At 41.9% G+C, this 144,179-nt stretch overlaps 1 long non-coding RNA gene across 1 annotated transcript; it reads left to right on the top strand.

Moving 5' to 3' along the window:
• Positions 1-55,544: 55,544 nt before the first annotated feature.
• On the top strand, positions 55,545-125,933 carry LOC112547277 (uncharacterized). Its single transcript, XR_012902276.2, has 5 exons — positions 55,545-55,597; positions 95,751-95,913; positions 109,538-109,597; positions 110,009-110,073; positions 124,067-125,933. It is a non-coding gene; the product is annotated as an uncharacterized LOC112547277 (long non-coding RNA).
• Positions 125,934-144,179: the final 18,246 nt, after the last annotated feature.

Below are 144,179 nucleotides of genomic sequence, written 5' to 3'. Positions count from 1 at the left end.
AAAAAGGCTTCTATCAAACCCCGCATTAGTTAGAAACAAACCTCCTAATGAGGAGTAACGTTAGTTCGAACCAAGGGGTTTGATTCGCACTAATGTGTCCTGGAGCGCACTTCCTGGTTCGAATCAGCTGTTGAGCAGAATAACGCGCAGGCGAGTTTATGCTAATGAAGCGCAGGATATTTAAATCCCAGCTTCATTAGCAATTTCAGTTGGCTACATTTTCATCTCTAGTCTGAACTAGGGAGCAAGTGTAGACGTACCCTTTGATAATATTTCTTTTTGTTGCCAAAAGTAGAAAACAACAGGAGCATGAAAAGTGAGGTAAGACATTATTAACGGATATTTTTCCAAGTTTGATTTCAGTTTAGACTGAAGGGCCTTGCTTGTATGAACCAGTTTTCATCTATAGTATTTATCAAGTTGTTTCCGAAGGCCTTAGGAGTAAATTTTAAAAGACAAAATGGCAGTGAAATACCTAACTCCCTGTCTCAATGGAAGTTAGGTGTCTGATCATCATTTGTGCTTTTGAAAATCTCCTTATTTTTCATAGAGCATTTGTCATGATGGATCGGGTTAAGGTTTGTCCTTGATACAGATCCTGATTCAACAAGTCCCTTCAGTGGGAACATTCATTTCCTTACTATTAGACTTGTACATACTACTTGCAGAATCACGGCCATTCTGTCTCCAGAAAGGGCCAATTTCACAATTCAGAAAGTTTAAAATGTTAAAAGAGGGAGAAAAAGAAAATATTTCACATCTAATAATACTTAGTTCCACATCAGTAGGTCTCCAAAGTGCTTTACAAAGGAGATGAACTGCATTATAAATACATTAAAAGCAAGAGGAAGACCAAGGACAGGGTAGGCCCACTGCTTAGCGAGGAGGGAGAAGCAGTAACAGGGAACTTGGAAATGGCGGAGATGCTCAATGACTTCTTTGTTTCGGTCTTCACCGAGAAGTCTGGAGGTGTGCCTAACGTAGTGAATACAAGCAGAGAGAGGGTAAGTTTAGAAGATAGGATACACAAAGAACAAGTTAAAAATCACTTAGGAAAGTTAGATGTCAGCAAGTCACCAGGTCCTGATGAAATGCATCCCAGGATACTCAAGGAGCTGATAGAGGAGGTATCTGAGCCTTTAGCTATGATCTTTGAAAAATCATGGCAGACAGGGGAGATTCCAGAAGACTGGAAAAGGGCAAATATTGTGCCCATCTATAAAAAGGGGAATAAGAACAACCCAGGAAATTATAGACCGGTCAGTTTAACGTCTGTCCCAGGGAAGATAATGGAGCAGGTAATTAAGGAAATAGTATGCAAACACTTGGAAAGTAATAAAGTGATAGGGAATAGCCAGCATGGGTTTGTGAAGAACAAGTCATGCCAAACTAATCTGATAGCTTTCTTTGAAAAGATAACGAGCCTTGTGGATAAGGGAGAAGCGGTGGATGTCATATACCTAGACTTTAGTAAGGCATTTGATACGGTCTTGCATGATATTCTTATTGATAAACTAGGCAAATATAACTTAGATAGGGCCACGATAAGGTGGGTGCATAATTGGCTGGATAACCGTAGTCAGAGAGTTGTTGTTAACGGTTCTAAATCCTGCTGGAAAGGGATAACAAGTGGAGTTCCTCAAGGGTCTGTTTTGGGACCCGTACTATTCAATATCTTCATCAATGATGTAGATATTGGGATAGAGAGTACTCTTATTAAGTTTGCAGATGATACCAAACTGGGTGGGGTTGCGACTTCTTTGGAGGATAGAGACATAATTCAAAATGACCTTAGCAAGTTAGAGAAATGGTCAGAGGTAAACAGGATGAGGTTTAATAAAGAGAAATGCAAAGTGCTCCACTTAGGAAGGAACAATCAGTTCCATACATACAAGATGGGAAGCGACTGTCTAGGAAGGAGCATGGCGGAAAGGGATCTAGGGGTCATAGTGGACCACAAGTTGAATATGAGTCAACAGTGTGATGCTGTTTCAAAAAAAGCAAATATGATTCTAGGTTGTATCAACAGGTGTGTTGTAAGCAAAACTCGTGAAGTCATTCTGCCGCTCTACTCTGCACTAGTTAGGCCTCAGCTGGAGTACTGTGTCCAGTTCTGGGCGCCACATTTCAAGAAAGATGTGGAGAAATTGGAAAGGGTACAGAGAAGAGCGACAAGAATGATTAAAGGTTTAGAGAACATGACCTATGAAGCCAGGCTTCATGAACTGGGCTTGTTTAGTTTGGAAAAAAGAAGATTAAGGGGGGACATGATAGCGGTTTTCAAATATCTAAAAGGGTGTCACAAGGAGGAAGGAGAAAATTTGTTCCTCTTGGTTTCTGAGGACAGGACAAGGAGTAATGGGCTTAAAGTGCAGCAGGGGAAGTTTAGATTGGACATTAGGAAAAAATTCCTAACTGTCAGGGTGGTCAAATATTGGAATAAATTGCCAAGGGAGGTGGTGGAATCTCCCTGTCTGGAGATATTTAAGAACAGGTTAGATAGACATCTGTCAGGGATGGTGTAGACGGAGCTTGATCCTGCCTTGAGGGCGGGGGGCTGGACTCGATGACCTCTTGAGGTCCCTTCCAGTCCTATTATTCTATGATTCTATGATTCTATGATTATCCCCATTTTAGAGACAAAGAAACAGAGTCACAGAAAGGAAGTGACCTGTCAGAAGCCAACCAACAGACCCAGTTTAGCATTCTGTCTGGAAGTCCTACTGCATCCTTTATCAGTCAGTTTTCAATATTTCCACACACAAAAAAATCATTGTCATGTAAAAATGAAGTTAGTTTCAGAGCAGCCTGAACAATCCTGAGTCAGGAACTGTTCACATCCAGGCCCTTTCTTTGTACCAGAATTTTCCCACTGTATTCTAGAAGAAAGTCTGATACAAAACCATAATTTAATTTTTCTGCTGTTTCGTCTCTCTTTTCTGTTGCCTCTTTCCCGTGACTGGTGTGGAAGGAAGTTAAGCATGGTTTTGATAGATTTAGAGATATTATTTATCTGTATTTGCTGAGGATGCCTACGTTTATTATCTGTTGCTTATGCCTCTTTCCTATTTTAACCTTAGCTGTCATTGTTAGCATTCCAGTCTACTTCTGACATTCAGAACCTTGCTACACATACCTGATATCTCACAACCATTCAAACTAGTATAAAGTAAGTCTGTTTCAATACTTTATATTCAAAAACATGTTCAAAAACACCCTAGCCTAAGAATGGCTCAGTGGAGTAGTAGTTTTAAATATTTAATTCAGCATATCAGATTCCATTAGCTGCAGTTCCTAGTTGTTTAGACAAATGTCAACAATGAGCTCTATAGAAACAAATGCAATTCAGTAATGAGCTGGAACTCATTAACATACACATCTTTGTAGGAATAAGCAATAATTATAATAGAAGCATAATCCTGATGGGGCAGTTAAGTCTCTTTCAGGCAAGCTTTCCTAATGCCTCACTGGTTCTCATTTCCCGCTCAATAAATTATGATTTCCCAATGACCCTAGTGCATGATTAGGCAGAAGCAGTTTCCACACTTTTTAAAAACATTAATCTACTTTTTTTTATTGCAAATTTCTATTTGCCTTTTAAAGAGTTTATTTAAAAACAGTGCCATGGGGAATAAAAGTTGCCACTTTGTTTACTGTTGTACAATGCAGAAGTGATGAGGGGCAGGGAAATTGCTTTAATTATGCACCTACATAAAGATTTACTGATTGCCTCTTGCAGCTGCCCAAAGTTTGTTTAAAGATAGGATTGGCCAGAAAATAAGTATTCCATTAAAGAAAAATGTGGAGGTTTTGAAATTTGTTACAGTGCTGGTATGGAACGAAAGGGAGAACAAGCATACCCCAGAGCTGCCAATAGTCCAATGCATATCTGGGTGGAGGGGGGATCAGATTCCAGTTGATTTTCTGCAAGGGTATGTCTACACTACATGGCTCCATCGACGGAGCCACGTAGATGAGCTTTGTAGACATAACAAAATAAAGCAGCCATTTAAATAATTGCTGCTTCATTTACATCAAAATGGCTGCCGCGCTGCGCCGGTCAGCTGTTTGTCGGCACAGCACGGTAATCTGGACACTCGTCAGTTGACATCAAAAGCCTTTGTCGACTTCCTCGGTAAACCTCATCCCACGAGGCATAACGGGGCAGTCGACAAAGGTTTTTGATGTCGACCACCAAGCGTCTAGACTACTGCGCTGTGCGGACAAACATCTGACCGGCACAGTGCGGCAGCCATTTTGATGTAAATGAAGCGGCGATTATTTAAATCGCTGCTTTATTTTGCTATGTCTACAAAGCTCATCTACGTGGCTCCGTCGATGGAGCCATGTAGTGTAGGCATACCCCAAGAGTCCAAGCAGATAGGAGACCCAGATTCAACTATCTGCTAGCCAAATGGTCTGGCTACACCACTGTTTGCTATTTAGGAGGAAGCTTCTCTCTTCTTTGAGTAGAAATTCCCATATGAATCAGAGACATGTCCCTGACAAAATTTTTCTCATAGCCTACGCGAAATCTCTTACCACTGGGTTCCGTAATCAGTACTTAATTATTTATGAAAAGTGTAAAAAATCCAATGCATGTGGGGATGGGAAAGAGAAAGAGAGAAACAGACATAGTTAGGGCACTTACCTGGGATGTGGAAGATACAGGATTGACTCCCTGCTCTGAATAAGACAGTGTGTTCCCTAGGATTCTTCTCAAAATAATTTATGTATGGGTTCTCTGATTCAGGATTGGGATTTCTGGTCAAAATTAGAGAAAGATCTGCCTCAAAATAGCCTGGGGTACAGGAGAGGCCCTCATTCATATGCTGAGTTTGAATTAAGAGGAACAGAACTTTAATCTTTGTCTCCGTATTCCAGGTTTGTAATGTAAACAGTGGAACTATAGGTTTTTTTGGAGTGCTATGACTCTGCATCAGAAATTTCATCCTGGGCCTGAGAAGTTTTTTGACAAATTTTCATCAAAATCAATCTTTTCCTGCAAAAAAGCTTCAGTTTTGATGAATCAGATTTTCCGACAGGAAGAACTTCCATCAATAAGTTCCCAATCCAATCTATTTAACAATGTAACATACATTAGGGCTGCAAAGTCTGAAAGTAATTTCCAAAGGGGAGAAAGCTGTTTGCTACAATACGTGTAGCATTCAACGATCATTTTAAGTTTCTCTAGCCTTCTACAGAATTAGAATATAAAGCCTCACAACATTACTAAAAATTATATTCCTAACAGTTACAAATCTACTTGTTTAGTTAGTAATAATTACAGAAATAGCTCATTGCATTTAAAGAGGAAAGAAAATATTACAGTTTTAGAATGTTAGTGTATTTAATGATGTGACATTCACCTGTTTATTTACATTTTCAGCTGCCTCCAAAATGTGCCCATATGTCCCACTTGTCCATGCAATTGGTTTATAGCGAATTACTTACTTCCATTTTGTGTGTGTGTGAAAATTCAAGTCTTTGTAGGTGCAAGTGGGTTTTCATTCAGCAACATCTTAAAGTAAATCTTTAAGCTTGTGATAGTTACATTGATTTCCAAGGGTCTACTGATAAGCATAAGTCAGATTCATGCTTCACTGCTTTGCTGAATAAGGATTTTCAGATCCATTTTTTGGATCCAGGTCTGCGATCTTTACTGATATGCATAAGGGCTACTTGCATGAGGTCAGCGTTGCAGAAATGAGCTGTTGAACTCAGTATTTTCAAGCTGTGCCACCTCTCAAGCACCCATTTCCTCCTCATCTCCAGACAAGGTTATGCCTCTACCTTCTATGGCTGTCAATTCTGAGAAATTTCAAGACCTCACAGAGAAGGCAGCTGACAATTTTCAGATTTCACTAAAAAGGTAAAGGATTTACAATGCAAGATGCTGGATATTCTGCTGTCAGCACGCCCTCCAGGCATTCCCCATCAACAAGACATTATTTGATCCAGTGAAGACTGTGACAAATACCTGCTACTATTCCACCAACATGTAAAAGGATGGATGAAAAGTATTACATTACCCTGATTCCTTGTTCTCTCACCTAAGTCTTAGCATGTGGATAAGGTAAATGAGTGAGGCAGGAAACACTTTTCCACATGGCAATGACCAAAAAAACCTGGATCTGATTGGACAGAAGTCCTATGTGCCAGGAACACTGCTGTTCAGCATCACAACCTATCAGGTGGTCGTGGCCAAATACAATTTTACAAACTATAATGGTAGATGGTCTTTATTGAATTTCTGCCGTTGGAATATAAGGAGCAATTCCACTCCATTATTTTAGAGGGCCAGTTATTGGCCAGAACAACTCCCCAGCATACCTGGCTGCTGCTGACGCTGTTCCCAAGTCCATCTCCGCTGTTATAAGCATGCAGCAGGCATCATAGCTCTAGCTCTTCATCTCTTAATATGGCCTTTTTAATAGCCATCACATCATCCTGTACTGTTGGGGAGACTGGTGTCTTGATGGCAGATCGCACTTTACAGTATTCTTCAACTATAAGGTTTCTTTATGCTCACAGTTCTCTTGGAGTTCCACTGTAATCATTCTATTCACCTCTCAGAGTTTCTCCCAAAGCCGCATAATTCTCTACAGAAGTCCTTTTTTCATACTCTGGGTGATAGAAGGGCTCTAATCTTCTACTTGGATAGGGCCAAGCACTTTCGACGGTTACTCAAATTGCTCGTCATAAAAGAAAATAAAAGAATTATGCTTTAATCCATGCAATCAGATCTGATGCAGCCCTGAGTACTCAATTCTGATGCACCCTCATTCCTCTAAGGAAACTGCTTGGAAGTCTCCTGAAGTGGGGCACCCATGGAGACATTACTGGAAGAAGAGGTTACTCACCTCGGGTATATCTACACTTGCACCCTAGTTCAAATATCCCGCGCTTCATTAGCATGATCTCGCTGGCATATTACTCCATTCAACAGCTGTTTTGAAAGTGAAAGTGCGTGCTGGGACTCCTCATTTTTTGAGTTGGAACTAGGGTGCAAGTGTAGACGTAACCCTTGTGCAGTAATTGCAGTTCTTAGAGATGTGTGTCTCTAGGTGGAGGAAATGAAGGCTGTTCACCCATGCATCCCTGTGTAGCCTCAATGTCTAGCATAGAAGGCACAGGATACACGTGTGAGCCATACAGGAACAGGTGGTGAAAAATCCAGGGCAGAAGAAAAGCATTACCTGAAGTGGAGCAGCCACAGGACACACCTCTTGAAAATTGTAATTATGCCACAGGGTGAGTAAATTATTTCATCTTTAAAAGGGAACTAAAATCACATTTATTTTGAGTTGCTACAGGGACAAACTTGAAGATAAACCTGGGTAATTGACTGAACATGATACCAAGCATTGAAACAAAATGGCATACTGGTGTTCTCAGACATACTATTCCTAGAATCATATGCAATATTGCTGAAGGTGCAAAAATTCAGAGAAATTAAATTGGATTTTCATTAAATTATCCATGCAAGGAACTCTTAATATGAATGGAAAAGCACATTTTGAACTGTAGTTTTAATAAATGCTTTGATCCTTTACTTTTATATTCAGTGTCATTTTATATTCAGTCATTTTCAGTAGTTTCATGTTCAATATTTTAATCCTGCTCAGTTGTTTTGATACAAAAGTGTAGACAATGTATGGTGTCTAAACTACTGCAAATTTCTATAGCTATTTGCTCAGCTGGGGCCCAATGGTGAAGTAAATGCGACATTCTGGTTTCAGTGGGAGGAAGCGGAAAGTATTTATATTTCAAGTTTATCACAGAAATGACACACAACAAAAACTTCTTATGTTGTGACTTCAGAGTCCTGATCAGGGACTACTTCCTGCTAAAGCCACTGAGCTCTAGTCACCCAAAGTAGTATAAGGAACAGGATACATGACTATGCATTCACTCTCCAGTGGAACTCTACCTTCTAAAAGGGAAACACACATTGCAATTCTGGGGGAGTCATACAGTCACTATGCTCCCCAGCAGCTCTCAAGGCACAGTTTCAACATGAACTTGTGCCATATGGGCATTGTCTAGTCCAGCGGTCCCCAGCGTGGTGCCCGCCAGGGCATTTGTGTGCGCCCGCCGACAACCTGGGCCGGCCACCCCCGGCGTGCGGCGCACAGGAGGCGCCAGCCCCAGGCGCGCGACACGCACCGGCACCGGGTGCGCAACGCTCAGGCGGCTCCAGCCCCAGGGCACATGTGGCCACGTGGTGCTCAAGCAGCGCCGGTGCTGGCCCCAGGCACGCGGCTCGGGTGGCGGCGCCGGCCCCGGACCCACGGCATAAGGTGCTTGGGCGGCCCCGGGTGCAAGGCGCTCGGGCGGCTCCGGCCCTGGGGCACATGCCGGCGCCGGATGCAAGGGCATCCCCGTCCCCTGGCATGCCCCCGGACGTGTAGCCCCGCCCCCGGGCACCCAGCGCGTGTGTGCCCCCCCCCCCAGGGGACCCAGCGCATGAGCGGCCCCACCCCCTTGGGCGCCCGGGAGCCTCTAAAGGTTGGGGACCATTGGTCTAGTACTAAGCTTTCATACTTAAAACATAACTTCTACATCATTTTCTATTAACAAGATAAATAATAGTCATAATAATAAATGCAGCGTTATGTGCCTACATTGTGCATGTTGCTTTATACAACACAAAGGGGGACACAGTCCCAGCTCCAAGGAACTTAGGGTATGTCTACACTACCCTCCTAGTTTGAACTAGGAGGGTAATGTAGGCATACCACACTTGCAAATGAAGCCCGGGATTTGAATTTCCTGGGCTTCATTTGCATAAGCGGGGAGCCGCCATTTTAAAATCCCCGCTGGTTCGAACCCCGTGCAGCGCGGCTACACGGGGCTCGAACTAGGTAGTTCGGACTCGGTTCCTATTCCGAACTACCGTTACTCCTCGTGAAACGAGGTGTACCGGTAGTTCGGAATAGGCACCCTAGTCCGAACTACCTAGTTCGAGCCCCGTGTAGCCGCGCTGCACGGGGTTCGAACCAGCGGGGATTTAAAAATGGCGGTTCCCCGCTTATGCAAATGAAGCCCGGGAAATTCAAATCCCGGGCTTCATTTGCAAGTGCGGTATGCCTACATTACCCCGCTAGTTCGAACTAGCGGGGTAGTGTAGACATACCCCTACAGGGTAAACACTCAGATAGCAGAACGCATACTCTGGGGGAAAGGATAATGCTGAAATAGGCCCATCCATGTCATACTCTCAGCTGTTTTGAGCAACACAATTGCATACAGTTCTTTATTGTAGCACAGATTCAACTAAACGGTTTCCCTGAACCATGACAAGGCATTGTATATTGAATAAGCTTATATGGGGGGACAAGGAGAGAGAAAATAAAATACAAACAACATAAAATGATTGCCAAACTGGTTTGTATGTTTTTATAAAGAAAATGTGCTGACTGTAAGGGACATAAACAATTGGAAGGCCGCAGAGAATAAGAAACAAAGCTTACATTCCATGTAAGTAAATGTGAGAGAACTTTAGAAGGCAATACAAAATGAACATATGGATAATATATTCCTGTCATCTACAAAAGTTGCCTGGCTTTCATGACTAATTCCTTTAAATTACAATAATGCCAAGTTTTTGAAATTGGGCAAATTGTGTAATCTGGAAGCAGTTTAATAAGTTTTATTATTGCAGGAATGGATTCAAGACTAGTAGCAATGCTATCTGTACTAAGTGTGTACCTAGTACAGGGGTGGCCAACCCATTAAATGAAGAAAGCCGAAACAGCGGCGGATAAAATGTGACAAGCTGAACCAGAATATTTTTGTTGAGTATATGGATGAGCTCCCCACCAACCCTCCCCCCCCCCCCGAGTTGTTGAGCCAAAAAAAAAAAAGGACACTGCCCCTTTAAAAGACAAGGCTTTTTGGCCGCATCAGGCTCCCGTTGGTTGCCGCCATCTTGGCAACGCCATTTTGAATTGCTGCACTGGATGGCTCCCCTGCTGGGAACTGTTTCTAGGGGTGCAGAGGCAGCTTCGCGAGCTGTGGGGGAGGCTTCATGAGACGCACTTTAAGGAAGGAACAGCTACAAGCGGCTCGTGAACCGTGGGTTGGCCACCCCTGTCAGTATCATCCACAAGATTTTCCCAGGCATTGAGGGTAACATGGATCTCTTGAAGTTTATTGCAGTATAACATTGAGTGGAGGTTTCTTTTAGGGAAGGTTGTTTTTGTATTTCTATTATAAAGCCTCTCTTCCACCCCAGGAAAGTTTGAAGGGCTATTTTGTTACTTATTTTAAGCATTTCTCCAGTAATGTTGTCCTCTCTAGCTTCTTTCCCAAGTTTACTGATGCCTTCTCTAACCTCTTCCATTGTAATATGTTTTAAATCAATATCAATCTCTGTTGATAGAGCTTCATCACATAATTGTAGTAGTTCATGTGGCTTGGTCTACTTAATGCTGCCAGAGAATGTTCTGCCCACCCTTTCCTTTGTTATTCTGTACTAAGAGTCTTTCCATTTTCAATTTTAATAGGATCTCCAATGCCACTGTTAACTGTTTGATTATTTTATACAAGATTATAAGGTCACCTCTTTGGCAAATATCTTCAGCCTCTCAGCATTTTCTGTCAATACATGCCTTTGCATCTCTGCAAACACTCTTTATTGTATCTCTGTCTAGAGCATTGCATTCTTCTTGACACTTGTTTTTCCCTTCACATGTCAGCATTCAGGAGTTTTTGCTTTACACTTCTATTTTTCCATTGCTATACAAGTAGCATCACTAATTCATTCTTCTGTTTAGATTTTGTTATTAGCATTAACTTTCTAGTATCTATTTTTTTAGCGGAGAATATCTATGTTTTGGTTTACTTCAGGTGACTTCATTAGAACATTAACTTTATTCTTCAGTTCAAGCTGGAAAGCACTTTTTGTGACTGAGTTTCAATTACACATGGTTCAGACATTGTCTTATAACTTTCTTTAACTTCTTTGACTTGATATTCAGTTTAACAGTAAAAGAGTCTTTACCCCCTGTACACACACAAATCTGCCAACTGCAAATCTTTCAGGATGTGCAGATATGATCAGTCTGATTCATTGTAGTATAATTTTGGCGTTGTATGTCCCTTTATGGATTTCTTTAAGAGGGAATATTGTTCCACCTATCATTATATGTTCACATTACAGCTTCCTGCAAATCATTCACCATTTTGAATCATGTCCAGACCTCGCCTGCACTTGCTCATAACTTTATCCAAGCCATCAGTGTCACTTCCAACCTATGTATTAAAATCACCCAGTAGCCTCTATGATATGACATTTTGGATCTCCATGAACACATTCTGAAATAAATAAAAAAATGTATTTTATTGCTCAGCTGACTTTTTGCTGATTGGTGAATAGGCGTATCAGTTAATTTGAAGAATGTCATTTGAAAGCAAGCTGTAATAACTTTCCATTGACAGACTCTCACTCAGGGTATGTCTACACTACAGCGCTAATTCGAACTAACTTAGTTCGAATTAGTTAATTCGAACTAAGTTAATTTGAACTAACGCATCCAGACTAAAAAACTAGTTCGAATTAGCATTTTGCTAATTCGAACTAGCATGTCCACATTAAGTGGACCCTGAACCGGGGTTAAGGATGGCCGGAAGCAGTGCCGGCAGGGCATCAGATGAGGACTTGGAGCGTGGAGCTACTGTCTCAGGCTAGCCGAGGGCTGTGCTTAAAGGGACTCGACCCACACCCCGGACAGACAGTTCTCAGGGGTGCCCCGCTTGCAAAGCAGTCCTGGCTTGGAGTGCCCGGAGTAACCACAGTGGGCACATCACAGCACTTGGCCATCAGACCGGCTGCACTTGCCACAGGCGGCCATCTGGGGAGAGAGGGCAATTGGGGGGCTGCAGGAGAGGTTCCACTCCCAGAAGCCCGCAGAGCCAGCCCAGACCTCCCCATTGGGGGCTCGTACCCCATTCCTCCCTGACCTCCTTCCACTTACTCCTCCCTAGTCCCCCTTCCTGATGTACAAAATAAAGAACAATTGTGTTCAAAAATAGAATCTCTGTTTATTGAACAAAACTCGGGGAGACTGGGAAAAGGAGGTGGGAGAGGGGAAGAGAGAGAGTGGGAGAGGGGAGGGCAACTACAATGATGAGGGGTTTGGAACAGGTCCCATATGAAGAGAGGCTAAAGAGAATGGGACTTTTCAGCTTAGAAAAGAGGAGACTGAGGGGGGATAGGATAGAGGTCTATAAAAGCATGAGTGGGGTGGAGAGGGTGCATCAAGAAAAGTTCTTCATTAGTTCCCGTAATAGAAGGACTAGAGGACACCAAAGGAAAGGAATGGGTAGCAGGCTTCAAACTAGTAAAAGAAAGTTCTTCTTCACAAAGCAAAGAGTCAGCCTGTGGAACTCCTTGCTGCAGGAGGCTGTGAAGGCTAGAACTAGAACAGAGTTTAAAGAGAAGTGAGATAAAGTGATGGAGGTTGGGTCCATAGAGTGGTATTAGCCAGGGGGTAGGAGTGGTGTCCCTGCCCAACGTTTGTGGAAGGCTGGAGAGGGACGGCACGAGACAAATGGCTTGGTCACTATCTTCAGTCCATCCCCTCCATGGTCTCTAGGGTTGGCCGCTGTCTGCAGACAGGCTACTGGGCTAGATGGACCTTTGGTCTGACCCAGTACGGCCATTGTAAGCTCAGGGCTCAGGGTCAGGGGTCTCAGAGGACCACCTTGATTTTCATGCACACCTGTTCCTGGGTGGCCAGGCTGGCAGCTCTCCTGCCCTAGACGGCCACTTTCCTGTGCCTAGTGTGGAGGTCGTGGATGAGGTCCACGATGTCCAGGCGGGTGCCTGCCTCTTGCGGTCCCGGGCAAGCTCCCGGGAGCCGCCAGCCTAGTCCCGGGAAGAGGGGGAGGGCTGAGGGGCATCGGGTGGCTGGCTTGAGCCGTGCCAGGTGCAGGGTCTGCTAGCTGGATGCTGGCAGGCTTGCACCTGGCACGGGCATCGTAGCCAGCCTGTGCCCCTTTAAGGGGTCTGGGGCCGGGAAGGGAGCAATAGAGTTTCCCTCAGTCTGTCTCTGCTTGGCTTCATTCAACATTAACATTGCTACATCCATTTCATGTCTTTAATCCACATTCCTTGAGTAGATTATGGTCTTCTTTGTTTCACTAACAGCCATACCATCACTGGTTCATTCTCCTGCACATCTACTAACGTAATATATGCCATCATGTGCCAACAATGCCCCTCTGCTATATACATCGGCCAAGCTGGACAGTCCCTACATAAAAGAATAAATGGACACAAATCAGATATTAGGAATGGCAATATACAAAAACCTGTAGGGGAACACTTCAATCTCCCTGGACACACAATTGCAGATCTAAAGGTAACCATCCTAGAGCAAAAAAACGTCAAGACCAGACTTTAGAGAGAAACTCCTGAGCTACAGTTCATCTTCAAGTTTGACACAATCAACTCCAGATTAAACAAAGACTGTGAATGGCTAGCTAACTACAAAAGTAGCTTCTCCTCTCTTAATATTCACACCTCCAGATCAGCTACTAGAAATGGGCCTCATCCTCCCTGACTGAATCCACCTCGTCATCTCTAGCCTGCTTCTGGCCTGCATATTTATACCTGCCTGTGGAAATTTCCACTACATGCATCTGACAAAGTGGGTCTTTGCCCACGAAAGCTTATGCTCCAACACTTCGGTTAGTCTATAAGGTGCCACAGGACTCCTCGCCGCTTTTGTTTCACTAACCTGTAGTTTGTTTGAACCCATTGAGCTATACTCACTGATTTGAAGGCCATTGAGATGGTATCAGTACATTTCTTGAATGATCTGAGCAGTTTTCGTTGTTTTGTACATTGTTTTCACATTCCGAAGTCTTTCATTATTGATCTGGTCTTAAGCAAGTGACTTCTCTGAACATGGGCTTTCCAATGACTGTTGTATTCATCACGTGAAGCTGATCTCTTGTTTAAGACATCTGAACACTGCTATGGATCCTGATGTTTGTTTCTGTCCTAAATTTGTTTATATGTTGAGGTTAACAGCCCAATGTACACACTTAGAGCCTCAGTTTCTTATTTAGCGCTCTCCATCCATGGATGTTTCCCCATCTGCCACCCAGAGGATAAACTTGGTAACTTCGGGTACCCCCAAAGGGGTATCTAATTATTTAGCCATTATTTAGCTAGTTTGAAAGTGTTATTAGACTGGGCCTCTGCTTACTCATTTGTCCTCTCTTAGATTTAGAAAGGGGAAAGGAACATTCCCAATTATCCCTTTTGTTTGTTTATGTACCTCTGTTATCTCAAACTATAAATCAATATTCTGTGGGCATGGCTAAACACCGTTGTATTGCTACAGTGAAAATCAAGTTAAAGGTGATGAAGCGGGTTAACAGACCATGCAATTATCTTTTATACTTAACCTTGATGGACTCTCTGCTTCTTCTTTTTTAATCAAGAAGCCCAAACCAGAATGTTCCAGAAAGAGGATGCAGTACCTGCAGTCAGGAATCGCATTTATGGAGAAGGAGAATATCTTCAGAGTAGCCATGCTCTGGTGGTGAGTAATAACCCCGTATGGCACTTTTACCTACAAAAAGAGGATCCTACCAAACAGCTACAACTGTTGCTATAATCTGCATGAATCCATGTGTGTTCACATTTCAAAACTTGGATAGGTCTTCTGCTGGATTTAAAATTATTTTAAAACTTAATTTCCTAGGAAAAGCATTTTCTATGAATTTATTCCACCGACATTAGCATATGAGCAAATAATTATATAAATGATGCATATTGGATATTCTGAGTCATAATAAGCCATCAATTCGTAAGAAAAATTTTACTCAGTGTGGGAATGAATACTCTGAGATTTGATCATTAACATGCTATGCAAGTTGGAAGAAAATACCATAGAAAGTACACACAAGCTCTCCAGATTAATTTTAAAACTCAGATCTCAGCAACAGAACTAACTGCTATAAAAGACCGATCTTGCATTATTTTATTTTTTACCCAAAGTTCCCAGTGAACCCACTGGGAATGGATCAAGGAATATGGGATGAGGCCTAAATCATTGTTGTGAAATAAATTGAAATTCATTTTACACTACTCTTATGTATTCCAACTTAATATACGCTAGGGCTACATCTAGGCTGGCATGATTTTCCACAAATGCTTTTAACGGAAAAGCTTTTCCATTAAAAGCATTTGCGGAAAAGAGCATCTGCTTTTCCGCAAAAGCGCTTTTGTGCAAAAGCATCCGTGGCCAACCTAGACGCGCTTTTGTGCAAAAAAGCCCCGATCGCTATTTTCTCGATTGGGGCTTTTTTGTGCAAAGCAAATCTGAACTGTCTACACTGGCCCTTTTGCACAAAAGGACTTTTGCTTGAACGGGAGCAGCATAGTATTTCCACAAGAAGTACTGATTTCTTACATGAGATCATCAGTGTTTTTGCGGAAATTCAAGCGGCCAGTGTAGACAGTTGGCAAGTTTTTCCGCAAAAGCAGCCGCTTTTGCGGGAAAACTTGCCAATCTATGCACAGCTTAGAATTTTAATTAACAGCTCAATAAAGGAACATACAGCTCAGTCAAGGAGGATAAATTGAATACAGCTGTAGAGAAACACAGTTCAGCTAGTTGAGGTGCATTATAGCTGTTAATTAATACAGGCAGTCCCCGGGTTACGTACAAGATAGGGACTATAGGTTTGTTCTTAAGTTGAATTTGTATGTAAGTTGGAACTGACTCCAGATTCAGCCGCTGCTGAAACTGATCAGCGGCTGACTACAGGAAGCCCTAGGCAGAGTTGCTCTGCCCCCGGCTTCCTGGAATCAGCCGCTGATCAGTTTCAACAGCGGCTGAATCTGGACTCCTGGGACAGAACAGCTGGGGCGCTGCCTGGTAGGTCCCCGCAGGACCAACCCGGCAGCACCCCAGCTGCTCTACCCCAGGCGTCCCGCAACAAAAGCCTGGTCTGCTGGGGGGGCGCACTAGCTGCGCCCCCTCCTCCCACAGCAGACCAGGGAGACCTCTGCGGCTTTGCTCCTGTCTCCCTGCTGTGATGGGGTAGTCCCCGCCGCCTGTGCGGCTTTGCTCGGGTCTCCCTGCTGTGCTGGGGAGTCCCCGCCAGCACACCAGGGAGACCCGGAGCAGCTTTTCTTGCACCGGAGGACGCGGTGGCGGGACTGCTGCGCTCTGGGCGGTCCCGCCGCCCGCGAGCTCCGGGGTGAGAAAAGTCGGATCCGCGTAAGTCGGGGACTGCCTGTACTCCACAGGTACAGATAACTCATAAGTCAAAGCTGAATGAGTTATGTGATATGATGTGATGATTTATGCATCAATCAAGTCTCAAATGGCAGTGGGATTTACTAACCCTCTTTACCGTTTTCAAGAAGGCCAACGAGAATAAAAGAATGAGAGGAAATAACTGCAGTAATAACACAAAAAAGAGTCACAGTAACAAACTGTTTGTTTCCCATCCATAATAAAAGGTGATACAGTGCAGTTCCATCTATTTATATAGAGTGTCCTTTGTGAAGAGTACAATGCAGGAAGAGGTACATTAGGGAGTTGATGCATCACGGAGCTCTGAACAACAAGTCTTACATCAGCAGAAAAGTCAAACCAGTACATGGAAATGGCAAAAAGTCAAAGGACAGAAGTGTGAAATGTAAAAGCTGCAAAGATGCAAATAATTGAAACTTGTAGAAACTGGCTAATGGGAGGAGAATTCAAGTATGTAGTAACAAGAGAGAGAAAGGGAGTGAACTCTGATTTAATAATGAAAGGATCTGATCCAACTTAGGGAACGAAGACCCATTTTTAGGCACCACAGTGATCAGCAAAATTCTTGCTCAGCTTCTACCTAAGCCTATAAATGCCAACATTCACTTGGAACATAAATTTTCTGCAGTAAAGGTCCACTTGGGGCCTATGTTGCTGCCTGACTCTAGGTACCTGGATGCCTAGCTCCTGTCCCAGAACCATTCCCAAAAGGTGCTTGTCTGCCTAACTTGACATTTGGGATCTGACTGCATCCCAAAATATCAGGGATGGGGGGTAGTGCAAGGAGGACAAGGATATTCTACTTATATCCAAGCTTGGCAGGATTCAAATGAAATCAATAATTGTCATTAAATATTGATTTCAGCTGACACACTGAAATCAATGACAAGAAATATTAGTTTAACATCAGCCTCTGCTCTTTGCCTAACCAGGGAGTGGGTGTGAGTATCCCTGTAGCTTCGTAGGGAGCCCTCTATACTATCATAGCTCCGCTCCCTCACTCCCATGACAGCAGTGAGCAGACGGTTCCCTGCACGGCCACAGGGCCAGTGACACCAGTCCCTGCCAGCAAAAGGCACAGGAAAGGCTACAGTCCTCGTCCAGTGATTCAGGGACCCTCAGCCAGAGCTGCAAGGAGGAGTATGAGCCCATAACCACTATACTGCTGAATGGCCCCATCACTGGGCAGGAGCCATTCAGCAGATTAGCCTCTCTCCCCCATCCCCAAGCTATAAGCTCACCTTGCTCCATGCAGTCATGGTCAGGAGAGCCTCTGCTCCCCAGATCACAGCCTCCCCTACACCTTTCTCCCTGGTATCTTGAGCTCCTCTGTCATGCCTGGACCTCTCTGGAGCACTGTCCCATACCTAACCTTACCTCCTCTCTAGTTTCCTGCAACTGTAACATTAATACATCTTCAAAATAAAATTGATATTAATCACTGGAATAGCAAGAAATAGTAATTGAATTATGTCAATGCTATAACCTTGAGCCCTCTAGTTAGGGTATTCACCTGGGATATGAGAAACCCCCAATTAATGTTCCTTGTGGATTTTTTCCATCCATGTGCAGAATAATTTTGATGTGTGAATGTGTACCACCGTTGGAAACATAAAACCTAGCTGTGGGCTCTCTGCTAATCAACTAGGCAGCATTTGAATTTATCCTGAGCAGCCACACAAGCACACTGCTTACAGGGAACTCTGGTTCCAGTTCACATCCCCCCTCCACTTGATGAGAAGGGATTTCAGTAGAGATCCACCATGTCTCAGGTGAGTGCTCTAACCACTGGGCTAAGGGATATTCTGGTGTGCTTCTCCCACCATCTCTCATATTGAACTGTTCCTATTTAATTGAATAATTATATATTAATTGGACCAGCGAGTGGGACTCACTCTATAATCAGTGATTAGAGCACTCACCTAAGAAGTGGCAGATTCCCTGTACAAATCCTTTTTTATCAGGTAGCAGATGGAATTTAATTAGTGGTCTCACATATCCCAGGTTAGTACCTTAAGGATATAGGTTATAAGGAAGGTCTTTCTCCTACCAGCTTCCCTTGGCCACGTTGGATTTAAGCAACTTTTAAGCCTATAGTCAAGCCTTGGACAAGACCTAGGTGGAGGTACACATGTCTCTCTCCCATTTCTGGATCATTAGCGGAAATAGTCCCCTCTTTATAGCTTAATCTTGTACATCCATCTTACGAGGGAGCAAGACTTAGTACACAACTCCTCAATTTGCATCTCCTATTAACAAGCTTAGATGGCTCCCTGCGTAGCATGCTAGCTGCATGGGTCACATTCTCAGGCATCTATCTCTTCCTCCCCCCTCCCCCCATTCATTGTATCCAGCTCTCATTGCCTAGCTCATGTGGATAATTGTGTTATTCCTGTAAGTTTTCTAGGCATCTAAAAGTTACATATTCTGTTGCTAAATGTGATAATGCCTAAATCCCTTTGTGGACTTAGGCCTAAGACTAAAATGAAAAGGGCAATTTTAAGACAATGCAATGGCTCAGTGGGATAATCTTCCAGCTAAATAGAGTAGCACAATTAAAAGAACTTTGGAACAGACTGACAGGAGGACGAGATTGGACTCACAGAATAAAGCAGGAAGGAAGGTCAGAGAATCCACAGGGAACTCTGAAATTCAGGAGGAAAACTTGATTTGGAAATGGCTGAAATAATACCCAGGAAGTGAAAGGAAAGGGGATAATAAACTCTATGTCCTTGTCTTAGTGAATGCCCCTGTATGTGCTTAATAGCCCACACTCTTTCCTCTTCCGTGTAGAAACGGATAATGTTTCTTCAGATGTCTAGGGATCATTGCTAAATGCAAAGTTAATCTTTTTACAGGTGCTGCTTGATTTACTAGGGAGCCTTGATAACGTCTGAACTGAAGTGAGAGAGGGAACCTGGCAATAATTTGGCTATCTAGCAAGCTTTGCAGAAGACTGGCCTAGAAAATAGCATTTTTTTTTTTTTTTTTTTTTTTTTGCTGAAGCTGAAGTCATGCCATGGGGTAAAATAGGCCCCAGCTGGTTTAAGGAGCAGAAGTCTTTAATAAATTAGGGACTACATAAATATCCACAAGCAATTTAAGTTTTATGAAACTGGCAGCAGATTTTAAAAAAATATTTAAGTGTAAAATGTTCTTAAAGGTAAAAAAATGTAGAAAACATTTCTAAACATTCTGGCTGTGTTCAGAAGTTAAATTAGAATGGTTAATACAAGTTGATGTTCGCAAGACAAACAATTCAAGGAGTTAGATTGATAACATATAGTATGTTTTAAATATATGAGTTACAGAATGAGAGGAATATCAGCCAGGACAATTGTGGGATGTGCACATTGAAAAGACAACACTGGAATCACAGGATGAGAAAAACATTAGAAACTGGAGAATCTGTGAGAGCCGGAGGTACAATAAAGTTCTAAATGAAATAACTGTGTGCAGTAGATTCCAGATACTGGTTGGTATTGATTGTGATTCAATGGAAGTTGTAGCACAATTTAATGGACTGATAAAAGCAAAGTACAGTGTATTATTTGTTCAGGACCATTTCTGCTAAAGTACAATGAGCTAAGAGGAGAGTGACAAGTTATCTAGTCACAAAAGATGTTAAAACAAAAGGCTGATAAATTAGTCTGAGACAGGGAAGAGTCTGTTGTACATATTGACATAAATGTTACCTAGTAACTAATAAAAGAGTAAGACACTTCAATTAGTGTAAATATATTTGCTTTTTGACTGGCACTTCCTTTATTAATGTTTAGCAAAACATTCTCAAGAGGTGTCATGGCCAGCTCCACCTACAATAAGCAGTTTAGCAGTGTTCTGGAGAACTGGTTAATACAAAACTCTAAGAGTATCAGGGTTAAAGATTAGAAATTAGAAAATCAGAATGACCCTATTTCTTTTAATTAACTGCTGATGTTTAGATAGAAATGGTGAAGGGTTGTGCAACAGAGCTATGGCTTATTCTTACGGACTAATCCGTATTTTCATGTATCCCAATACATGCAAGATCCAGAGCACAGAATTTAAGTAAATAAATGCAGTGTGGTCAGTGTATTTTCAAGCTAAAATATCGGTTTTTGCCTTAGACATCAACAGAAATTTTAAGCTTGAAAAAAATCCACACTACTCATATGTTATATAATAACATATTTTAGTTTCTGAAAATATTAGCAACAACATCAAGGCTTCCTTTCGTGCAAAGTTTATGTACTTTATAAGGGCTGCATGAACCAATGGAAACCCAAACACTAACAAGACATGAAAAACTTTGATTTGCATTAGTATTTAGTGTTCTGGCATGACACAAAAGGAGGAATTCTGTGGGAGGAACACCTTGGTCTAATCTTGACTGAGACGTGGAATTCATGGCTTTCACCAAACCACCTACTGATCTTTTGTGGAGGGAATTATCTTTTTTCTAAAGATGCTCCATTAGTTTGGCAGGTGAAAGAGGAGCTAAATGGCCTTATGGAGATTTTCTTCCAAATTGTGAGATCTTTCTCTGGTAGTACAAGATAGCAACATTGGTGCTATGAAGAAGATGTATCTGCAACAAACAGATATTGTCATATACTTAATAAAGAGATTGATGAATCTTTGTTGAATAGAAGAATAGGTAATGTTAATCATCAGATATTAAAATACTGCTGGTATCCCTAGATGAAGTGCCATATGCAGTATAATTAAATGTCAAATGTAATCATTTCTTCCTAGAAAACCTCTGGGGATTTTTTATTATTATTATATTTTATAATCTCACTCTCTGATGTGTGCTTAAGAATTTTACAAAAGCTCTCCATTCTTGTGCTCTTGCAGTGAAGGAGAAGCAAAATCACTTTATTAAATCTGCTCTATCCTATTATTTTAATTTCCCATTACCTTTTTTTAGTCAACTAGTTTTCCATACTGAAACACTGCCTTGCAAGATTTTACCCTATATGATACAGTGCTTGTTTATGACGCTGGACTTATTGAATTAGGCCCAGAATAATTTGTGATCAGGTGCAGTAGATAGTGTAAGTTACCAGGGTGTGAGTGACTAAGTGGTTGTTGAGGTGGTACTTTGGAGCCCTGGTGACTTGAAGACATCTAAATTGTCAAAATAATTTTAATTTGTTCTTTTCCTGTTTTAGCTTCTGAATCTACCAGATCTAATCAAATCTAATTTTCACCTGTATTCCCTATGTTAGGCATGCAGCCACCACCAGCCTTCACAATGAAAATTGAAACAAAGAAGTCATTAAGCACCTCTGCCATTTCCACATTTTCTGTAATTGTTATTAAGTAATAGACCTACCTTGTCCTTAGTCTTCCCGTTTCTTCTAATGTATTTGTAGACCATTTTCTTGTTACCCTTTATTGTGTGTAGTTAATTTGAGCTTTTTTTTTATGCCTTGACCTTTCTAATTTTGCCTCTCCATTGTTTTTTTTTATATTCATCCCTTGTAACGTGACATAGTTTCCACTTTTTGTAGGGCTCCTTCTTGATTTTTAGACCATTCAATATCTCCTTGTTAAGCCAGGATGATCTCTTGCCAAACTTCCTATCTTTCCTCCATGGTGGAATAGTTTGCTCTTGCAATCTTAGTAATGTCTCTTTGAAAAATTGACAACTGTCCTCAATTGTTTTCCCTCTTATACTTACTTTGCATGGGATATTACCAGCCAACTCCCAAAGTTAGCTAAGTCTGATTTCTTGAAGTCTTTATTTTGCTGTTAGAATCATAGAACTGGAAGAGACCTAAGAAGGTCATCAAGTCCAGCCCCCTGCTCTAGGCAGGACCAATTCCAAATAAATCAACCCGGCCAGGGCTTTGTCAAGCCGAGACTTAAACACCTCTAGGGATGGAGACTCCACTACTTCTCTAGGTAACCCATTCCAGTGCTTCACCACCCTCCTAGTGAAATAGTTTTTCCTAATATCCAACTTGGACCTCTCCCACCACAACTTGAGACCATTGCTCCTTGTTCTGCCATCTGTCACTACTGAGAACAGCCTCTCTCCATCCTCTCTCATCCTCCTGTTCTCCCTTCAAGCATTCCTTAGAATCATTAACTTTATCATTTCATGATCACTTCCACCCAAACTTCCTTCCACTTTCAAATTTTCAACCAGTTCCTCCCTGTTTGTTAAAAATCAAATCTAGAACAGCCTCCCCTCAGTAGCTTTTTCTACCTTCTGAAATAAAACTTTGTCTCCAATACATTCCAGTAACTTGTTAGATAATCTGTGCCCTGCTGTGTTGTTTTCCCAACAGATGTCTGGATAGTTGAAGTTCTCCATTGCCACTGAGGCTATGTCTACACTGCAGAGCTTTTCCGGGATACTGGAGGTATCCCGGAAAAGCTATGCCACGTCCAAGGAACGCATCTGCTTTTTCAGAACAGTTTCTAAAAAAGCGGACACTTTCTTTTGGCATCCCTGTATTTCTCATTGTATGAGGAATAAGGGATGTTCCAAAAGAGGAGGTTTTTCCGAAATTTGGTCCCGTGTAGATGCTGAAATTTGCCCCCTTTGTTTTTTTACCGTTTTTATCCTTATCAAGAGAATTTCAATAAGTCTGTGTTCTATCTCCACCTCAACTTCAGTCCATTTGTATATATTTTTAATATATGTCAACACCTCCTCCACTTTTCCCTGCCTATACTTCCTGAGAGAGCTGTACTTTCTAAACCAATATTCTAGTCATGGATATTATCCCACCAAATCTCCGTGATGCCAACTGCATCATAGTTGTGTTTATTTACTAGTATTTTGAATTCAAGCTTATACCCCATATTTCTGTAGCCGGACAGGAACACCCCACCCTGTAACATCCATCTTGCTTGCCTCTCTGAGATGCCTGGAGCACACAGGGCACACACAGAGCAGTAAAATCAGCATAGTCTTTGAAGCCGTGACAGGAGGCCTGGATATGCTAGTTCACAGTGACCTGGACAACTGTAAACAGAGATATGACGGTGATCGAGCTAATCACTGACCAAGAGGCTGCCGAGGAGTGCCCTTGACTGAAACCCATATTGATACGATCACACACTCGTCCACGGGGGGAGGAATCTCCCGCCCAGTAAAGAATGTCCAGTACTCACAATTTAGTTATCTCTCTTGCAAGTGTAAATTAAGTTGAAACTCCCTTGTAAGAACTGGCGTCACAAAGACGGACCAACAGAATTTGGCATCTTACATAAGAAAGAGATTATGGGCCCCTATGGGTATAAAAGATGGGCCCGGCAGCACACTTACTCTGAGTGTCAATATACCATCTATCTGCTGATCAGGTTAGGTGATTGGCCTCCTGAGGTACCTCGTATTCGTCTTTCCTAGGAATTGAGGGACCGGCTCTGGCCTGATACACTGGAGTCGAGAGGCACAGAAGGGGGTAAAAATTGTACCTGGATGTGTCCTTTGTCTTAAGTGTACACCCAGACTTAGAGCTCTTTAAAGATTAAGCTGTCACTTGGTACCATTATTTCTATTTTCTATATTTTCTTTGTAACCATTTTTAAGATCTATATTTGCTAGCAGTTAAGAAATAGAGCAATAGCCATTGTAACCATATGATTTATAAGCTTCTTTAATAAACCTGTAACTGTTTAAGCTTTAATTTGACTCCTTCAGTTGCTGTAACAGAACCAAGCACAATTTAAAAGAACTCCAGCCGGTCATAGGGCAGACACTGAGGGAGAGCTGGGCGTTTGGGTCCTGTCGCCTCCACGGGATAGACCCTTTGGGGCATCCGTCAGCCTTCCATAGCCTGCCTGCTGCGGAGGGACCCCGGTCCTTGCTGCTAAAGACACAAACGTAAAACTTTTGGGGCACCTGTTGGCCTTCCCTAGGCTGCCCGCTGCAAAGAAACCTTGTGTTCTAGCAGTTGAAGACTTGGGTGTATAACACACATACACCACGCAGTGCCCTGACCATCGGCTGACAATTTATCACATTAGTATACAGACAACTAAGATACTGATTTTATTTCTCCCTCTCCTCTCTTGCTCCCCGCCCTCCTGCTCTGTCTTATGTCTCATTTATCTCTGCTTCTTCCAATTTCTGACCTGTCTCCCAGGTCTCCATGTTTTTTATTTACTTGTGGATGTTGGTCACCTGCTTCCTGTCTAACATAGTTTAAAGCTCTCCTCACTAGGTTAAGCAGTCGGTATCCAAAAATACTATTCCCCTTCTCAATAGGTGGACCACATCTCTGCTTAGCAGTCCTTTTTGGAACAGCATCCTGTGGTCAAGGAAACCAAAGCCCTCCAGGCAACACCCTGTTTGCAGATAGGCATTCATCTCCAGGCTGCATTTGTCTCTGCCTGGGCCCCTACCTGTAACCAGAAGGATTGAAGAGAAGACCACCTGCATTCCAGTCTCCTTTACCCATTTTCCCAGAGCTTCTGATCTGATCAGGCCCATACCTCTCAGTATCATTAGTGCCCAAATAAATGAGTAGCATGGAGTAGTACAGGTTGAGCCTCTGTAGTCCAGCATCCTTGGGACCAAAACAGTGCTGAGTGGGTTGGGATTAAGGGATGGAATACTGCCTGCTACCAGAAGTAACCAACTGTCAGTGTCCTTTCTGTGACAGAGCCATGTCCTCCCCCAGTGGTGTGACAGCAGTCCTCTGAAGCTGGGTAGCTGTTTCAGTCTTGGATGTCTGCAGATGAATACTCTCAAGGAATTCCTCATGGGCACAGATGCTCCTCAGCATAGCCACCTCCTCCTGTAACTCTCCCACCTATTTTCTGAGAAATTCCACCAGCAAGCATCTTTCACACTGGATGGTCCCATCACCTGGTTTTCTGTAAGCAGGAAATGCAGGTCACAGTATCTGCAAAACCACACTATGATATGGGCAGAGGCATCTGTCAGGTTATCTGGTTAGAGGCACAGGTGGAGGAGACAGGAGCATACTGGTTATATTAGGACTCCTCCTTACAAACACTCTCTCAAACTCCCCTGGTTGCTTAGCCTCTAGCTTTTTAGGTTTTCTCTCCTAGGTCAGTCTTATTCATTATTAACCACAGTCTGTGTGTGTATATGTATGCCTATATTGCTTCTCCTGCAACTACAAAGGCATAAGAACAGAATGGCTACGTCTAGACTAGCATGATTTTCCAGAAATGCTTTTAATGGAAAAGTTTTCCGTTAAAAGCATTTTCGGAAAAGAGCGTCTAGATTGGCACAGACGCTTTTCCGCAAAAACACTTTTTGCAGAAAAGCGTCTGTGGCCAATCTCGACACGCTTTTGCGCAAAAAAGCCCCGATCGCCATTTTCGTGATTGGGGCTTTTTTGCGGAAAACAAATCTCAGCTGTCTACACTGGCCCTTTTGCACAAAAGTTTTGCGCAAAAGGGACTTTTGCCCAAACGGGAGCAACATAGTATTTCTGCAAAAAGCACTGATTTCTTACAGTAGGAAGTCAGTGCTTTTGCGGAAATTCAAGCGACCAGTGTAGACAGCTGGCAAGTTTTTCCGGAATAGTGGCTGATTTTCCAGAAAAACTGGCCAGTCTAGACACAGCCAATCAGTTTTGGGGAACAATTTTGGTAGGACTGAACACTTCAAAGGCTATAATTCATTAGGCAAGGAAAATTTCACAGAAAGAAGCCTCACATAACCCTTTCAGTGCTTATTGCAAGTGCTCGCCGCTAAAGGGCTGGTAAGGATCTTTCATATCCCTGTCCCTATCCCACAGTATCTTTCATATCCCCTTCTCTCCAGCAGGAGCCTCTACCTCTTCATTTTTGCTTGCACTCTCTTTGGAATAAGAAAACCCCTCTCTTTTAAACCCTGCTGTCTGTGATGTTTGTACTGACTCCCACCCCTACTTTCCATGGCTCATGTTTTCTCTATTCTCTCAAATCCTTTGTCTGCCTACCCCATCCTGTTCTTTTCAGATGTTACTCTCTTTGCCCTGGTTCCTTCCTGGCCTGCTGGATGTGATGCCTCCTCATTCCTAGCATGAGGGAGAGAACAGGAATCAGTAGTGTGCTAGGAGAGAGGACAGATATGATAGTCTACCAAGAATTTTGATCTATCTCCCAACAGCCAGAAATCCTCCTGGTATATGCTCAATACCCACAAAAATGGTCCCTAGATGATCAATATGTGACAATCAGTCACTTTCCAGTGAGTTAATTAATTAGTGGGAGTTCTTTAGAGATGTTACATGGTATATCCAATAGGATATGTCAAATGTAAGATGTACTGTTAAGTCAACTGACAGATAATATACACAGGCATCCTACAGATTCGGAGAGACTGGAATCTTTTACACGTTGGGGAATAATACGTTTCAATTTTCACTGCATGCTACTGAAAGTATCTGCATGGGGTGTTGGGAAATATCCTTTTATCCATTTTAAACATATTATTGTTCATATTTATTAATAGTGATTTTGCTGTTGTACAATGAGTGGACTTCTGCAGGGGAGGGGGAATGGCAGTGTGCAGAGCCCCTTCCTTCAAGGACATATCTACATTGCAAGGAAGATCGACACTGTGGTGGTCAATCTTCCAGAGGTCAATTTAGTGGGTCTAGTGGGGATATGCTAAATCAAACACTGAGCATGTCCCCGTCTACGCTGGTACTCCTCGCTGTTGTGAGGAGTAAGGAAAGTTGACAGGAGCATTTCACCCATTGACCTCCCACAGTGAGGAGGGTGCCCTCGCTTGGTTTATGGTACATTGACTCCCGCTATGTTATTTATGTAGCTGGAATTGTGTACCTTATGCTGACCTTCCCCCGTAGTGTAAACCTGTTCTGTATGTTTTATATAGTTGTATCATGTCCTTTCTTATTTGTTTACTTTATAAACCAAACAGTCCCCTTTTTTGTAGTATCTTCTGCCATAAGTCTTGCCATGCCTCTGATGTTTTGATTGCACATTCGAGGAAGAATGAAATACATTTACGGGGAGGAAAAAATATACTGTTCTTTTGCCATAAGGATCTTATTCCTTCCAGAAAATTACCATCTGCTGAAATAGCAAAAGCAAAATTGGGTTTTCCCTAATACTCCTTTTAGAAGCCATTTCAAGTTCAGACCCATATATTTAAGTCTATTCATTTCAGTGTCATTTGGTAGCAACCTTATTCTATTACTTTCATTCACTGTAAGTGCTTACCTTTGCATAATAAAACAATAAATCATGCAGATGAAATTTCTTAGCAATAAGGGGAATCTGTAATAGGTTTTATGATGTAATTTAGTCTCTTCAGTAATTAATAAAAGACTTAGCAGCAACTACTTTGATAGACTGTTATATTTTAAGAGTGGAAAAATATGTAAAACATAAGACCAGCCATACTAAGTCAGACCAATGGCCTATCTAGTCCAGTATCTTGCCTTCTGACAGTGACCATACTTTAGAGTGAACAAAACTGGGCAATTTCCGGTGATCTAGCCCCTGTTACTCAGTCCTAGTGTCTGGAAGTCAGAAGTTCAGAATTTATGTAGAAACCATTCTCTTGCTTTACCCAGCTGAAGTACACTTGAACCTCTTCCATCTGGCAACCCAGGGAAACAGGGCCTGCCAGATTAAAGAATTTTCCAGGCCAGGGAGGGTGCTGTGGGAACTGGTCATAAGGGGTGTCGGGGTGGAGCACTTACCTGACACCCTTCTCCCGCAGGTAAACGTAGCTCCATGCCCCATGCTGGTCCCAGGCACCACGCCTGCAGCTATGGGAGCAGCGTTACACTGCCCTGTGCTACTGTTCTCCCAGCTGCAGGGGAGGGGGAATGGCAGTGTGCAGAGCCACTTCCTCCTCCCCCTGCCAGGGTCTGTACCATGGGTGTTCTGGTGTACAGGCTCAGGTGTAATTTGTCACAACTAGGGAGCTCTAAATATAGCATATTGTCAGCCAGACTTTCAAATGGTCATTGTATGTGATGTTTGAAGAATACTGTTTTCAATCATTTTTTGAAAAAAATGTAATTTTTTATAATTTGGGGGACCACCTAGAGGGGCCTCATTCTGCATCAGTTACACCAGTGTTAATCTGAGGTTACACCATTGAAACCAATAGGGTAACTCTAGATTTACACCAGTGCAGCTGAGCCAAATTGAACGGAACAAGGAACAGTGCATTCCTCATTCTTGTCCTCAAAAGAAAAATCCATGTGGGTAGTGCACTGTAAGCCTGTATTCCCTGAGAAGAAGCTGTAAGTATGGATTCATGGAAATATCCTACATCTCTGGACTGTTTGGTCTCTTCCAGGGAAATGTACCAGATGCAAATCAGAGATCACCAAAGACAATCTGGGTACCCGGAAAAAACTTTTGGGAAACTGGCAATTTATTACATCACTGCCACCTTATGGAATTACAAACCACGACTCCCCTTTGCATATATTTCACCTGCTTGAACCTCTCAATGACTCTCATTTCTTTTCTGAGAGTGCATCTACACAGCTTCCTAAACTCGAAATAAGATACACAATTTGAGGTATGCAAATCGTGGATCTTATCTCAAATCTATATCAAAATAGCTTTTTTTGAAATTTGGCACATCTACACAATGCCAAATTTCAAAATAACGCACTATTTTCGAGCCATCCCTTATCACTCATGCAACGAGATTTACCAGGATGGCGAAATAGCATGCCTGTTAATTCGAAAAATATTTCAAAGTAACAGGCAGCTTGTGTAGATGTGGGGTAGCTGTTTTAAGATTCCTACAGAATCCTGAAATAGCCATGCAGTGTAGACGTACCCTAATTAGATAATAAACCTTTAGTTAGTTTACCACAGAGCTAGCTGCCGGTGTTGTCTTTGGTGTAAAATCTATTCTAGTGTATTGTGTTGGGGAAGTGACTTATCTCTTGGGTCTGAATATCTCATATCTTATCTCATATCAACCTGATATGATGTGATTTTGGTTTTATGTCATCTTTCATTGCAAAGTTCAATATGTCTGGTTGCAAGATAGACTGGAGAGTCTAATGGGGTTGTCTGTGACTCCATAAGACTGGTATCGCGATCCAGGAGTTCATATTTGTCCCTGAATTGGAAAAATCTAATTGTGGTATCTTCCCTGTTGTCTGACAGTCTGCCCAGAGGTAGGCACTCACAATTGTGAGCCACTCCAAATAGTGTGGCAATCTAGGACAGATCCTAGTACTTTTTTTTAATGTTATGCATTTATGTTAAGTCAAAATAAACATTGCTCACATCAACCAGTGATCTAATCTAACTAGCACAAATGGCATGTGCCATAATTTAAAATCCTCAGTAATTTACTTAGAATGATCTTGTCTCACATAATTATTCACATGTCCCTTTAAGGCTTTAGTAAAAGTGCTTTTGTAGAGTGCAGTTCTTCTCTTTTGTCTTCTGACAATATGTTTGCATTCCAGATGTCAGAAGAACTATATATAATCCAGAGATGCCTGGATAGATGTGTGTGCTGTCATCTTTTTTCCCCCCTATACTAATTTATTTTGGCTGTACATCACTTGAACTATGTGAAGGACCAGCTTTGGAAAAGCAATTTTGTAATAAATTAATAGGTTCACTTAATAGCATGTCTGCGTGAAAAGAATTTATTAATATTGTCCAATGAACATTTTAATTTTATCCTACTGAATATATTATTCACTTTGTTTTAAATTATATTCCACTGACAAGTGAAATGATCCTTTCCCAGCAGTTGTTATACTCTAATCAGACAGTGCTAATCTCGTTACTACTGTGTCAGCCCTTCTCCTGAGGGAAATAATGGCCAAGTCAAGCTGGCAAGCCAGAAGAGGCAAAAGGGTGTCAGAAAGAAACAGCAGGTCCCAGTGAAATTTAAACTGAAATGAGTGACTGGTAAAGCTACATGTAGGCGGGAAGAGTGCTGTGTGTAATTTCCAGATGTGTTCCCAGTCACTTTAGATAGAGCATAGTTGTCTTTCATACTTTGCCTCTAGGGCTGACATTCTGGTATGCAGTTGAGCTGCTGCTGAATTTTAGATAAACATGAAATGTTGAAAGTACTCAGTGTGCACTGATGTTCAAATTAGAGCTGAAAAGGCTAATCTACAGATGACTGTGTAACAATAAATAGTTTTCATTCCAGGGGTACTTTGGGAAATATTTTGACCCTTTAAAACTCTGTTGTGTCTGAAAGCATTATCTCTAAAAGCTGGTTTTGATTGATCAGAGACTGTCCTGTGAGGAGGGAAGTACAAACCCCCAGCTTGTGTAAGGGTATGTCTACACTACCCCGCTAGTTCGAACTAGCGGGGTAATGTATGCATACCGCACTTGCTAATGAAGCCCGGGATTTGAATTTCCCGGGCTTCATTAGCATAAGCGGGGAGCCGCCATTTTTAAATCCCCGCTGCTTCGAACCCCGTGTAGCGTGGCTACACGGGGCTCGAACTAGGTAGTTCGGACTAGGGTCCTATTCCGAACTACCGTTACTCCTCGTGAAACCCTAGTCCGAACCCTAGTCCTAGGCACCCTAGTCCGAACTACCTAGTTCGAGCCCCGTGTAGCCGCGCTACACGGGGTTCGAAGCAGCGGGGATTTAAAAATGGCGGCTCCCCGCTTATGCTAATGAAGCCCGGGAAATTCAAATCCCGGGCTTCATTAGCAAGTGCGGTATGCATACATTACCCCGCTAGTTCGAACTAGCGGGGTAGTGTAGACATACCCTAAATGAGCTTCAGTGAAGTAATAAAGCTGCTACCGATTTACCCCAGTCGATCTGGTCCGTAACGCTCATAAGTTAACATCCTTGCTGGGCAAGTTTTGGAGAGTAAGTTGGAATATTTCACCTCTGTAGTCTCCTCATGCACTTGAATTAAGATCACTATTAAAACATTTCCCTTTTTCTAATTCACCTCAAAACTTTTATATTTTATATATTTTCCTAATCGGACCTTGAAACTATTATCAAGCCTTTAATTCCTTCTGTGAAGGCTGCAGACCTCCTAGATTACCATATCAAGAAACCAGACTGTAGGTAGAAGCGTGTTTGTACATGCCCATTGGTACATGCTAGTCAGAGCAACAGAGACCGAGTCTTGCCAGTGAGCCAGGGAAAAATGACACCACACAATTAAATGTAGCTAACTCAAAAATGGACCACAGCTAGCATGACATGGCACCCTAAGTCCCGTATTCTGAAATGATCTTTGTCCATGTTCTGGCTTCTCATTCTGTCTCCTTAGCCCTAAGTGATGAGAACATTGACGTCTTCTTTCCTTGACCAGACAAGCCTCCAAAATCTTAAATACAGAGAACAGTCCCAACATAGGCAGCAAGCACATCAGGGAGCTCTTCATTTAGCTCTTCATACTTTTAAATGGCTCTTTTTCTTCTGAGCTCCAGGTAACAATAAAGTTTATTCATGCACTGAGGGGGAGATCAATATTTCCTTTGTAAAAGGTGAATATTTGGCATATGTCAATGTCCTGTTAATGAATTAACATCTTTCCTCTCTCCAAATCTGTCATAGCAAGATGTGCTGTTAATACCTGAAGGAGCATGAAATCTTGCTAGAAAAATTATCTATGATTGATTCCTTGTCCCAGTAATAACATGCAGGTGTGGGTTAATAATTTACAGATTAAAAATTGAAAATTGTATTAGGCTACTGGAAAGTCTAGAAAAGCGATGAAGGGTTTGTTTGTGATTCAGAGTGGAACAAAAGGAATCTTTTGTGTGAAGCAAAAGGAAGTCAGAAGTTTGTACAACATGCCAAATATCTCTTTCAAATTCTGAACGAAGCCAAAATCCTTATATCCATCCTTTAGTGGATCATCCAAATTCACAGAATGGTCATCAGAGCACCTGTGCTTTTTCAGATCGGCTCTATTTGCGCAATAAACCCCTGTGAAGCGTCCACAAATGCCTTTTCGCGCACCAGCTATAGCGCAAAAAAGAGTTATGCCTCGCAGAAGGAGGTTTACCTACACTGCAAAAAAACCTCTGTTCTGCCATTTTACTGTCGATTTACTTGACAAAAGCGCACTTCAGCTGTGGACACTCCGTGAGTTTTTGCACAAAAACAGCTGTTTTTGCACAAAAACCCTGTGGTATAGATGAAGCCTCAGTGTGCTAGGTACATTAAAGACAAAGACTCAGTCTAAAGAGCTTCCAGTCTAACTGGAGACATAACATAAGTGACATCAAAGATAAGGAAGAAAGAAGTAGATGATTTATAATTACAAAAGCATGATGTTAGCGTTGTGGGTTCTTTTTGATTAAAAAACTAGAATGATATAAAATTAACATGGCATACATTAAATTGATTAAAAACTTGCTGATAGGTCTTAAAATGTAACTGTAAATTGGCAATCATCATCAAGAGGGTGTGTTTCCAGAGGGGTCCCACAGGCCTCAATTCTTGGCCCTCCTTATTTAACATTTAAGAAAACATGAAATCATCCCTGCTAATGTTCACAAATAACACAAAACTTAGTAAATAACAAAACGAACAGGTCACTGATCCAGAGCAAACTTGGTAAACTGGGTCCAAAAGGTATGAGTTTTGTGTAGAAACAAAGAATGTAGACCATACTTATAGAAAAGCAAGACTATACCTTGGGAAGCAGTAACTCTGAAAAGGATTTAGGGTGGGAGAAGGATAATTGGCTGAACATGAGCTACCAGTCTGACTCTGTGGCCAAAAGAGCAAATGTGATCCTGGGATGCACAAACGGGGCCTCTCCAGTAAGAGTAGAGAAGGTATTTTGCCTCTATATTTGGTAGTGGTATGACCATTACTGGAGTGCTGAAGGCAAGAATTGATCTGGACAATTACAGACTATTTTCATACTCAGGAGTATGAAAATTTTTAGAATACATTTTTTATTAAAAGAATAATCAAAGAAGTGGAAGTGTGGAGAAAATAGGATTAAAATGCAACATGGATTTACCACAACTAGATCATGCCAGATTAACCTATACCAATGGTTGATAAGAGAGATTTTTTTTTTTAATAAACGTGGTATATTTAACTTCTCTGGAGTTGAGAAAAGCATTTAATACAATACCACATGGGAATTTATGAATTAAATAAGAGAAGATAGGGATTTATACAAGAATTCCAAGGTGTGTAGGAAATGGCTAATGGCAAGACTGGAAAGACTTGAACTGAGAGAGAATGGGATGAGCAGTTGGACTGGAGTGCTAAAAATCAGATGCAGTTTAAGATTACAAAGTTCAAGATCATTCACTCAGACACTAATAACAAGAACTTCTGCTATAAACTGGGGATTCAGCAGTTGAAAATGAGAGGAAGAGCAAGTGTTATGCTTAAACGAAGCACATGAGATCTTTTATGGGGGAAAAGGCAGTACGCAACATTTATTGAGAATACAACAGTTGCATATGCTTTTCAATCACACAAACACACACACACATACACACAACATCATGCATACACAATTCTGCCAGATGATATAGTTACCAGTCCGCAGTCTGTGTCAATCTAGTGGACAGCTAGATCGAGCACGGGGGAGCAGGGCCTTGTCAGTAAATCGATCCGATACTCCTCTCCAGACAGTGGCAGACGAACCCAAGTTCCATAGCAAAACACCCTGCTTTTTATAATCCATTTCTCTTGTTGAAATCCATGGATTCCGCTTTGTCAGCTTGTGACTGGAACATTATCTTTTTGATGTGAGTGTTCCCAAAACATCTCTTGAAGGCTCATTCTGTAATCAATCGTCCTTTTGGGGTGCTTGCTCTGCTTTAAGGTTGTCAATCTACCAATTATCCAATCTTCTTGTGAATAGGGGATATACACCAATGGTTATAGATGGCTCCTCTGCAGCCAGGTTGCCCATGCTCACTCACCCCCCCTCTTTGGCCATCTGGTTCTAAAGCCATATAACTTTGCATCTTATCTCAACACATTCACCCTCCTTACATACACAAGAACTGTCTGAGGTTACAGTCCGAGGTTTGAATGGAAAAGCAAAAGCATTGTAAATTAAGCAATTAAGGCTTGGCCTGCAGTATTAGCAGAATTCCTCTAATCTTACCTGGAAAATCATGGAAGACGGGAGATTCCAGAAGACTGGAAAAGGGCAAATATTGTGCCCATCTATAAAAAGGGGAATAAGAACAAACCAGGAAACTACAGACCGGTCAGTTTAACGTCTGTCCCAGGGAAGATAATGGAGCAGGTAATTAAGGAAATCATATGCAAACATTTGGAAGGTAATAAAGTGATAGGGAATAGCCAGCATGGGTTTGTGAAGAACAAGTCATGCCAAACTAATCTGATAGGTTTCTTTGATAGGATAATGAGCCTTGTGGATAAGCGAGAAGCGGTGGATGTCATATACCTAGACTTTAGTAAGGCATTTGATACAGTCTCGCATGATATTCTTATTGATAAACTAGGCAAATATAACTTAGATAGGGCCATGATAAGGTGGGTGCATAAATGGCTGGATAACCGTAGTCAGAGAGTTGTTGTTAACGGTGCTAAATCCTGCTGGAAAGGGATAACAAGCGGAGTTCAGCAAGGGTCTGTTTTGGGACCCATACTGTTCAATATCTTCATCAATGACGTAGATATTGGGATAGAGAGTACGCTTATTAAGTTTGCAGATGATACCAAACTGGGTGCGGTTGCAACTTCTTTGGAGGATAGGGATATAATTCAAAATGACCTTAGCAAGTTAGAGAAATGGTCAGAGGTAAACAGGATGAAGTTTAATAAAGAGAAATACAAAGTGCTCCACTTAGGAAGGAACAATCAGTTCCATACATACAAGATGGGAAGCGACTGTCTAGGAAGGAGCATGGCGGAAAGGGATCTAGGGGTCATAGTGGACCACAAGTTGAATATGAGTCAACAGTGTGATGCTGTTGCAAAAAAAGCAAATATGATTCTAGGTTGTATCAACAGGTATGTTGTAAGCAAAACTCGTGAAGTCATTCTGCCGCTCTACTCTGCACTAGTTAGGCCTCAGCTGGAGTACTGTGTCCAGTTCTGGGCGCCACATTTCAAGAAAGATGTGGAGAAATTGGAAAGGGTACAGAGAAGAGCGACAAGAATGATTAAAGGTCTAGAGAACATGACCTATGAAGCCAGGCTTCATGAACTGGGCTTGTTTAGTTTGGAAAAAAGAAGATTAAGGGGGGACATGATAGCGGTTTTCAAATATCTAAAAGGGTGTCACAAGGAGGAAGGAGAAAATTTGTTCCTCTTGGTTTCTGAGGACAGGACAAGGAGTAATGGGCTTAAAGTGCAGCAAGGGAGGTTTAGATTGGACATTAGGAAAAAATTCCTAACTGTCAGGGTGGTCAAATATTGGAATAAATTTCCAAGGGAGGTGGTGGAATCTCCCTCTCTGGAGATATTTAAGAACAGGTTGGATAGACATCTGTCAGGGATGGTGTAGACGGAGCTTGGTCCTGCCTTGAGGGCGGGGGGCTGGACTCGATGACCTCTCGAGGTCCCTTCCAGTCCTATGATTCTATGATTATTAACACAGCCACAATATCCAAGACTGTCTTTCTACTTTAGAACATTTAGAACATTTACTATACTTTGGAACAAAGAAAATAGACCTTCAACTGAAAGAACTTTATTTGTAAAATATTAAATGTATGTTAATATAAATATATATATGCCTTACATTGCTATATTATTGCTACATCACTACTATATTACTATGCCTAAGATAAGAAATATATAAAAAAAAACTTTCAATCCTAACACAAGACCTCTGTGTTCTAGTCGATCTTAAAATGACTGAGCCACCGGTATCATGCATTTATGTGGGGAGGGGGGAGTAAATGCAACGTTAAGATGCATCAGGTGAGATATTTCCACTAGAGAGAGGGAAATATTAATTCATTGTACAAGGCACCGGTAAGACCTCCTCTGGAATATTTTGTACAGTTCTCAGCACCCATGTTCCAGAAAGATGGCTTAAAATTGGAGCAGTTGTAGAGAAAAGTTGCTAGAATGTTAATAGGAATGGAGAGTCTGTTTTATGGGAGAAGATTGAGAGAGACTGGACTATTTAGTCTAGCAAATTGAAGGCTGTGAGGGGACATAATTGCTCTCTATGAATACATGAGAGAAGTAAGTACCAGGGAGGAAGATGCTATTCAAGCTAAAGGACAATATTGGCACAAGAATCAATGAGTACAGCTGGTTATGAACAAATGCAGGACAAGAATTAAAAGAAAGTTATAACCATCAGAGGAGTGAAGTTCTGGAACATCATTACAATAGTAGTGGGGGCAAAAAAACCTAGTTAATGCTGCCGTGGATCAAGATGTAATGGAGTTCTAGAATACGATTGGTTGTGATAACTGGGGACTGGACTAGAGGACTTAGAGACAAATATTTTTAATAGCAAATACTCTCCTAACAACATTTTTCTATTGAGTGGGACCTGGGGGAATTAAAAGCCCATTGAGCCTACAATGATTCTTATATCTGCCTATTCTAGCTGGCACTGTAAATGTATGCTCCTGAGTACTAAAAGAATCAGCCGTAACAAGTAGGGGTGGGGGAAATTACACAAGGAAAAAGGACAACACAGAGAGTTCAGCAATGAGGTTTGTGTCCCTCATCAGACACTGGAAGTGTCACTCCTATCACTTCTATTCACTCATTGATCCTGACTCCTTTGGCTGTGCCATGTTAGCTCTAAGGCATCTTGAGTATTGATGACATCCCCTTTCCCTTCATCTCTGTAATTCTTTTAATCAGTGAAGAAATGTTGCGTGATCTCTTAAGGAATTATTCTGTTTTATAATAAGTAGCATGTATGAATTTTGAAGTTTGAATGTGTTTAAAGATGAAGCTTTTTTAAAAATGCAAATGGTTAGATAGTCTCTTCTAAACCCTTTACTGCCCAGTGGAGCAGTGGACGAAGGGACAGCTATAACAGATGTGCTCTCCACCAAACGCAAGAATAACAGGATACTTCCAGCCTGTAGAGTGTTTAAGTTTAGAAAAACCAATAGCTATTTTTAAAAGGCTGCAAATGTTTTTAGTTTAAGTTTCTGATCCATTTTCAGTCAGCTGATTGATACTATTAGGATATTCTGCTAATTTCTGCCAGCTCATTCTTAGGGGGAAATGAACTTTTATGTACAGCTGAGGAATGCAGAATCAAGACATTCTATAATACCCTTTTTCAAGGTCAGAATCTGACACTACTGTTCTATACTCATACAAGATGGGAAGCGACTGACTAGGAAGGAGCATGGCGGAAAGGGATCTAGGGGTCATAGTGGACCACAAGTTGAATATGAGTCAACAGTGTGATGCTGTTGCAAAAAAAGCAAATATGATTCTAGGTTGTATCAACAGGTATGTTGTAAGCAAAACTCGTGAAGTCATTCTGCCGCTCTACTCTGCACTAGTTAGGCCTCAGCTGGAGTACTGTGTCCAGTTCTGGGCGCCACATTTCAAGAAAGATGTGGAGAAATTGGAAAGGGTACAGAGAAGAGCGACAAGAATGATTAAAGGTCTAGAGAACCTGACCTATGAAGCCAGGCTTCATGAACTGGGCTTGTTTAGTTTGGAAAAAAGAAGATTAAGGGGGGACATGATAGCGGTTTTCAAATATCTAAAAGGGTGTCACAAGGAGGAAGGAGAAAATTTGTTCCTCTTGGTTTCTGAGGACAGGACAAGGAGTAATGGGCTTAAAGTGCAGCAAGGGAGGTTTAGATTGGACATTAGGAAAAAATTCCTAACTGTTAGGGTGGTCAAATATTGGAATAAATTGCCAAGGGAGGTGGTGGAATCTCCCTCTCTGGAGTTATTTAAGAACAGGTTGGATAGACATCTGTCAGGGATGGTGTAGACGGAGCTTGGTCCTGCCTTGAGGGCGGGAGGCTGGACTCGATGACCTCTTGAGGTCCCTTCCAGTCCTATGATTCTATGATATGATTCTATGATATGTGAGTTCAGGTTGGAGGGAGTAGGTCTGACTGAGAGCGAAGGAGGCTCCCAACAAGAGATACACGTCGTCCCTTTTTTATATATATATAAGCCTGCTGAGCCAATCAGTCCTAGCATAGGTGTACATATCTCACACTTACATCCAAAGAAATTGTGCCTTTTTACATCTGGGCTCAATTTTACTAAATACCTGTGTCAAGGATATTCCCTACTCTAGCATGACAAATGCAAAAGTGGGGACCTACAAAAGCACCCCAAAACCTGATCTTTACAGGCTTTGACACAAAAACTTCCCCCAAAATTCTAATACCCGGACTTTGGAGAATAAAAAAACCGCTGCCACCACCCAAATATTCCAAGAAAATCAGGGAAGAGATCACTTGGGAAACCTCCTCCCTAAAAACCTCAGGAGTACCTCAAGCTCTTTTCCCCAAAGAGCTTGAAAAAGAAAAGAGAATATACAAGCTGCCGTCTGTAGTAACTGCCCTTTAGTCAGAGGCATGGAGATACCCACAGACAGATTTTCCAGGACACAGAAATGAACCAATATCGGTTAATTAGAAAAAGGAAAACAAACTTATTATCAAAACACTACCATCGTTGCAAGCGTAATCAAGGTGGCTAGATGGTAAGGGCTACCAATTTATAGACAGGCAATCCCCGACTTACAAACAAGTTACGTTCCGAACACGTGATCGTAATGCAATTTGGTCGTAAGTTGGAAATACCCTTAAACACGCTGCTCGCGCTGTTCAAAAAACTTGACGTACATTGTTCTCAACTTGAAAACATTATAATGGGTTTAATGGGAGGTTGGTTGTAAGTACGGATGGTCATAAGTCGGTGTGTTCATAAATCAGGGAGTGGCTGTACTCATAGAGGATCCGCTCCCCCCCTCCACCCCCACCAGGCTCAAATCTTAGTTCCAAAAGAGAGGAAAACCCCACTTTTAACAGCACAGACATCATTTCCACATTCCCAAACCAGGAAACAAATAACACCTGATGGGTTAACTAACTTTGCCCTACTTACACATAAAAGAAGTCCATTCCTTGGTGAGAGACAGGCCTTCCTATCTCCCTGTTACATGGAAGGAATCGCTCTGACTCAGACAAAGGAGGGAAAAGTTAAAAATTCCTTTGTCCCGGTTTGAAATCCCTACCTGCATTGTTATTGACTGATCAGATACCTGGCTAGGTACAGGGGATATAGTTAACTCCTTAGTCCCCAACTGCTGGCCAGCCCTCATGGTTATGACAACCTGTGTAAGGCTGATCAGCTTTTCCCAGTTTGTCTACTTAACACATTGTATTAAGTCCAAAAGAGCTGGTTTCCACTTTGGCTTTCAGAAACTGTTAAGGAAATACTCCTTTTCACTCTAATTTGTCATTGTTAAAGAAGATTCCTTTTAATTTGTGCTGGCCTCAGACTGTTTCATTTGGCTTGGAGGGTGAAATTCAAGTGACTACAAGATCACTTATGCTAATGTAACCACCACTGGGCAGGTGTGAACCTGGGATCTTATTGTAGGAGCCTCTACAGCTTGAGCCAGCTAGCTCTCCGCTTAGGCTGTAGTTATCTCTTGCTATAAGTGGGCTAAGTGCCGCTACATGGGACAGTGTAACCACACCCACTAGGTGTGTGGGTTACATTAGAACTAGTAAACTACATTGCGTTCCAGTCAGAGTGATTCCTAGCTACCTAGCCCAGAAGACAAAGTGATGAGTGGAGTGGCCATGCAGATGTCAGTAGCTGCTTCTTCAGCTCGTATGTTGGAACAGGAGTTATGGCCTTCTGCGCTTCTTGGTTTTTTATAACCACTGCCTCTGCACATTGACCAGTCCCCACTCTTGGCCACCCCCAAGGCATGTCTTTATTACCAGCCAGATCGACAGGGTAGTGATTGATTCAGTAGAGGTTGATACTGTGTCTAATGTCAATTGCTCTCCTGTTGACTCCAGTACTCCACCAGAATGAAAAGAGTAAGGGGAGTCAATGGGAGGGTTTCTTTTGTCAACCCAGTACAGTGTGGACCCTGCAGTAAGTGGATCTAAGCTTCATCAATTTGATTTATGCTAACAACACATATTATATAGCTAACGTAACTCAAATTGCATAGCTTAGATCAACCTGTTCCTGTGGTGTAGACCTGTCCGGCCTCCATTTTGTGCTAGTCTGGGCAGAACTGATATAGAACCAACTGTGTTAAGCACAGGTAGTGTGAAGTCATCCTCTCTTTTGTGTGTGTGTGTGTGTGTGTGTGTGTGTGTGTGTGTGCGCGCGCGCGCGCGCGTGCGTGCGCACTAGGCAGTTATCCATCCACTCTGTAGCCAACCTGGGGAGACCTCTCTGTATTCAGAGGCCTCTTCACTACAAGATGAGTTTGCCCTCTGAAATAATAAGAGGTAAAGACATTTTTATAAAAATGTAAGTGCTAGGATTTGAGTTCCCTGTCTGTGCAAAACAAAACAGATGCTTTGCTTTCCAGGTCTTACTATCGGAATATAGAAATATTAAGTCATCAGTCCCCAAAGGCATCATTGCTCTTTGAATGGAAAAAAATAATAAAAATGATGAGAAAATCATCTAAGTCTAGAGTTCAAATCAATTCCCAATCATAGTACACACCAAGAACACCTCACAGCAAATTGATTGCAAAACAGACATAATTGTGTCTTCTAAACTGTTGATAAAGCAAAAAGAATGTTTCTACATTTGGCTGCCAACTTCTTCATAAGTTGTGTGTGTGTGTGTGTGTGTGTGTGTATATATATATATTGAAATGCTTTTGTAAATTCAGTATTAGTTAAACATGTATAAATATACCAAGCTTCAAAGTTACATATTATAGGTCACTATAAAGGCTTTCCCGAGAGTTCAGTCCTCTGTTGATAGAAAGAGTTGATCTACTATTATGACTCAGATTGTGACATTTCTGTTGTTTAATTTTCTTTTTCAGCTGTGCAAGTTTCTCTCCAGGCTTGGCAAAGGGTCTCAGTTGAATACATTGTCTTCCTTCGATCCCTGCTTTGACTGCTGTGTTTCCACCTGTGCTACCTCTGTTCCATGTCTTATTAGCATTTCTCTCCTGCTTCTAAAAACTAACGGTTCTTAAATTTGATATTTTTGGCATGTGAAAGGAAAACAATAGGCCAGAGATCAAGATTCAGATCTCTTCAGAAGCAGTCAGAGGTAATCAAGACCCCAGCCTGGTCTGGGTGCATAAAATAAATGTCAAATCTACTCCAAATGTGGTATGTTGAGTGTTCATATGTCAGTTCACACCAGTCACTAGTGTTTTCTGGCACTAAGAACCAAATTGTGCAAGCAGCTGCATGCCTCCTGAAGGGTCATGAGGTCACCCGGTGTCAGCTGAAAGTGAGTGGGAGTTGTAGGTGCTCAGTAACCCTCTCAAAATCCAAAGACCTCACTTCCCCACCAAAACAGAGCTCAACCTCTAAGCAGAGGGACATGGCAAACTCTTTTTCTCTGATTTTGTTTTCCACCAATAACTTCATCGAAAGCACAGCTAATCACCTAGGGCTGCAGCTTTCTTTGAACATAGAAGTAAATATCTACTGTTTTCCTGGTGTCCAAATAGAGGGGATTTTTCATGTCTTGTTTTGGCTGCAGGTTAAAATGCACAAAATAACTATAAGAACTCCTTTTTAGAAAGCAGGTCAGATCCAGGGAAGAAAAGTCTGAGAGTTCTTTTCTCCTGCCAAACACATCCTAGAAACCAATGAGAGCTATTCATATTTTGTGGCAGAAAAGTAGGGCCTGTGGGGAAAAAAATTGTAATAAAGATTGTAATAAAGCTCAGTTACATTTGCATCCCTAGCTCGAACTAGGGGAGGATGTTTCTGAAATGTACGGAGCTGCTTTACCTTCTCATGAGTGCATCTGCATCTGTCTTTCAAACACCAAAAAATATTCCCTAGCATTTCTCTCTGGCTGTGTCTAGACTGGCAAGTTTTTCCGTAAAATCATCTGCTTTTGCGGAAAAACTTGCCAACTGTCTACACTGGCCGCTTGAATTTCTGCAAAAGCACTGACAATCTCATGTAAGATTGGCAGTGCTTTTGCGGAACTACTATGCTGCTCCCGTTCGGGCAAAAGTCTTTTTCCGAAAAACTTTTGCTCAAAAGGGCCAGTGTAGACAGCAGAGATTTGTTTTCTGCAAAAAAGCCCCGATCGCAAAAATGGCGATTGGGGCTTTTTTGCGGAAAAGCGCGTCGAGATTGGCCACGGACGCTTTTCCGCAAAAAGTGCTTTTGCGGAAAAGCGTCCTGCCAATCTAGACGCGCTTTTCCAAAAATGCTTTTAACGGAAAACTTTTCCGTTAAAAGCATTTCCGGAAAATCATGCCAGTGTAGACGTAGCCACTATGTTTTCCTAACTTTCTAAGTTATCCCCTGTTCATGTAGAGTTGGCTGTGAGCAATGTTTGGAATGTCAATTTCGAGTTTTACCGTTCAAGGTATTTCTTCTGGTATTTTGAAACTTTCTTTTAGTTCTAGAATTGATAAGAATTCTCCACAGTTTAACTACACAGATTTTCATTCTTGATGTACACTCTTAAAATTTCAGTCCTGCAAAATCTACAGAATGGCAGAGAATCTTTAATTTAGGGCTAGACCTCATGGCTGACATGCACAACTGCTTTTATCCCATTATTGTGGGTTGTAGTCCTGTGCTCTACTTCCTTTCATTTTTCATTCTGAAATTCCTTACAGTCTTCTCTAATCTCGATTAATTTAATTATGTGGTGATATCTGCAATTTTCTCACCTCACTGGAGATACCCCTTCTCTCCAGATCCCTAATGAATAGATTTAGAAAATAAGAACTGCCATGCCGGGTCAGACCAAAGGGCCATATAGCCCAGTAGTCTGTCTTCCGACAGTGAGCAATTTCAGGTGTCTCAGAGGGAATGAACAGAACAGGCAATCATCTAGTGATCCATCCCCCTATAGCTCATTCCCAGCTTCTGGCAAACAGAGATTAGGGACACTGTCCTTACCCGTCCGCTAATAGTCACTGATTGACCTATCCTGTGTGAACTTACCTAGTTCTTTTTAGAATCCTCTTAGTCTTGGCCTTCACAAAATACCTTACAAGTTGTTCCACAGGTTGACTATGTGGTATGTGAAGAAGTGATTCCTTTTGTTTGTTTTAAATCTGCTGCCTCTTAATTTCATTTGATGACCCCTAGTTCTTGGGTTATGGGAACAAGTAAAAAACTTTATCATATTTACTGTCACCATACCAGTCATGATTTTATAGACCTGTATCATATACCCCCTTAGTTGTCTCTTTTCCAAATTGAAGAGTTCCAGTCTCCTCATATGGCACCCATTCCAATCCCTAATAATTTTTTGCTGATCTTTTCTGGAACTTTTTCAGTTCCAATATCTCTTTTTTGAGATTTTTTATTAACCCTGTTGGATACAATCAAAAGTAAAGCCCAGAGAACTGGTGGGGGAGGGGAGGACCTTGTTTGTGGTAATAGGGATCATGCACACACCCCATACATTCACTGGTAGCAGTGGGAAGTGGAGTCACCCTGACCCAGCCTGCTCCACTACCCTGGCTCCCAGGTTCATTGCTTCACTTCCCGTTGCCAGTGAGTGCAGGAGGCAGTTCCATCCCTTCCTCCAAATCCTCTCCCCAGCAGTGTAGCAGGGGGATTTGTACGGGACTTGGTGCTGGAGACAGAGGTTAGTTCCATCTCGCTACTTGCCAGCAGAGCAACTTAGTCCCAGCCCACTCCACTCCACTCCCCCAGCTGTTTGCAGTGTTGTTTTAGCCAAGTTGACTGAAGCACTCTTATTTGTTTCCTATGATGGGGTAGGAAGGCCCTGAGACCACCAATTGAAGGCCTCATAGCCCTGCCGCATTTTGCCCCAGAAAAGAGCAATAGATAAGTCCTCCAGGCTGCCCAGACTGGCTGTGGGGGGCAATCAGAGGCTCCAGGTGGGAGCCAGTCAGGGCCCAACAGGCTAGTATAAGAAGAACTGCAGGGCCAGAGTGAAATCAAATTCCTTGCTAGACCTGGAGAAGAATGGATGGTGGATGTGGCTGGCTGAAGGAACTACGGGACCTTGGACAGAATGATGCTGGTAGAAGAGGTGGCACGAGGATGATCACTCTGTTTGGTGGCAACTTCCGAAGTTTCAAAAACATTTTTTGTTATGTACTGGAAGAAAATCAAAATCTTTTGAGCATTTTTATGAAAACCAAATTGTGTCCATGTCCCTGTTTTAAATTAAAAAAAAAACTGATTTTTTTTAAATTCAACAAGACTGTGAGAGTAGCTAGGACACTGGCCTGGTACATGGGAGACCTCGTTTCAAATCCGTGCTCTGCCTCATTCAAAGCAGTGTTCATCCCAGATCATGCTGATTAAGACAAAGCAGGGATGTGAATTGCCCTCCTTCACTGAAAAGATCTCCCGCATCTAGAAAGACTTCTTAGGATCTCATTCCCTGAGGGTAGCCTACTTAGCCATTTAATGCATTTGCCATTAAAGGTAACATTTTTAAAATAGGCACACAATTGTCTACCTAGAGGAAAGGATATAGGGAAATCATCATACGTGGCAGACTCTAGTCACATTATTTAGTACACATTATGTGACCCAGAATAGAGTAGAATAGATTCTGGATTAGTAATGTTATACAAAGCCTGTATATATAAATCATTAGATTGAATATGTATCAGATACTGAACAAAACTTCTTGTCACCTGAAGTCTCTTTTACATTTTTCTGGATGATTTAAAAATGAATGGGCAGGAATATTTCTGGAATTTGGGAATCCTCCTTATCTGTACTCTGTAGCAGGTGCAGCAAGTACAGAAACTGGGAGCTTTTCTGAGGAGGTGAAAGTGGAAGCTGGTAGCTGAGATAGGGAGAATAGATGAAAAGTAATGAGAGTAGTGCAGGGACTGGAAGAAAAACAGTTTCAAGAAAAAGGGAAGTGAAAAGACAAAGCAGAAATCTCTATAGGAAGGAGGAAGCAAGGAAATGAGAAGGAAGGAATAAGTTAGGGTACATCTACACTTGCTCCCTAGTTCGAGCTAGGGATGCAAATGTAGCCAACCGAAATTGCTAATGAAGCGGGGATTGCTTCATTAGCAATTTCAGTCGGCTATATTTGCATCCTTAGCTCGAACTTGGGAGCAAGTGTAGATGTACCCTTAGAAATGTAGCACAACTATTGCAGTCTTTTAATGGCTAACAGATATTGCCAATGCTAAGCACATTGCTCAAATCAAAGAAAAAAAATTATCCTTATTTTTTGGAAGTTGCCCCACAATTGAGATCACCTAATACATCTGACATTTAGGCAAATGACAGGTGCAGGGCGGTTAAGAAGAACATAATTGTTGGCTCTCTGTTTACTGTTTTCCACTAGAATGACATGTGTTTAGATCCGAAACACTTTAGAGCAGACTTTTTGTTGTTTGTCTGGCATGTTTGCTCAGTGTAAAATCCTGTGTACATCTACCACTCTATAGAAATAATGAAGCTGGGCCCAAATCAAACTGGAGATAATATTACATTAAATGAAGGTAGCCTGGACTGTGTCATTGTGTGCCCATCATCACACTGGCAGCATTTCAGATAAACAAAGATGTTTTCAAATTCATGTTGACTTACTTCCAGCCAAATAATATATTAACTTGCAAAACTACATCTGCTTTCTCATCTAGACTCATATCTAAAGAAGTCAGCCAGTTTGGGAAAAGTTAACTTTTTATCTATTGATAAACATTTGTGAGATTGGAGAAAAAGAGAACTTGTTACAAAAATAAAATAAAATAAAATAAAAACACAATGGAAAGAGATATTTCCCACCTTTTTGGAAAGAAAGGGAAGTAGCAATATTTTCACCAGTACACACTCAGTTCTTGGTTCCCGTAAGATAAACAATGTATTTTTCTAAGTGTAGCATTGAATGTATTATAAAAATAGAAACATGATTACATAGCACCAATGGGCATGTTTCTAGCTAGTTTCTTCGATCCAAAATAAATTATTTGGTACAAAAAAGTAATTCAAAACAGATGTAATACCTTTAGGGTATATCAGGTATCATGGATAGGCTTTACAAACTTTCAGGTTAATAGTTACCATCCTATTACATTTCTTCTTCTATCAGTTTTCTTTTAAATTGTTTTTCTTGTAGCATTAAGGGACTGTCTGGTAATCAGTAGGAAAAGACATATTATATTAACAGCTAGATAGCCAAAAAGATATTCTTGTTAATTATGTATTTATAATACAGTAGTCTGTAGTCTCTGCTGTCCTGCACCTTGTACATGCAGGTGATAAAACACTACCATAGTGAGTGGGTAGCATTTTGTGGCCTCTTTGAACTGCTGTAAAATGGTTGCATAGAGTGCAAGAAAAGAGAAAATTAGGTTCCGTGTGCATTAAATTAGATAATTGTGATTAGATTAAAGCAGAATGCAATAGCTCTACTTCTGCCCCAGACTTTGTTCTGTGTTACCCCTTATGTGACTTGATCTCTGTGAACTAATCCACAAGATTTCTTCAGTCTCCTCTTTCAAAACTTTCTTCAGTAACCATTTGGTATCTCAAAGACATCAGCCAAAGAAAGTTGGTTAGATAGCGAATTTCAGTGTACATACCACTTCTTTTCTTCAGTAATATAACACAGCAAAAGACTATATTGATTCAGAGAACCAGGAAATATATCTTCATTACATTGACAAGTCATGTGATTATACCCATGTCACCTTACAGAATGGCATTGTCCAATGAGACTCAAATATTTCTTAAACAAGATCCCCTTTTCATGCCATTTTTAAAATAAACCCAGTAAGAATAATTTTTCTCTTTCATAGTATCGTCTATGCCAGATTAAAGAACATCTATAACTTATATAGGCAGTGAACAATTAACATTCTCAACTTGTTATATGCTAATATTCCCTTTAATGTTTCACTAAACTAGAGTTGGGTGAATAATTCAAATCCTTTTGTGTATTTCATTTTAAAATGTAATTGTTTCTGCCATTTTCACAATCTAGTTTGCAAGCTGTATAACTCTGAAGTTGGGGTCTGCTAGCAGAAATGCTCTCACAAACCAAATGTTAAGATCATGTTAGAAACCTTAAGGAAAAATAAACAAAAATTCTCTTTCTGCTCATTTGTTGTCGGGGATTGGGGATGGCTAGGTGGTTTTCAGACAGAACCGGCCCATCCATAGGATGGTTCGAGGCAGTTGCTCCAGGCCCTGTGCGTTGGGGTGCCCCACAACCACTTCCTCAACCATCCAATGGACGGGTCTTGTGTGGCCCTGGATGGCCTGGGGGATTACCTGGGGAGCCTGACGTGGGGAGGGAGCAGGAGTTGAGTTCCCCCACACTCACTGGTGCAGCAGGAAGTGGAAACCCGGGCCTCAGCCTGTTCCACTCTCCTGCAATGAACCAGAGTTCAGGAGGCTGGCAGATGGGGTGGAGTAGAGAAGGCTGCTGGGTTGCTCCAGTTCTTGCTGTAACGGTAAGTGCTGGGGAATTCAACTCCTGCCGCAGCCCTGTGCCAGGTTCCCACCCACTAGGTAGTCCCCCAGCTCATGTAACTTGGGGGGACAGGGATATGGGGAAGAGTGCATTTGAGGGCAGGAGGAGGCAGAACAGGGGTGGAAAGAGGCAGGGAGGGGGTTGAGTGGGGGCAGGGTGGGGGTGAAATGGGGATGGGAAGAGGCAACTGGAGTGCCATGTGCTCTGTACCTGGGGCAGTGGGATGGTATTGTGCCACCCTAGGGACAGCCCTGTTTTTAGAATTAGGGCATTGGGCTCCAATTCTTTACCCACTGACGTCAGTGGAAGCTTTGTTGACATCTTCAGGGAGATCAGCATCAGTCTTCTTGGCTGTGTCTAGACTGGCCAGTTTTTCCGGAAAATCAGCAGCTTTTCCAGAAAAACTTGCCAGCTGTCTACACTGGCCGCTTGAATTTCCGCAAAAGCACTGACTTCCTACTGAAAGAAATCAGTGCTTTTTGCGGAAATACTATGCTGCTCCCGTTCGGGCAAAAGTCTTTTTCCGAAAGACTTTTGCGCAAAAGGGCCAGTGTAGACAGATTTCTTTTCCGCAAAAAAGCCCCAATCGCGAAAATGGCGATCAGGGCTTTTTTGCGGAAAAGCGCGTCTAGATTGGCCATGGATGCTTTTCTGCAAAAAGTGCTTTTGCGGAAAAGCGTCCTGCCAATCTAGACGCTCTTTTCTGAAAATGCTTTTAACGGAAAACTTTTCCGTTAAAAGCATTTCTGGAAAATCATGCCAGTCTAGACGTAGCCCTTAAGTTTGCTTAATAAAATAACTATTTAAACTTTAAACTCTGTATATTATTGTGTTTCCTTATGGTTGTCAATAACTTGTCCTACTCCTACCCTTTGTTACCATATGTCACATTGTAATTTGTCACTGTTTTTGTTTCCTGATACATTAAGGTCAGAATTGGAGCCCTATTGCATTAGAATCCTTTTGTTTGTCCTTTTGGCCTTGATTCTTCAATCTTATACATGCTGGCAGATTCTTAGTTTTGCAGGAGCCTCACTGAAGTCAGCAGGTCTATGGAGCACACAGGTCATCCTCAATCGGTCCAACACAATCATATACCATGCCCTTTGGGTCAACTCAACCTCTGAGGACCTAGCTATGTACCATTTTCCACTGCTCATAAAACTGGTTATACAAAATTGTTGCTTTAAACTAACATTGCCAAGGAAAAGTTTTCCTTCTCTTTGTAAATTCAGTATCCTATTTCTCTCCATCTCAATACAAAGTGGAGTAACGATGCTGAATGTTCTTTTAACCCTTATTAAGATGTAAGTGAGGAAAGGACATAAACATATGTTTATCTTTAAGCATGTGCTTAAATCCAGCTGACTTCAGGGATTCCCTGCGTGAGATGATTTCCTTAATGCAGGTCAAATATGTGCTATGGTTATCTGATTAAGCTTTTCCTTCACACTGGCAAGTGAAGCATTGGATTCCAAAGGGTCTGTGTGCCGTATCCCAAAGTAGTAAAAGTTTAAATATTATCACCTTTAACTTCTGTATTTCGGAGAGAAGTTTTTTTCACACACTGTTCGGAGAGCTTAGTGCTTTAAAAGAAAGTATTTTGAAAAGCAATTACTTTGAGTTAATCTGTTGTGTTTGTTAATAAATAAATCAGATCACAGTGCCTATTTCCTTTTATAAATGCCATATCAAAAAGCTGGCTTAATCTAGGACTGACTTCTCTCTTAATATTTTCCCACTTACTTAAATATTTCTAAGCTCTCATTTTTAAAGCCACAGTTTTATACCAGCCTTAATATATTGTTCATTGCCCTAGTAGCTACATAGCTGCATTTTCAGTATTGAAATAATTAGTAGTGATTTTTAAATATTTGAATATGCTTGTTTAAAGAAGTCTCAAGGCTACTGCAGTTGTTGAACTATACTCTCAGATCATAGTTAGAGTGATAATTTTAACATGTAAATTTTTTCTCCAACATCTTTCAATTAATTTTCATGGCTAGTCTATAGTTGTCTTCATTCTAAGTGTGTCTTTTCTTGAAATTCAGAAAGAGAATGTGGGAATGTGGTTAGGCTGGATCTAATAAAACTACAATGAACAGTTATATATTCAGTCACGTGATTGTACCATTTAAATTCATGAGAAGCACTGAAGTTTTTAAAAACAAATTATTTCCTTATGTTGAAATTCAGAGATATATAGTTACTACATATTTTAAATGTAAAAAGAATAATTGACAGGACAAAATATTTTAGATTATTATTAATATGGAGTGAAAAACACATAGTACTTGAGAGAGGATAAGTTATGAGTAACAATAGGCCTAAATTGTTTCTAAAATATGAATAGTACTTTTTCTCTCCATTTGGCCCATCATTCCTAAAATAGTTCCAATGCTAATGCCATACAGGCACTCAGGGGATCCATATTTTTTTTATTCTGGCAAACCAAATTTCTGTAGACAGTATTTGCAACCACAGAGAGATATAATGTATGAAGATAAAAATAAAGGAAACCCTCAGTCTCTAAAATTCTGAACCAATGTCTCTCTTTATCTCTCGCCTATATTCAGTTTCAAGAAACTTCATGTCCCTGCCCCCTATTCTGTGTGAAGGACCCGTCTTTCTCTGCTCATGTAACCTTTGACCCTTTGTGTCTGTCTAGTGGTGGATGCAAAAAATGGGTTTTGTCTTTGCTCACATCTTTCAAATGTCAATGACCTTGCTTCAAGAGGAAGGATGACCTCATGCTATACTTTCCTTCTTGTTGATTTCTTTCATTCTACTGCTTCCCATATAAATGGGGATACCATTACAAGCACTCCCTGAGTTATAAACGTCTGACTTATGAACAACCACACACACATACACAAAAAGCTCACCTGCAGCCTTAGAGCAGCAGTAAGAAGCACAGGTGGTGGCAAGCAGTGCAAATGCTGGCTGGAGGCAAATGGGGGCTGGATGCAGCCCACAGGTTTGCAGGAGCAGAGCCCATAGAAGTGTGGCCGGGGGATGTCCAGAAGTCCCCTTTGGAATCTCCATCTTCTTCCTCATCTGCTTCTAATTAAAATGGCCTTTCCTCAAGCACCAGCATTCAAGGTTAAATAAAAAAATATATTTCTGCTATTTTTCGTTGCAGCGGCTATACAGTATTTCAGCTACAATGTGGTTTTAATAGGTTTTGTGGTCTAGCTTGGGAACCTAACTATCATTTCTAGCATTGTTTTTATGGGAAAATGCATTTCAAGTTCCAAACAACTGACTTACAAATGAACTTTTGGAACACAACCCATCTGTAAGTTGGGGACTCCCTGTATTTTTCATCACAGCTTGCTTAATTTACAGGTAGAGAACTATCTTCTCTCACATCTGAGAGGGAGCTTGTTTAGCCACGGATTTTAAATCATGGAACAATAGGGTTGAAAGAGACCTCAAGAGGTCATTGAGTCCAAACCCCACCCCACCCGCACCCCTGCTAAAAGCAAGACCAATTCAAATTAAATCATCCCAGCCAGAGTTTTGTCAAGCTAGGACTTAAAAACGTCTAGGGATGGAGATTCTACCTCCTCCCCAGATAACCCATTCCAGTGCTTCACCACCCTCCTAGTGAAATAATATTTTCTAATATCCAACCTACACCGCCCCCCACTGCAACTTGAGACTGTTGCTCCTCATTCTGCCATCTGTCACCATGATAATAGCCTCTCTCCATCCTCTTTGGAACCCTCCTTCAGGTAGTTGAAGGCTGCTATCAAATGTCTTTGTTTTCATATTTCCTCATATAGTGCTAACACACAGGCTACGTCTACACTGGCCCCTCTTCCGGAAGGGGCATGTAAATTTCAGCAGTCGTCGTAGGGAAATCCGCGGGGGATTTAAATATCCCCCGCGGCATTTAAATAAAAATGTCCGCCGCTTTTTTCCGGCTTTTAAAAAAGCCGGAAAAGAGCGTCTAGACTGGCCCCGATCCTCCGGAAAAAGTGCCCTTTTCCGGAGGCTCTTATTCTTACTTTGAAGAATACTTTGAAGTAAGAATAAGAGCCTCCGGAAAAGGGCACTTTTTCCGGAGGATCGGGGCCAGTCTAGACGCTCTTTTCCGGCTTTTTTAAAAGCCGGAAAAAAGCGGCGGACATTTTTATTTAAATGCCGCGGGGGATATTTAAATCCCCCGCGGATTTCCCTACGACGACTGCTGAAATTTACATGCCCCTTCCGGAAGAGGGGCCAGTGTAGACGTAGCCACACTGTATACATATGTAGTTACAATAATTGCCAGTGTGTCATTGGCTTTCAGAAAAGCCCTCACTCTACACACTATTATATTCCATACAATGAGTTGATTTAGTTCCTTATTACTTAATGGTCAGCCCCCTATCTTTATAGACCAGTAAACCACGGAAATAGAATCTTCTGAGGGTTATCCCTCAGAGTAGAGTTTATTCAAATTGTGTTGAAGATGACATGGAATATGATGCTGAAGAAAGCTCCATAACCTTTCCCAGACTTCCCCCCTGCTGGAGGTTGCTGAAATGCAGCTTGTTCTGTTTTCTAACATTTCTCCATGTTCCACCCTTGATAAATTTTATGGCCCCATTTTTGCCCATATGTAAATTAAGGCTGCCTTAGAAAACTACTTTGTTTTCTAAGGCAGACTGTTCATGCATTGTTTTCCAAACACATTTTAAGATTATAATTCTAGCACATACTCTTAACTTTTGGTACACCCTGTGCATAAATCATACAAGAATATTGATGAATATTGAATTCTTAGTTTTCCAATAATATAACCTAGCAGGGCACAGATTGTCCCACAAGTTCTTAAAATGTATTGGACACCATTTTTTTTGGAGCCTCTAGGGGGGCTCAATTCCACAATTGATTTTGACAAATAGGAAGGAACTGGTTGAGAATATGAAAGTGGAAGGCCTCTTGGGTAGAAGTGACCATGAAATAAGAGTTCATGATTATAAGGAATAGTAGAAGGAAGAACAGTGAAATAGAGACAATGGATTTCAAGGCAGTAGGGAGCAATCTCGGGGAGTAGGTAGGTAAGATCCCATGGGAAACAAGTCTAAGAAGAAAAACAATTGAAGACAGTTGTCAGTTTTTCAGACATGAGCACAAGAGCACCATGTTTCATTGCATAGAAAAGATAAGAAGTGTGGCCAGCAACTACTCTGTTTAATTATGAGATCTTGAATCATCGAAAAATCAAGAGTTCTACAAAAATGAAAATAGGACAAATTACAAAGCATGAATATAAACAAATAAGATCAGTATGTATATGCAAAGTTAGAAAGGTCAATACACAAAATGAGATCAAACTAGCCAGAGACATTCTACAAATTCATTAGAAGCAAGAGGAAGACCAAGGACGGAGCAGACTCATTACTTGTCTGGGACGGTCTAGATGGTGGCTGGTCCTGCCATGACTGCAAGGGAATATACTGGATGGCTTCTTGAGGTTCCTTCTAGTTCTATCATCTCTCGGGCCATATTTTTTACGAAGATTATTACAACATTGTGAATACAGGAATGCTTGGGATAATACCACAGTAATAGAAATGTGAGACATGTTGAAAAACTCCTATTATCAATGCTGTGATATTACACCAGAAACCTTTCACTTTGGGACTATCCCATAAGAAATGAAGATGATTCCTTGTACAGTAAAATCTGCGCAATCTGGAATTTAAGCATCTGGAAAACTGTAGAAACTGGCAAATTTTTGATGCTGGAAAAAGCAAAAAGAAACTGGCCCTTTAAGTGCTCCTCAGATGAGCGTGCAGCACATACCTGGGGAAGGACTGAACTGCAGCCAGAAGCCAGCATCCCCCCACGGCTCCTGGTACCCCGGCAGGCCAGCCCCCCCGCAACTCCCACTCCTTCCCATGGCAGGCCTCCAACCCTCTTCACCAGGCTGCATCCCACTCCCCCAGAAGGCCACATCCCGGTCCCCGCACAGCTCCCATGCCCTTCTCTCCCCCTCCTCAGAGAACTAGAATTTTTAGGTTACCAGCACGCCCTAATTCCCAGGCATGCTGGATAACACAGGTTTTACTGTACCAAGTTATCCCCTCTAGGGCTGTGTCTAGACTGGCAAGTTTTTCTGCAAAATCATCTGCTTTTGCGGAAAAACTTGCCAGCTGTCTACACTGGCCGCTTGAATTTCCGCAAGAACACTGACGATCTCATGTAAGATCGTCGGTGTTCTTGCGGAAATACTATGCTGCTCCCGTTCGGGCAAAAGCCCTCTTGCGCAAATCATTTGCACAAGAGGGCCAGTGTAGACAGCACAGTACTGTTCTGAGCAAAAAAGCCCCGATGGCTAAAAGTGCTTTTGCGGAAAAGTGTCTGTGCCGATCTAGACGCTCTTTTCCAAAAATGCTTTTAACGGAAAACTTTTCCGTTAAAAGCATTTCCGGAAAATCATGCCAGTGTAGACATAGCCTAGTATTTTGTGTGTCTCTCTTTTTTTCCCTAATATTAGTGTGTCACACTATCTAATCTTAATTTTCCACTAGTATTCTTTTCATAAGGGAGAAACTTCTAGTACACAAACTAGCTTGTACCATATGCTTAAATTCTGTAGAAGGATTTTGTGGTCCAATTTGCTGTTCCTAACTTAATCTCAAATCATCAATTTTGCACTGTAGAAAAGATCACATACTTACTTAGTTCAGTGATAGAAATGTAGCCGTGTTAGTCTGGGGTAGTTGAAGCAAAATGCAGGACAATGTAGCACTTTCTCACCCATTGCCAGGACAGTTTCCCCAATTATCACCTGTAATGCCATTGACTCACAAACATCCCACTCTCCCTGCCTTTAATATCAGCAATTCACAGACACTTACCTTCCTTCCTCCCCCTTCCCACCCCCCCCCCCCCCCGATCCCCCTTCTGTTCTGCAATGTGATTTGTCCTTTTCATATTTGTTCATTTTTTTAATTGTATCCTTTGGTATATATGGTTGTGACTACCTTCTTCCACTATTTGATCTGAGGAAGTGGGTCTGGCCCACGAAAGCTCATCATCTAATAAACCATCTTGTTAGTCTTTAAAGTGCTACATTGTCCTGCATTTTACTTAGTTCAAGCAGCAATCTGATTTGCTTTTCATTTACTTACATAGTTTCCTAGTGTGAATCAATCGGGTTCCATTCATCCTCACTTTTTATGATATTGAAAATAGCATCTGCAAGAATATATGCATTTCTTTTACTCATATTGTTCTTGCAGTTGTGTAAGGATTGAAGATCACTCGTGTAACAGAAATTAAATTATACACAATCTATTTTTGTGCCCATTTTTCTCTAGCATCTTTTGTAAAAGTAGATTTAACACCAGGACTTCTAGCAATGATAAATTTTGAAAATAATCAGATGTTTTGTGATTATGACCCTTGCAAATAACAAACTATCCAATATGCTTACACATTAATGAAAAAAGTGTTGAAATAGCTTCAAAAGCAGTGAATAACAAGACTCTTCTCATCAGGATAGCAGAAAAATTCTTGCAATGTGGAAATTTTGGAATAATATGCAGTATTTACTGATCTGGCATCCTTATCTCCCACTGCTGTTTTATGCTTGCTTTAGAAGCTATGGGGTGGCTTTGTAGCTAAGGAATGGAGTCAGGCACTATCAGCAACACCCTTATTTCAGACACCGCTGAAGCCTTAAGAAGGCTGTAGATCCAGCTGGAGGCAGTAAACCTTTCTGTTGGGGGATTATGAGCACCTGCTGGTACTCATTGTGCTAATGATATAATTGGGATGATATAATAGGCACAGAAAACTAGGGAGAGCCTAGAATAGGAGCCTAGGTTCCAGAGTGAAGACTGTGGGGATGCTGCTCCTTGTTGTAAGCTTACATTATAGTATTACTTTTTAAGCAAATGCTAAATACATATCTTGGTGAAAGATAATAACCTGGTGTGTGTTTGTGACTTTGAGACCACAATAACTAGCCAGGCAGTTGAGTACATTGATGGCCTGTGATAATTCCCTCTATATTTTCCTAGCTACTCATGCTGGGCACTGGATTGGGCCTGAGCATATAACTATACTAGTGACTTAAAAAAAACAAAACAAAGCACCTTTCTCTATGTATAGTGTCTGCACATTAATCACTGGTTTTACTATTTATGAAATATTTTAAAAAATGCATCTAGAAAGCCAGGAACTTCCATTATAATGTAATATAAAAATTCCAAATAAATGTTTCCACTTTGTTGGTTATTTAAAATTGGAAAAGCAATAAATGTTGGCTTGACATCCATTTTGTCCTTTTCATGCCTCTAGCCCAAAATAAAAGTTAGTGTGGCTATTGGTTACTATGCTACCAGATTTAATTGGTATTACAGTAGCACCTATGGGTCATAGTTGTGGAGAAGGACCCTCTTGTGTGTGGCGCTATACAAACACAGAACAAAATTATGCTCCTTGCCCCAGGAAACTTTGCAGTTTGACAATAATATAATAGACAAGAGTTGGGTACAGACAGGGGAATATAAGTAAACCTTAGTAATAGCTGTAGAGATAAAGTAAAACTTTCCCTAGATAACATAGGAGTCTAAACCTCATTCTCAAAGTGACATAGGTACTCAGGGGAAGGTTTTTTTTTTTCAAAGTTATTTATGTATATAGTGGTATTTTCATATGTACCTTAAATCAGTGGGGGGTCAGGCACCTAAACCAGTTAGATGCTCCTGAAAAATATGCATAGGCACTCATCTGCATCTTCTGGCACCTAAATATCTTTGTAAATCTTGCCCTGAATGCCTATGTCATGTTTGACAATGGGACTTAGGATCTCAAATCACCTGAACACTGTTTAAAAAAATGTTATCCAAATAGCAAATTAACCAAAGAGTTTGCTTGTATGACACAAGCTTTAATGTAAATGTTTACAAAGTTCCATGTTTTAGGAAATACAGGGTCTAATGAACAACTCATTTACTTGTTTTGAAATAACTCCTCTGCTATGCTTATGTTATGCTCGGGGCTTGCACTAGCCTTTGCTCTTGGAAATGTGGGAGTTTTTTGGGTGTTTTTTTTTTTTAAATTAGGAAACTAACTGCTTCTTACCTTGTGAGGTATCAGATCTAATAAATATGATTTGTAAATGAGTGGAGAGGACTTGGTATCAGACAGGTTCTCACTTGATCTTGTTGAAATATCATTGCTGAGCAGCATTTATTGACCAGACTGGCATTCACAAAATGAAACTACCATAAGAGGTAATAGTTTCCAAGACACGAACTGGGAATAAGCGAGGGACAAAAATTAGCCAGTAATATAAGAAGTTGTTTTGATATTGTTCTTAAACATTGTTGAACATAAACAGAAATGCAACTGGAGAATAGATTGCACTGGGATGAAATGTCAGTCTAGTGCTTAAATGAACCAAACGAGAAAAAAATCTGTCCACTGTTTGCACTTTGTGAACTATCCATCTTCTGTGACTCTTAATTGCTATATCACCACTTTGTTGTCTGCCACTTAAATGTTAAAGCAGACAGTAACTAATTATCAGAAATCTTTAAGCAGTAGCAAAACTTGATGTGGGCAGGCCATGCACTTTGTTTCTGCTCATACTTGAATGAAAATACTCCTGAGGGCTGACCTAAAACCTAGTGATGTCAGTGGGAAGACTCTATTGACACAAATAAATAGGTTTTGGATCAGATTCTCAGTTGTAGACCGCAACTCTATATGTGAGCATAAAGGGACCGTCGCTATCAAGCCTGAATGAGCTGTACTAAAAATATCTCAGCTGGAAGTCAGTCTCACATATTGCTTATTAATAATAAATGTATTAGGCATCTGTTTTCAAAAAGGTTGATCTTCTATCATGAGTAGTAATTGGCACTAGTTTTGATAGCTTTTAGGAGCTCATTATGTGGCAGTTGGTCATAGATGGTGTCAGGCCTATCCCTAGGGGGCTTAGGGCCTGGGACAAACCTCCTCCACACCAGGCCCTGACCTGCTTCCTCTCCACCCCTTCCCCAAGCCCTACCCTGGAGGGAGTTTCTGGGCTGAAAGTTGAAGTAATTGCTCTACAATTTAAATTCGTAAGCCCCATGTTTACGGCCCTAATTTGGGTAACATTTGAACAAACTTTCCTTCATACAGTGTTGTCAAGCCCAGCCAAAGAGTTTGTGGAGCCCAAGGTGGCTTGTTATGGTTGGCTACATCATGTGGCTGTGTTGGGTGGGTGCCGGGCAGCGTGGGGCCCTGAAGGCACAGGACCCAAGGCAACTGCATTGCTCGCCTTGCCCTAAGGCCGGGCCTGAGTGTTGTGGCTATGCTGGCCTCTAGAACCCAAACAAAATGGTTAGATAATTAGCATTTAATCATAAGAGGAGCAAAAAAAAAAAAAATAGAATTTTGGCAACAGTAGTTGTTGTTTAATTATAACTATTAATTAAGAAACACCCAGTCTTTTGGTGGGGGGAACTCTTCTGAGCTAAGGACCATTTCAGGTTCAGATTTTTATTTCCACAAATCCTGCACATTCTTTTGTTAAATCACCACTGATAGATATCTTAAAAAGAAATGTCAAAAGGACCATAGTAATCTTACAGTAGAAAAATCACCACATATTATATATTAAAAAAAAAATCAATGCTATACTGAGATAGCGGGTGAAGAAGCTAAAGCTATCTCAATCCATGTTCTTTCTTAAATATATACCTTGGTGTAAAATTTTTCCTTCTAGTTGGTCAGCCAGACTCGAAAGGACCACTCATGTGGTGACTGCTTATTGTGGCTCTTTACTTGTTAACCCAATCTCAAAAGCACATTTAGAAATAAGCAATAACAAATAGGTAATTTTCCCAATTTTTATTGGATTTTTGCCACACAGGTAGTGGGCCAAAAAATCCAAGTTTTTATGGTCAGCCTTGGATTTATTTTTCCCTGATATGTCTCTTTTAAAAGGTAGCAATGCATTTTATACTCTTATACATTTATAAAACCAAAGCTCTAATAGATTTAGCTTCTTGAAAATATTTAGTGTTTCCTCACTATTCCCATGTGGATTGCTGGCCGATAGCCCACTGATTCTGCTACCAGGCATGAGGTGTTTAGAACTAAATGATTAATTACTTCTCTGTTCCTGTTGGCCCAGCCATTGTGTAACTGATGCTGCAGCAGCCTGACAAGGAGCAGTGGTAAACAAGACCTTGAATCTCACAATTTTCTTTTTAACTCTTAGTTTACAGTGTATTGTAATGGTCAAGACTTATAACCATTTCAGTTCACATCCCAGTGGGTATGTGTCTGGAATACATGCATCTAATTCAAATTGCTTTTCCTCCTCCTATCTTTGGCTGTGTCTAGACTACACCTCTCTGTCGACAGAGAGATATAGATTAGGCACATCAAAATTGCTAATGAAGCAGGGATTTAAATATCCCATGCTTCATTAGCATAAGCATGGCTGCCGCTTTTTTTCTAAACGGAGTTTTTTTTAAAAAAAAAACCCAGAAGTCTAGATATGGATCTGTCAAAAATAAACCCTTTTTTGACAGATCCTGTAAACCTCATTTTTTGAGGAATACAGGATCTGTCGAGAGAGGTTTTTTTGACAGATCCGTGTCTAGACTGCTATTTTTCTAAAAAGCTCCGTTTTGGAAAAAAAGCAGTGGCTATGTTTATGCTAATGAAGCACGGGATTTTTGCTTCATTAGCAATTTCGACGTGCTTGATTTGCATCCCTCTGTCGACAGAGGGATGCAGTCTAGATGTAGCCTCAGATACACACTTCTGTGTTATGCGATGTCATGCTTTATCCCAGTTTTTGTATGTTATATTTGTTTGCATTAAATCACTACAAACTAATTTGATATTTGAGGGTACTATGCATTCTCTGTGAGAACTGGCCTGAAGCAAGTATTTTATATAGTTATTGGATGGTAACTTTATAAATGTGTTGGATCAACTGTCGCCTACCCCAGCACTCTATAGGCACCAAAGCAGTGAGGTGTGTTGTAGTTTGGCTAGCCTCAAATCCAACAGTTGGATGGTAATCCTTCAAGGACAATCCAAGTGCTACAGGAAGTGATGTTTGATTTAGTGGATGGAATATCTGCCTCTGACTCACTGATGAATCAAAGCCCTAATGATTTATTAGGGGGCTGTTATGAGATGTTTGTCTGGTGTCCTGTATTTGGCAGGGATATGTTTAAAACCTTCTTACTGATCTGAGAACAAATGGCTTTTCCTCATCGTCAGAAGAATACAGGAGCTAAGCCACAGGTAATGGCAGGGTGGAGCTTTGGATAATGGTCTCACCAGGGAGAAAACATGAGACTTGTGGAGGATGGCTTGGTTTGGTTTTTAAGGGGTGCTTGTGAGTCTCTCATGGGTTTTTTAGAAGGGGTGAGAATTTTGCAAGGATGTTTCTAGGTAGACAGATCCATGGAATAAAGGGAATAGTAGCCGTCAGAAATCATTGATTCTCATTTGAATTTGGCAGATAAGATTGGGGTAGGGGTGAAAAGAAAACCCCTTCCCATATTTTTTGGTCCATTTTTCTATTGTCATCTGTGTAAGTAACATTTCCTGAGCCTAGTCTCTCTGTGCTTGTAGTATAGGAAGTATTACCTTCCACTCAAGATGTGGAAGAGTTCCTCCTCGTGTGGGTTTTAAAAACTTTAGATTTCCTTTCACTCTCCATTGTCCTACTTTAAAGTATCCGTACATATTTAGAGCTTCAGTTTGCCCCATGATTTGTCTCTTATTTCCCCTGTCCTGAATTATAATGAAATGTTTGTGTACATTTTGTAAAATGCTAGCATTGTACGGGTAGAATTTCATTTTGGTACAAGTTAGGTGTGACATCTTCTAGGGTACAATGTAGACTGTTCCGCCACTGCATCCCTTTAATTCTATTGCCCGGGATGTCTTTTCCAGTGCTTTGCTAATAAGCAGCAAACCTCTCCGGGCTCTGTTCATTCACAGTCACCAGCATGCAAAGTCACACCCAAATGAGTTACCTGAATAATCTCCCAACCACTCATGAACTACACACAGAGCAATACTTGCAAATCCTCACCCCCAAAATGTGCATCTTGCATTGTTCAGGGAGGTCCTGAGCAGGTCCATTCATTTAAAGTTTGCCTTTCTATTAAAGGGTCATGAACAGCCTTTGTTAACCTTAGTAGTCATCCCCAAAATATTTTGGCCAATACACACTGCTTTAGCTAAAACATTAAACAATTGTATTTATTAGATAAAAAGGTTAATGATACAGGCTAGTCCTGGGAGAATCCTACAATTTTACTATGGCTCTAAATACAACAATTGCAGAATTCCACTAGGATGGATAGGCATAAAATCAGAATTGGTTGTGAAAGAATATAAAATAATCTAAATGACAGACTATACTGAGACTAATAAGTTCTAAAAGCAAAATTGGTTGTCTCCCCAGAAGCTGCAATACATTTAACAAGCTGTGTCTATCCAGCCTGTTGTGGGATCTACTTTCCCATAGTTCAGTGCTGTTTCTCTCTATCTTCCAAACAATCTTGCTTCTACATACCAAGGTAGAGGAGGAGAGGTGACCAGAGGCCTTCCTCCCACCCCTTGTACCCGCAAACTCCTTGTGCTGGAAAAATGCTGGCCATGGGATCAGGCAGTCCTATTGTCTACATCTGGGTCTGCAACCTATGGCTCATAAGCTAAATATGGCTCACTAGGGAGCCAGATAAGGCTCTTCTGCAGCTTGAGCTCAGCCCCCCTCCCGCCCCCGCTCCTCCCACAGCAGGAAGCCTGTGCTGACACACCAGTCTTGCAGTCCCTTGCAAGACTGGAGTGCTACCAGTGGCTTCCTATTGGAGGGAAAAGGCTGAAAGCCTAGAGCCTCCCCTCTGGATCTAGCTTGTGAGGGAAAAAAGCTGGAGCCAGAAGCAGCTGCACACTGCTGCTCCCCTCTTCCTCCATCAGCTGGGGAAATAGGAGTGTGTGGACATGCTTCCTGGAGGCTTTCCCTGCTGCTCCCATTGGAGCAGCAGGGAAAGCCTCTGGTGCATGGGAGGAGAATGTAGCACAAAACCAAGTATGTGCCCCCCTAGTCCCTCATGCCCACACCCTGCACCTCTAGCCCCCCCTCACACACCACCTTCTCTGCCAAGACCCCCAGACCCGTAGCCTGCTCCTGCACCCTCCCCCCTGGCCAGACACCTACCCCCACTCTGCCCCTGCCCCATCCATCCCCCCCCAGACAGACAAGCTGCCGGTAGCCTGCTTCTACACCCTCCCCTTTGGCCACACATCCTACTCCCTGCCTACTCCACCACTCTCCCTTGTTTCTGACCCTTTTCCCCAGCCAGACTTCACACCTTCACCCCCTCCTGCACCCCACATCCCACCCAAATCCTGCATCCTTATCCCACTCGCTAGCAGCTCTATCCCACACACTTAACCTCTCATTTTTGGCCCACCCCAGAGCCTAGGGAGGCTCACAAACTCCACTAAACCTGGAACCGCAGAAGAGTAAATCTGGGATGAGGCACAAAGACCAGTTCCCAACCTCAGGCCTCCCTGACCCTTCCCCCACCATGAGGCTGGAACATCAGGGGTATGAGGTGTTTCAGTTGGGGGGTACATCAGTGAAGGTTTTGGGGTTTTTTGCTTGTGTGGCCCTTGACTGATTTTTCTGTGGGAGAGTGGCCCCCAACCCAAAAATGGTTCCCCACCCCCAACATAAATAAAGACAATGTTGAAATTTTTTGTGTTGGACATAATACTTTACTTTATTTAAAAATGAAGCCTGGCCAACAGCTCCCAATAGGGGCCCAGCTCCCATCTGGCCACAGTATCATAACACTACTGCACACACCTCCACGCACACTGACCCTGAGCCCACCATACATCTGAACCCCCTGCACTGAGCCTCCATACCTCCACATTCCCAAATTCCTGTACCCCCACATCTCCAGTCCCCTGCCATAACATACTTGCACCCCCACAACCACCCCAACCCTGTGCCCTGAGCTCATTATACACCACAACCCAGGCTCTTGCACCCCCACATATCCAGCTCCCTGCCATAACATTGACAGAAGACAGCCTGGATGTGTGCATTAAGCTGGATATGACCAGTTGTTATGTAAATTTCAAAGAAATGTGTGAAAAGATGCACCAGAAGTACCATTAAATAACATTGTACTCAGACTTTTTGTTTATGCTATTATTAATTATGTCAATTATCAATAATATTAAGTTGTATATATTCAGTCATACAAATGGGCATTCTTGTACGGCTCTTCATTGACCAAGGGAATTATAGACCAGGAAAGATAATGGATCAAATAATTAAGGAATCAATTTGCAAAGATAATAAGGTGGTAAATAATAGTCAGCATAAATTTGTCAAGAACAAATAATATCAAGCCAACCTTTCTTTGATTGAATAACAAGCCTCGTAAATAAGGGGAAAGCAGTAGATATGGTATTAACTAGACTTTAGTAAAGTTTTGATTTGTTACAGTCTCACTTGACTGACAAAGATAAACTAGGGAAATAAAACTTAAATGGAGCTACAGTAAGGTGGGTGCATAACTGATTGGATAACTATCCCGAAAGGGTAGTTACCAATGGTTTACTGTCATTTTGGAAGGATATAACAATTGGGGTTCCACAGGTATCAGTTTTGGGACTGGTTCTGTTCAATATCTTCATCAACAATTCAGATAATGAATTGAAAGTATTCTTACAAAATTTGCTGATACCAAGCAGGGAGGGGAGAAATGGTCTGAGGTAATTAGAATTAAATTCAATAAAGACCAATGCAAAGTACTTCATTTTAGGAAGGAACAATCAGTTTCACACATACAAAATGGGAAATGACTACCTAGGAAGGAATACTGCAAAAACGGATGTAGGGGGTCATAGTGGACCACAAGCTAAATAAGTCAACTGTGTGACATGGTTATAGGAAAAACCCAAACATCATTCTGGAATTTATTAACAGGAACATTGTAAGCAAGACACAAGAAGTAATTATTCCTCTCTACTCTTCACTGCTGAGGTCTCAACTGGAGTACTGTGTCTAGTTCTGGACAATATATTCTCGGAAAGATGTGACCATATATTTCAGGAGAAGATCCAGAGAAGAGCAACAAAAATTACTAAAGGTCTAGAAAATATGCCCTATGATGGATGATTGAAAAAACTGGGTTTGTTTAGTCAGGAAAGAGAAGTCTGAGAGAGGACATAACAGCTTTCAAGTACCTAAAGGTTTGTTACAAGGAGAGGGGAGGAAAAATCATTCTCCTTCACCTCTGATGACATGACAAGAAGACATGGGCTTAAATTGGAGCAAGGGAAATTGAGGTTGGACATTAGAAAAAGCTTCCTAACTGTCAGGGTGGTTAAGCATTGGAAAAAAAATTGCTCAGGGAGGAGGTTATGGAATCTCCATTAGAGAGTTTTAAGAGCAGGTTAGACAATCACCTGTCAGAGATGATCTAGATCATGCTTGGTTTTCCCATGTGTGCAGAGTACTGGACGTGATGACCACTTGATGTTCCCTACAGGTCCAGTAGTCTCTTATTCTGTACTAAATAGATTTAAATTGAAGGATTATAGATGTATAATAGTGATAAGTATGCATTAGGTATTTAAGTAGAGTTGATATGCAAGGCCAACAGCCTAAGGCCTATAAGATTTTTAGTTTAGCCATAGTAGGACATAGGTTTAAGAAATGCTTGACCTCAGTAACTAAAGAATAACCCAATCCTACAAGATTACAGGAATAGATGAGCCACTGTGTAGTACTGTGAAAAATTAATTACAAGAGTAATTTTGACTACCAGATATCTAGTAGTCCTAGTTCTAACACAAGTATATGTCGTGCATAAATACTAATGGTGATAAAAAAACTGCTGTAAACCAATGAAAAACAAGGTACCCTAATATTCTTGGGGGAGCACAATACAAATAAAGAGAACACGGATACCTTCACTCACATATAAAGTGCTAGGTGAAGTCAGAATCACAAGATAAGAGGGCCCCCACATTGAGTAAAGTGAGTTCCCTGCAGGAAAGCTCCAGCAGAACAATCCCTCTACTGATGATCATTTGGCAAAGCATCCATTACACTCCAGGAATATTGTTTGAGATGTGAGTATAACTATCCTTTTAATTTATACATAGGTCTTCACAGGATTTTATGTGCATGGGTAATCATAGCTTTAGTTGTAACTTTAATAATACTGAGACCGAATATACCTTGTATTTGTAAATGCATGTGTGGTCACTATCATTGGTCTTTTTTTGTTTCTAGAGATTCTAAATCTGAAGCAAGTAGCAGAGGTTACTTTCATTCTGAGGTTGAAAATGTAGCCACAGAAGCCAAACACATATTGGTATGATACAGTGTTTCTGAAAGTGGGCCGTGTGCCCATTTTGAAGAAACCACTGGTGAGCCTGCACTACTTTGTTTGCTAAAGGCTCTGCAGCCACAGAGTCTCATGGCTCCCGTTCACCTTTTCCACCCAAGGTGAGCCGCAACAAGTGGTGGCCTGGGCCATGCTGCTTCCTAAAGCTCCCCTTGACTGGAAATGGCAAAACGGAGCCAATGGGAGCCATGAGGCTCCATGGCTATGGAGTCTTTAGTAAACAAAGTGGTACAGGCCTGCTAGCAGCTTTCCAAAAGTGGGCCCACAGCTGAGTTTAGCATCTAGTCCAATTAGTAAACATCAGTTTCAGACAGGACCATGAAAATTTGGCTGGTTTATGCTAATCACACAACTCCTTCACAGGCACAAAGACCAGTTCCCAACCTTATCTCCCCACTCTCTCTCACGGTATGGGCAGTTTGCACAACTATTTGATAGCATCATCATCAGCCAGGTGAAGAGTCGGTAGCCTGCTGTCAAAGTAGTCAGTGGGCACTCATCAAGATCTCTGACATGGTCTGAAGTTGACTGCATCTACATTAGATAAACCCTATTTGAAAAGACTGGCCGCACAATTACCCTGTCCTGTTCGAAACTGATTTTGAAACAACCATGTGTGCCTTAGCAGGTCAAAACCGGTGGTTGGGTCGGTGACAAACAAGTAATTAATGATTGTTGTCACTGGCCACTCATTGCACCAAGCAGAGTCTACTATCGTGTCCTTTGGTGGCATAAATGACCATAAATGGTGTCTGTTACAAAGTATTGACAGCCATGGCAATGGAGTTGAAGTAAAGTTCCAGTAACAATGCACATAGCTGTGTTTTAAGTTCTGTATCGATCAGCCTCGTGTGAGACAAGCAACATCAGACAGGAGCACAGCATGTTGCTGTTGAATAGCAAAGATCAAGGGCTGATGTTCTTAGCTTTTGTGATGCTTGCACCCCAGGTTGAGCCAGCAGGTTTTTTGAGCAAGTTGTTTCAAGTGCTAACTTTTGTGGTTGTTGTCTTCAAGTGATTACTGTACATTAGTGGCTTATCTGATGCCTCACGGAGGTGAACAGGACCTGGGTTGTGCTGCAGGTAGTGGCCATTAGTGGAAATAACTAACTTGTAGCTTCAGTTTGTGTTATATAGATGAAATATGCCAGTAACAGTCTTGAGAAAGCTTCGCTGTAGATGCTATTGACTACAATAGTCTGCAATGAGTGTCCTATCTCCCCATTCGTTGCTGTTGACTGCAGGGATTTTCAATCTTTATTGCCCCTGTCTAACTTAAACCTCTCCCCCAAAGGAGAAAGCTGGTGGAGCAGCCACTCAGACTGCCAAAAGACTCTAGGGATGGGTTGAGGGATGTCAGGAAACCACATCCCTTCTTCCACGTATGCTTTAGACAATGTAAACTTAGGCCTGGAAATTGGAGTAGAATTATTATTCAAGGAAATAGGTAATGAGTTTCCTTTCAGATTTGCTCACTCAGAGTACACGAGGGAGTGGGAAAGAGAAACAATATCTGGTGAGTGGTTCATTTAACACACACAATCCAGGTCCTCAGGGTTTGTTCAGTTCCAAATTAAAATTGTTTGTTTTCCCCACAATAATGTATGGCTTGAGCTTTTGCATTATTCTGTTTACAGTGCAGTGCACATCCCATTCAAAGAGGGAAGAAAAATAACAGGCCATCATTCTGTCTATATTTTTAACAGCAATTTCCCCAGAGAATTCAAGTGACAGGCCACTTACTTAGATCAGCAGCAAGTATTCTTGCTTCGTAATGAGCTTTTTGCATCCCAGCTCTCCTGATGTTGGCTCTGGGGTGGAGAAGGAGTGAAATCGCCTCAAGTGTGTAGTTCACTGCACTCTCATTCATTAAACTGCCTTTTGCACTTGTTATGAATACTGTTACAAAGCCTCTTCATAGCTTAAAGTCAAGAGATGACAAAATTTTCCAGAGATCCTCTTTTGGTGGAAATGTGACTTTACCAAAGCTAAGAGACAACTGGGAACAAGCAGTTAAAGTAGGTTGCATAGTAAAACATTATTCTGAAGAAGTTGGGGTGGGTGGGTGTATGTAATAAGGTTCAGGCAGAAGTATTCCAGGCTCTGATTACAATAAGATGCCATACAGTGTCATACATTACACGCTACAACTGCCATAACATGGGCTGGTACATATCATTAGTGATGTTACATAGATATAGTGGGTCACATAGTATTCTGATTGCAACTGGTGAAGTCTCTTAATTAGCACCAGGTAGAGAGTCTAGAATGGCTTGTGTGTTGACCTTGTTTAAGCTTCTGTATGCTAATGTGTTACACTGTGTGCTGCCATGAGGGGCACTAATGGTGAATTATCTTATTTTCAATCACTTTCCAAGTGGGTTGCTGATACTTACTGTTCTGCGCTAAGGAGATGTCTGCCAGCAGCTTGGCTATCTGAGAGTCAGGGTTATAATTTGGAGTTGCTGCAAACAGCATGAATTTGCAGATCATTCAGTCTTTGCACATACCTCTGTTATTCTCTGCCTGTGTGGTGTTATGAATAGTGTGCTCACCCTTAACATTTTCTGAGCTCTTTCTGCAGAAGTAGTTCTTTAGGATTAACCACAGATAAAGTCATGGGGGTGGTGGAAGAAACGAAATGAATACACATTAGTCCTTTGGATGCTAATTTAATACAAATTATCCGTGTGTTCACAGTAAAAGACAGCATGTTGTGGCATTCAGTAGCTTTTAAACACAGTAAGCATACACTTACATATTAAGAATCACTGAATCCTGTTACATTTTTGTTTAGCATCAAAATGTAAGTCTGTAATTTGAATTTGCCATATTTTAAATATTGAACTTAAGTATTTTTCCTTTCTGTTACTTGCATGAAGATTTGTACAAATTATGTTTTAATATAAATGCTATAAGTTCCATCAACATGGCTTCTTGATTAAAGTGTTTATACAACTGCAGACATATGAGATGGTGTATTTCAAATCATTTGGCAGGGTAGGAAAAAGCTGAAATTGTGTATAATTTTCCAGGATGAATGAACTGATGGCAGGCAAAGATCGATGTTTCTGGTTTTTTGCCTGCTTTGTGGAGTACACTAGTATTTTCACAAATGTAGTCTTCATTCTGGGGATGTAGTTCATATTTAATCCTAACCAAAGTTTCACCCATTGCAATATTTAATTTGCTCTATTTTTTTCTCTCTTTAGAAACTGAAATTAAAAGAATCTCCATTATCTTTAGGAGGAGTCCTTGCTACTGTTCTTTACTGTTAAAAGAAAATGTTAGTCCATGTATGCAGAAGGGAGAGCCAGGAAAGAACAAATACAAAAGTAAGGGCCCATTTGAGGCTCTTCAGCTGTAGTGATACTGTGTGGCTTTTTTCCCTATTATTACTCAGTTTTTCAGTGAAACAAATTAGCAACCAATTGCAGATAGGAGTAATTGGGGCAGGGAAAGCATGCTCAAGATCACTCACCCTTAGGAGCTTTTCTGGTTTTTCATCTTGGGAATGGAAATCAATGTCACATTCTTGAGATCAGCTATTGATTTCATAAACAGGTGTTGGACACATTTCTAGGCAGCTTAACAAGGTTTGTGTGCATGTTTGTGCAGAAGCATTTCTGCAGGCACACCATTGGAAAGCTGATAAGATAGATAAAGGGAATGATAGATGTAGCTTGGATGTCTGCAGACTTGATTGTAATACTTTGCAATGTGCCAATTAGTAGCAATTGTGCAGCCTTACAAAACATGACTTTGTCATCTGGGAGGGGGTAGTGAAGTGGGTAACAAGCCCCTACCTGGGGATTGCTGTGAAACCTGCAAGATTGGGACATGAGCAGATTACAAATTACTCCCCTCCCCTTTCCCCTAGATCTTAGATAGGGGGCAGAGAGGCTTCCCCATGCCAGCACTGTGCAGGGCTTTGGCACACTCACAGCTTAATTCCTCTTGTCCAGTGCCGCAGGCCGGAAGATCTTGGGCTTTCCCAGGGAGCCAACCCAGGCAGAGACAGTGGGGAGAGGAAGTAGCCTTCTGGCCACGTTATTGGTGAGCCAAGCAATCCAACTGGGGGCTGGTTCACTGCACAGCACTGGGAGCAGGAAACGTGCTGCCATGGAGATGGGGGGATAGGGACAAGCAGTGGGGCTGGGCTGGGTAGGTTAAGAGGCAAAAAGAATATGCTTACTAGCCCTCCCTTACCCCCCATTTGCAGTGGCAAGGCAGTGCCAGTTGGCACTCCCAGGAGTGAGGCTCTGCTGGCTGAGAGCTGGCATGCAGTGGCAACTGCACTGATGGACCAGAGGGGGAATAGCCATTGTAGGGACTATTGTAGGGACCTCCACTCCAGAGTGGGCGTGGGGAAATGCCTGAAGCCATGTGGAATTCAGTAGCGGCGTTTGCCCAGTAGTTTTGGCTTGGACCCTGACGAGTATGGTCACAACCTCCCTTCTCCTTTGTATTTTTCTTTGTCACTGCATTGTTTACATTGGTGTCCAAGATGCAAATCCCACTGAAGCAGTGTCAAAGTTGAATCTGGAAGAGCTGGGACATAAGCACTGCAGTAATGGCTTCCTAAATCTGCAGGTAGAATGTGCCAGTCCTATGCTGAGCCCAGGAGCAATAAAGTTAAAACTGACCAGTATGAAGAGAACAATGGAGGAAACCAGGAGAGGAACAGAGTAGCAAGGACCTCACCAACCTCACAGCATCCAGCATATGTGCTTAAGACATGGCCTAATTAGAGCTTAATAGCAAAGATTTTTATGTCCTGTGTTCTGGTAGTAATTCCTGAGAGAGGCCCTACCTACATGAGTTCAGTGTCCTTATTTGATAGGCATTGTACATAGTAAGAGACACTCCCTGCTCTGAAGAGTTTACAGCTTATATAGACAGGATAAAGGGTTGGGTAAAAAGAATTTTTCCTATTTTAGTGACAGGGAACTGAGGCAATGAAATCAGATACTTGCTTCCTGAGGTAGAGACCAGCCCAGAACATCTGCAGGTCACCCAATAGACTGCCTCATAGATTTCCTTATTCTCCCACAGGCATTAACCCCTGATTTTTTTTCTCTTATCTTTTGCTTTAATCCCATGACCATCATTCTGCTTCACCACCTTTTGCATTTTCCAGCAGCTGAAAGGCAAATAAATATTTGGCTTCAAGAATGGGTGTTACTCTTGCAGGGTAGGACTCCACTCTTGTATCGCTGTTTAAATGTTTAGTTTAGGCTACTGGCTGCAGGGTGTAGAAAATACAGCAATGCATGAAGCAGATGCATGGAACTGTGAGGTGAGAGTGTGATGGGGGGGGGGGGAACTGGAAAGAGGGAGGAAAGTAGGGAGAAGGGAATGTTGGAAGAAAGGAAATGGACACTGATGGTTGTTACTACTTGTAAAAAGAGAGGTTGAATCCCATTTGGCAGCTCTCTTTATGTTGGCCACTTTGGAGTGAGGTTCTTTTCCAAAGAGAGAACAGTCATCCTGAGTTGTCTTCCCCTCAGAACTTATGCTGACCCCTATACTCACTAGCAATGCTTGGTGTTGATCTGTAGCTCCAAAAAGCAAGGAATGGCTGTTACAGGATTTTTGTGACTAACTTTATAGGGGTCTCAAATTTTCCATTTGTTGGAAATGTGCGCAGATAGTAATATGTTTAAAATCATGTGTCTTAAATTCTGCTGTGCTAACATCTGGTCTGTTGTCTCTCATTAGTTATCCTGGACTAATGAAATGAGCAAAAGTGCACTTCGGTTTCGGCTTTCAAGTACATTATTTCTGTGTATCCAGAAAAATAATCTATTGCAACCAGGTAGTGATGGCTGGTGAATTTGTATAAATCTGCAGCTAGTGTGTGGTATTAGCGTATGTGTATTCGTTCAGTGTGCTGCACAACTCTGTCAAGATAGCTCATCAGCAGACCTCAATATTATATTACTACTTAGTGTTAAGTGATGAAGGCTTGATTATCATTGTCTCAGTTATGCTGTTGAGGCTGCTCCGTGCTTCTGGCCTTGAAGCTTCCATGTTGTCAGTAGACACTGTAGTAAAATGAGGGCCTGAAAGAAAAGCCCAAGCCTGCTTTGAGATCTGAGGCCTAGCTAACAATGCACAAAGCTTGGTTAATATAAAACAAAGCTAAGCTGTGAGCAAGAGGCAGGCCCCTGCTCATGGAACTTGGCACAAACAGGGCTGAGAGTGCAAAACACTGTTCTATACCTGGGCCTATTACCAATTAGTAACTGGTACTAGGTACCGACTGTAAAACAGTAATTGGTACTGGTCATAAATTGAAAGCACAGTCCAAAAGGATGGTACCACCATCTCATAAAAAAGACTTTGGTACCCACACTCCCCACAGACACTGAGCCAGGTTCAGGAAAGCATCTAAAATGACAGCATGATGGATAGAGATGTTCTAATCAAACCACGAGGTGCAGGGTGATGGGTGGTACCTAAGTAGCATCAGAGGGTAATAACCTGACCATGTCAGAGGGTGGTAACCTGACACGTCAGAAGTGATATGTAACTTGTTTGTACCTGGATATAAAGTGGTGTCTTGGGGGTAGGGGGCAGTCTTTGTCCAGCCGAGGGGACAGTGGAATCTCCCATTGATTGTGCTGAGTCCTTTGTTATGGCTTCAGTAGAGTCTACTGACAACTAGTACTGTACTTCGCTTGCCGACAAAACATTAAAAGACCAGGTGCCTTTCATTCTTATCTGATTTGTGGTCTTTGGGGGCTCTCTTGAAGTCTGCTGTGTTGACTAATTGCACCAGTCAACATGGCACACATCATTGAGCACACACGCATGCTGCATTCTGGTTATCATCATTGATGGAGCAGGAGAGCTGTCAGGACACCATGACAGTAAATCCTAACCTACTACATGGGTAACCCTGCTACAGACAGGTCAGCAGACCTTAATCTTACTTACAAAGGAAGATCACAGGCACAATTCAAGCAAAAGCTCTAGGCTATGTTTATTGTCAATGAAGCATAGTACTAGCTCCCTGGATTAATGTCTACAGATACACTAACACATGTGTGCTTGTTACAAGGAACTCAACTCAGTCAGTGGCAGGACTTTTCAGTGCCCCTTAGGCTGGATGAAGGGTTAAGGTAAAATACCCTGACTTCTATAGGCTGAGTCAAAGAAATGGAATACACAACTTACAGATCATCCTACATATTTCATTACTTCTATTTGTTACCTCCCTTTGTTCATGTTACCTTGGACAAAACACCCCAATTCACTAGAGTGTCAAATCATCTTATCTTCTACTAAATTGGGACAGATTTTTACTAGCTAGAATATAACGGCAAATATCTAGTGCCTAGCTCACTAGCAACAACTTGGACAAGTTCATTTACAGGGCAGGAAACTTGTAGGCATCTGTTTTAATACGTGACCTGACTTTGGTTCTCAGCCTCTGGTTCAGACTTCCTATCTTGAGCCAGATCCAGTTCTCCAGGCTCTCTCTGCTACAGTGTGTTCCAAGATCTGTATGGTTGTCAGCCGACGGTCAGGGCAGTGTGTGTGTGTATGCTTCCGAGAAAAGGTTTAACGTCCGTGTCTTTACTGCTAGGACCGGGGTCCCGTCGCAGAGGGTGGCCAGAAGGCCAACAGACGCCCCATTATATAGGAAGAGCTTATTACACCTTAGATTTTAACTGCTAGAACACAAAGTTCCTTCGCAGCGGGCAGCCTGGGAAAGGCTGGAAAGGTGCCCCAATGGATCTTGTCACCTGGGAGTGACACAGATCCAAACGCCCAAGCTCTCCCTATGTCTGTCCTTTTATGACCGGCTGAAGTTCTTTTAAATTGTGCTTGGTTCTGTTACAGCAACTGAAGGAGTCAGGTTAAAGCTTAAACAGTTACAGGTTTATTAAAAGACTTATAAAAGCATATGGTTACAATGGCTATTGCTCTATTTCTTAAATGCTAACAAATACAGATTTTAAAAATGGTTAAAAAGAAAATAAAGATAGAAAATAGAAATAATGGTACCAAGTGACAGCTTAATCTTTAAAGAGCTCTAAGTCTATGTGTATATATATATACTTAAACAAAGGACCACATCCAGGTACAATTTTTACCCCTTTCTGTGCCTCTCGACTCCAGCGTGTCAGGCCAGGGCCGGTCTCTCAATTCCTAGGAAAGACGAATACGAGGTGGGCGTCCCCTCTGGAACCTCGGGAGATCAAACACCTAACCCGACCAGCAGATAGATGGTAGATTGACACTCAGAGAAAATGCGCTGCTGGACCTATCTTTATACCCCTGGGGGCCCGTATTCTCTTTCTTATCTAAGATGCCGAATTGTACTGGTCCGTTTTGTGGCGCCAGTTCTTACAAGCAAGTTTCAAGTTAATTTACACTTGCAAGAGAGAACTAAATTGTGAGCACTAGACATTTTTTACTGGGCGAGAGATTCCTCCCCCCGCGGATGGATGTGTGTTCGTATCAATATGGGTTTGAGTCCAGGGCACTCCTTGGCAGCCTCTTGGTCAGCAATTGGCGTATCTCTGTTTACAGCCATTCACGGTCACACAGCCTGGGCCTTCTGCTCTGTGTGCCCTGTATGCTCCAGGCAAGCAAAAATGGATGTTACAAGGGGGGGAGGGGTTTCTGTCTGGCTACAATGGTAGAAGTATTTGTACAGACCGTGGTTCAGAATATTCTCTGAAGGCTACTTGTACCAGATCTTTCAAAAGTACACCCTCACCAGATTCTTTGAGTCTTCCACCTTTCTAGCTAGTTGCATCATAGCTACTACAGCTGAGAAACACATGCATGCACCTAGAACATTACATTTTTGTCTTTGTAAGTTTCTGTGGTGAAGTTGCCCATGTGATTCAGAATAACCTTTGGATTAGTCAAGACTGTGTCATGTGACTTCAGCTCTGGGAATGGTTGGAAGGGATTGTAAACACCGTCTGCAATAATGCTCTCATCTATTCCTGAGTCAAACTGAAAGTGAATAATCTTTCCATGAATATTGAGTTTCCCTCACCAAGCAGGCTCTAGGTCATCACATCTGCTAGATACCAGAAATAATGGCTCATGATTATCCGCATTCATAGTTAGCATGTTCAGCGCATTAGTGTGTCAAAACGATTACAATATATACATAATATGGACATTTTGTGTCTTTTACCTTTAGTTGAACCTATGTCTGGAGGAATGGAACTTTCCACAGCTTGTGCATTTTTAAAAAAAAAAACCTTTGTACTTTGCAGGCCATTTTCTCACAGTTTCAGAACTTTTATGGTAATGACTTCGAGCACTGAGGCAGTATCTTTTTACAAATTCTTCTAAGGTAGCTTCAGGTAACTTTTTTTTTCCAGGTTGTTCCTGCTTTTTGTTTTGATCTCTGACTAGTTCAGACTGCTTTGCTATCAGTACAGGGAGGGGGAGGATCTAAGTCTGTCATGAGAGGTTCTCATCTGTTTCTGATATTTTCTGTTTTTCCACAATTAAAAAAATCACAATTTTCAGCCAATCTCGGCAAAAGATTGAACATTTTCCCCTGGTTCTTGTATACTTGGGTGAAAATACATTTTTTTCATACACCACATTTCTCTAGGATATAAAAATATGTACGAAACATATCCAGAACCTTTTAATAATAATCATTGTGACTGTCTTAAGTCAAAGCTTAAAGATCTGCTCTGCCTGCTCCTCCATAGCATAAATTTTAAGACTTGCTTGTAAAATTTTGTAGCAATGTGAAATATTGCAAAATGCTGATTCCAGTCTGTCTAGTCTGAAGTTCTCTGGCACAATGAAGAGTGGTATGCTTGAGATTGAGTTTACAAACTTTCCTGCAACTTTCTTCTGTTTCTGCTCTCTTCAGGCACCAGTTAGGATACCTTTTTATTTCTGACACTGTTAGCAACTACTTCTACAAGGTAGGGTGCAGAGGTGCTACTAGAAGATATGGACTGGCTATGTATCCTCCTTTCTAGAGAAAGACACTAGAGATGCAATCCCAAGAATGGTTGTTGTGAGTTTCTGCCATAGCATGGTGCCGCATAGTAGCTAAATAGTATAGGATGGAGGCTGGCTCAACTGATTAAGAGAGCTTTAAACTAGGAATTTGGGGCAGACGGTTGGGAGATGTCCAGGTAATCTCTATGCTGGATTTTAACACTGAGAGGGAGGAAAACGAAGTAAGAAAGGATATAGCTGGGGGTCGGAGAATGTACATGAGGAAGGGCAGGGTGGATACTAGTCAAATAGGTCATATTGAAGGTACAATGTTGGTGCCAAATTGGGTAAAGAATGTGAATGAGGCAAAACAGCAAAAATTAAAATGTTTGTACACCAATGCGAGGAGCCTAGGTAACAAAAAGGAGGAACTAGAGCTATTGGTCCAGGGAGTGAAACCAGATATTATAGGAATAACAGAAACATGGTGGAATACTAGGCATGACTGGAGTACAGGTATTGAAGGGTATGTGCTGTTTAGGAAAGACAGAAATAAGGGTAAAGGTGGTGGAGTCGTATTGTATATCAAAGATGAGGTAGATTGTAAAGAAATAAAAAGTGATGGAATGGAGAAGACAGTGTCTGTTTGGGCAAAAATCACATTGGGAAAGAAAACTATCAGATCCTCCCCTGGGATAGTGCTTGGGGTGTGTTATAGACCGCCAGGATCCAATTTGGATATGCATAGAGACCTCTTTAACATTTTTAATGAAGTAAATACTCATGGAAACTGCGTGATCATGGGAGATTTCAACTTTCCAGATATAGACTAGAGAACAAGTGCTAGTAATAATAATAGGGCTCAGATTTTCCTAGATGTGATAGCTGATGAATTCCTTCATCAAGTAGTTGCTTGATCAACAAGGGGGGATGCTATTTTAGATTTGGTTTTGGTGAGTAGCGAGGACCTCATAGATGAAATGGTTGTAGGGGACAACCTTGGCTCGAGTGATCATGAGCTAATTCAGTTCAAATTAAATGGAAGCATAAACAAAAATAAATCTGAGACTAGGGTTTTTGATTTCAAAAGGGCTAACTTTAATAAATTAAGGAAATTAGTTAGGGAAGTTGATTGGACTAAAGAAATTATGGATCTTGAGGTGGAGGAGGTTTGGAATTACTTTAACTTAAAGTTGCAGAAGCTGTCAGAAGCCTGTATCCCAAGAAAAGGGGGGAAAAATTATAGGCAGGTGTGTTAGACCAAGCTGGATGAGCAAGCATCTCAGGGTATGTCTACACTACAAAGTTAATTCGAACTAATGGATGTTAGTTTGAATTAACTTTGATAGGCGCTACACTAGCGCTCCGCTAGTTTGAACTTAGTTCGAACTAGGTAGACCTCATTCTACGAGGACTAAGCCTAGTTTGAACTTACTAGTTCGAATTAAGGAGTGTGTAGCCCCTTAATTTGAACTAGTGGGAGACTATCCCTCCCCAGCTTTCCGTGGTGGCCACTCTGGGCACCACCAGGGAAACTCGTATGCCCCCTCCCGGCCCCCTTAAAGGGGCATGGGCTGGCTACAGTGCCCGTGCCAGGTGCAAGCCTGCCAGCACCCAGCCAGCAGACCCTGCACTGGCACGGCTTGAGCCAGCCACCCGATGCCCCCCAGCCCTCTCCCTCTTCCCGGGACCAGGCTGGCGGCTCCTGGGAGCTTGCCCGGGACCGCAAGAGGCAGGCACCCGCCTGGTCTAGTGCGGACATCGTGGACCTCGTCCCAGACCTCCGCACTAGGCACAGGAAAGTGGCCGTCTAGGGCAGGAGAGCTGCCAGCCTGGCCACCCAGGAGCAGGTGTGCATGAAAATCAAGGTGGTTCACTGAGATCCCCGACCCTGAGCCCTGAGCTTACAATGGCCATACTGGGTCAGACCAAAGGGCCATCTAGCCCAGTAGCCTGTCTGCCAACAGCGGCCAACCCTAGGGACCCTGGAGGGAATGGACCGAAGACAGTGACCAAGCCATTTGTCTCGTGCCATCCCTCTCCATCCTTCCACAAACTTCGGGCAGGGACACCACTCCTACCCCCTGGCTAATAGCACTCCATGGACCCAACCTCCATGACTTGATCTCACTTCCCTTTAAACTCTGTTCTAGTTCTAGCCTTCACAGCCTCCTGCAGCAAGGAGTTCCACAGTTTGACTCTTTGCTTTGTGAAGAACAGCTTTCTGTTACTAGTTTGAAGCCTGCTACCCATTCCTTTCCTTTGGTGTCCTCTAGTCCTTCTATTATGGGAACTAATGAAGAACTTTTCTTGATGCACCCTCTCCACCCCACTCATGCTTTTATAGACCTCTATCCTATCCCCCCTCAGTCTCCTCTTTTCTAAGCTGAAAAGTCCCAGTCTCTTTAGCCTCTCTTCATATGGGACCTGTTCCAAACCTCTGATCATTTTAGTTGTCCTCCCCTCTCCCACCCTCTCTCTTCCCCTCTCCCACCTCCTTTTCTCAGTCTCCCCGAGTTTTGTTCAATAAAGAGAGATTCTATTTTTGACCACACGTTTTCTTTATTTTGTACATCAGGAAGGGGGGCTAGGGAAGGGTAAGTGGAAGGAGGTGAGGGAGGAATGGGGTACGAGCCCCCGATGGGGAGGACTCAGCTGGCTCTGCAGGCTTCTAGGGGTGAAAGCTCCCCTGCAGCCCCTCAATTGCCCCCTCTCCTCAGATGGCAGACTGCGGCAAGTGCAGCTGGTCTGATGGCCGAGTGCTGTGATGTGTCCAGTGTGGGCACTCAGGGCACTCCAAGCCAGGACTGCTTTGAAAGTGGGGCACCCCTGAGAACTGTCTGTCCGGGGTCGGGTCCCTTTAAGCACAGCCCTCGGCTAGCCTGAGGCAGCAGCTCCATGCTCTAAGTCCTCATCTGATGCCCTGCCGGCACTGCTTCTGGCCATCCTTAACCCCGGTTCAGGGTCCACTTAATGTGGACATGCTAGTTCGAATTAGCAAAACGCTAATTCGAACTAGTTTTTTAGTCTGGATCCGTTAGTTTGAATAGTTAATTCGAACTAAGTTAGTTCAAATTAGCGCTGTAGTGTAGACATACCCCCAGAGAGGTGATTAAGAAAAAGCAGAAAGTATATAAGGAGTAGAAAATGGGAGGGATCAGTAAAGAAAGCTATCTTATTGAGGTTAGAGCATGTAGGGACAATAGTAAAAGGTTTTATAGTCATATAAATAGGAAAAAAACAAAAAAAGAAGTAGGACCGCTAATTACTAAGGATGAAGTGGAGGTTAAGGATAATCTAGGAACAGCCCAATATCTAAACAAATACTTTGCTTCAGTCTTTAATGAGACTAATGAAGAGCTTAGGGATAATGGTAACATAACAAATGGGACTAAGGATGTGGAGGTAGATATTACCGTATCCGAGGTAAAAGCCAAACTTGAACAGCTTAATGGGAGTAAATCGGGGGGCCCAGATACTCTTCATCCATGAATATGAAAGGAACTGGCACATGAACTTGCAAGTCCATTAGCAAAAATTTTTAATAAATCTCTAAACTCAGGGGTTGTACCGTTTGACTGGAGAATTGCTAATATAGTTCCTATTTTTAAGAAAGGAGGAAAAAAAGCGACCCGGATGACTATAGGCCTATTAGTTTAACATCTGTAGTATGCAAGATCTTGGAAAAAATTTTGAAGGAGAAAGTAGTTACAGACATTGAGGCTAATGGCAATTGGGACAAACTACAAAATGGTTTTACAAAAGGTAGATCGTGCCAAACTAACCTGATCTCTTTTTTTGAGATTTTTTAGATAAAGGAAATGCAGTGGATCTAATCTACCTCGACTTTAGGAAGGCATTTGATACAGTACCACATGGGGAATTATTGGTTAAATTGGAAAAGATAGGGATTAATATGAAAGTTGAGAGGTGGATAAGCAACTGGTTAAAGGGAAACTACAGCGGGTCATATTGAAAGGTGAACTGTCAGGTTGGAGGAAGGTTACTAGTGGAGTTTCTCGGGGATCAGTTTTGGGGCCAATTTTATTTAATCTTTTTATCGCTGACCTTGGCACCAAAAGTGGAAGTGTCCTGATAAAATTTGCGGATAACACAAAGTTGGGAGCTATTGCCAATTCAGAAAAGGATCGGGATATCATGAAGGAAGATCTGGATGATCTTGTAAATTGGAGTGATGGCAATAGAATGAAATTTAATAGTGAGAAGTGTAAAGTTATGCATTTAGGGATTAATAATAAGAATTTTAGTTATAAGCTGGGGACACATCAGTTGGAAGTAACGGAGGAGGAGAAGGACCGGAGTCCTGGTTGATTATAGAATGACTGAGCCACCATTGTGACATGGCCGTGAAAAAGGCTAATACGATCTTGGGATGTATTAGGCGAGGTATTTCCAGTAGGGATAAGGAGGTGTTAGTGCCATTATACAAGGCATTGGTGAGACCCCATTTGGAATACTGTGTGCAGTTCTGGTCTCCCATGTTTAAGAAGGATGAATTCAAACTGGAACAGGTACAAAGAAGGGCCACTAAGATGATCCGAGGAATGGAAAACCTGTCTTATGAAAGGAGACTCACGGAGCTTGGCTTGTTTACCTTAACCAAAAGGAGGCTGAGGGGGGACATGATTGCACTCTTTAAATATATTAGAGGGATAAATACCAGGGAGGGAGAGGAATTATTTAAGCTTAATACCAATGTGGACACAAGAACAAATGGATATAAGCTGGCTAGTAGGAAGTTTAGACTTGAGATTAGACGAAGGTTTCTAACCATTAGAGGAGTGAAGTTCTGGAACAGCCTTCTAAGGGAAGTAGTGGGGGCAAAAGATCTATCTGGTTTCAAGATTAAACTAGATGGGTTTATGAAGGGGATGGTTTGATGAGATAACATGATCTTGGTAACTAATTGACCATTCATTATCAGTGGGAAATAGGTTAATGGAGGGATGATAGGAGTTACTATAGAGAACTTTCTGGGTGTCTGGCTGGTGAGTCTTGCCCACATGCTCAGGGTTTAGCTGATTGCCATATTTGGGGTTGGGAAGGAATTTTCCTCCAGGGTAGATTGGCAGAGGCCCTGGAGGTTTTTCGCCTTCCTCTGTAGCATGGGGTACAGATCACAGCTAGAGGATTCTCTGCATCTTGGGGTCTTCAAAGTATTTGAAGGCTTCAATATCTGAGATATAGGATTATGCTAGGAGGGGTGGGTGAGATTCTGTGGCCTGCACTGTGCAGGGGGTCAGACTAGATGATCATAATTGTCCCTTCTGACCTTAAAGTCTATGAGTCTGAGTATAAAATTTAGCATTCCACTACAAATAATAACAACAGAATAATCCACCAAAGCTTATTAAATGAAAGAGTGAAGATGAATTGAAGCCTGAGAGGAGACAGTGCAGTGGCATAACTAAATCAAGAAATGTAATCATTAACCTTGTTCAGCTTTCTAATAATAACCTTCCTCTTACGTATATTACATTTTAATACCTTCACAACCTTTTTTTAATTCAGGAGATGTGATGTTGAGAGGTTTAGTATTGGGTGTGGTAGCCAGCACTTCCAGCTATTTTCAAATCTCTCTAAAAGATGCGACTTAGGTAAATCTTTCCAGCCCTTGCTGTACTTCTCCACCATGGACTGATATTATAATAAATTTTGAAAAAAATTGAACTGGTTAAGTTGAAATGTTGTTGTAATAGTCTGTATAGGAACTAGTTTGCACCCAGTGGAGGCTGATTATTATAAGGTGCCTAAATATAAAGGAGATCCTGGCTCAACAATATGACTAGTGATGACATTGACGACAACACATGATCAGTGTGAGAAGCAGCATGTTGGAGAACTAGAAGGGTCAAATATCCAGTTTAAGCTCACAGCTGCTGAAAAAAATGCAGCTAAACTTAAACAATGTCTCTTATTCCATTTGTTGTGGCCTACAGCATTGAATATTTCAATATATTTCACTGGGATTAAGTTCATCTGGATCCTATGAAAGTATTCAAGTTGTTTGGAGATATTGAAATCCAAAAAAATCCATAACAAGCACACCTATAATGCAAAGAAGCAGGGGCCATGTGAATATATCATTCATATTCAATAGGTTTGAAAAAACTAAGCTCTTGCGAATTTGGACAAGTTATGGTTCATTGGCATACAAAATAAGAAAAAATGAGACACCCTGTCTCGGGTCAGAAAAGCAGAGTGTTGTAGCATATAGCCACTATTTGCAGAGCATTTGAGGGTTGTGAATATTATATTAAAATGCCAAACCTTTTAATTATGACTTTATGAATAAAATTTATGAAAGAATATCAGTAACGTCCCCACAGCATGAAGACTATAAAAATTAAGACACACAGAAGTTTGTCCAAGATCCCTCTTGTTCAATAGTGAAAACTAATCAGAACAACAATCTGAAATCAAGACATGATTAAAACCCCAAGTTACTATCAGATTTAATTTTGAAATACATTTTTATTCAGCATTAGATTTAGAAAAAATACCAGCTATAGCCAATAAAATAAGTGAAAGAAAGAGATCAGAAAAACACTATCTGGCAGTTCTTTTAATGAAAAGACTAAGTGGGAAAGTACATAGAAAGACAATTACTTCTAAAAAGGGGAGTCTCTCATGGATGAGTAGAAAAAGTGCAAATGAAACAACATTCTAATAGCCATCAGAAAGTAAAACTGCAACGTATTGAGATTCTGAAATAAGCTGGATAACTCCTAAAACTTTCACTTTTGCTGCCCCATTAAATTTCCTGGTTATCTTCATGAAGAAGGGCAATGGCTGCAGTATCACAAAAGAAAGAGATACTTCTGGCTGAGACAGAAGAAGGAAATTGTAGAAACCTGAAAGTTCTTTGTTCCTCTCTTACCTCTCCTCCCAAAATCCTAGCCTACCTTTTCAGGTCAAGAGCTGGCTAGATAATCAGTGGTAGCACTGGATGATTCTGTTACCAAACCACTGATGTTCAGTATTTGATATAAAAGACATTTAGAGGATATTCATAATGTCATTAATTATGACCCTATTGTGGATACTAGGACACGTGGGTCTAGGCCTACCCAAAATTAAAGGCCTACCCCTCAAAAAGGAGGAGGAATTATTGAGCCTCCTCATAGAAAAGAGGAGAGTATGGGGGATATGATAAAGATCTATAAAATCATGACTGGTGTGGAAAAAGTGAACAAGGAAAAGTAATTTACTTGTTCTCATAACATAAGAACTAGAGGCCACCAAATGAAATTAATAGATAGGCTTGTTTTAAACCTGCTAAGGAAGTTTTTCTTCACACAGCTCACAGTCAATCTGTGGAACTCCTTGCCAGAGGCTGTTGTGAACAACAGGGCTGTGTCTACATTGGCATCCCTTTCCGGAAAAGGGATGCTAATGAGACACTTCGGAATTGCAAATCTGCGCGGGATTTAAATATCCCCCGCGGCATTTGCATTTACATGGCTGCCGCTTTTTTCCGGCTTGGGGTTTTTGCTGGAGAAAAGCGCCAGTGTAGACGCAATTTTCCGGAAAATAAGCCCTTTCAAGTAGGAATAAGGGATCTCCTGTAAGAGGGCTTATTTTCCGGAAAATCGCGTCTACACTGGCGCTTTTCTCCGGCAAAAACCCCGAGCAGGAAAAAAGTGGTAGCCATGTAAATGCAAATGCCGCGGGGGATATTTAAATCCTCTGCGGATTTGCAATTCCGAAGTGTCTCATTAGAATCCCTTTTCCAGAAAGGGATGCCAATGTAGACACAGCCCAGGACTTTAACAGGGTTCAAAAAAGAACTAGATACATTCATGGAGGTTAGGTTAGCCAAGATAGGTAGGAATGATGCCCCTAGCCTCTGTTTGTCAGAAGCCGAAAATGGATGACAGGAGAGGGTTCACTTGATGATTACCTGTTCTTTTTACTCCCTCTGGAGCATCTGGCATTGGCCACAGTTGGAAGACAGGATACTAGGCTAGATGGACCTTGGATCTGACTCAATATGGCCATTTTTATGTTCTTATGTTGACTCTTCCCCAACAAATTATGTTCATCAATGTGTCTGACAATTCCTTTCTTTACTATAGTTTCAACTAATTTACCAGGTGCTGATGTTAGACTTACCGGTTTGTAATTGCCAGGATCAACTCTAGGGCCCTTTTTAAATATTGATGTCACATTGGCTATCTTCCAGTCATTAGGTAGAGAAGCTGATTAAACCACAGTTCATAGTTCCACAATTTCACATTTGAGTTCTTTCAGAACTCTTAGGTGAATGCCTTCTGATCCTGGTGTCTTGTTACTGTTAAGTTTATCAATTTGTTCCAAAACCTCCTCTAATGACACCTCAGTCGGGGACAATTCCTCAGATTTGTCACCTAAGAAGAGTGGCTCAGGGTGCTGAGTGTTGTGGGGGGGGGGGGGGGGGTGGGTGTCTCTCTCTCTCTCTCTTCAGGTTCAGTGAATGAAATAGGCAGGAGCTTTGGGGGTGTTTGTCCTTCTTTCGTATAGTTTCAATTTCCCTCTTAAATAACATATATAGTTGAGATTATATGGAAGAGTATTCCTTGTCTCTTTTTTTTTTTTTTTACCTGTTTAAACATCCTTTGTCTTACTCCTTGATGCCTCTTTTTACTGCTGCAGTACAAATAAAGCAGAATACACATTCCTTTGTTTGGGACAGATGTTTGCCACCTACTATTTGTTTGGATACAGCTGTGAAGTTGGAAAATGTGTTTATAATACCACACATGAAAATCTTAACTTATAATGTTGGCATATATTTTACCAGGGCAATACTGACAAGCAAATTATGGGCTTGCATGAAGATTGAAAGGTATCATTTTAAAAAGAGTTTACAATATTGTGTAGGGTGTGAAAATAGGGTGTAGTCTGTCGGTGTCCTAAAATAATAAGATTATATGGTCATTGCATTGTTTCTAGATAATTGAAACATCCCTTTAATTGGATTTTACCTCATAGATTTTGTTTAGGAATTTTACATGGGCTTTTTTGCATACCCTGACCATCTGAAAAATGATATTTTTTTCAGCTTCATCATGTACTTTGCTAATTTGCGGTAAACTGACCAAATAAGGAATTCATGATCAGGTTTTTTTCAGAGCCTAACAATAATAGTTTATGATTTGTCACTGTATTCTATCTTCCATCATTCTTCAATACAATTTAATAATGTGTGTAAATCATTCTGGTCAAACATCATATGCTTTAAATATTAAAGAATAATGTTCTTAATCTATTGACATTAGTTTCAGTCTTAAAGTAATTCATGTGGCAGATATGACAGCTAATTGTTACATAAGCTGCTGCCAATCATAGAATCATAGAATACTAGGACTGGAAGGGACCTTGAGAGGTCGTCCAGTCCCCTGCCCTCATGGCAAGACCCAGTACTGTCTAGACCATTCTTGATACACATTTATCTAACCTACTCTTAAAAATGTCCAGAGATGGAGATTCCTCAAACTCCCTGGGCAATTTATTCCAGTGTCTAACCACCCTGACAGTTAGGAAGTTTTTCCTAATGTCCAACCTAAACCACCCTTGCTGCAGTTTAAGCCCATTGCTTCTTGTTCTATCCTTAGAGGCCAGGAAGAACAAGTTTTCTCCCTCCTTGTGATACCCTTTTAGATCCCTGAACACTGCTATCATGTCCCCTCTCAATCTTCTCTTTTCTAAACTAAACATGCCCAATTCTTTCAGTCTTCCTTCACAGGTCATGTTCTCTAGACCTTTCTGCCATCCTCCTTCCTAGACAGTCTCTTCCCATTCTGTATGTGTGAAACAGATTCTTCCTTCCTAAGTGGAGCACTTTGCTTTTGTCCTTATTAAACTTCATCCTGTTTACCTGAGATCATTTCTCCAATTTGTCCAGATGATTTTGAATGATGTCCCTATCCTCCAAAGCAGTTGCAACCCCTCCAAGCTTGGTATCATCTGCAAACTTAATAAGCGTACTTTCTATGCTGCTATCTAAATCATTGATGAAGATATTGAACAAAACCGGTCCCAAAACAGACCCCTGCAAAACTCCACTTGTTATACCTTTCCAGCAGGATTGTGAACTATTAATAACTACTGTCTGAGAATGGTTATCCAGCCAGTTATGCACCCATCTTATAGTAGTCCCATCTAAATTGTATTTGCCTAGTTTATTGATAAGAATATCATGCGAGACCATATCAAATGCCTTGCTAAAGTCTAGGTATACCACGTCCACTGCTTCTCCCTTATCCACAAGACTCATTATCCTATCAAAGAAAGCTATCAGATTGGTTTGACATGATTTGTTCTTTACAAATCCATGCTGACTGTTCCCTATCATCTTATTATCTTCCAGGTGTTTGCAGATGATTTCCTTAATTACTTACTTCATTATCTTTCCTGGCACACAAGTTAAACTGATGGGTCTATAATTTCCTGGATTGTTCTTATTTCTCTTTTATAGATGGGCACTATATTTGCTCTTTTCTAGTCTTCTGGAATCTCTCCTGTCTTCCACGATTTTCCAAAGATGATAGCTAGAGGCTCAGATGCCTTCTCTATCAGCTTCTTGAGTATTCTAGGATGCATTTCATCAGGCCCTGGTGACTTGCAAACATCTAATATTTCTAAGTGATTTTTAACTTGTTCTTTTTTTTATTTTACCTTCTAAAACTACCCCCTTCCCACTAGCATTCACTATGTTAGGCATTCCTTCATCAGACTTCTCGGCGAAGACCGAAACAAAGACGTCATTAAGCATCCCTGCCATTTCCAAGTTTCCTGTTACTGTTTCTCCCTTCTCACTGAGCAATGGGCCTACCCTGTCCTTGGTCTTCCTCTTGCTTCTAATGTATGTATAGAATGTTGTCTTGTTTCCCTTTATGCCTGTAGATAGTTTAAGCTCGTTTTGTGCCTTTACCTTTCTATTCTTGGCCCTAAATTCCTGTATTATTTGCCTATGTTCATCCTTTGTAATTTGTCCTAGTTTCCATTTTTTATGAGACTCATTTTTTTATTTTTAGATCATGTAAGATCTCCCGGTTAAACCAAGGCAGTCTTTGGCGGTGTTTTCTATCTCTCCTACAGAGCGGAATAGCTTGCTTTTGGGCCCTTAATAATGTCCCTTTGAAAAATTACCAGCTCTCTTCAGTTGTCTTTCCCCTCAATCTTGCCTCCCATGGGACCTTACCTACCAGCTCTCTGAGCTTACCAAAACCTGCCTTCCTGAAATCCATTGGCTCTAATTTGCTGCTCTCCTTTGCACCATACCTTAGAATCACAAACTCTGATTTCATGATCACTTTCACGCAAGCTGCCTTCCACTTTCAAATTCTCAACCAGTTCCTCTCTATTTGTTAAAATCAAATCTAGAACAGCTTCCCCCCAGTAGCTTTTTCAACCTTCTGAAATAAAAAGTTGTCTTCAGTGCAGTCCAAGAACTTATTGGATAGTCTGTGCCCCGCTGTGTTAGTTTTCCAACATATATCTGGATAGTTGAAGTCCCCCATCACCACCAAATCCTGCACATTGGATGATTTTGTTAGTTGCTTAAAAAAAGCCTCATCCACCTCTCCCATCTGGATAGGCAGCCTGTAATAGACCCCTAGCATGACATCACCCTTGTTTTTTACCCCTTGTACCCTAACCCAGAGACTCTTAACACGTCCATCTCCACTTCAATCCAAGTGTGTACATTTTTAATATATAAGGCAACACCTCCGCCCTCCCCCCCCCCGTACTTCCTAAGCTGTACCATTCTATACCATTGTTCCAATCGTGTATTATTCCACCAAGTCTCTGTGATGCCAACAATGTCATGGTTGTATTTATTTATTAGCACCTCAAGTTCTTCCTGCTTGTTACTCATACTTCTTCCATTTGTATATAGGCATCTAAGATATTGATTTGGTCTTGCCTCCCAGTTCTGCCTTGTCCCTCCTTTCTTTCTGCTGTTATAGCTCACACTCCCTCCCATTTGCAACCCATCTTCCAATTCTCCATGTTTTTCACTTACCCATGGGATTTGGTCACCTGTCCCCGTTGAACCTAGATTAAAGCCTTCCTCGCTACATTAGCTAGTCTGTATCCAAACGTGGTCTTCCCCTTCCTCGAAAGGTGAACGCCATCCCTGCTTAGCAGACCTTCCTGGAATAGCATCCCGTGGTCGAGGAGGCCAAAACCCTCCTGGCAACACCATCTTCACAGCCAGGCATTCACCTCTAGGATTCACCTGTCTGATCCTGGGCCCCTACCTTTGACAGGAAGGATCAAAGAGAATACCACCTGTGCTCCAAACACCTTCACGTATGCCCAGAACCCTGTAGTTACTCTTGATCTGTTCAGTGTCACCTCGCGGTATCATTAGTGCCCACGTGGATGAGTAGCATGGGCTAGTAGTCAGATGGATGGATAATCCTTGACAGTGCCTCCATAATGGCTCAGATACAGGCCCCTGGCAGGCAGCATACCTCCCAAAATGACATGTCAGGGTGATAGATGGGCGTCTCCGTCACCCTCAGAAGAGAGTCTCCGACCACCACTACCCTATGTTTCCTATTCACAGTAGTGGCAGGAGACCTCCCAGCCTTGGGAGTATGAGGCTTCTCCTCCTCTGTTGTAGGGGGTGATTCCTTATATCCTGTATCAAGAAGAGCATAACGGTTTCCTAGTACCACTAGGGTTCAGAGCAGGAGTGGAGCACTGCCTGCTGCCAGAAGTAACCAGCTGCCAGTGTCCACCCTGAGTCGTCTCCTCCTTCACCAGTGGTGTGTCTGCAGTCCTGTGTACTGGGACAGCTACATCAGCTGTCTCCATGAACACTGTCCAGGAATTGCTCATGGATTCAGATGCTCCTCAACCTAGACACCTCCTCCTATAGTTCTCCCACCTGCTGCCTGAGAGATTCCACCAACAGGCACCTTTCACATTAGATGATCTCCCCAGCCTGGATATCAGTAAGTGGAAATTGGAAGCCACAGTCTGTGCAACACCACACCAGGATCTGGGTAGAGGCATCCATGGTCAGGTGTTCTATCTGGCTACAGGCACAGGTGGAAGCAACAGAAGCAGTGCTGGCACAGGTGTTGCGGGTCTTCCTGACTACAGTAGTCCTTCCTCTTAAACTCCCCTGTCCGCTTCGCTCCCCTGGTCACTCTGCCTCTGGCTTTTAAAGCCTGCTCACCTAGGTCATTCCTACCCCCCCCCAGTGAGTCATTAGATAAACTCTAATGGCTGTAATAATTGCAATTCTGTTGCATATTTACTGCAGGTTAATAAGGAAGGGTTTCGAAGTGTTCTTTGGGGAGGCACTTCAAAATGGGAAGTACGCTGACTGACAGGAGTCTGATGAACACAGGAGTCCAGGTTTCCAGCTATTGCTACTGCGACAGGCCCTTCCCCCACCCCAACCATGCCCAAAGGCATGGCAAGTCTGTTGGCTCACCTGATGAAGTCTTCATCCACTGGATCATGGATTCCAGAGATGAAAGAGGAGAAGGAGGGGAACCCCTCAATGAATATTTGTCCTTAGGTCCGCTATTATAAGGCCCTTTGTTGTCCTGAAACAATGTAACAGTATCATATACTTACTGTTTGTTCTCCCCTCTGTGCTATGGGTTTGACATTTTACTTTTCTTTATTGAAGTGATTGCCTACCCTGTTCCTTCCTACTTATCCTCTATTCCAGTGGTCCCCAACACAGTGCCCGCGGTGCGAGAGCAACCCCGCCCCCAGAGGGCGGCGCATGAGTGGCCCCGCCCCTAGGCACCCGGCAGCCCTGAAATGATGGGGACCACTACTCTGTCTGTTCTCCCTACCATCCCCGTATTTTTAGCCATAGTCTTCTCATAATGCCAATGATAATAGGTTTTTATCCTGCATCTTATGATATTTGATGTTTTTCTTAAAACCTAAACTCCTACAGTCTTGGGACTAAGACACAAGAATTAGCTTCCATTTTAAAAACAGTTCCTTGAATTTATGGTTGTGGCGGGAGGGAGAAGAGAGAAGAGTCAGGGGAGCTTTTAAGCATAGTCTATACAGGCCAAAAAACAAAAAGCAAAGAAAAAGAATCCAAAATATACTTATAACATAAGTATCTCTTTTTTTTTTTTTTTTTTTTTTTTTTTTTTTAAATATAGCCAATCTTGTGATTTTGAGGAGCAGAGCACTTAGGGTTGAAAAAAATTGCAGATCTCTTACAACAATTTGTTCTGTTTTTCTAAACATAGTGCTTTTTTTTCTACCCCAGCTTCAGCACTTTGACACTCTCTTTTCTCCTCCATATTTGTGCTGTTTTTATGACTCTTAGTCTTTTAAAACCACCACAAATCCTTTTCTTTCTCTTAGGGCTCATCTAGACTATGCTAGAGTGTTAAAAGAGGATATGCAAATTCTGATCTCACTTTCATAAGTGAAAGTCGTTTAGACGTGGGTTTTTTTGGTGAATCCCTTCCCCCTTGTCAAAAAGCCACTCTTCCTCAAAAAATGAGGTTTAGACCGCTTTTTGACAAAGGGGGGGAGTTTGCCAAAAAAGCCACATCTAAACTATTTTCACTTTCAAAAGTTCCACTTTCAAAAGTGAGATTGGAAGAAGATATGCAAATTCCCACTGAATTTGCATTTCCTCTTTCAACATTCTAGCGTAGTCCAGATGAACACTTAATGTTTTTTCTAATTTTATCTATTTTCAGTTATGAAAGTTCAATATTTTTGTTCTTGTTTGCAACTACATTTTTGTCTATCTTTTAATGATGTGGTCTCCTTTTCGTCTTCAATGATTTCAGGCAAAGGTGATCTATAAAAGGTAATAGTTTACAATGACATAGAATCATAGACTCCTAGGGCTGGAAGAGACCTCAGGAGGTCCATTAGAGTCCAACTGCCTGCCCAAAGCAGGACCAACCCTGACTAAATCATCCCAGCTTGGGCTTTGTCAAGCTGGAACTTAAAAACCTCTAGAGATGGAGATTCCACCACCTCCCTAGCTAACCCATTCCAGTGCTTCACCAGCCTCCTAGTGAAATAGTTTTTCCTAATATCCGACCTAGACCTCCCCCACTGTAACTTGAGACCATTGCTCCTTGTTCTGCCATCCATCACCACTGGGAACAGCCTTTCTCCATCCTCTTTGGAACCTCCCTTCAGGAAGTTGAAGGCTGCTATCAAATCCCCCCTCACTCTTCGCTTCTGCAGACTGAATAAGCCCAAATCTCTCAGCCTCTCCTCATAGGTATGTTCTCTGGCCTCCTAATTATTTTGGTTGCCCTCCACTAGACCCTCTCCAATATGTCCATATCCTTTCTAAAGTGAGGAGCCCAGAACTGGATGCAATACTCCAAATGTGGCCTCCCCAGTGCCAAAGAAAGTGGAATAATAACTTTTCTCTATAAATATAGCACCTTTCCTCTTGAGTGAGCCACAGACACTTCACAAATTTTAATGTATGTGCTTGCATCAGCCCCATTGCTGTAGCTGGGTGGTGCCTAGAAATTTTTCAACAATCAAAATAATGTACATGTATGCACTGAAAGAACAGCTGTCTCTGGGAATAATGGCAGGAAAGAGGTAGAAACAGTGAAGAAATGTTTTCTGCTTTCACCTTGCCAGAAGAGTATTCTTACCTCTCTCAGGCAAGGACCTAGGGACTGCAGTTTTCATCGTCTTTATATCTATTGTACTATAAGAGGTAAATGAAAACTCCAGCTTGTTCTAAATGCAACAACCCACTTTTTAACCAGAACAACTCACTAAACATATTATTTGTTCTCTGCTCTCCACATATCATACAAATTGGATCTTAGTTTCTTATTCCCATCTCTAATGAGACTTAGAGCCTCTACTTTCAGGGAGTGATAAATATTGCAAAGCCGTCTGTCTTTGTTTGGCTTATATGCACTTCTGGAATAGAAGTGTTATACCTGCTCAAATGCTGATCCTGTTGTAAAGCCCTCTGTTTCAAGTGTGTAGGTATCAAACACTGAGCCAGTGGGCCAGATTGAGCCCACTTGGGCTATGACTACATTGCGGCTTTTGCTGAAGAGCTTATGCAGATGAAGCATGGATTAGCATGTTGCTGTGCTTCATTTGCATAATTTATCAAGTTGTTTTTGCGCAAGAGGGTTTTGTGCAGAAACAAGCAGTGTGGGTTTTTTTGTGCAAAACCCCCATTTTGTGCAAGATCCTTATGCCTCTCTTGTTGTATAAGGATGTGATGCATCTGGATTTGCCCCACTGATGCTTGAACATATAACCTTCTACATGTGACTAGAGCTAACCATGTTTGTGGACTGCATTGAAATAACGGTTCTCAGAAGTGTGAACCATGCCAACACACCAGTTAAGAGTGAGTAATATTGCAGCCTGGTGACACATTACCCAGTTGGACAGTCATAGATTAAGTCATTTGTGCAGCCTAGGAGATTTGCCTGGGGCAGAATTACACGTGTCTGACAACAGACCTGCATCTATCGTGATACTACACTCAAAGAGAAAACCAATATTTCTTCTGAATATAATAGCATCACTTGGGACAGTGTATGGAGCACAATGGTTCCTGGAAGGAGGATATCACTATATGCGTTCTTCTTTCACTCCCCCACACCCAACGGCTGCCATAGTGTTATTAACTGAAAACAATTGGATGGAGATCATTCTCCCGACCTGACATCAAAGTACATCAGTTGAAGTAGGCTCTGTGAAACTGGTGCATAACATTTTCAAGAGTGTGTAAAACACTGCTGGGATGTCAATACAATGCTAGCCCACCCATTCCCTCCTCACCCCCACCCATCCACCCAAGTGACTCAGCAGCAAGTGTCTGAGCCCTGTTCAACTGATTCTCTGCCTTGCTAAAAATATCAGCATAGACACTCAGGCTCAGACTGGAGCCCAGGCTCTGAAATCTGGACTATGGAGAAGGTCTCAGAGCTCAAGCTCCAACCTGAGCCCAAAGGGCTGCATTGCTATTTTTAGCCCAAACATGTGAACTCTGCAAGCCAGGATCAGTTGACTTGGGCTCTGAGATTTGATGCTACAGCTCTCTCTCTCTCTCTCTGTAGACAAACGCTTAGGTTTCTGAGTCATATTTTCAAAAGCAAATAAATATAATTGAAAGTCAATGGTACTTAAGTTCCTATGCCACATATGTGCTTTTCAAAATATTACTCTGGGTATCCGTTCATTGTTAGGAAGGCATATAATTTCTCAATGCATTTTATAGCACACTTTATTATAGGACTGACACTAATGTAGCAATTTTATTTTTATAAAAGACAAAGGCAAAAACATAGAAATAGAACTCTTATGGTTTTGCTTATCTTAATTTTGGGGAAAAAGGACCCCTACCTCTCCCCCCTCTCCCCTCCACACACATACACACTATGCATGGTTATAATATCTAACCTGTAGTTATTTAAACAAGCCAGAATGAGATCTTAACTAAAGGTCAGCTAATTTATTCATAAAGATGTGCAAAATATGAAAAGATCCTTGTTTTATTCTAGCTTGTTCAAAGAAAATTTCAAGCAGGAACATATATAAGCAAAGTCCAATATTCCTGTTGTTGTTACCACTCCTAGACAGGGGGCTTATCAGTCTCTTTCGCTATCTCTAGTTGATAGGGAGACCAGGCTTATCACCTCTTTGGGAGATGCTGTCAGACTTGTTTGCTTAACTTCCTACTGTTTTCCTATCTTGAGGCCTTGCAGGTTTCTCCTGCTTCTTAATCATCTCTGATCCTCTGACTCCTCCTGAAGTGGTATGATTTAAGTCGTCTGATCTTGTGAACCCTCTTTGCTGGGTCTCTATCCCCAAAAGCTGCTCTGTTCTGCTTCCTAACCCTGTTGCTGTTAACTTTTCCATAAGCTTAGATGGTGACTACTCCCTCTTTTACCGTGTGTGTGTGTGTGTGTGTGTGTGTGTGTGTGTGTGTGTGTGTGTTCGTTCCCTGGAATCCAGGTAGTACAACTAATAAAACTATTGTAACCTTTCTGCCGGGTAGGCCTGGCAGTAACCAGGGCTGGGTTCAATATCTTGGGTCCATCTCACATAGACCCGGCTTGAGCCCCCACCCAGTAATCTGGGAAATTCACGCACCCCTGGGCGCCTCTGAGAGGCAATGCTTCCCCACTTGCAAGCACTGAGTCTGAGTATAGGAAAGAAACATTTAATGAAACAGAGAGAGAAGTCATATGGCATTAACTTGGGTAAAACACCACAAACAGAGTTCATAACCCCAAACATGAGCCAAGCCCCCACCCAGTCAAGAATCGCCCGAACTCCAAAAAGTCCGACACCCCAAAAGTCTCTGTCCCTGGTCCGTGCCACCCAGAGTCCCAAAGTTCACCCGCAGGGTTTCACCTCCCAACCTGGGTAGAAATGGGGGTGGGAGATAGATGGGGGGCACCTTATACAAAACTCTGCCACGCTCCACCAGCTGTCTTGTTCCACGCCTCTGGACGTTCTCCTGGGCACCTGCCGCCGCTCCACACCATGCCGCTGGTGGCCGCTCCTCACCTGCCGCCGCTCCACACCGCTGGTCGCCACCACTTCACTGGCTGCAATAGGTCTGGCTCTCAGCCAACCCAGTGATTTCAGCTCTCAGTGATTTCAACTCTTTAGCCGCCAGCTGGACTGGCAAATGAATCCAGCTTTCACTGGACTAGCAAAAGAAAAGACTCCTCAGGGAGTCTGCTTTAGGTCTGCCCTTAAAACAAAGGGGGAAAGGTACAGGCTGGGCCAGTCTTATGGCTCACATTTGGCAGGTGTGAAGCAGGCTGACTCAAACCCTTTAATCCTTTCCCCCAGCTCTGTTCACTCAACTCCGGAAGTGGGGAGGCTTGTTCTTCCGAGATCTCTTCCCATGATGGTGGTGTCTTTCCATGCCCCCAGTGCTTGCAGTTTTACAGTTCCCACATTTAGGGGTAGCATGATTAGTTACCCCCACAACAGTCCCAAATTATATACAATTCTCCACATTCGATTCCAACACTGACCTTCCATCAGCCCTGGCTGAATGGGATTTTCATAGCCACACCTCAGATTCTCTCCTGAGCAGTATTTACATGTTAACAGTTAATTACCTTGCAGAGCTAAACAACTGTAGTGGGCACACCCACCCCTCCTTTTAGCTGGCTGACAGCAAGCAGCAGTTCAGCCCCTGCTTACACTATGATAAATATATAGAGTGGTATGATTTAAGTTCTAAAAATGGAAACAATCCACTGGAAGATGCACATGTATGCAATGGGGAGTTCTGGCTCTAATACCATGAGGAGATGTAAAATAAGCCAACAATGAATTTTGTCAACTCTACTGAATTTTTTCCATCTCGCCATAGCCTCCGAAATAAAACTTGTAGTACAAGTCTCAGGTAAAATGAGGTGTGACAATCATGGCACACTCTTTGGCATTGGCTAGTTTAGACCTCATTTGGATTAATACCACGAGTATGGGGCACCCACTCTTCATGAGAAGACAAACTGGGGAGCTCAGAAGCTAAGAGCAAAGATAAACACGTTTAGTCTACAGAGAAAACCATGAGAGGAATAATGCTTTACAGATATGTATTTAAAAGAACAGACAAAGAGAGAGAACTTATTTCTGTTACTTAGAAAGGACAGAAGAGTTAGCTTTTTGCCCCAATTTAAACAAATTCCTTTCAACTTGAATACCAGAAATGTGTAGAATTGTTATCTTCAGTAGCTAACGTTGTCTTTAATGTTTCCATGTAAGGGGATGGGACTCCCAGAGATTCCTTTCAGCCCTAATGATTCGTTGTGCGGTCAGTCTTGAGTTTCCTTCCTGAAACTTTCGAGTGTACCACTTGACATTGACTATGATATGATAGTCAATCACTGGAAATTGAATGGATGCTACCCAGAAGAGTTGAATTATAACTTGGGGTTAGTAGTTTACCCAACAGTATTTTTTTTTCCTTTTAGAATGTCAGCAAGCATTTAGATTTTTCTAGAAGCCCAATTTGTGGTGTGGGTGTGTGAGTTGGATTTTTTTAAAATTTTCAGATTTAATTGTGAACAGGTTATTGTAAACCCAGGTTGTGTGGGATACTTGAAATTGGTTTTGTAAACCACATAATGCTATTCCAATTTAATAAGACAATTGGAGGGCCTGGATCAACATTCATGTTGTACTCCAAGTATATTGCCCAGGCCAGGGAAGATAATGATCCACCTAGTAGACCAAATTCAGTGATGAATCCTGTTTTCATGCCACCTGAGGCATGTTGCACCTACACAAAGAATATAGGAGGATTATTTAAAGAAGCCACTAGAACCTGGAATCTTAGATGTACATGGGATGTGGGAACATATTGTACCTTCTTCTTGAAAAGAAATGTCCTTGCTGCATTTATTATGCCTTGGGCTATCATGAGATTTACTAGCTTGGGTGTAGAATGTTACTCTGAATGAGAGGAGAGCAACTGCATGGTCTTGGTTGCACTTAATGTGGTCAGATCGATGTCGTGCCCTTTGTATTGTCTGTGGCAGGGTGTGGTTTTGGTTACATGCCACAGTTCTGCAGGAACAAAGTATGAAATTGCAGACCACCTAGAAGAATATCATCTGATCCTGGTGACTTATTACTGTTTAACTTCTGAATTTGTTCCAAAATCTTCTCTTGTCTTTTCAGTCTGGGACACAGTTCCTCAGATCTCCCCTAAAACAAATGGCTTGGATGTGGAAATCTCCCTCGCATCTTCTGCAGTAAAGACTGATGAAACTATGGGAATGTTTACATCTGTTTCAGCTTGACTTTCATCCTCTTCAACAGCATAGGGGCTGTCAGATTTGAGGTGGGACTGCTCTCCTGTATTCCAAAAAGTCTCACCTATATTTTTCTGTCCTGCCCCTTCATCAAGAGATCAGCTAACTTATGTTTGATGTTCTAGAGCTGTGTTTCCCAATGACCAGTCCTTGAGATCTCCCTGACACAGTTTAGGAAAGCAGCTAACCAGCCCTTGATGTTAAAATGGTTGATGAAAAATGGCTCTTCAGAAGGGGAGCCAACTGAGGGATGCGAAAGACGACTGACGTGATTCAAGTCTTAGGAAAGGAAAACCTATCTTTGTAGCACGTTCTGAATAGATATGAGCAGAGCAAGACTTCACTTATCAAGGCTGCAGAAAAGAATCGTGAAACTATATGTTGAGATACAAGATGTTGACATCCTGGAAAAGAATGACAGCTGTATAAATGGATAGGAAAGGTCATATTCTATGCAAAAGGAATCAGCAAGATTGAGTCATTGCCGAGATTTGAGAACTTAAAGAGAGTTACATATACATTCAAGTTATGGGCCTGCATGACTGGTAGAATGGTGGTGTTATCTACAGTGCTTGGGTGGGGGGGGGGGGGTCACGGAGAAACTTGTATTTAAAGCTTCACTTTAGTAATCTTGAGCTCCAAAATGTTTACATTACAATTTTAAAATGTTTTCTGCACCCGTAACATTTTATTCAGATTTCATCCAATTACTTTTCACTTAGTACTTTGGCCTTGGACGTTCAAGGTCTGAGCGCTAGCGCCGGTGATAAACTGCGTCGTGGCAAAATTCATGGTTTAGCAGTGATTGAAGTTTGACTGTTACCTTCAACATTCTGTAATGTATGAGCCTCCCCTCTCAACTACGGATAATTGTAATTAACATAGGAGTGGTAAAACCCTATTTCACATTGAGTTCTGAACTGTTCTGGGAACAGAGTGGATTAGTCACATGATTGGCAGATTTTTGTAAATCTTGACATTGATTATAAGGCTGCACTTTTTATGTCTGGGATTTACTTTTATAAATCTGTTTGACTGCTTTGCCTAGACACCTCAGATCCTGCAAATTAACTTACAGTATGCTGCTATTATTATGTGACTTGAATAACAGCCTAACATCTGGTGATGAATGATATTTACCTTCCTGTTTAAAGTCTAATTTTACTATATCCTGCCTAGTTCAGTGATTGGAATTTCTAAATAGATGGATGAATAGCAGTTAATCCTAAGGGCTGTCTCTCATGCTGTTATGGCTAGAGATCTCAAAGCAAAGTTGAGCACATATGTCACTTAAGGGCATACTGAACACATGATGTTGTTCTCATCAAAAAAGCCTCAGTCCCATTGTTTTGTAAAGAAATATATTATTTGGCGCACGCACTCACTCCACCGCAAATGTGTCCCTGCTTTAGTGTTCTCTTGGGGCTCAGTCGTTTGCCTCTGGCGTAATGGGTTCTAGAGAATGCCACCAGGCCCTATAGTGATGATGCCAGGCTGTTCCCCATTAGATAGGTGAGGCATGAGCAGAGCTTTGCTACCGGATCCTCCCTCCATATTAAGCAAGCCATCAGAATCAAGCTGTTTTAGTCTCTCCCCCAGATGTTATCTTTACAGGAGGTTCTTGCTCAGCTCCTTACTTGGACTGCACTAATCACGCTGTATGTAGCTGCTGCCAAGCCCTCAACTTTAAGCTGAAGAATTCAAAGTGTGAGTCTAATTGCTTGTAAGTAGAAGGATGGTGATACATTGGCGTTGTAGCCATATGGCTCATGACCAGTATTTGTTGCCAAATTTGACAGCTGATTGGATCATTAGTTTCCTTGCCCCAGACCGGGAACTGATGGCGATCATGATGTGAATGCTGCTCCATTACCCACAATGCAAGCACAAGCCAAAAGTTAAATGGTTTTTCCTCAGTGGTCAATGCCTGCAGCATGATCCAGACCCAGTTTATCTCAGTTTGACATTGGGTAGGTCATTAATGTACTGTAACCACTCGAGAGAGACATCTGTCAAAGTCAGCACTCTGAGCCACCTGCTCAGAAAATTGGACACTTAGAACGTCAGCCTTTACCCTCTGCAGTTCAACAGCAGAGTATTGTGCTCCTGTCTGGTGTCACTCTTCTCATGCTAGGTTGGGCTATGTAGCGCTTAACCAAGCTATGCATATTGTTACTGGGACTTTAAGGGCAAATCCATTTTCATGGCTACAAATACTTAGTAACATGGCACTGCCTCATATTTGCCATGAGAAGGCCTCCATGCTGCTGGCCAAGATCTGTGAAAATAGCTACCTGCCATTGTACATAGACTTCTTAAACTACCATCAGCTTACCTGTCTTCTAGATGCCTTTTATTGCACCATATGACATGATGGTGGAAATCGCTTGTCACAGTGAGTATCAGCAACTACAGTCAGTAATTTCTCTCTCTCTTGTCACTGACCAGCCATCTGTCGATCAGGTTTTGGATCTGCCAAGGCACCTGTAGTTCTTTCTGAACAGGTTTCAAACAGGACAAGGCAACTAACTGGCCATTTCTCTAAAATAGGTTTTTCTAATGACCCACAATGCAGCTGTGGACAACTTCAAACCATCCCATATCCTTGACAAATGGCAACTGGCTTAATTTGATGGTAGGCTACTGCTTCTCCACCTGACTGCTGATGACACCATCAAATGACTGGACACGTTGCTCATCTACTCGGGCTACATTGTTTGCTTATTTGCAGCTCAACACTCAGTGAGATATGACAGCTCTTTGTAACAAGTCTGGAAATTAATTCTGAGAGGAGAATGAAATGGTTTCTGCATTTCTAGGAAGCAACCACCGATGTGACAACATAGGGCTAATTTTATCTTAATAAAACTCCCTTTGAATTCAATCGGTCTTGCAGGGATTTAAGGACAGCATTATTTGGCTTGTAGTTATTAAAACATGTCCATATGTTTCCTTATTGAACTCATTTTTTATTCATTTCCCTGGAGTTGGGACCTTGATGTTTTGTTTTTTTTTTAAATCCCATAAACCTTAGTTTTAATACCCGTTAGCAGAGCAGTAGATCTACATTTTCTTTTAACTCTTCTGTTCTTTTGATTTGTTAGAAAGCTGCAGGACATTTTCTCACAAATAATGTTCACTTGTTTACATCTCCTTAGGCACTTACTTTTCTTTGTGATTAGTTCTCAGCCTGACTTTCCTGCCATGCATAATCTTTATATCTCCTTACCAGACTCTTCTTGATAGCTGGCATATACCTTACATCCCAAATTTAATGGATTGGGCCAATTTGGTTTATAAGCAGTCTGCCTAGGAACTTTGTACTTTATGGGTTTTTTATGATGTTGAGCACACTGTTGGAACTCAGCAATAATATATCTGATTCTTTAATATATATCTGATTAGTTGGTGTGGAGAGCATTTTGCAAGGTATAAGAAAGCATTTACTACCAATGTTCACTGCCTGTTGCTTTTGGCAAGCTGAATCAGCTTGACAAATCCCTTTCTTTGTTGTCATCCATTGATGAGATACTGCTTTGAAATCTTTTTGAGCCCTTTCTTGGGCAATCTGTTTTCATTTGCTTTTTAACTTTCTTACCCAGTATCGTCTCTTCTTTGCCAAGGGAAAATCACAGTTTTCCCATTTGTCCCTGGAACCAACTTTGAAGCTAGAGATCAATATTTCTGAGTCCTGGCACATTAATAATAAAGCATTTCCACCTCTTTTTGGTTTAGAAATAATTTTTCCTGCAGTAATTTATTTTCTTACAGTTCATCCCTGCTATAGTTTTGAAGGATCTGACTTTTTAATTTCCAGCCTTTAGTTTACTTGCTCTTCATGTCTGCTACTCATGTCAAAACTTGATCTGCAGTCTTTGTTTGATTCTGAAAGCCATGTTTTAATGCATATAAAACTAAGTTTAATTGTTGTTCCCTCTGAACTACTTTCATTCCACAAGCTTAACAACTAGCTTATCTCTCCGTCAATGACTTGCACATAATCTGTTTAAATGGTATATATCATCCTATCTCTAACTTGTCGCCTTATATTAAGATACCCAGCACCATTATCTTCATCGTATTTTCAAATATTCCTAAACTCTTCACTTTATGGAGAAGAAACTATGGTGTAGCACTAAGACTTTAGTATTTATCACCATATAAACTATGTAACAAACGTAAATGGTATGGGTGATATAAATGAACATAAACACTCCTATACAACATAAAGGTATAACTGGAACAATAATTTTTAAATTGAAATGGTGTGTGTGCTCCTAATCCTGCAATACATATCATCATAAGACCTTGCATTAATATAGTCCTTGTTGAATAAAGATAGGATATTACTCTCCCAAAGTTCACATTGTCTCATACACGTGCCTTTTTACAGATGATAAAATTAGCCACAGAAGATCTGTTAATGCTCAGAGTGTTAGAGCTTGCCATTTGTTGTCTTCCCAGATGCCCTGGATTTCTAGATCACTTATGTAACAATAAGAGCACATCATGAGTGTCAGGCTGTCTAGAGTAGCTCAGAACTATGAGTGCCAATGTCAGGGCAGCCTGTCAAGAAACAGGACACAGACCCCAAACTGGTTGTGCTTTCTAGAATTAAATTTCACAAACCCAGTAACAAGAGTGAACTCCTAAAGCACTGTCATGGCTTTACATGGAGCCAGTCTCTTTGGGCACTCGAGTCTATTTTGCCATGCAAGCAAGCCTGCCTTTACGATAGATGGTCCATAAAACCAGAAACCACAATATTCTAGTTATTTTCAGTCCCAAATGACAAGTCACTTACCCCAAATCAACTGCATCTCAAATCTCTTGCTGAGAACAATGGTTGTAGCCAATTGCATATTAGGCTATCTAAAGCTTTTTCTAACTAAGAAAAGAAACAAGATTAAAGCAGATAAATGTAAACATACAAATGAGGTTACTTTTAGGTTCCAAAAGGTGATAGTAGCTGCTATATAGGCAAGTGTTGTAAATCCTATAGGACTAATCCAGCCAAGCAGCTTAAGAATCCTAAATTTATGTTCAGAAATATTGTCCTCCCTGAATTTCAAACAGCATAGTGGTGATTCCTCCATGATAGAGACTTTTCTGCCCCTTCCTTCACAGCTCAAATGCTGCAGGGAGAGGGCATGTGCATGGTCCTTCTTCATCGGTGTGAGGGAAGTACTCTGTAAAGTCCTCTGTCCACTGATGTCCCCTAGTGGCTTGTCTCATATCTATAGGCCTCATTTTGTTGAGGAGATACCTCTTGTGGTAAACTAGCATTCCACACATGATGATGTTTCTTGCCTGAATGTTTAGCAAACATACTTATAACTACAGAGCAAATGGTATATAGATATTATAAGATTTATACATGCATCATTCCTACAAGCATTTTATAACGTCTAAACCTATTCTGATCATGAATCTCTATTTCGACACACCAGAGTAACAGTACACACACCAGAGTAACAGACTAGTTTCCAGCTATGCATTTGTCAGTGTTCAGTGAGGTCCAGGAGACTTGGCATGAGTTGGCAACTGGTCTGCCAGCATCATAATATGCATTCTGCTCACAGTACATCACATTTTCCGTCTTTATCCATAGAAGCAAGAATGGAAATAGTGGTTGAAGTTTGTTATTAAAATGTCCTAATGAAAGCATGGTTGTTGATCTCATTAAACATTAGCAAATCTCCCAGCAGAATCTTGAGTGGCTGCATGGAACTGGAGATTTGTGCAACGGCTTTTTGTTTTGGAAATAATGGGTGGTGAGGGTTTTGTTTATTTTATTTTTACTTTTTTGCTGTGTGTGTGTGTGTGTGTGTGTGTGTGTGTGTGTGTGTGTAAAATTGCTTTGATGTCGTATCACAATGAAAATAATTGCTGAAAGATATATTAAAGAGGCGATCGTTCCAGAGAAATTATAGGGTAGTAAATGAACTTTCTGGGGACTGTAAAATTGATCAAGCCATGACTTGCATAATTATAGCTTCCCCTTTAGTTCATAGGAAATCAATTGACCATTAGTCCCTTGAGTGAAATGTTTGATCCACAGAATTTGATTTCTTCTTTTTTATAATACCACCATTATAGAAATACTCTCCACAGTATATTTTTCATACTAAGGTGCTACAATTTCTTATTCAGCAGTGTCGTTTTGGAGAACAAAGATTCATTTTCTGTGACCAAAAAGGTTTTGACTGAATGTGTTCCCTGAAAGAACGATCAGTATTGTGGCTAGACAGAGAGTGAGGAATAGACTCAAGAAACTTTTGGATGTCCACAGTGGCATAATTATTGACAAATCTCCCTCCATCAGTAGGAAGATCTCCTTCTCTGACCAGGCAGTGAGTGAGAGTTGGTGAGCCAGTAGATTCCACCATTGCAACCACGTATAGTTGAACAGGAAATAATTAGGTGACAAAAGATAAGGATTGCCTTATCATTGGAAAATGCAGGAGCAGCATAGATATTATTGCACAAATTTATAATTAGATTGCTATGTAGATGGACAAAGCTTAGTGGGATATTTTGTTTGACTGTCATAGGAGGAAATCAGACTGAGAATAAAATTATTCTGTTTGAAAAAAATCCTGTCTGAGCCCACAGAGTAGTGCTGTTGGCATATTCTGATTTCCTCTGTGAAATAGTTTATTTTTGCCTGAACACACTCCTCTGCCATGTGGCTGCAGTGGCACTGCCTTGGTTGGGGAAAACCCCTTAAAGCACAGAGGGAGAGTGGCTGTGCATGTCTAGCTTAGGAGCCCTCAGTTTGTAGCTTAGACTTGTAACAGATCTTTGCCCTATGATACTCTGACTTCCCCTTTAGTCTCCCCAATTAATCAACTAATCGAGTAGTTGATAGAATTCCCATCGACTACTTAATTAGTCAGTAAGGGTGTGTCTACACTGCACTGTTTTTCCAGATTAAAGGCTGTTATTCCAGAAAAGCACTACTAGCATCCACACAGCAATTGTGTTATTTGAAAAGAAAATCAGCAACAGAAGTGCAAAGCAATGTGGTGTCACTTTCAGTTGCTAGCTTCTGTGGAAATGCGCAACATAGTGCTAGTCTTTTTGGAAACATGAAAAACATCCTGTCGGCCACCTCTTTGCTTCCTAGCCCTCTCGGGGCATCTGGCTTACTTTCACGCCTTTTGAAAGACAGTCCTTGCTGTGCACTCCAGCATCTGCTGTGCGAAATCATGGATCCCAGGTTTTTCTTCCATGCTGTGTTCAATGTGCTTAGGACATCACATATTGCAGCAGAGCTACTTATGTACTTAGAATTAGAGGAAGAAGACTTGATGTAGATGACAATATAAGTGGCATTGCTTTGGGCTGTCACAGAGCAGCTGTGCCAAGTAGAACATCGCTTTTGAGCTAAGGAACCCAGCACCGAGTGGTGGGATGGCATTGCCATTCAGGTGTGGGATGGAGAGCAGTGGTTGCAGAACTTTTAGGTGCTATAGCAGCCTTCCTGGAGCAGTATGCTGAGCTGGCCCCTGAACTCAAACACAAGGACAACTGAATGAGAGCTACGCTCCCAGCGGAGAACCATGCTGTGATTGCTTTGTGGAAGCTGGCAGCTCCTGATTGCTACTGTTCGGTTGCAAATCGATTTGGAGAAGTACCCCTTGATGTGCTCTGTGATAAGGTTGGGTGTAGTTGTCCATGGTGCTTCTGGTGCTTGTGGATCACCATGGGCAGTTCACAGATAAAAATGCAGTGACCTGGAAAGATGCATGATGCACACGTCTTCAGGAACAGTGTACAGAAAGCTGCAGGCCAGGATGTTCTTTTCAGACCAGAAAATTACAGTGGGAAATGTGAAAATTCTCACAGTGATCTGAGGTGATCCAATATGCCCCTTATAGCCCTGGCTCATGAAGCCTTACATGGGGCACATGGACAGCAGGAAGGAGCAGTTCAACAACAAACTGAGCCAATGCCACATAGTTGTTTAATGTGCCTTTGACAGACTGAAAGGGAGATGGAGTTGTGTCTATGGAAGGCCTAACCTTTTGGAAGATGGAGGTGTCTCTATGGCAGGCCTGACCCATATCCCCAATGCGATGGGTGCATGCTGTTGCTTACATGATTTGTGTGAGAGCAAGAGTGAAATGTTTGCCATGGGTGGAGCAATGAGGCACAGCACCTGGGCAAATACTCATGACAGACACTTATGGTTGTCAGAGGAGCCCATAGGGTGCTCATCATATCAGGGAGGCATTGAGGAAACACTTTGTCAGGGAAGGGTGCTGACATTTCTGTCTGTATGGGGTTGCTTCCCTGCCTCACCCACTGCTCATCCTGAGTGAGGCATTCCCATGAGACTAAGGGATATTACAGGCTTCCAGAGGGACCAGAGATATTGCTGTGGGTTGTCACACAAAATAAAGACATGGAAGTCTGCAACACATTTGTCTTTATTGCTGCCTTTCAATCACAGTCCCACAGGTAGTGTGGATGCTCGGTGGTAAGTTATTGGAAAACCTCATAATTGTGTTAATGACCAGCTGTCAAAGTCATAACTGCTGTGATGGGCAGTGGAGTGTGCTGGGGGGAAAAAACATTACCTGGCAGTGAAAATGAAGGGTGTAGAGGGAGGGTTGCTGTGAAAAGAATTCTGCATGTACTGCCAGGGAGGCCTTTGATTCTGTTCACTCCACACCTTGATAAGACACGTCAGCATCTCAGTTTGGTCATCTCAGCTTTAGCATGCGCTCAGTGGCTTCTGTTCTGACTTTCATCTCCATGGCCCTCCTTTCCTCATTTTTCTGTTGGTAGCGTTGAATGCTATAAAACATCCTTGACTAGATCTTCTCTTGTTCTCTGAGGTAGTATCCTTAGATGACAGAGTCTGTCTGTAGGAGAACGTGCCTGACTTCAAGGTATGGTTTAGAAAAGTAACCATGAACAAGAGGGTGACTGTACTGTTCCTCATAAAGATAGTAACATTTCACTAACATGCATGTCTCTGAACAATACTGGTCACTTTCCTTGTTACCCTACAGGCAAACACAGATCTCTCTAGACACACTGATCATGGTGAGTTTTAAAGGTGGGGAAGTGGGAGAATGGGGCCCCAAGAAAGTACAGTCCACACTTGTGCAGGAGGTGTGCATGGAAACAATTTGTAATAATCCTACACTTGTCCACAGGCTGCCATTATGCTGGCTGATATATCCCTGCCAAAGTTTATCAGGCTCTACTTTGGGATGCGAGCGGAGGGTGCCCTGCTCCTTATGCAGCCAAACTCTGTGCTGCTGTTTCTGGCAGCAGAATTGGAGGAAATGTTTCCGATAGTGTCATAGCACAGCAGTGGGGAAATGGCAACCTTGCCACAGAATCTCCATGAGAAAATTAAGTACCTCAGGAAAAGTTTTGGCACCATCTTCCCAGCAAGATTCTATTGATATCTCTGTGTACATTAATGCTCTGGTTTGACATAATGCAGATCCAGAGAGGGCTTAGCCAGCTCGCAGACATATAACTTCTGTTCACCCCGCGTCACTCTCCCCCTCCCTCCAGATGCAAGAATGACTTCCCACAATGATGCCTGCCCAACTCCCACCCCACTGCTATACACAGCAGCTTACTGCTCCGCACTGCTGCTGTCCCTTTCCCCCAGCTGTTACTTACCACTCTGCATGGCCCTCCGCCCACCCCCGGCTGCAATAGAGTAACTTACCCTGCATCTCTTCCCTTGTGTGACGGGATGTGTACACCCTGCCCTGGGTAGAGGAACCCTCCCTGTAGGTGACGGAAGTCCCACCTCCCGACCACACTGAGTGTGTTCCAAGGGCTGGAGCAGTATAAAAGGGAACACAGCTCAATATGGGTTGGATCTGGAAGGAGAAGGACCTGTCACTGGAGCTAGGTTTCCCTGGCTTCCCACTGCTGCAGGTGGCTAGGGCTCTGCAGCTCTATGCTGCTGCAGGTGGCCGGGCTTCTTCGAACCCGCACTGCATGGGCAGCTAAGGTTCCCCAGCCCTGTACTGCTGCGGGTGCACTGCTATGGGGCTCCTCCAGCCCTGACCAGGCTGTTGGCCTTCCTGCCTTTAGGCTCCCAGATGCTTTGGTCAAAGCATCCCTGGTCCTACTGGACCATGGATGTTACTGAACCAGAGAGTGCTGGATTTCAGAGGTGTATAAAGCTGTGTGAACTATGGGATTTATTAGCCTTCAGCTGAGGATGTTTTTTAAAAAAAAAAGACAAGGGAGAGGAGCAGAGCATTCTCTAGGAAAGAAGATCTCCTCCTCTTCTCTTGAACCCTGAGGATACAAGATGCTGTAAATAGTATTGTTGAACAAAACTGTCACACAGTTAGTGGAAGGATCCTAAATGAACAGCATGATGTGGAGAGCCAGCTAGTGGAGTCTGAGCAAGTTTCTGTGGCTCAAAAAGGCAAGGAGCAGAAGGTGCCCTGCTACACCTGCCTTTAGTAGGAAGTCTTTACACCCATAAATGACAGGAGCTTGTTAGTACTAAGCTGGTTGGTGATTAAGGCCATATCAGCTGAGAAAAACATTTCAATTGAGCTTCCTTTTTAAGGTGACTATGTACGTACAACACCAACACATATGTATTACCAACTTTTATTTTTTACAAAAGTAAGATTCTGTATATTTGAATAATAGGTATGTTTTCTCCAACAGAAATAAAATACTTTACTTGCAGTGACAGTAGGCATCACTGTTTCATTCTCTGAACACACTTAGAGGGCTGTCCCTCCCAGATCTTTAAAACCTTCAAACACTGCCTGTGTGCCTGATCTTTTGACATCCTGCTGTGATTTAAATTGAGTACTCATTTAATCAAGATTATGTTGTATTCAGACAGTAAAAAATGCTCCTGGTAAACAGATTTGTTCCTTTTTGTATTTTAGTCATCTGGATGCATTTTAGCCAAATACTAATGTTCCTCTTCTGATTGCTTTTCTTTTTAATAGACTTTGATATGAAAGACACCTGGAGTTTCAGGAACTCACTTTTTAAATGGTCCTGGCTCAATATTTCACACAGTTGCTAGGAGGGAGTAATCTTTCATGTCGAATGGTACACTAGTGGGGTTTTTAATTCTTTCCTATTGAGCGCTAGCAGAACCCACTTGTTTGTCTCTATCCTACATAAGTACTTTAAATAGATAATTCTTTTAAATGTTCTGGTTAATCATGAAGTACTGTATTCAGGGAGAATCCACTGCCCAAACTCTCCATATAACTCCCTCATCTAGATAAAAAGCATTGTAGAACTGATAACACTGGAGTAGGGGGAGGATTTATATGCATGCATTGATGCAAAGTTTGGTGTTTCAGAACTGAGTAAACAACCATGTAAGGAACCCTGTCCTTGTAAGAGTAGCAACGTGTGCATGGGCTAGTCTTGTCCTGTGCCCCAGTACTACAATTATACCAAAGAAAGGAGCTGGCAATGTGCAGGCAGGGTTAGGACTCTGATTTCTGGGTCAAGGACAGGACTGATGTGCAGGAGGGAACATAACACATCCCTCAAAAGGTGCAGCAGTGAATGCATTCTCCTTGTGAATAGGAAATTTGGCTATGCTCCCCTGAGGAAGAAATCCCCCTGCCCCGCCTAGAGTTACTGTTACTCTACACCACCCCTTATTCTGGAATGTGCACAGATAACACAATCTGCTGAAAGAAATGAAGTAGATGAAGATTGAACATTTACATAGGCATTGCCACTGGAGTATTCTCAGACGCACCCATAGATTTGTTGCACATACTTCATATGTCGAGAGTATTGGCACACATTTTACTATGTACCCAAAGATTTTGGTTGCAAGCTTTTTAAATGGAATAATCCAGACACATAATCCAAGTCCCCAGTTTCAAAGAGCAAGACTGCACTAAATGTTTCCTGCCATAAATTAGCTTAGACCCTGATCCTGCATTTCTTTATGTCTGGCAATCCACCTCCATCCCCTATCACAGTGCAGTATTGGACCTCAGATATACTGAGAGCATGTCAAATAATATAAATTCCTTAGATAAACCTATTTTGAAGATCCTAGTACAATCTTATTGCAATACCATAGCATTTAGGCATTGTTCCAATGCATGTTGGTCATCAGTACTTCCTGCTTCTAGTACATTCATTTTTGCCTAAGCCTAAGGGATCAGAAAGCTTAATTAAAATAGAGATAATTTTAAATATCTGTTTCAATCAGTTGAAACATTTCTGGGCTTGTACAGGACAACAATTAGCTCATTATAAATGAAATGACTGGCTTGTGCTAGTCAGGGACCTACCCCCACTGCAGCTCTGTAGTTTAAATGTAACTGAATACCTGACTCCTACTACATTTAAACTGTAGAGCTGCAGCAGGGGTAACTCCTGAACCAGCACAAGCCGGTACTGAGTGCCTTCCTTTATCAACTAATCATGTGGTCGATATAAATTGAATCACCTTTTAACTTCCTTAGTGCTTCCTAGGGCTCTAAGTCCACATTAACAGAGTCTGCCTTGGACTAATTTTCAGGCTTTCACGTAGCGTATACATGCTAGATATATTGGCATTGGAAGAGGTTCAGAAAGGGCAACAAAAATTATTAGGGGTTTTGGAACTGGTCCTATATGAAGAGAGATTAAAAAGACTTGGACTTTTCATCTTAGAAAAGAGGAGACTAAGGGGATATGATAGAGGTCTATAAAATCATGACTGGCATGGAAAAAGTGAATAAGGAAAAGTTATTTACTTATTCCCACAATATAAGAACTAGGGGTCACCAAATGAAATTAATAGACAGCAGGTTGAAAACAAACAAAAGGAAGTTTTTCTTCACTCAGCGCACAGTCAATCTGTGGAACTCCTTGTCAGAGGATGTGGTGAAGGCTAGAACTTTAACAGGGTTCAAAAAAGAGCGAGATAGATTCATGGAGGTTAGGTCCATCAGTGCTGTTAGCCAGGATGGGTAGGAATGGTATCCCTAGCCTCTGTTTCTCTGGAGGTAGGTAACAGGGGAGGGATCACATGAGGTTTACCTGTGAGCATCTGGTATAGGCCACTGTCGACAGACAGGATACTGGGCTACGTGGACCTTTGGTCTGACCCAGTATGGCCGTTCTTATGTTCTTCAAATTTCATTAAATCCTTCTTGCACAAGAGCCTCTTCTGAGAAAAATGGTGGCTCATTAGGTATGCAAATGAGCCTCGGCGATATTCCACGCTTAGCCTCCCTTGCATATTACTCGCGCAAGAAGCTGCGAGTGTAGACATACCTGTTATGTGAAAGACTATTATGCATGTTACGTCCCTATAAGCATACTGATCATAAAGTTCCAATAACTTCACCAAATTCCTTTTACTTTCTTTTAACAATGTAAAAATTTCCATTATTGGCATTCTGGTGAGATTATTCTGATGTATTTAATGCACCTGAAAATTTCTCTTTTTTTTTAATTCCAAATATTTAGCTATTAGAAATTCTCTTGACATTTCATCTTTAAATTAAAAAAAATTCTTTGCTAAGTATTTTAACTTGCTCAGAGATTTCTTGTTCTTGCTTAATATCCTGTTCTGATTAGTTCTCATTTCTCAGTGAGATGGGACTTCATCAATAAATAAATAAATAAATTCCCCCTTTTCAGTTGGTGATGTTATCTTTCTTTCTCTGATAGGTTAATAACATGATCCAATGCCTGGAACTTGAAGCAAGACATGTGCAGACTACAAATAAGGTATACGTTTTTAATAGTGCATAATTAACAATTGAATCAACTTACCAAGGTTCACAGTGGAATCTAATCATTGGTGATTTTTAAATCAAGATTGGATGACTTTTCTAAAAGAAATGCTCTGGAATTATTTTGGGGGCATTCTATGACCTTGTATTGTATAGGAGATCAGACAAGGTGATCACTGTGGTCTGTCCTGGCCTTTGAATACATATATAATGCCAGCCTAACACATTCTTTTGGATGTCCAGAATGCTCTAAAGATATTACGTTTGTATATACCTTCTTGTTATATTTACTGTAACTTGAAGGAACCTAGGTTTCCAGTTTTATGAATCCGCTCATTTTCAGCACATTTTGATTATAGATATATATTTTTTAATTTTTGACATGACATCTTTTTTCCCCTTTTAGAGCAAACCTGCCTGTAAACTCTTCTGTATGTAATCTTTTATCTGAAAAGCAAGACCAGCATATAAGTAAGTCTGAAGTACTGGCTATTTTGTAGTGACTATCGTAATCATTGACCAACACTTTGTGTAAATAAATCTATTGGTCTATTCCGTAAAAGAAAATAATTTGAAAATAAGCCTTGTGAAAACCCATATCTATCTCAGTTTCCACTGAAGCTCACTGCTTGAATAAATCTAGTTGAATTATAATTTTGTTGTATCAGAGCTTTTCATAATCAAATATGTGGAAAATTTATTAGCACCATTACTTGCAATGACTATTTTGGTAATTTTTATCTTCATCTAGCATTGGAAGGCGATTATTGCCTGCTGCTACATTAGATACCAGAATCTTATTTCACAAAGATACATTTCCTCTTAAGTATGTTAGCAATCATTGCAATTGATTTCAAAGTATGAATTACCTGAGAATTTTCATACATTGTTGATGAATTGATTGCAAGACAAAACAAGCTTCCAAACTGGAGGAGTTTATTTTTCATATGGCACAAAAGCCTTTTAAAGATGATGTCTGAAAAAGTGTGTGGATTTGTGTTTCAGATTGTTGCAAATGTTTTCATAGGTAAATATAACTGAGATTAAGGAGAAGATGAATAAATTTAAATACCCGACTGTGAATGGAGTGTTTACCCCACACTTGGCTGGAAAGGGTTAATGCAAATCGAGAAGGGGGCTAATTAAACTGGCCCACTGGAACAGAAGGGAGTCAAATTGCTAAATAATCCCATAGGTGAGGGAGTCTCACTGAAGATGAAGAAAATGGGCTAGATTTATAAAGGTAGCAGATGTTTGCTGGGAAATAGGCAGCAGTCACTCCGGGAGAGAAATGGCAGAAAGGGAAAGGCAGAAAGGTCTCTAGCAGAGAACAAGCTCAGGGATGGCTGTAGCTTAAACCTGGAGAAAGGGGCAGGGAAACAAGCAGGATCATCTGGCCAGAGGGTCAAGTAACAAAGTGGAGGCTGTAGCTTAGAGACTGAGAGTAGCTGCAGACCCAGAGATGGAGGAGAAGTGATGGCCTCAACCATTGGAAAGAGCACTAACCTTATGAGCTATTTCTGAGAGTGACCAGGAGGAGGAACCCTCCTACTAGTGAGTCAAACAGTACATATTAACTTTTTGTTTTTACAAAGAGTGTTGACCTAACACAAGCCAAACGATCACCAGGCTTCCCTAATGTCTTCATTCCATTCCATCTTCTTCTAAGTTTCATGACCAGAGTACCACACTAGACATTCAATAGTCTCAGCATGTTTTCCAAGAAAAAAGTATCAATGTTTCCTGTTAAGAGTATTTGATGTTTGCTATGTGGTGTTATACCCTTCCTTTGTTTTAAAAAGAGCATTTCTCTTACATGGAACAAAAACAATTCTGCTGCATGGCATTTATCAGTGGCTAATGAAGAAGATTGGTTGTGAGAGCTCTCTGGTACAGTTTTTGCAGGAAATCTCTGAAGCACTTTTGTCCCTTCTTTCAAAAACTGAATATTTTTGTTTCTACTTGACCTGAAATGGTGGCTGTTTCTAAACCATAATTTTTAGTTTAAAAAATTAAATTGGTTTCTATTGAAATAAAACTGGATTTCCCTTCTTCCCCTCCCACTGGATTCTATAGTTCTATCTCTGAAGTGAAATCAATTTTTTGCTGAACTTTAATCCAGAATCACACTGCAAAGATCAGAGGAGTTGCCTTGGATTCATAATAGAATATAACTAAAATCAGAATCGGTGAGGAGTCCTGTGGCACCTTATAGACTGGCCAAAGTGTTGGAGCATAAGCTTTCAGATCTGACGAAGTGGGTCTTTGCCCACGAAAGCTTATGCTCCAACACTTTGGCCAATCTATAAGGTGCCACAGGACTCCTCACCGCTTTTGCAGATTCAGACTAACACGGCTACCCCTCTGATATTTAAAATCAGAATGTCACTCTTATTCTGTAGAATTTTTCACCATATGAAGGCCTGAAGCATTCTTTTCACAAGTTAATAGTCTATATTGGCAGAAAAGAGCATAATGAAGCACTAATAACTTGGTAGGCATGGCAGCAGGTTTTAGGGATGTGGAAGAATGTTTAGGGGGCTTATTTACTGGGTAGAAAACTAATTGGATTCAACAGGAATTAAAATGCCACTAACAGCTTGAATACACAGCTATTATATTAACTTTTTCATAATAATTTCCTGCATATAAAATAATGTGCTTTCCTAACAGATTATTTAAGAGAACTAATTGGCCATCTGCTGATGGAAACTAAGAGTGTGGTAGACAGATTTTTGGAAATGAAATAAAATTCCTGTAATCCATTAAAAAAATTTGCAAAAGTTGGGGAAATACTAGCTATGGAGAAATCCTGAATCCTGTTTGGGAGATGATTATGGTGCCTATATTAAACTCTTGTCTTTTTTAAGATATACTTTTATATCCAGACAATAAATGTCCAGAAGTTAACAAAATTATCATTGCTGTTTCTATTCAGATACTTCTTATCAGAACACTTGTGAGTTACTTTTTAAGCATACTGTCATTGTTTTTAGCCACTATGACAGGATTGTAAGTTTACAGCACTTAAATGAGCAAATGCAGTATCCTAGTATGCTAGGGAGCCTTATGTTTGTCACCTAGCCTGCTCAATGGCTTAATTCTAAGAGACAGAGTTTTAGCCCAGTTCATCTTGCACGTTTTTGTGTTTTGTGTCCTGACTTGTTGACTTATCTGTGAGTTAGGGGTGTTTTGGTGCTGGTGGCTTTTGTGGGGAGGTTTGCTTTCACTGTATATTTTAGGTCTAATGTACAATAGATTTCATGCCTAGCCAGTTGAGCAGTTTGAGTGAATGGATGAAAGGATGGTTTTGTTTCCCATTAGTTTTGTAGACATGCTCTGCACTTGAGGTATATGTCATCTCTGTAGAATTAAACCTCTTTATGTTGTGGGTTGCTTTCTTGTTATAACAAAGGAGGATACTGCGGAGAGAACAGATGTTCCAGTGCTTCGTTTAATGATTGTTGCTCTTGACTATTCTTGATGTCTGTCTGTGCTCTTTTTCTCTTTTGTTGCCTGATGCTTTTTAAATGGTTAATACACTTGAACCACCATAATCTGGGTTTCCCTGATCCATGAACACCCTGGCAGGGGGTTGAGGAAGCAGCTCTGTGTGCTGCTACTTCCCATACCCCCCAATTGGGGGAATGGCAGTACAGCAAAGGACAATACTGGTCTGCAGGCTTTTCCACTGCTGTTCCATAGAGGCAGAAGGCAGGACTTGGAAGCAGCAGGGGACATGTAGACTGGTATGCCCCAGGAGGCGGGGTGGCAGATAAACACTCTGCACCTATCCCCCTCCTGCCTAGACCCTATGCCCTCATACCCCTCCTGTTCCCTCCCACCGTCCCAGATCCTGTACCCCCATTCCCTAACACCCTTCATTATGACAAACACCCATGGTCCAGAATATTCCATAATCCATCATACCCTATTTTCCAAGGTTGCTGGATTAAAGGGGTTCAAGTGTAATTGTATCGATTGCCAATTGATAATAATGTAATGAGCATCTGGTAATAGGTTCTCATTCTAGAGTCAGGCTGCACAGAATTAAAATTAACCAGTTCAGTATCTCGTAGGGAACCCCAGGATGTACAGAAAAGACACTCACACTTGGGGCCAGACAAAGCCTTAGCCACTGGAAAAAAAATCAGGGAGGACAAAAACGCTCCAAACCACATAAACAAATAGCAGTGACACAGTATTAGGGATATCTCATTCCTTGTATATGCTCTCTACATCCATGCTTACATCCTTCCTTGGGGACCTGGTGGTGAAAGACAAAGGAAGAGCCCTGTCCCTGGCTTGTCAAATAAGTGTGATGGATCAGAACCCTAACACTCAGAGGTTTGGTGGTAGATAACAATGGAGAGCTAAATGGTCAATGATAGAAACCTAACTCTTGCTACATAGTGGCTCAGCCTAGTCATTCAAATGTCCCCAGTGTTCCATGTCCAAATTTTTCCTCATCCACAAAATAGAGGGGTACGCTTAACCAATAGGTTAAAAAATTAAGCCTTTTAGCTCATTATAATATACATCACCTATTGTTAAAAAAAGTTTGTGGTTAAACAATCACCAATGATGCTATCCTAAAACATTCAAGTCCAATACCAGTTCAGTGTTCCTGCAGTTGTGTGGTATTGTTCTATACCAACTCCCTCTGTTGAACAACCTATTCCCAGTTCCCCAAAATCTAGGGTAATTGCTGGGCTATTTTATCTATGCTAGATGTGGTGGGCCTACGTATGAACTTGCTGAAGCCAGTTTGTTATATGATACAGGCCTGTAGGTTACTTTGTATTATGGCTGAGTAAAATAAAAGGCTAAGTTCTCTCTGTGGGATATATTCTCTCCATTTGTTTTACTATATAACACACAGTCTTACTGAGAATATTTTGGTCACAGGAACATGGACACAATTAGGTTTAACTGGATGAATAGGCAAGGAAAATTGTTTAACATTGTTACAAATGTGATATGGCAGTACAACTATTGTTTTGATTTTTTCCCCCTTAATAATTAGGAATATATATTGTTTGAGTGGTGTGCTATTTGCATAAGTGTTTCTGTGCTATTGTCTCGTTAAAACTACATCAACTTCTAGACAGACTATGTCCATTAGGCTAAATTCATCCCTGGGGTAATTTGGTAAGTCAGCAAAGTAAAACTGGAAATTATTCTGGCTCATAGCCTTCACTGTCAGTATTTGTAAACACAGTGGTAATATTAATACAATCTTAAGTTGCTCTTCTGCATGTTGGTTTAAAGATATGCAAATGAACATCCTTAACTAATAAAATTTCTAGGTCACTTAGCACGTTCGATGTTCATCAAGTATACAGCACATCTGGTCAGATTTCACTTATATCCAGGGAGGTGCACAGCATCACTTACTAAGGGCTAAGTATCTTTAATGTCTAGCACCTTAGTTTTGGATCCCAAAACTGGAGTCATTTCATTTTTTTCAGTGGTGTGACTGCCAAGCTGCACTGGTATCAGAATTAGCTTTTGTTTTCAGAGTGACAATCACAGCCAGAACAAGGGAGGAGACATATTAGGGATCAGATTTATTTTTTATGTGATTCTCAAATACTGTATCTCTGTTTTACAGAGTTTACAGTAGATATACTTTGTGCCAGGAGAAAATGGAATGGTCCATTTTTTTTCCAGTATGTAAATTCCTAAGTTGTAACGAGACCTATCTGTAGAACCCTATGCAGAGACACTAACTGGAGAAGCGTCAATATTTAAAAGTGATCTACTCCCAACACAATTCTCGGATAGGTCTTTTGTGGTTACCTTGATTTCTCTATGAAATGAAGTAACCAGAGTTGTCTTATCTATTTCCCCTGCTTTGTGCACAGTTTTCATAAGGGCTTAACACTGTTAACAGAAGAGCATCATTTAATGTACACCATCTGGTCAAAGAGTGTTCATCAATAAGACACAACGGGGTGTGTTGAACTGGGACTTTAAGTGCAATTTTCAAAAATGCTTATGTTTGTTAGAAGAAGAGCATCATTTAATTAACACCATCTGGTCTAAGTGTTATATTTCTGCAATGATGTATGCAAAGAGTCCACTGTGCTGAGATACTGCTATGCCTCAGGTGCATGGTTAGGCATGAGGCCTCTAACAACACAAAAAAAGCAGTGACGTAGCATAACCTAGAGTGTCTTAATACAATTTTATGAAACCGCTTCATAGAAATATTGCCAATAAATAATTTGCTATAAATAATTTAGAAAAATTGTGTAATTAAAGCAATTATGTTTATAATCAGAAGAAAATTTTAAATGTGGTTACATTTTGTTTCCTGGTCCTGACAAGAGGCAGCCATTCTCCAAAACTCTTAGACATTTCTTTTTCACTGTATATGTATATACTGTTGCGCTGTACCCATCACTGTGGTATCTAAGTCTGGTGTCCACAGCACAGCATGAGTCTATCCACCCTTACAAAAACTAAATAGTTGTTGTTGTGGGTTTATTTTGGATCTTGATTTAACACTTGCATTTGGAGCAGTCAGGGACTCAAGCTCAATCCCTCTGCATTTTGAAGTGGTTCAAAGATACACTGTTGAGAAACATGTCTTCTTGGTTTTGAGACAAAAGAGTTTTGAAAGTACATCTCAGTAATTCCTCTGAATGGTGAATCACCGCCTTTACTTCCTGCTTCATAGAAAAGATGAAACAGGAAACTTGTCTTGCTTCCATTTCAGCCCTAAAATATATTTAAAATCATTTTTTGGAGGGAAACTTTATTGTCCTTAAAAATGGGTGTTGTATCATGCAAGCAAGGTAGTAACAAATTTCAACAGGCCTTTATTTACCAAAGGTGAAACCTCTTTACAAAGCTGCTGCTGTTTCCCTGTGTAGCTCTCACCCAGGTCTGGCCCATCTCCTCCCCCCTCCTTCCTGTTTCCTCTGCTTCCAGATTCCCAACAACCAGTGCTCCCAGTTCTAATAATTACAAGCAGCATCTAAAACACCCCAACGAGGAAAGGGTGGTGGACCAAAACAGAAATAATTGGTGGGAGGACCAGAGCCATCTTGAGATCAAAAGAATGTTATCTAAAACATAAAATGAGAGCCTGAGCAATGTTAGTGCATGTAACCAGAGCGACTTGAATCTTTTTTTTTTTTTAACTCGGAATGCTTTTTTATTTTCTGAGAATCTCTACAGTCAATCATAGGTAAGGAGAAGTGATCCATCAGTAGTGGCCAGCCTGGATGGTCAGGGATGTACCTTAAGTTCTGGATATTCGTAAACCTCTGGTTGCCAGAAGCTGCATCACTTGAAATTTCCCTATTCTGTTCCTTCCATCTGAACCATCTGCTGCTATCCAGTCAGATGGGATACTCTGCTAGCTGGACCATTGTTCTGACCCTCTGTGACCATTTTTATATTATTATGCTAATTTCATAGGTATTTATCATCATAATTGCATCATAGTTATAAAATTCTAATGTCTTTGTGGAAGTGCATTAATAGTATCCAGGATATGGCTTTGGAAACAAAACATAGCAACTAATTAAAATATTAAAATTCTTATTTACCATACAAGATAGCCTGTAAATGAAGTGTTCCTTAAATTTACTTGGGAAAAGTAATTGTTTCCAATGGCATCCATTGTGTCTCTGACCTGTGCTCTGATCTGAATATTTCCATTGCTGTTGAATGGTCAGAAATCAGTATTCCCTGATGCCATTATATAACTGAACATATTTACTTGCTACGGGCACCCTAGTGAAAATTTGAAGTATAAGCCCAGCTATACAAGAAAGACGTTGGCCTGATAAAGTACAGTTAATTTGATTCTGTCTGGCATGACTCACACTTCTCAATGTCTCTTGGAGGCACTCAGACATGATACCTGTCTCAGATAAACATTTGGGCAGACAATGGATATGGAGAACTACGTTTTTAAAATATTGGCAAAATTCTGCTGGCAGACTGTCTTGCCAAGGTATTTACAAAATTAGCCATGTCTAATTGTTTCTTCTCTTTGGGCCTTTCCTAATGCCTGCACAGAGCCACTCTGTCACCTTTAGTTTTGATATCTAAATCTTTCAAGAATGTTTGTTTCTGACCCTCCTGCTGTACAGAGCAGGGGATTTGCTTGTTGCATCCATGAAGTCTGATTTTAAGTGTCAAAACCACTCACCTGTCCACAAAGTGCTAATAGCCTCATTCACATTCCTCTGCCATAGATAGAGTTAACATAGGCAACCTTATGAGTAGCAACACTGTTCGTTTGGGGGAGCAATGGCATTTTTTCTCAGATATTCAGCTTGTCCTTTATTTTGCACCCACCGGGCGTGCTTGATATTTTTTCAAGTAAAGTGAAGTCATTGTAATCTGCACTGGGGACTTACATTTCCCTTCCTCAGGACTTTTGAACACTAGACCAGGGGTTCCCAAACTTTTTGATACGGGGACCAGTAAATCCATTCACAAATTTTTGGAGGACCAGTAACGTTCATTTGCATATTTGCATATTCATCAATCAAATGATGAATATTCAGATAAGTTGTTTCTGGTCCTCCCAAAACCCCCAGTGCCAGCTTTAGCAAAGCTTTTGATATGGTCACCCACAATATTCTTGCCAGCAAGTTAAGGAATATGGATTGAATAAATGGACTGTAAGACAGACAGAAAGCTGGTTAAACCACGGTTTCCCAAACTTTTTACTTTAGTTGGAACCCTTTTTTTTTTTTTTTTTTAGGACTGTTTTTTGCAGCCCAAAAATATGAACACATAAACAAACTGAGAAAAAACCAGACATATAACATGTCTGGTATTTTCTCATTAGGTAAGTTTTTTTTATTGTAAGCAGGGGCTGAACTGCTGCTTGCTATCAGCCAGCTAAAAGGAGGGGTGGGTGTGCCCACTACAGTTGTTCAGCTCTGCAAGGTAATTAACTGTTAAATGTTGACATGTAAATAGTGCTCAGGAGAGAATCTGAGGTGTGGCTATGTAAAAATCCCATTCAGCCAGGGCTGATGGAAGGTCAGTGTTGGAATGGAATGTGGAGAATTGTACATAATTTGGGACTGTTGTGGGGGTAACTAATCATGCTACCCCTAAATGTGGGAACTGTAAAACATGCCACCAGTGCTTGCAAGAGACACACCACTATCATGGTAAGAGGTCTCAGAAGAACAAGCCTCCCCCCTTCCAGAGTTGAGTGGACTGAGCTGGGGGAAAGGGTTAAAGGACTTGAATCAGCCTGCTTCACACCTGCCAGGTGTGAGCTATAAGACTGGCCCAGCCTGTACCTTTCCCCCTTTGTTTTAAGGACAGACCTAAAGCAGACTCCCTGAGGAGTCTTTTCTTTTGCTAGTCCAGTGAAAGCTGGATTCATTTGGCAGCCCAGCTGGTGGCTAAAGAGTTGAAATCACTGAGAGCTGAAATCACTGGGTTGGCTGAGAGCCAGACCTATTACAGCCAGTGAAGTGGTGGAGACCAGCGGCGTGGCGTGGAGGGGTGGCAGGTGAGGAGCGGCGACCAGGGGCGGCAGCAGATGAGGAGTGGTGACAGGTGCCCAGCGGAGCGTCCAGAGGCATGGGACAAGACAGCTGGTAGAGCGTGGCGGAGTTGCGTATAAGGTGCCCCATATCTATCCCTCCACCCCCATTTCTACCCCGGTTGGGAGGTGAAACCCTGCGGGCGAACTTTGAGACTCTGAGTGACACAGACCAGGGACAGAAACATTTGGGGTGTCGGACTCTTTGGACTTTGGGCGATTCTTGGCTGGGGTGGGGGTTTGGCTCACGTTTGGGTTATGAACTCTGTTTGTGGTGTTAATGCCCCAAGTTAATGCCGTATGAATTCTCTCTCTGTTTCATTAAATGTTTCTTTCCCACACTCAGACTCAGTGCTTGCAAGCGGGGAAGCATTGCCTCTCAGAGGCGCCCAGGGGTGCGTGAATTTCTCAAATTACTGGGTGGGGGCTCAAGCTGGTTCTTTATGAGATTGACCCCAAGATATTGAACCCAGCCCTGGTTACTGCCAGGCCTACCCGGCAGAAGGGTTACATTATTACTAGATGTATCAGTTTGTAGTTTCGAACTGCCTGGCTGGTAAATGTGCTCAGGCTGCATGAGTGTGTCTACCAGCCAGCCAGTTCGCAAATACTTGAGGGGTGTGTGTGGGGGGACAATAGAATCCCCAGGCTGGACTAACTTGTGCTTTGGGGGGGTGGGAGGGAAGGGGGCAGCACCCCAAGATCTGCATATGGCCGGGTCAATCCCGCTCTCTGTTGGCCGATTCACTCCCCTCCCCCCGCTGCACTTCTGGCCAGCCCCACTTCCCCCAACCCCCTCCCGGACAGCCAGTTCTCCCCCCGCTTCTCCTCCCAATATCCCTTGGCCAGCCCCGCTGCCTGCGTCCAGCCCAGATTCTGGCAGCCGCTTCTCTCCCCCCCCCCCCCACCGCCATCTTCCCCGGCCAGCTCCCTACCCCTGACCTCGTGCCCCCCTGCAGCCCTGTTTCCACCAGCCCCCCAATCTCCCCGGCCTGGCCTGCCCCGCCCCGATTCCCCCATCCAGTGCTGCGTCCGGTGGCTGGCTCTCCCCTTCTCTTCCCCCCGCCACCCTCCCCTAGCTGGGACTCTGCCGGGAGCTGGAACATCTGGCTGCAGACTCCACCTAGGCCGGCCGAGGGCTTGGGGGACGCGACGCCACACGAGCGCAGAACACCCCGGCAACCACGCTGAGGCCCGGTAGTTTTTACCCGCGGCCCAGTACTGGGCCACGGCCCATTGTTTGGGAAACGCTGCACTAGACCATTATGACAAAGAATAGAACACTTGTATTAGGAAATTATTTTGTTTTACCTGTGGGAAAGTTAAAAGCATTCATCACAGTCTAAGTAATATTGATAGGGGAGACTCAAAAAATGGTGGCATACTAAGCCAAGAAGTCAATTATTCAGCATTATCTGGGAGCCAGAGCCCAGCTGGGTCAGGAGAAGAACCAGTCCAATGGCTGGGGCCAGAGACTGGAGTAGGAGTGATGCTACGCCGGCAGTGGGGTTGGCAGCTAGGAAGAGAGCCCAGCTTTGAGGCTGGCAGCCCCCAGGAGACCCCAGAGACCAGACCTACCTTAGATTGGCAAATTCCCTCCTTTGGGACTTATCCGTTCCTGAGGGTGCTGAACCAGGGAAGTCCAACCTTTATTGACTGAAATTAAATACATTCAGAAAGGAACTGTGGTGCAAATTTATAAATGAGAAATAATTGGCCACTTTAATTACTTACCAAGGAATGTAGTGCTTTTTCTTGATCATTTGAAGGTTTTAAATTAAAAAAACCCATATATTTCTAAGATATATGCTCTAACCCAATCAAAAGTTATTACTCTGATGGAGGAAGACGTGAGTGAAATTCTATGGCCTTTTATTATGCAAGAGGTCACAACACACAATCATATTGGTCCCTTCTGGCATTAGCCTATGAAACTGACAGCAGTAGTTAAAAGGCCTAATAATCATTTACACTAAGGCCTCTTCGGCAGTGGAAAGCAGCTTTTCAGTGAGTGTAACTGCCATTTATGCCCACTTAAAGGCCACTTTACACTGCCAGAGTAATATGTAAATGACAAAGTCATTTACATATTAAGGGGGGGGGACAGGATTGCAGTTTTCAGATATCTAAAAGGGTGTCATAAGGAGGAGGGAGAAAACTTGTTCATCTTGGCCTCTGGGGATAGAACAAGAAACAATGGGCTTAAACTGCAACAAGGGAGGTTTAGGCTGGACATTAGGAAAAAGTTCCTAACTGTCAGGGTAGCCAAACACTGGAATAAATTGCCCAGGGAGGTTGTAGAATCTCCATCTCTGGAGATATTTGAGTAGGTTAGATAAATGTCTATCAGGGATGGTCTAGACAGTATTTGGTCCTGCTATGAGGGCAGGGGTCTGGACTCAATGACCTCTCAAGGTACCTTCCAGTCCTAGTATTCTATGATTCTTGTGGGTGTTTGTTTAGGAACAGAAGGATCATTATGATCAAGAAATATGATCTTATGCATTACACGCGCACACACAATTTCTCCCAGTAGTGTCTTCATCAAGTCCAATGACTCATTAAACTAGAAGCATATCTTCTAGAAAGACATCATAGATCTTACCATTAGACTCGTGTTTTCACGCTTCTGTTCCAAACTCCCTTTTTCAGTTTTCTCATTTTCCAAATCCTTGACCTTTCTGGCTGAAATTCTCAAGGCCTTGTCTTTTCCTCAACATTCACCATCAGGAACATGTGAATAAAACTGAATGAGTTGTTCTGAGTGCACTTCTCCAACTGCACTCCCCTCCCTCCTTTTAACATAGCTACTGACAAAATGATTGGCAATAGATAAAGCTGCAATTTAGAAGCAGTTGTTCAGAAGAAAGGAAGTTGTCTTTTGAAGTATGTGTGAAAATTGCTTTTGACTTGCCTGCGGTAGGAAGATCGGAGTCAGAACTGGTGTATACACAGTAATTTAACAATGCTAGTGCTTTTTAATAACTAGTACCCAGCAATTCAAAGTAAAGTGTATGTGTGTGTGTCAGGTTCTTGTGGGTGTTTTTAAAATGGAGATTGTTAATGGTTGCTACCTTACAGCATCTTGCAGTTATTTGACAAGATGCTGAATCTTGCTTTGTGGTTGCTACTCAATAGGAAGCCCAAGATTTTTCAGCATGGGTAAATAATTGTGTACTCTCTGAGGCACAAACCCTTTCTCATTTGCAACACAGTTATGTGCATTGTCTTTGTCTGAGGTCCACTTTGCTTGACTTGCCTTTCGAAGGAATGTAGTAGCCCATTAGCTATTTTGTTGCTAGTGAAAGTACAGGTAGAAATGAAGGGATGTTTCCCCTCATATGCAGGGTAGGTGTTTCTTGCCCATGCCTAAGCCCAAGTTATCCAATGTTTTGTCACATTCTAGTTGGATTACAGCAACATCCACTCTACTTCAGCTACAATTTAAGAGCATGGAAACACTTTAATACAGAATGGACCTTCCATCTTCCTTTGAAGTGTGTTTTGCATAAGAAACACAACAGTTGGGATGAGGAGACTGCAGCACTTTTAAATCCACTTCCAGTGCAATTTCAAAGTCTTGGCTTGGCTCTATATGATTGGTCCGTAGGTGTCTTAGAGATCATCTATTCTATAACAATATTTTGACTTGATAGATGGAAACTACTATTCTATCAGGAGGCTGGGGGCAGGGTATTCTTGGCTTGGCTTGGCTTTCTCTCTTAGCTTTGTTCAAACAAGCCCAGAAACTGTCACCTTTCTGGTCATGCTAAAGGCAGATTTATGTATATGTTTCTCTTTTATGAGTTTGTACATTGCCGGAGGAAATGTTTAGCCCCATATATAAGGAAGCTGTGCACAAGTGGCCATATGTTTCATTTTTTGCCAAGATACCACTATGGCATCCAATTTTCCTACAATCCAATTTTCAGGAAATGCTATAGGAGTAAGACAGCCGCCTTGGGGATACAAATTAACTTAGATGCCAGTACTGTAGGAGGGATTCTCTTCCTGAAGGAAGCCATCTAGTCAAATTCCTTTTTCTAGAAGCACTTTTTTAAAGCATACAGGAGACATGGGTTGGCCTGAACACAAGTTTTGTCCATTATGTGAAAGTCCTACAGAATACAACAGGAAGTGAATAATCTTCCTTTATTCTGAGGGGAGTAGGGGAGAGAAGGATGTTCTTCCCTTTAAAGAATTGGAAGCAGCTATGGTTGGGAATGGGACTGTGCTCCGAAGTGATATACAGAATTCTCTCTCAGGTGTTTGACTGTTGGCTGGTGGATCTTATTCACATGTTCAGGATCTTCCTGACTTCCAGGATTCCAATTAGAAGAATTTTTCCCCTTGGTCAGATGGGCAGCGATCTGGAAAGGGAAGAAGGGAGAGTTCACCTTTCTCTGCAGTATGGGGCATAGTTTGCTTAGTAGGATCATCTGTGTATATCTCACTTAATTCATTCCCTGCCATTGCAGAAACTTTGGACACTGATGCATCTTGCTTCTTTTTGTTCTCTTCTAATTTAGTTGCCTAAGTGCTATAATTTTTTAGTCTAATCCAGGTGGCTAGGCACAGTATGTGGATAACTGGGTGGTATTTAGTGGCCTATGATGTACAGTAAGTCACACTTGAGCTGGTGGTTCCTTGTGACCTTAAAATCAGACTTTTCCATTAGATTTTTAAACCATCCTGTAGAATTTGCTAAAAGTTTTCTTTGGAATGGTTACATTAAAATAGAAAGATAGTGTTGATTTATTCTAAACTTCTATACCATATAACTTTTACAAATTCTTAATACATTTCTAGGAAAACCTAATGCTTTAGTTCCTGTTACGCAGCGGGTTCCCCCCAGGCTTATGATCCTATCATCATCGCTGGCGTTCCCTGATGAGGTCAGCTAACGTCTCTCCCCTTTCTGCTCCTCCCCAGGTCTGTGACAGCCCCGGAGCATGCCGGGCAAGACTGCTGGTGAGTAGCATGGGGGACCAGGTATCTGGCCACCTCAGGGTCTGGTGCCTCCACCGTGGTGCTCCCCATGGCGCACTCGCCGATGAGCGCTTCCCCCAGCAGCAGCAAAGTGCGAGGCGCCGGGCGCTCTGCCTGATCCATCAAAGTTCCTTTGAAATTCTCTTCTAATAAGACTAATAAGGTCTATTCTTGAGAGAGTAACAAAGACCAGTAAGATTGAGAAGGCCACACAACCAAGCAGAAAAGGAAAGAAATAGGATGGTGGGAAAGGGAAGATAAAAAGCTTACTTTCTTGGACACTGAAAGAATTCCCACTGGCTTCAGCGGAAGGAGAGAATTCTCAAAACTTTGCAGTATGGTGTGCATCCCCAACATAGCTAAAACGATTTACTTGATTTCTGGAGACTAGTGTTATTCTTGATATTGTTTTCTTCCCAGGGATTCCAGTATGCTTATATTTCAGCCTTCATTTAAACTCTATTTTATATGGTTGCTATTTTTTCCAGGGTCACCTTTCATTTACACTACCTGCCTTCAGTATCCCCAGTACAGTTCTCAAGTTGATTAGCCTTTCTTTCTCATCTGGCTCCTTTCGTACAAGTTAATGGCATGAAAATCAAATTTGAACTATTTTAACTCTTTCCCCAAAATGTAGAATTTCTTCATATTTATGAGCCAAACCTGGTACTAACTGAGTCCTTCCTATCCCGCTGTCAGGATAAGAAGCTTCTTGGATTACATATGAGTTCTAAAACCAGTCTTGCTGTGCCATTTTTTACCACTTTTATCCTAGAGAAAAATAACATTGCTCAGTTGTTCATGCGGAAATAAGGAACAGCAGCAGCTCTTGAAATGAAAATAAAAAGGTAACTTACCTTGGCATTAAGCAAGAACATGTTCATGTCAATTCTGGAGCAAAGCCCTCCACTTAAAACTTCTGACATTTAGTGCAATCTACTGAGAATTAGAGGAGCTTATGAAGCAATTGCTCAGTTACCAGCAAGAGCTATGTGCCTTATATACACTCATGAAAATGTACATAGGAAGCCTTCCAATAAATGTAAAGTAATATTGTATGTTAGCATTTTAAAATAGTCCCCTTACCAAAATGGGAGAACCTTGCTTTTTAGAACAAAGTTGATATATATGATGGAGAGCAAGTGGGAGTTTTTTTAGAGGGTGTATTTTAAAGGTAGTTTAGGTATTTATGTTTTTAATTTGGAAAGTTTTTATTTTTGGACAAATTGAGCTCTCAATTATAAAAGATTCTCAGCATGAATTTCAAAATTCACTCTCCATTTCAGAGAATGAAGATGATTCTTACAGTTACATAGGCACCTTGGGTGTAGTTGTTCTCTCACTAAGATTAGTTTTATAATAATTCAAAATGAACTATTCCCGATCCTCAAGAAAGAAGACAACTGATCTTGTTGAATTGGTGTCTCCATAGGAAGGAGCTTGGCCTGAGACATTGTGGGCCCACCTAAAAAGAACAGGATATGTTATCTAAGACAAATGATTTGACAATTAGGGTATTGGACATCCTAAACAATGGAAGGGAATTCTCATTGATTGTTGCTTATATGGAAACAGATAAGATATATTAAAGGAAAGAGTTGTGGTTATTTCATTTTATATTCTGTTCCATTTTACAATGAACACAGTAGGGATCGAATTGACAGGGGGAATGTTGAGAGATTCACCCCTGCTCTGCCACCTTCACATCAGCATGCTGGGATCCTTACGAAGATGAGCAGATGCCACCCTGGGAACATTCTGAACATCTGGACGACATACATGAGTAACACAAACTCAGATGCTAGTGTCATTCTCTGTGGCTTCAGGTTCCTCTCTGTGGTTCCTATACTGAAGACTGTGGTCTCTTGCTGCAGTGTGCAAGGACCCCTCACTGGAATCTGAGATGCTGCACTGAGGGTGTGTGAGGGACTTAGTCCTTGTCTGAGATTTTGCACAGAGGTACCTCACAGAGTGCTAGGCAGTAGCTGGCATCTGGAGTACTGTTTGCACTGGCATGGGCTCTCCTCCTTAGGAATCTCCTATGAGTCTAGGTACAGATAGCAGTGACTCCTCAGCAGCTGTGGCTGCAGCTCCTCAAACACACTGCTCCAGCTGTTACCCTGCAGGAAGTATCCTACAGCTCTTATGCTATCATGGCTCCAGGTACAAAGCTGCTCCCTCTGCTGGTGGTGTCCTGAGATTGGATTCTTCTGCCAGCCACAGTAGCTGTTCTTTTCAATGTGTGGGCCACAGGCTGTGATTAGCCAATGTTACTAGTAGGGGTGTGAAGTGGGCATAGCACACTGGTGGCAAACTCAAGCAAGACCAATAAAACATTGGTTCCCACAGGCTGTTGCCAAGTCCTGGAACTCTGTCCCACTGAGAATTCAGCTCCTGGAAAATACATATTTCCTTGTTGCATAAGTGAAAACTTACTCAAATACAATAAACCGGGGGAAAGCTCCACTACTACAGCCAAAATCCTTAGCAGAGTGCATCCTTGAAAGAATGGCAGGAACAAATACCATCAGTGAGAGTTCCCTGTTTTCTATATGATATTTTTCATCCTAGTTACAGTGCTGTCGACTTCAAAATTCTACTGCTAGTCTCGCTGTACTAAAGTTGGACATCACCCAAATGCTTCTCATGGCCAGAGGTGGTTCTGCAGCACCCTGCTTCTGTTTTTCCCTTTCTGCTGGGCTCTTTAAACAAGCCCCACAAAGGCTATGTCTACACAGAAGCATTATTTCGGAATAACATAGTTCACGTCTACACTGCAAGCAGTTATTTTGACATAAAGTGGAAATGATGTTGAGCTGGAGGACTTACTCCAACTCCTGTAACCCACACTTTACGAGGAGTAAGGGAAGTCAGAGGAAGAGTGTTTTTTCTTGGACTTCCTGCTGTGTTGACAGCACCAAAGGCTGAAATAAGCTATTTCAACGTAAGCTATGCAATTGACACTGCTCAAGTTGTATAGCTTGTTTTAGCATTAGCCCTGCTGTGTAGATGTGCCCAAAGTGTTTTATTTCAGTCATAGCACTTCTTGCAGGCTGGTTACTATATTCACATAATTCCTAAAACACAAACAAATCTTCCACCCAGCCTTACACTAGACACAACCCTTCCTCCCTGAGGTACTGTCTCCACTGGCTTTTCCTGAGCCACAGCTCCGCTATGGTCTTCCCAGGAGCTTCCTGTCAGGCCTCTTGTTCTAGCAGCCTCAGCTACGCTCTCGCCCACAGTCCCCCTTTTGCAGCTTTCTACTGCTGTTTTTATTCGAATGGCCTGGTTCTTCTCAGGTGAGGCTCATCTTGTAATCAGGTCTGGCTTAGCCCCAAGGCAAGACACCTTGTCACACTCACCATAATTGGTATTATATTTAAAGCTCCCAGCTGCTGGAATCAAGACATTGCATGAGATGGTCAGCTTTTGTAAAAATTTGTCTAGTACTTTTGATAATGCAGAAAGGCTTGGAAGAAAAAGTCACTGCACCCAAAGGCATTTAAAACAATTACTTTTCACACTGGCTTAAAATCATGAGCTATCTTGTGATTTTCTTGGGGAGAGGGGAGCGCTGACTCATGACTTAAAAATTTGTGGTTGGCCACACCACTGTTATCAAATCTTCTATTCATGAATCACCCGACCCATGCGAGTGAATGTGGCTTTGCCTAGAAACCATGAAAATATTTGCAGTTTACTTTCTCATGAAATGAGAGCATTGAAAGTTTCAGGAGTATAAACTAGCCCCAGTGAAAAACCAAAATTTTTACAGAAAATATGAACACATTTTCATTAATGTTGTCTTACCATATGAAATATTAAATTATTCCCAATTTGAAAAGGCACCTACGCTCTTCTTTAATCAGTGTTTCCTTTTCCCTGTACATTACATCTTACTATATAATGCATTAAAAATGAGATTAGGGAAATGTGGGGAAACATTTTTTTTCGGATTTGTGACCTTTATACTTTTAATGGGTGAGAGAGACCTAACAGTAGATGGGATCTGTCATGTGCTATCCTGATGCCAGGTATCTCCTTCCACCTGGTGATTTAATATATAATCAAATTTAAGATTTTGTGTAGAGTCCCCATCACTGTAGAATGAAGGACCCAATGCATCGCCTATTGAAGTAAATGGAAAGACTCCATTTGACTTCAAAGGGAGCTGGATCAGACTCCAAGATAATATTTAAGATAAAAGTTCAACCAGTGTATTTTCCACATCAGTCAAAACAGTAGCGAAATCTGATATCTGGCTAACCTGGGTAGAGATATGTGCAGTCATACAGAATGAGAGTCACACACTGTTCTTATACCTTTATCACAGCTCCACAGGGTGTGCTCTGCCTCTGACCTTTAAACAGTCTTTATGAGAGTGTAGTCCTTTGATCTCTCTCTCCTCAGCCTTAGCAAAATAGCTATGTTATTAATGCTGGAGCCAAGCAATTGCCGCTTCAGGACTATAAACTTGACTGTTGTTTGGAGCCTTTGTTGGAATTTTTCTTATTCAGGCTGATGTTTTATCTTTCCTACTTGGTTCCCCTAACAAACCCATTTGATCTAACTCCACAGCAAGTAACCAGTACAAACACACAGAGGCATGCAGTTTACACAAACAAATCTATAGTTAGCTCCCAGTACATCGCAACAATGCTTTGAAAATGTTTCCCCGGCAGACTGCTGGTGATAAAAAGGCAGCCAGAGCTAAGTGTTGAGTAAGAAGGAATGTGCAGCCCCTACAGTGCATAGTAGCTTCACACACTGTCTCTGCATGAAACTGAATCAAAACTTGCAAATTTGCTTGGAGTTTGCTGAATTCAACCTTCAAGGAAATCCAAAGTTCCCCACTAGGAATGGCAGATCTGCTGACTTATCTATTCAAGGAAGGATGGCACAATGATTGGGTGACAGGTCCTAGCCACAGGAGATCTGGATGCAGTTCTCTGCCTTGCCTTGTCAGAGTTACTCTCTGATTTCATTCCTCATATGTAAAATGCAGATAATAGTGCTCTTCTGTCTCTTAGGGGTGTTATAAGGATAAATACATTGAAGATTGTGAGGTGCTCAGACACTAGCATAAGGGAGGCCGTATATATGTGATTTAGCCAGATGATGCACATCTGCCTAACTTTCATGTGCACTGAATGCAGTTTACAAGTTCATCAGACATCAGGCACACAACTTGAGACTGATTTGAAATGGATAGTGAATGCATTGTCCGTGCGCTGAGACCACGACCTCTTGTGTGTTTCTTCATTCGTCACGGCCTCACCTTCACAATTTTCATATGATCATGAAGTTTTAATATTCCCACCAAAATATAGGAACTATTAGATCACATTTATGTATGTAGGCAGGAAGGGTGTTTCATGACGTGCAGGGAACCAAACATATACACTGAAGAAGGGGATGCTTTTAAGGAACATAGCCTATCCAGTGCAAATATTCCTCAATGAGGAGTCAGGGAGTCAGATTGGAGATATGGAAGGAATTAGAATAAGCTCATGCTGCATCTGCCCCACGCTTGGCAGTAAATTCATCTGCAATAGCCTGTCTAGCTGCGAGGGTCACCTCTTGGGAAGGTGAAGGAACTCTTCCTTGTTGTCCCTGCCCATGGAGCAGACGGACAGGTCCTTGCTACTCATGAAATCACTCCTCAAGACTCTTCTTCTTTGAATCTCAGAGGGGGTAGCTGTGTTAGTCTGTAACTGTAACGTTAGAGTCTAACAAAAATATATATATAGTATCATGAGCTTTCATGGGTAAAACCCACTTCTTCAGTTTCTTTACAAACACTGACACATGCTGGACAACTGCCTTCTCTGCCCCAATAGTTGATTCCAGGAAGATGGGAAAAAATAGTGTAATGTTTTCCATTAGTTCATTACACCCTCCCTTAGGTCTCCCAGTAAGTTTATGTCCAGATCTCACTTCTAGACCATGAGCCAGTGGGGAAGAGACTATTAGGCATCAGATAAAGTCAAAGAACCCCAAACCCCCTTGCAGTTCTGAGTGTTTGGTACGAGGCTGGAAAGCCATCCCATGAAGTGAGGAAGCAGTCCCTAGTGCTGTTGACTCCCTGCCATCCTAAAACAAGAGTAGGGGCTTCTGAAGCTGCTCGGGGATGCTTTTTTTTGAACTGAAGGAGATCTTGCCTCTTTCTCATGAAATCATCCACCACCAAAATGTCATTTGAGAGCTAGGGATAGAGACTGAAATTCAATAGTAAAGTATTTTGCAATGGGTCCATCTGCTTCAGCAATGCAGTGAGGTAAATGGAGTGGTTTGTCTTGGTGGGAGATGAGAAAAAATAATGCCACAGGGAAGAGGAGCACCATCTTAGGGGGGAGATTCCATGGGTATTTTTATAAATTCTTATAAACATGGCGAACTGAAAATTATGATTTTCTGAGTGTTAATGTGATGGGAGTGACTCAGCTGGTAATTAGCTCAGTTCATGGAGAGTGTTACCTTCTGGTTGTGTCATGCACGTTGTCTGTTCCGTTCTCCACCCTGTCTCCATGGACTCTCATTGCTCCCTGGACTGCGGCGTCCTCTTCAGGACACTGCCCTCCAGCAGTGAACACTTCTCCATTCTTCCCGCTCTTCTGGGGCTATCATCAGGACTCAGTCTCACACCTTCCACTGTAGCCAGCTGCAGCCCCAAAGGTTAGCCCCATGCCTCAAGTTCAGGCTACAGTCTGTAATAGCCATGCTCCAGTGTGGCAAGGTGTACAAGAGGGAAGAGGGGGCTCAGACCCATCTGCTATTCTGGGTCCTGACCCAGGGACCCTTTGGTGGTAGCCAAGTCCTGCCCTCCTTCACTTTCCTTGACCACTTCCGTTCCATGTGCCACTTCCCCATAAAACTTGCATCTTCTCAGCCCCTTGTTAACAGGGACCACAGCTTGGCAGGTATCAGTCCAGAGATTTGCTTCCACTCCCCTTAGCTTGCCTAGCACTGCTCTGTCCAAAGTGCTTCCTTTCCACAAGGATGTAATCCTTTACCCTTGCTGGTCAGGGCCAGAATGATCTCCCCTCTGCTCTTCTGCCTTTTATAGGGCCTAATCTGGTTGGCTAGGGTTGTGCACACCCCTTCCAGACTTCTTTTAACCCTTTTCCCCCTATAGTTAGTATGCCATAACTTATCAGTATGCTAGGTGACTGACAAGTAAAAGATGCAGTCCTTAGCTAAAGATAGAAATAATCCAAAAGGAAGACAACAGATAGGAAAGGTCTGTCTAGCTGGATGGAAGATAAAAGATATTAGAATATTTGGCTGCAGTGTTTGGCTATACACACTTCTCTAAAGATCCAACTAACTTTGTTTTTGTGTTATGGTAAGAATGAAGAGTAATTGTAACTGGTTCCTTTACATGAAGCCTTTACATGGTTTCACATATAACACAATGGGTAGGATCCATGCTATTTACCAGTAAGTTCTCATTTTCCAAGGTTCCTTGGTAGTACACTTTATACATGTGGTTTGGCATAGGATACTCAAGGAGCTATGTGAACCATGGCAGAATCATTAGTGCAGGAGTGCCCAAACTGCTGGGTCATGATCACTCAGATCAATCACAAGGTTACTCATTGAGGGTTGTGAGCCATCAACCCAGCTAGGCATGGGGTTGACAGCCTCACTTTCAATTAAATTAAAATCAATTTAAATTAAATTCCTTCCCCCTCATTTTCATTGATATGGGAAGCCATGCTTAGAGACTTGTGATGTGAAAAGGATTGCCAACACGAAAAGTTTGAGAACCATTGCATTACTGATTATCTTAGAGAACTCATGGAGAGTGGGTCAGGTCCCAAAGGACTGGAAAAGGGTAAATATCTTTGAAAAGAGAGAACAAAGAAGACTCAGGAAATTATAGACCAATCAACCTAATTTTGAGACCAAGCAAGATCCCAGAACAAATGAGTAAACAATCATCTTGTAAGTACCTTCAGGATAATAGGATTATAAGTAATAGGAAACATAAATTTGTCAAGAACAAATTATTCCAAACCAATCTAATTTCCGCCTTTGACAGGGTTATTAACCTAGTGGATAGAAGGGAGTAGAAGCCATAGACATGATATATCTTCACGTTAACAGGACTTTTCACAGAGATCCAAGTGATAGTCTCATAAGCAGCCAAGGAAAATGTGATCTAGATGAAATTACTGTATCATGAGTAAAAAACTACTCAGAACAGTTAGCATGATTTGCTGTCAAACTGGGAGGACATATTTAGTAAAGTCTAACAGCAGTCAGTTTCAGTCAATATTATAATTAGCGATAATGATAATGGAGCAGAAAATCTGCTTATAAAATATGCAGATAACTCGAATGAGCTGGAAGAGATTGCAAGCATTTTGGAGGACAGGACTAGGATTCAAAATGACCTTGGCAAATAGGAGAATTTGTCTGAATACAGCAAAATGGAATTCTGCAAAAGGTTCAAAGTCCTGCATTTAGAAAGGAAAATTCAAAAGCACAATTTCATATGGGGGATTAACTATCTAGGCAATAACAATGCAGAAAATTATTTGTGAGCTACATAGGATCACAAATGTAAAATGGTCCAACAATGTGGTGCAGCTGCAAACCTGTAGTGCATTAACAGCAGTACATAAGATATAATAGATAGTTTTTCCATTCTCCTTACCTCTGTTGGTATTTTGGGACAAATTACAAATTCCAGGGAAGAAAAACAAAAATTATAAACATTTAGAAAATCTAGCCAAATTTCCCTCTAGTTTTGAGGGAAAAGATTGAGAGCCCTGATAAATCTTTAAATATGTTAATGGGTATTATGAAGAGGAAAACGATCAATTATTGTCCATACCTACTGAAGGTAGCACAAGAAATAAGGGTATGTCTACACTAAAAAAAGTTAATTCGAACTAACGGATGTTAGTTCGAATTAACTTTGATAGACGCTACACTAGCGCTCCGCTAGTTCGAACATAATTTGAACTAGCGGAGCGCTTAGTTCGAACTAGGTAAACCTCATTCCACGAGGACTAAGCCTAGTTCGAACTTACTAGTTCGAATTAAGGGCTGTGTAGTCCCTTAATTCGAACTAGTGGGAGGCTAGCCCTCCCCAGCTTTCCCTGGTGACCACTGTGGCCAACACCAGGGAAACTCTATTGCCCCCCTCCCGGCCCTGGACGCCTTAAAGGGGCACGGGCTGGCTACGGTGCCCGTGCCAGGTGCAAGCCTGCCAGCACCCAGCCAGCAGACCCTGCACCTGGCACGGCTCAAGCGAGCCACCCGATGCCCCCCAGACCTCCCCCTCTTCCCGGGACCAGGCTGGCGGCTCCTGGGAGCTTGCCCAGGACCACAAGAGGCGGGCACCTGCCTGGTCCAGTGCAGACATCGTGGACCTCATCCACGACCTCCGCACTAGGCACAGGAAAGTGGCCGTCTAGGGCAGGAGAGCTGCCAGCCCAGCCACCCAGGAGCAGGTTTTCATGAAAATCAAGGTGGTCCATTGAGACCCCTGACCCTGAGCTTACAATGGCCGTAGTGGGTCAGACCAAAGGTCCATCTAGCCCAGTAGCCTGTCTGCCGACAGTGGCCAACCCTAGGGATCCTGGAGGGGATGGACCAAAGAGAGTGACCAAGCCATTTGTCTCATGCCATCCCTCTCCAGCCTTCCACAAACTTTGGGCAGGGACACCACTCCTACCCCCTGGCTAATACTACTCCATGGACCCAACCTCCATGACTTGATCTCATTTCTCTTTAAACTCTGTTCTAGTTGTAGCCTTCACAGCCTCCTGCAGCAAGGAGTTCCACAGGTTGACTCTTTGCTTTGTGAAGAAGAACTTTCTGTTACTAGTTTGAAGCCTGCTACCCATTCCTTTCCTTTGGTGTCCTCTAGTCCTTCTATTATGGGAACTAATGAAGAACTTTTCTGTATGCACCCTCTCCACCCCACTTATGCTTTTATAGACCTCTATCATATCCCCCCTCCATCTCCTCTTTTCTAAGCTGAAAAGTCCCAGTCTCTTTAGCCTCTCTTCATATGGGACCTGTTCCAGACCCCTCATCATTGTAGTTGCCCTCCCCTCTCTCACCCTCTCTCTTCCCCTCTCCCACCTCCTTTTCGCAGTCTCCCCCAGTTTTGTTCAATAAAGAGAGATTCTATTTTTGAACACAATTGTCCTTTATTTTGTACATCAGGAAGGGGGGCTAGGGAGGGGTAAGTGGAAGGAGGTGAGGGAGGAATGGGGCATGAGCCCCTGATGGGGAGGACTGGGCTGGCTCTGCGGGCTTCTGGGGGTGGAAGCTCTCCTGCAGCCCCCCAATTGTCTCCTCTCCCCAGATGGCAGCCTGTGGCAAGTGCAGCCGGGCTGATGGCCGAGTGCTGTGATGTTCCGAGTGTGGGCACTCAGGGCACTCCAAGCCAGGACTGCTTTGCAAGCGGGGAACCCCTGAGAACTGTATGTCCGGGGTGGGGGTCGGGTCCCTTTAAGCACAGTCCTCGGCTAGCCTGAGGCAGCAGCTCCACGCTCTAAGTCCTACTCTGATGCCCTGCTGGCACTGCTTCCGGCCATCCTTAACCTCCAAAACGCTAATTCGAACTAGTTTTTAGGCCTAGCTGCGCTAATTAGAATTAGCTTAGTTCGAATTAACTAATTCCGACTAAGTTAGTTTGAATTAGCGCTGTAGTGTAGACATACCCTAATAGACTTAATCTGAAGCAATGAACACTTAGATTAGACATTAGAAAGAACTTTCTAATTAAAAGAATAGCTAAAATCTGGAATAGGTTTCCAAGATAGGTCAATGGAGCTTTTTAAGGCCAAGTTAGAAAAACACCTGTCAAGGATGGACTCAGTATACTTTTTCCTGCCTCAGTGGAAGATGCTGGACCAAATTATCTCTTGGAGTTCCTTCCAGCCCTACAGTTCTATGGGACTAAATTAGTTGATGGAGAGTAATGTAGATAATGCATGTATCTTTGGGATTATAATTATATTTATGCATGTGCATGGCTCTTTGCTCAAAAGTAATTAAATAAAACTATTGCTGTCTCAAAGAGCATGTAACCTATGAGTAAGTCAGTTTCAAAACACCAGAGGGCTTCAGAGGACTTGTTATGACTTAAAATCTCCTTCATTCCAGGAAAGAAAAATTTAAAAGTCTTTTAAATTACATGACCAAAACATGGAAGCTACAAATATAAGAGACTTGTTTACTGATGGTGTAATACCAAAAATAACTAAAGCAGATTTTTCCAAAATTTAACTTTAAAAATTACGTAGACCCATTGAAAATTAATATTAGTTTGTTTTTATCAGTAAATTGCATCACCCTCTTCAGTGCATGCTTCTTGAGACATTGGATACAAATTTGTTGTAATAATCCTTCCTAGATAATTGTAAATTATCCTAGGAAAATCTGTAAAAAATGTATGGGGGAGGAAGCGAAGCATAGAAAATATTCTTGAATCCCACAATTTCAGCTAGTCTTCTGCTATCTGTAATGATTACACTGCTCTACAGCCAAAATGCTTCTGAAATAAATGTAGTCAAACTTTACTAATTCTGGGTCACTGAGAACGAAAATGATGCTTAAAATTGTTGATTGGCTCTAGTTTTCAAGATATGCTATTGGGTCAGTAGATACGATCCTTGACTTGCGAATGGCAGAGGATAAGTGAGTTATAAAGGGAAGGGATCTTAATTTAAACCAGAAATGACTAAAATACATCTTTGACTGGATCTATGAATAAATCTATGACTGGGTTTGGACAGAACTTGCTTTTTAGGCAAAACAATGAATGATGCAATCTGAAGCTGGTATTGCATCATACATTATATGAATTGCATCATGTTATTCCTAGAAGTCATGGATGATGCAATCATAACGAAGCTTACATCACTCTGCTGAACAAATTGCCCTATATCAGCTCTAGAAATCATACAGTGTCGTGCTCTTATTTGTCAGTGTTTGATTTTGCAAAGGGACACATTTCTGTTTAGCCAAAGTGAGCAGAGATGCCTCGTACTTGTGTGAACAGTGCAGATAACTTCTGCTATGTTTGTGGTGAAGTGACTTTTGCACCACAAAAGCGCAGTATAACTACTATGGTTAAGAAAGCCTATCACCTTTATTTTGGCTGCAAAATTGGAGATCAGGACAAGAGGTGGGCTCCACACATATGCTGCAACACTTGTGCAACGAATCTTTACCAGTGGTTGAACAGGAAAAGGAAATCTATGCCTTTTGTAGTGCCAATGATTTGCAGAGAGCCAAGAGATCATACCAGCAATTGTTACTTCTGCATGGTGCCTCCAGTTGGGAAAGGTGTGTCAAAGAAGAAAAAGTGGACTGTGCATTATCCAAACATTCCATCAGCTATACGCCCAGTATAGGAAGAGGATGAAACTTCTGGTCCTGAACCATCAATGTCACAGGACCCACATTTTCTCCCCTCCTCCTCCTCTGAACCACACCTCATAACACAAGGTGAACTGAATGACCTTGTCAGGGATTTGGAACTATCCACGAGTAAGGCAGAGCTATTGGGCTCTAGACTTCAGCAGTGGAATCTCCTGGCAGGTGATGTTAGGGTTTCCATGTTCCATGATGGTCAAAAGGATCTTGTCCCATTCTTCTTCATGGAAAGTGATCTTGTAGCCCTCAACATCGTTCACGATCCAGATGAGTGGAGACTGTTCATTGATTCATCAAAGACGAGTCTTAAAGCTGTTTTGCTGCATAATGGCAATGTTTTGCCATCAATTCCAGTTGGCTATGCGGTCCATATGAAAGAAACCTATGACAACATGAAACAACTTTTGAGGTGCATAAACTATGACCAACATCAGTGGCAGCTTTGTGGCGATTTGAAGGTTGTTGCTCTCTTGCTTGGGCTGAAGACTGGATACACAAAGTACTGCTGTTTTCTCTGTGAATGGGATAGTCGTGCAAGAGATTCCCACTACATCAAGATAGATTGGCCACTCCGAGGGTATGTCTACACTACCCCGCTAGTTCGAACTAGCGGGGTAATGTATGCATACTGAACTTGCTAATGAAGCCCGGGATTTGAATTTCCCGGGCTTCATTAGCATAAAGCCGGCACCGCCATTTTTAAAAGCCGGCTAGTGCGAACCCCGTGCCACGCGGCTACACGCGGCACGGGCTAGATAGTTCGAACTACGTAGCCATGGAACGAGGAGTACAGATAGTTTGGAATGGCTACGTAGTTCGAACTATCTAGCCCGTGCCGCGTGTAGCCGGCTTTTAAAAATGGCAGTGCCGGCTTTATGCTAATGAAGCCCGGGAAATTCAAATCCCGGGCTTCATTAGCAAGTTCGGTATGCATACATTACCCTGCTAGTTCGAACTAGCGGGGTAGTGTAGACATACCCCGACAGTCATTGGAGCCTGGGAGGAAAAGTGTTCAGCATCCACCACTTGTTGAATCAAGGAAGATTTTGTTACTACCCTTACACATCAAGCTGGGTCTGATGAAGAACTTTGTCAAGGCCATGGACAAAACACAAGTAGCTTTCCAAGTACCTCTGTGGAAAATTTCCAAGGTTAAGTGAAGCTAAGATAAAGGAAGGTGTCTTTGTTGGTCCTCAGATTCGTGAACTTCTTCAAGATGATGCATTTGACCATGCACTGCGTGGCAAGGAAAAGACGGCATGGAAAGCCTTCCAGTTAGTGGCAATAAATTTTCTCAGAAACAACAAGGCAGACAACTACAGGTTGTTGGTGGAAAACCTCCTCAAGGCATACAAAAGCCTTCGTTGCAACATGTCACTAAAGATACATTTTTGCACTCTCATCTAGATTTTTTTTCCACCAAACTGCAGAGCAGTGAGCGACGAGCACGGCGAGCGATTTCACCAGGACATTGCAACAATGGAGAAACGCTATCAGGGCAAATGGAGTCCATCAATGCTTGCAGACTATTGCTGGACAGTGACAAGAGATACTCCATTTAATGAATACAAGAGACAAGCCAAGAAGCGCCGAGTAGACACTGAATAGGACTAAACTATGTACATAATAGTTTTTTGCCTTTAGTTTCATAATAAATTTTATTTATATAACCCTTTTGCTGATTTTTAAAGTGTTACATAAACAGGACAAGTGAAATATTATCATGTAAAGCAACCATAAACACATGAAAAGACCTAGGTTTACAATTTATGATTAAAACTCTACTATATACACAATATACATAGATGTAAAATATTAAAACTTAAATATCTTGGAAATAGTAACCAATCAGTTGTTTTAATTGTCATATTTGAATTCAGCACATCAAAATACATAATAAATAGCACATTTTCATCTCTGAAGCAGATGACTTCTAAAAAAAAATTGTAGACCAGTGTTATTCAAGACCTCTCATATTGGGGTATATTGTATGTGTATATATACTTTATTTTTTGTACCTGTCTTGAAAGTAGTGAGCAACTTTGTATAGTTGTTCTTCAGGGTAACACCCAAGGAATTTCTTCTCAGGAGCTCAATATTCTTTTATGTAAGCAGCCTGTTGACCTTTTATTGAAAACCTCTCTCTGCTTCAGTAGCCATACTTCTTAGAAGCATTCTTCACAGCAAAACTACTATGAGAACAAACTTCAAACAGCTGAAATGGGATCAAAATCACTCAACCAAAGCACAGTAAAATTTAAAGGGAACATGGGGAAAGGAGTGTGTCTTAAGTCCTCCTGGGAAAATATACTTAGAAAACCTGAAATGGCAGTGAGGCAAGCCAGGTTCTGTACTGACCAAAGGGAGGTGACTGATCACTTCAGTATTAAAAGAGAAGAAACTTGTAACTCTATTTCTCTTACTCAGCCTGCTGGCTAGCATTTTTTAAAACTGATTTTAATACAACCAAAATAGTTCCTTAACCTTTCAGGGTATGTCTACACAGCAAAGTTATTTTGAAATAACAGTTATTTCAAAATAACTTTTTACTAACATCTACACAGCTAAACCGCTATTTCAAAATTAATTTGAAATAGCGGAGTGCTTCTTTCAAATTTGGTAAACCTCATTCCATGAGGAATAACGCCAAATTCGAAATAGCTATTTCGAAATAAGGGCTGTGTTGTAGACACTTATTGAAATAGGGGGGCCTCCAGCCTTCCCAGGGTGCCCTGGTGGCTACTCCGGCTTCAACCAAGAAAACTCCTCTCCCTCCCCGGAGGCCTTAAAGGGGTTGACTCTGGCCACAGCACCTGTGCCAGCTCCAAGAATGCCAGCCCAGAGCCAGCAGTCATTGCCCCTGATCCAATAGCCCCAAAATATGAGCCAGTAAGCCACTGGCAGCCAGCCCTCCACCGCTCCCCAGGAGCAGTCTCCTAGCTCCCAGGAGCCTGCCAGGGCCCAGAGAAGGCGCATGCCTTCCTGGTCCAGGGTGGAGATCATGGACCTTATTCAGGCTTTGGGGGGATGCCCCCAACATCCATGATCTCCGCACTAGATAGAGGAACGTGGCCGTCTATGGCCTGGCCACCAAAGGCCACATGTGAACCCAGGAGCAGGTTTGCATGAAAATCAAGGTGGTCTGGTGAGGCCCTGAGCCCTGAGCTTCCCCTCCCCCTGCTTCTCCTTTCTAGCTCCCTCCTCCAAGGTTTCCCCTTCTCCTCTCTCCTGCCTCCTTGCCCCAGTCTCACCAGAGTTTGTCTCTCCCCCCCCCCCCCCCAGTTTTGTTAAATAAAGAGAGTTTGTGTTCATGAAAATACATGTATTTTATTTGACATCAGGAAGGGGTAAGTGGAAGGACTTGAGGGAGGAATGAGGCACAAGCCCCTAGTGGGGCAGACCAGGGAGGCTCTTAGTGCTCCTCATGGTGGAAGCTCTCCCGCAGGGCCTCCTGGATACTGACTGCTCCCCGAGGGACTTCCCAGATGGCAGCCTGGAGAAAGTGCAGCCAGGCTCGCAGCAAAGTGTCCACGAGAAGCACCAGAGTGCCCAGGGGCACATCTGGCTCCATTTTTGCAGAGTGCTGTGGTGTCCCGAGTGAGTGCATGCAGAGACAAAATGCTTTGCTGTCCCTCATCGAGGTAGGCAAGCAAGCATGCAGGGAAAGCTGAGAATCATCTGTCCGGGGGGGTCCCTTTACGCACAGGCTTCAGATAGCCTCAAGCAACAGCCACACAAAGTAATTCCTGACCTGATGCCATGCCGGACCCGGTTCCTGCCAGCTTTACATGCGATTTAGCATCCACTCAGTGTGGACGCACTATTTTGAAATAGCAAAATGCTTTTTTGTGTGTAGATGGGTTATTTCGAAATAACTTATTTTGAATGAACTATTTCAAAATATGATATTGCGAAATAATGCTGTAGTGTAGATATACCCTCCGTGAACTAAAAATGGACTGACTTATGGACTTCATAAACCTTGTATCTTACAGGAAAAGCCATAAATGGACAATTGGTCAGTGGTCTTGAGATATCAATAGGACATTGAGCTAACCAAAATGTTGGTGTTTCTCCTCTGTTGCCTGTCTTCTCTCTCCCTCTTTCCTCCCAAAGAAAAATATACATTTTTCAGGGACAAATCATTTCTTTAATTATGTAGATGTTAGAATACATTGTTTTCTTCTGTTGTCTAACTTTGTTATAGACAAACACAACCTTTGTATTCTCTGGAGCTATTTTCTCTTTAATCTGTACAAGGTCTTTTGTTTTGAAGTGTGTGTGTTCAGTATGTATGAATTTAATGAACTGTCAATAAAATTTATTTCAGGGAAGTTCTATCATTTCCTTCTCTAAATACTGTAACATTTTGAGGAAATTATCAAGCTAAGACATGAAAACATTCCCTATTGCATCTGCTTTTGTACTTGATAGTTTTTCTTTCTCTTTACAAAACCAATATGAATAGTGCAACTGGATCCCAAAACCTGATGTGCTTGTGCTGCTGCTCTGACTGGTTTCTGGCAGATTCTAAAACATGGCACACAGTGAGCACCACTGGAGAGTTCACAAACTGTTTTAAAGTGATACTACCTTACTCCTATATGCTACAATCATATTTATAAATTCTGGGTCAAATCCTTGGACCAGCATGCTACATGATTAGCTGGACTGGATCAGAGTGAAAGGTAGGGTGAAGGAATGCCCTTTGGGGCTATGGAATGATTCCAAAGGTGTACTATATGTACTGCCTCAGCTCAGTAGTCGGAGTACTCCAGGATTTGTGAAGAAGGCTTGCCTTGCCCCCTCCTTATCACATTGCATCCTCCTGAGAACTTCTCAGCATGGCACTGTGCAGGAAATCCATGTGAAGTGAATCAAATGAGCCTCTCCATTATGAAGGGGATGCACATCCCTGACCAGCCGTTTCCCACCAGTTTCTATGCCTGCTTTTACAGCAGAATGATATTGGTTCTTTTGGCCCTAGTTCTTGTGTTATGGGAACAAGTAAGTAACTTTTCCATATTTACTTTCCTCACACCAGTCATGATTTTAGAGACCTCTATCATATCCCCTTTGCTCTTCTCTTCTAAGATGAAAAGTCTCCAGTCTTATTACTCTCTCCTCATATGGCAGCCATTCCAAACTCCTAATAATTTTTATTGCCCTTTTCTGAACTTTTTCCAGTGCCAATATATCTTTTTTTTTTTTTCAGATGAAGTGACATCAGCTGCACGCAGTATTCAAAATCTGGGTGTATCGTGAATTTATATAGAGGCAATAAGATATTCTCTGTCTTGTTCTCTTTCAGCTTTTTAATTATTCCTAACATTCTGTTTTCTTTTTTGACCGTTGCTGCACATTGAGTGGATGTTTTCAGAGAACTATCCATAATGAATCCAAGATCTCTCTCTTGAGTGGTGATAGCTAAATTACTCCCCATCATTTTATATGTATAGTTGAGATTGTTTTCCAATATGCAGTATTTTTCATTTATCAGCATTAAAAGTAATCTGCTATTTTGTTGCCCAGTCTTCTGGTTTTGTGAGATCCTTCTGAAGCTCTTCACAATCTGCTTTGGTCTTCACTATCTTGAGCAGTTTTGTATCATCTGCAAATTTTTCCATCTCACTCTTCACCCATCTCTGCAGATCATTTATGAATATGTTGAATAGGGCTGGTCCCAATACAAACCCGTGTGGGACATCACCAGTTACCTCTCTCCATTCTGAAAACTGACCATTTATTCCAGTGGTCCCCAACCTTTTGAGGTTGTTGGGTGCCAGGGGGCGTGGCCATTCACCCGCCGCGCGCCCGGGGGCGCCCCCCCCATAGCCGCGCGCCCCCGGGGGCCCCCCCCCAGCGCCGCGCGCCCCCGGGCGGCCCCCCCCATAGCCACGCCCCCGCCCCCCGGGCAGCCCCCGCCCAGCGCCGCGTGCCCGGGGCCGGCGCTCCGTGCGCCCGGTGCTCACCGTGCGCCATGTGCCCGGAGCCAGGCCAGCCCCGAGCACCTGGCGGGTGCATGCAAATGCCCCCACGGGCGCCATGGCGCCCTCGGGCACCGTGTTGGGGACCACGGATTTATTCCTACCATTTGTTTCCCATCTTTAAACCAGTTATCAATCTATAAGAGAACCTTCCTCTTATCCCATGACAGTTTATGTTGCTGAAGAGCTTTTGGTAAGGGACCTTGTCAAAAGGCTTTCTGGAAATCTAAGTACATAATATTCAATTGTTGCTTTGTCGACATGCTTGATGACCCCCTTTGAATAATTCTAGTAGATTGGCGAAGCATGATTTCCCTTTACCGAAACCATGTTGACTTTTCCTCAACAAATTATGTTCATCTATGTGATTGATTAATTCTTTTCTTTACTATAATTTCAACAAGTTTGCTTGGTACTGAAGTTAGACTTACCATCCTCTAATTGCCAGGGTCACCACTAGAGCCCTTTTTGAAAATTGGCATCACATTAGCTGTCCTCCATCACTTAGGGTACATCTCATCTACACAGCAGGACTAATCTGTGAATTAAGCTACGCAACTTGAGCTACATCAATTGCGTAGCTTAAGTCGAAATAGCTTAATTCAGCTTTTGGCACTGCCTATATAGCAGGAAGTCGAAGGACGAACACTCTTCCTTCGACTTTCCTTACTCATCATAAAATGCTCTGGCTGGTCCTGCCACACCACATTGCAGGCCTGAATAGGCTGGAGCAGCCCCCAGCCAAGATGCCAGATAAATGGGTGATGCTTACCAGTTAACTGGTCAACTACCCTAGTATGAAAGTGGGGATGAGTGGGTAGATTAGCACATCAGGGGACAATGTCCAGGAGACTTCTGTGATCCAACCCATCACATACATATTTGCATAAGTACCCAGAATTCTCTTCTAGCTCAGAGCTACCTATACAAGTATGTGCTCTGGCATGTTGACAAGTGACTAAAATTCTTTTCATGGGTGTTTTGCAAATAGGATAATTGAAAGACTGGCCTTAATCCTAGTGTTCAGAATTTGAATGTACATTTAAAACATAGTAATTAAATAGCATTTTATAATGCTGTTTGAAAAGAATGCCTATGTGAAGTGATTCCATTTAGTGAAGCACTGGAATTCTTAGATACAAATACCAAATGATAAGTACAAAACATCTATCTAGTATAATGCATTTAAGCAGATCAATATGGTCTATTAGCTATTTTAATTAAAGGCAGGCAACAGATAGCTTTCAAGTTAGTTTTAAGAACTTCACTTATCTCTCCAGACTCATTCTGTCAGAAAGGTAGTATTTTTAAAATAAGAACTATTGGGCTTTCATTATTAACAAAGGAATGAACCAGTAAAATGCAAATCGATAACAATATGTCTTCACTAAATAGAGACACTAATTTCAATTAATTTGCTTGTATTATATACTGTACAATATTTGTTTCTTATTAGAGTAGTATTGACTTTCTATCACACAATATTTCAAGTACTTGGCATGCTTAAACATAGCAATCTTCTAACAATGCTGTGTGCAATTAAGCAATCAATTCAGAGAAAGATATGCTTACAGCACATCTATTTTATAAGGTTATTGATGAAGTCCATATATTTTAGGGTTGAACAGACCCTAAAACAGACATAATAGTTATCTAGATAT

This window comes from Pelodiscus sinensis, chromosome 3 (genome assembly GCF_052426305.1).
Source record: "Pelodiscus sinensis isolate ZL-2025 chromosome 3, ASM5242630v1, whole genome shotgun sequence".
NCBI classification, from domain to species: domain Eukaryota; kingdom Metazoa; phylum Chordata; order Testudines; family Trionychidae; genus Pelodiscus; species Pelodiscus sinensis.
Note: the sequence above shows the minus strand (reverse complement) of the source record. Positions and strands in the feature narration are given on the sequence as shown.